Raw genomic sequence first — 117,299 nt, 5'->3', positions numbered from 1 at the left:
TAAAGTCAGCACCAATAATGTTCACTTGACTGTGTTCGGTCACAAACAGTCAAGTAATTTAGTCAAGTTTCAAAAAAGCTTTCTTTTTTCCAAAAGCTTTCCATATAATATTCAAAAACAAGTGATTCTCAAAACTTTTTTGAGCAGTGTATAGTTTTAGCAAGTATGAATACCCAATAGGTCAATATATCATTCAAATAGACCAATGATCACCATGATCATCAAGTAGAATGACCCATGAACCCAAAGGGTTCCCTTTTAGTCCATAGAGGATCCTTTTGACCCAAAGAGCACCCTTTTAGCCAATAGAGTATCCTATGAGCCCATAAAGTACCATATCAACCCACAAAGTACCCCATGATACTAAAAGGGACTCCATTAACCAACAGAGTACCCCAAAGGATCCCAATAAATACCCCAAACCCTAATAAAACCCAAAATACCCATAATAATCCCCAAACCTTCATAATAGTTCCCAACATCCCCAATAAATCATGCAAAAAACTTTTCGACTCACCCTTAATAAAGTCCACAGCCATTTCCAATCCATATGTATCCTTATCACAATCATCCAATATTAATGCACCAATCTTAACATCCGGTCCAAACAACTTCATTTCATTAATCCGATCAAGTGTAAAAAGCATCGCTTCCAATGCCTGTATACCACCTTGTGGCATAATTGGTCCACATGTTGAATTATCTTCACGTTCATGGACCATCATGAGACCGCCAAGAATGACGTCACCTTCGACCACTGCTTCCTGCTTATTTGGCCAGTGATATTCACTTGACGATGGCTTTTGGACACTCCGACTTGGCAGTGACTTTGACATTGCTTTTGTTATATTTTGACTTACAGTCGGTTCGATGCCAATTATTGTGTCTATATCTAATGTTGTATTTACATATTGTGCGAGGATTGATGGATCGTCCATCAGGTAGTCGATGTCAATTGTGTCGTTGACGTCGATAAGGAAGTTGGAGAACAATGAAGCTTGAATGTTTAAATTGTCAAAATTTGTGATATTTTCGATGTTTTGCTGAGGGTCGGGTTGGGATTTGAGGGTGTCGGTGATGACTTTGGGGACGTCGGTGACTTTTGGGACGTCGGTGACATTTGGGACGTCGGTGACTCTTGGGACGTAGTTGACCTTGAGGACGTCAGTGTTATTGAGGACGGCGGTCACTTTGAGGACGTCAAAATTTGATGAATTTGAAAATTGCTGAGTTTTTGAATTTTCAATGATTGTTGAGATTTTGACATTTTGGGTCAAATTTTTGACATTTTGATTGGTTGCTGTGATTATTGTTGTTGTTGGGTTGTCGAAATTTGATACTGAATTTTCAAAAATTTGTAGCTTTTTGGTCGTTGTGCTGCTTTCTAAATTGTCCTTAAATTCTAAATTATTTGAATTTTTTCTAATTTTATTTTCGAAATTATTTTCGAATTTTTCGGTATTTTCAAATTTTTCGATATTTTCTTCAGATTTTCGAATATTCGAACTTTCAAAATTGTCGTTAAGTTCATTATTTTCGACTTTCTTTCTGGTTTTGAAGCTGATTTTGGTGTCGAGCTGTTCCTTAGATTCTAAATTTGATGGACTTTTGGTCACTAAATTGTCAAAAATTGCTGTTGTGTCCAGAATTGTCTCATTTGTGAATATGTCAATTTTTGAGGGTTTTTTGACATTTTTCGAACTTTCGGCAGTTTTCGAATTTTTGGCAATTTTCGAATTTTCTTCAGTTTTTGAATTTTTATCAATTTTTGAATTTTCGACGATTTTCGAATTTTTAATAATTTTAAAATTTTCGGTAATTTTCGATTTTTTGACATTTTTGGAGCTTTCAACAATTCCTGAATTTGGAGTTTTCGAACTGTTGACTTTTCCTGAATTTTCCACATTTTCCAACCTAATTTTCACATTTTCATCATTTCCAAAGCTTGTTGAATGTTTGTCAAATTTTTCCAAACTTTTCAAATCTCTCAAATCCGTTAAATACTCAAAAGCAGTTGGTCGTGTTGAAATTGTTGAATTTGCATCATTTGTGATATTTTGTGACTTTAGAGTCACCGGAAGGATTGACAAAATTAAAATTAGTTGAAAATGGATTAAATTTGGTAGCATTTTAGAGAATTTTTTGATTAAATTTTGTATTTTCTGAAGTTGTTCCTTAAATTGGTGCTGAATTTTGATTTATTGTTAACTTTTTACAAGCTTTTTGGTCATGATTTGTGGATTTTTTTGGTGATTTTGATGCTGGGTGTTGATTAGATTGTGGTCATTTTGGTGCTGATAAGGTCTAGTTCCTGGAAAAATGAAAGGAAAATGGATCAAAAATTAGTAAAATTGTTAATGTTAAAAAATTGAGGATTTGAGGATGAAATTGAACAATTTAAACAAAAAAAGAGGAGGAGAGGGGTGAAGGGCTAAAGGGTTGACCCCTCCTGACCACCCCTCTCTATCAGCTCCATCAAATTACACAGAAACACATCATTTTTTCCAAATTTTAACTTTATTTAACTCTTAAAATCTACAAATTAAATTTGAAAAGTATAAATGCATTGAAGCTACTCTAATGAGATAATATACAGCATGTGCCTTCCGAGTGTGTCCATGTCATGTACCACTTAACCCCAAGTATGTGGAACTGATCAATTTGATCCAAAATGACCCAAATTGATGAAAAAATTACACAAAATTGACCAAAATTCCTAAAATTCAATTAATCAGCTCCAACCCCTCCCCCTAATACCCCACATACCCCCTCCTACTTCGTCACATGATGCAAACACTCAGCAACATAATCAACATTATTCTCATTAATTCCCGGTATTGCCATACGTCCATTTTTAACAACATAAATACTGTGCTCATTAATAAGCTTCTCACACTGCTCGACAGTCAATCCACTAAAAAAGAACATTCCCTGTTGCTTCATAATATGACTCCAATCATGTGACGATCCGCATGCCTTAAGCTTCATCGTCAGCAGTTCCCGCATCTTTTTAATCCTGTCGACCATCATGTGAAGTTCTTCGTGCCATGACTGTTGTAAGGTTCTGTCCCTAAATATCTCTTCGACGACTTGTGAGCCATGCATTGGCGGCTGTCCATAGCTGCACATTGCTAAATACTTCATTTGATCCATAATTGGCTGTGCCTCATTTGGTCCATTAATCATAAAGGTCGCGGCACCAACACGTACACTGTACATGCCAAGATTCTTACTGTAACTTTGAGCAAATGCGACTTTGTGGCCTTCCTTAATAAAATGTCTGACTGCATATGCATCCGTCTCCGTACATCCACTGCCAAAGCCTTGATATGCCATGTCAAAAAATACCAAAACATTTTTATGCTTCAAAATTCTTGCCATTTCCTGCCACTGTTCAGGCGTCGGGTCACTTGCCGTCGGATTATGTCCAACCATTTGGAACATGACCATTGAGTTGTCAGGCATGTGTGTCAAGTCTGTCATCAATCCACTATGGTCAATTTCATGATTTCTTTCATCATAATAACGATAAAATGCTGTATCGATGCCAGACAGTTCAAACATTGGTGCATGGTATGCCCATGAAGGATTTGGGATGAACATTAGGTGCTTGCCTTTATAGAGTCGCTTGATTACTTCAGCTGCCATTTTAATGCTGCCACTTCCGCTGATGCTCTGGAAGGAAAAATATTGAGAATTTTTAATAAGGTTTTAGAGGTTTATAGTGGCGATAAGGAGGTTGGGAAGCATGTGACGCATGTGACACATACGACGCATATGACGCATACGACGCATATGACGCATACGACGCATACGACGCATCCGACGCATACGACGCATACGACGCATCCGACGCATACGACGCATACGAAGCATACGACGCATACGACGCATACGACGCATACGACGCACATGACGTATGGGGTATGGTTGGGAGAGGGTCACTTATCAAGCTATCCTAACCTTCTATACCCGAGCTATTCTACTGTTCTTTTCTTTGGTTATTCTACCCTTCTTTTTCCGGGCTATTGTACGCTACACGCCTAGTGCTATCCCACCCTACCCTTGTAATGCTATCCTACCCTACCCATGCAATGCTATCCAACCCTACCCTGATGATGCTGTCCTACCCTAGCATTCTGATATTCTGATTGCTAACCTTCTATTCCGGATATATCCAACCCTTCCCTGATGATGCAATCCTAAGCTTTCTGGGCTATCCTGCTCTACCTATTCCGGGCTATGATATGCTACCCTACATGGATAGGTATGACTACTTAATCATACCCTACTCAACCTTCACCCCAACGATAGGATACCAAGGATAGACTGAACTAGAGCATCCTATGACAACCCTGCCAATCCCTGTAGTTTACAGTAGCATACTTCAAGTAGTATAGGATAGGCTCCTCCATGACAACCCACCCCCATCCCACCACCTCCCTCAAGTCCTCATCTACATCTCCCCAACGTCTATCTGCATTATCGATAGTAATGCTCAAATTCCGCTCAATTTTAAAGAAACACAAACAGAGAGAAATGACAAAAATTGAGAGAATTCCTTCATATTTTTTTTCTGCGGACATAAAAAGAGTTGCCAAAAATATCACAAAAAAAAAGAACAGGTTTCAGCCGGCTGATGTAAATGTTCAATGTGCTGTCGTCATACACACAGAATAGCTTGATATGCTCCCACATATCTTTCAGACTCAAATAGCCCTGATTATCTCGAAAAATAAGTCAGTAAGACATTCACGTGCTTCCTTATCTGCCATAAATTTCTAATCTACTTACTTGCACACTGACATGCGGACGATCACAAAGTTCCTCGCCGACGGCTAGACGATACGTCACCTCTCGAAAATAATCACTGCCAATGTCATTGTATTCTTTTGACAATTTTTTGTCGACGATATTTTGTTCGGCTTTGAGGACGGTTTTGAGGACGTATGGCTTGCCATTTTCACAGCGATAGGCACCGACGGTGAGGTCAACTTTGTTGGGATTGGGATCGACTTTGTGGGCTTCGTAGATGCCGAGAATTACATCGGGTGGGCCGAGGGGGACGTCTTTCCACCAGGATGTGCTGGAATTGGAGTGGTGAAAATGGTGAATTTTGTGGTGAGATTGGTGAATTTTGTGGTGAAAATGGTGAATTTGGTGAGAAAATTTAAATTAAATTGTGATTTTTGAATTTTTTTAATTTTAAAAATTTATATTTTTTTTTTAATTTTATTTAATTTTTTTTTCAATTTTTTAAATTTTTTTTTAATTTTTTTAAATTTTTTTTAATTTTTTTTTAAATTTTTTAATTTTTTTTTAGATCTTTTTTTTAATTTTTTTTTAATTTTCATATTTTAAATTCAAATTTAAATTTTAAAATTGCAAAAAATTAAAATTTTAATTTAAAAATTCCCTTTTTTTATTAAAAAATTTAAAAATAACCTCAAAATTTCACCACAAAATCCACTAAATTAACAACTTACATAGCTGGTGCAACGGCTTGCTTGAGTTTGAGCGGATCACGAAGAAATGCAGTCAATCGAACCATTTAATTAATTGCGGACACAAATAGCTTTATTCCTTTAGTTTTTTTATTTATTTATTTCCGTCTCCTTCAACAGCTAACAAGCGACTGAGCGAAGTTGGAGAAAATTATCGTGAAACTGATCATGTTTTTTTGAGTTCTTTTGTGTGTAGTTTTTGTGGACTTTTTTATTATTTTTTATATTTTTGGGGCTTTTGTGGAAAGGTTTTTGAATTGAATTAGATTTTTTAATTTTAATATTGAAATTTTTGAATTTTATAATTTGAAATTTTTAAAAAATTGCATACTAAAATTTAAAAAATTCAAGTTTGAAATTTAAAAAAATTTAAAAAATTTAAAAAATTCAAAAAATTTAAAAAATTCAAAAAATTTAAAAAATTCAAAAAATTTAAAAAATTCAAAAAATTTCAAAAATTCAAAAAATTTCAAAAATTCAAAAAATTTCAAAAATTAAAAATATAATTTTAAAAAATTTAAAATTTAAAAAAAATAAATTCAAATTTTCAAATTTCTAAAATTTGATTTTTTTTTATATAAATTTTAAAATTTTTAAATTTTTAAATTTGAAATTTTCATTTTTTTTTAAATTTTAAATTTTTTTAATTTTAATTTTTTTAAAAATATTAAATTCAAATTTTTAGAAATCAAAAATAAAAAAAAATTAAAAAATTTTAAAAACGTCCATTTTAAAACCTCAATAATTCTCAAAAAAAAAGTAAATTTCATGTTTTTTTAATTTTTTTTATTCTCAAAACTCTTTCACTAGTGTGCGATAACAATTTTTTTTTATTTTATATTTTCATTCATATTGCGTCTTTAAATTCCAATTCCACAATTCAACTCAATTTAAAAGAATAAAAAAAAGAGAATTTAACTCTTTAAAAATTTGCTCAATCGACAGTTTTTGAAAATGTGCTGATTCTCACATTTGTTCCTTACTTGACATGCTGATCAGCTATAAATTATGGAATTTGAATCTTTATTTTTGGATGATTTGTGCCTCCTTGGGGTAGATTAAGGTTGACATTTGACTGTGTTAATGGACTTCCAATTCAATTGATATTGATGTGGGTTTGCTGACTTTTTTTTGATTGAATTTCAATTAATTTTTATGAATTTTTGAGACATTTTCTCAATTTTTGCTCAATTTGAAGCGCAACATCGACTATAAATTCTGCAGTTTATCATCTTGAGAGCCTTGACGCAAATAGAATCGCGAATTTTTCACTTTTTTTGCACCAGAAGATGATTTTTTGTGAGCTCAGCATTTGTTTATATCATTTTTAAACTGAATTTCAAGGTTAGAGAACTTGCAAGCTTTAATTCAAAATTTAACCTAAAATTTGAGCAACTTAACCTCATAACTGAGCAACTTAACCTCAAAACTGAGCAACTTAACCTCAAAATTGAGCAACTTAACCTCAATATTGAGCAACATAACCTCAAAATTGAGCAACATAACCTCAAAAGTGAGCAACCTAACCTCAAAATTTGGTTTACTTTAAACTTGCTCCATAGACTCCAAAAGTCCCTACATATCACAGTATGGTCAGCCCATCCCATCCTCACACCCAGTTCATAGCCCCAAAAACCCGTCATGTTCACAAATGCAAAAAAAAATGTCTCGTTATCATTATTTAAGGCACTTCCATGTACAAAAAAAATAAGAAATATTCATTCTCATCATCATCGCATAATCGTGTGCATGTCACGTACGCTGTATCACCTTACGGTACATTTTCATCCCCTCTCCTCCTCCTCCACATGGTTAATGTCTCAATATTGTCAGATATTTATTCATGTGACACGAGGCAGTTTAGTATACCATGTACTGTAATATCATATCCACATATATGTAGCTTCTTGTTCTATGACATATTATGGGTTGTTGCTTAAGGGTGACTTTGCTTAGTATTTTTTTTGATGGCAATGCTCTTTTCGTGTATGGGATATGGTGGAATATGATCAAGGCATGAACATGTGATGAGGAAATGATGAAGATTTTTGGAATTTTGAGGTTATGTTGCTCAGTTTTTGAAGTTATGTTGCTCAGTTTTTAGGTTAGGTTGCTCGGTTTTGAGGTAATGTTCTAAATTTTGAGGTTAAGTTGCTCAGTTTTGATGTTATGTTCTGAATTTTGAGGTTATATTCTGAATTTTGAGGTTATGTTCTGAATTTTAAGGTTATGATGCTCAATTTTGAGGTTAACTTCCTGAATTTTGAGGTTAAGTTGCTCAATTTTAGGATTTAATTGCCAAATTTTGAGGTTATTTTGTCAAATTTTGAGGTTATTTTGGTGAATTTTGAGGTTAATTGACCAAATTTGAGGTTAGATTGCTTAATTTTGAGGTTAGGCTGCTCATTTTTTTGAGGTTATGTTGCTGAATTTTTAGGTTATGTTAAAAAATTTGAGGTTATCATTATAAATTTGAGGTTATGTTGATGTCTACTGCTCCATAAATTGCCAAAATCAACAATAAACGCGCAAAATTCATCACAAATGATAACACATCGCTCAAAACGTATCAAAACCAAGCACAAACGCTACAAATTAATCAAAATTTACATTCAGTCTAAAAATAAACACACAAAAAAAATGAAAAAGTTGTGCGGAATAATTGAGGAATAAAAACGAAGAAATTCTCGCGTGACGCACTTGCGGGCTCGTCTGTGTTTATTAACATTATCATCTCCATTCCACTGTTCTGTTGTATGTGATATGTACATAATGATGTTGAAAGCACGAGTAAATTATGAGACGGTCGTCTCGAGGTTTTTTTTGTTGATATTTGCAAAACAAACTTTTGGCTCGGTGTTGATGAAAATTTTATGGTGAAAATGGAACTGCTTCTTTTGGTGGAAATGATATTGTTTGTTTTGGGTTGCTCGTGAGGAATTTTTGAGGTTGTGTTGCGAATTTAAAGAAAAGTTGCTCAATTTTGAGGTTAAGTTGCTCAATTTTGAGGTTAAGTTGCTCAATTTTGAGGTTAAGTTGCTCAATTTTGAGGTTATGTTGCTCAATTTTGAGGTTATGTTGCTCAATTTTGAGGTTATGTTGCCAAAAGTTGTCCACCCTTGTGCCTACCACTTTGAATCAATGATCCATTCCACCAACAAAACACGACTTTTAACAAAGAAGAATCATTTTCTTTAGAAAGCTACGTTGTTGTTGTAAAATCACTCTCTGATATTCAATCAACAGTGTCACATTTATTGTTGTGCCTACAAGCGTCATATTGTGACAGGCAAATAAAGAATGACGAATGAATGAATTTCTTGGACTTGTTGCTGATGTTGTAAGATAAGTCAATGGAAGCGGGTGTGGGGTGGGTAGGATGATGGATTTGTGGATGTTCTCTGAGGTTGTAAATTGTCATGTTTAGATGATTCAACTCCTTTGTACCAGTTTTAAAGTATATTTAGTCTACAATCACAATATTTGACCCCACATATCACATCCACATTCCAAATCACATAATCTCGACTTGTTCTAGGTCACTACATTGTATCATCAACATACTCTAGTTCAATTCATTCATAAAATGCGCATTTAGTAAAATTAATCATTTGTTGTCGGATTATCGCGTTCATTCAACTACATGCTGATGTAATATGCATATCAGTTTAGCTCATTTGTTGTGTCTTTGGGAATGTACTTGATGAACTGGATTTGGATTGTTTGAGAGCTTCGTACCCACTTTAAAGAGCTTCATACCTACTTTGGAGAGCTTTGTACCCACTTTAGAGAGTTTCGTTCCCATTTTAAGAGCTTTGTACCCACCTTGAGAGCTTTGTACCCACCTTGAGAGCTTTGTACCCACTTTAGAGAGTTTCGTACCCATTTTAAGAGTTTTGTACCCACCTTGAGAGCTTTGTACCCACTTTAGAGAGTTTCGTACCCATTTTAAGAGCTTTGTACCCATCTTGGAGAGCTTTGTACCCATTTTGAGAGCTGCGTACCCACCTTGAAAGCTTTGTACCCACCTTGAGAGCTTTGTACCCACTTTAGAGAGTTTCGTACCCATTTTAAGAGCTTCGTACCCACCTTGAGAGTTCCGTACCCACCCTGAAGAGCTTTGTATCCATCTTGAGAGCTGCGGACCCACCTAAAATGCTCCACTTTGCTATCCAAATCAAAAAACATCACCGACTGATTCTCAAACACTTCCTTATCTCCAATATTCATTCAAAAATGTCACAATTGACTTCTCAAAATCACCACAGTTCCTCAAACTTTTCCACATTTTCTCTCATTTCCTTCATTTTCTCTCAATTCATCTTCAGGCATTTTTATTAAATCTTCAATTATTTTCGCTGATCACGAGCTGTGCTAAAATAATATTTTTAAGATTAAAAGACAAATTTTATTGCCATTTTTTTGCTTCTTTTTAGCTCAGCATTCGATATTGATCAACAAAAATGAATAAAAGAAAGTTGAATCATTGAAAAAATAATCCAAATAGAGAAAAATGTAATAAAAAAACTGTTAAGTAGGAAGGATTTATGGATTGGACGTGGTATTGATGTTGTGAGTGTCTTGTTAGAATTGGGATGGTTGATTTGGTGTAAATGAGAGCAAAGTTGGGATGATTTTGATTTAATTTTGAGGTTAGGTTCAGTTAGAATTTGAATTTAATTTGAGGTTAGGTTTAGTTTTGAGGATAAATTTAGATTGAAGATACGTTCAGTTTTGAGGTTAAGTTCAGTCTGAGGTTTGGTTCAATTGAGATAATGAGTTCAGTTCTATGTTATGCTTAGTTCAAGGATAAGTTCAGTTCAGGAATGAGTTCAGTACAAGAATAATTTCGGTACAAGAATAAGTTCAGTACAAAAATACGTTCAGTTTTTGGGATACGACCAGTCTGAGGATAAGTTTAGTTTTGAGGATAAGTTCAGTTCTGAGGATAAGTTCAGTTGAGGTTAAGTACAGTTTGAAGTTAGGTTCAATCTTAAGGTTAAGTTCAGTTTTGAGGATACTTCTAATCAAAGGATAAGTTCAAATTTTAGAATAAGTTCAGTTCTAAGGTGAAATTCAGTTTTGAGAATACGTTCAGTTCAAGGATAAGTTCAGTTTTGAGGTCAAGTCCAGTTTAAAGGTTAAATTAAGTTCGATTATATGTTTAGCACAAGGATAAGTTTAGTACAAAAATACGTTAAATTTTTGGGATACGACCACTGAGGATAAGTTCAGTTTTGAGGATAAGTTCAGTTTTAAAGTTAAGTTCAGTTTTGAGGATAAGTTCAGTTCTAGAATAAGTTTAGTTTGAGGTTCAGTTCAGTTTTGAAATTTAATTCAGTTTTGAGGTTAAGTTCAGTTTAAAGGTTAAGTTACCAAATTTGAGGTTAAGTTCAGTTGAAGAATAAGTTCAGTTTTTAGGATACGTTCAGTTTAAGGATAAGTTCAGTTTCAGCTGTCCCATACTTTACCTTAAATCTCTAATTCGTCTATAATCTTATTTACCTAAATAAATGATTAACTATCCATATTTTTTCATCCTCAAGTACACAATATTCTCATGATAAAATCGCATTTTAAAAGATTAAAAATACCCAACTCACCTTCAAATTGAGTCCAAGTTCTTATTTGCTCTGTTCTGCTCTCTTAATCTCTTCTCACAAGTATTTTTGTTCAAATAAAGAAGAAAAATTTATTTGCAGAAAATTTTGTTGTGCAAAGAAAAGGCAAGCAAGGAGTAAGAAAGTAAACAGCTTAATGGTCATTAAAGTCGTCCATTGAGCGAGAGCAGCAGCACGCTGAGGTGAGTTTTAATGAAATTATCTGCAAGTAGATGAAAAAAAAAGGTTTAATTAATTAAAAAGGTTTAAGATAATGAAAGTAAATAAATTGAAATTTTAATTTTTTGATGTTTTAAGACGAGTTAAGGTGAAGACGATTATAGATTTTGAGGTTATGCTTATTTAATGATGTGAATTTTGAGGTTAGAATTTGGAAAAATATGAATTTTCTGCTTTGAAATTGAATTTTGAGGTTATGAACATTGAGGTTAGGATTTTTAGGTTAGAATCTTTGAGGTTACGAATTTTAAGGTTAGAATCTTTAAGGTTATGGACTTTGAGGTTAGAATTTTTGAGGTTATGAACTTTGAGGTTAGAATCTTTGAGGTTATGGACTTTGAGGTTAGGATCTTTGAGTGTATAGACTTTTAGGTTAAAATCTTTAAGGTTATGGACTTTTAGGTTAGAATCTTTGAGGTTATGGACTTTGAGGTTAGAATCTTCGATCCCAACCCTGATTCCCACAGCATAAATCATCAATAACCTCATCAAAATCCATATCACTTCCAAACCCCCCAAAATCCCATTAAAATCAATCAATAAATCTCTTAAATCAACTTAGCAAAATATGCAAAAAAAATCTGTGCCTCATAGCAAGACCTGATCATTATCCGTTTCAGTCACGTCTACATCAATTTATATTTTTTTTTGGTTCCCCTCTCCGTTTTGCCTTTATTCTGCATCATCACACGAGATTAAATCAACAATGATAAAGAGACCATCTCATTGACTTAATGTCCTCATTTTCATGATGTCCTCGTCTGAGTTTTTCTGATGGATTAATTTCGAGATATTTCTCTTTTCATTTTCAATTATGGACCAAATGTCACAGAACATCCGACAAAAATATGACTTGACATTAATTTGATGTTGGTCAGAATAAGTCAGGGGGTGTATGTAGGGGTTGGTTTGGGGGTAATCACTCCCGGTTGCACCATGCCCTTTCTAATTGCACCTTTTCACTCCTTAATTACCCCTTGTCACTCCCAATTACCCCTTGTCACTCCCAATTACCCCTTGTCACTCCCTATTACCCCTTGTCACTCCCTGATGCTGCATGTTGCACCATGTCACACCCTGCCTACACCCTGTCACACCCTGCCTACACCCTGTCACACCCTGCCTACACCCTGTCACACCCTGCCTACACCCTGTCACACCCTGCCTACACCCGGTCACACCCTGCCTACACCCTGTCACAACCTGCCTACACCCTGTCACACCCTGCCTACACCCTGTCACACCCTGCCTACACCCTGTCACACCCTGCCTACACCCTGTCACACCCTGCCTACACCCGGTCACACCCTGCCTACACCCTGTCACAACCTGCCTACACCCTGTCACACCCTGCCTACACCCTGTCACACCCTGCCTACACCCTGTCACACCCTGCCTACACCCTGTCACACCCTGCCTACACCCGGTCACACCCTGCCTACACCCTGTCACAACCTGCCTACACCCTGTCACACCCTGCCTACACCCTGTCACACCCTGCCTACACCCTGTCACACCCTGCCTACACCCTGTCACACCCTGCCTACACCCTGTCACATCCTGCCTACACCCTGTCACACCCTGCCTACACCCTGTCACACCCTGCCTACACCCTGTCATACCCTGCTTACACCCTGTCACACCCTGCCTACACCCTGTCACACCCTGCCTACACCCTGTCACACCCTGCCTACACCTCTGTTGCCATAAATTGCCAAATAAATCTCGATTGTGAGTCTGACTAACAAACAACAAAAAAAGGGGTCAATGTTGTCATTGATACTTTAATACATGAAACTTTTTCTAATTCTCATAAAGTCATTAATTAATTTTGGTCAACAAACCGAGCAACAATGTGACAAAAGTTGTTTCAGGTCCCATTGTGACTTTCGATAACAATTTTGCAGCATTAATAATCAATTGATCCCTTTTTTTGCTGTGTGACAGTTGCTAGTTCTTCTAGTTCCTTTGTACAGCACACACAAAAAAAAGGGTTTCTTTGGTGATGGCTTGTGCGGTTGTGTGACTTAATGGGACTCCTTGTTTTATGATAATAAGCGGTTTATATTGGAAATTTTAGGTGCTGAATGTGGATGGAAAATGTTTTGTAATTTTGTCTTAGTTTATGATCTGTGATGAGTGTTGTTAGTTTGTGAGTGGGATTTACTTGTTCTTTGGAATTATGTGATGACTTGAATTTTGGGGCTGTTTTTGAGCAAGTTGCTAGGCATGTTGCTGGGCATGCCTTAAAGCAGCATTCTAAGTTTGTGCTTGATTTTGGTTGAGATGAGCTAACAACTGCTTGGATACAAGCTGAAACAATTGCTCATTTATGTATCTTCAAGTAGAAAAGCATCAAAATTCTACAAAATGCGCCTTACGCACACATACTTTCTCACTCGAATTTCTAAAAATTCCAATTTTAATGTCAAACTTTTTGGCCCAAAACTTAAGGTAGATTTAAAATCACTTTATGTGCACTAAACTGTATTAGCTGTACATCTGTACATAATAATCCATTATACTTTAAATGAGCTTTATGCCCAAATAAGTGACTTTTATACTTGTTTTTCTAAAATTTTCTATATTCAAAGTAAAAAAGCTTCAAAATTCTAAAAATCCGAAAAGATTCTTGAATGCGCTTAATACCTATCAACTCAAATAAAAAAAAAACTTTCTTACTTGATTTTCCAAAATGCGCTTTATGCTTGATTAAGTGATTTTCTTACTTGACTTTCAAAATTCTGCACAATTGATACAAAAAAGCTTCTATAAATCCGTTGAAAATTTCGAAATGCGTCTTATGCACTCTAATATGTTGCTTTATTACTTGATTTTTCAAATTCGCCTGATGTAAATTTCCTGAATTAAGTAATTTTCATACTTAAATTACAAAATTTTGCACAGTCGATTCTATAAAGCTCTAAAATTCTAAAAATCTGATGAAATTTTCAAAAATGCGCCTTATTCACACCAACCCATGCAGATGACTTTCTTACTTGACTTCCTTTAAACACACAGTTTAGTTGATTTCTGACTGCGGTCTCATTAGCACATTGAACAAAAAAAGGCTGAAAACTTTTTCTTGTTAATTGAATTTGATTTTTTTGTAGACCTTTTAACCCCTTTCGTTTGAGTCTTTAGCTTTACAGCACATTTTACATGAAAATCAATTGTGTGAAAATTTGATCAACTTTTTTTGCTGTTTTTTGAATGTTTTAATTAGTGTAGAAAAATGTTAATCTGGTTCTTTTTTGTTAAATTTGCATGTTTCGATTTGTAGTCAATTATGGGAGATGTTGGAGGGTGGGAGTGGGGATGGGAGGAGCTTAGGAGCATAGTCTGACATGGAGGGAGGGGTTTGAGGACAAATCCGCCATTTTGTGATCCAAAAAGCTCAAAATCCGCCATTTTGTGATCCAAAAAGCTCAAAATCCGCCATTTTGTGATCCAAAAAGCTCAAAATCCGCCATTTTGAATTTAAAAAAGCTTCAAGTCCGCCATTTTGTGATCCAAAAAGCTCAAAATTCGCCATTTTGAATTTAAAAAAGCTTCAAGTCCGCCATTTTGAATTCAAAAAAAGCTTCAAGTCCGCCATTTTGTGATCCAAAAAGCTCAAAATCCGCCATTTTGAATTTAAAAAAGCTTCAAGTCCGCCATTTTGAATTCAAAAAAAGCTTCAAGATCCAAAAAGCTCAAAATCCGCCATTTTGTGATCCAAAAAGCTCAAAATCCGCCATTTTGAATTTAAAAAAGCTTCAAGTCCGCCATTTTGAATTCAAAAAAGCTTCAAGTCCGCCATTTTGTGATCCAAAAAGCTCAAAATCCGCCATTTTGAATTTAAAAAAGCTTCAAGTCCGCCATTTTGAATTCAAAAAAAGCTTCAAGATCCAAAAAGCTCAAAATCTGCCATTTTGTGATCCAAAAAGCTCAAAATCCGCCATTTTGAATTTAAAAAAGCTTCAAGTCCGCCATTTTGAATTCAAAAAAAGCTTCAAGTCCGCCATTTTGTGATCCAAAAAGCTCAAAATCCGCCATTTTGAATTTAAAAAAGCTTCAAGTCCGCCATTTTGAATTCAAAAAAAGCTTCAAGTCCGCAATTTTGTGATCCAAAAAAGCTCTCTAACCTTCAAAGTTGCAAAAATAACAAAAAAGCTTCAATAAATTGTGAATTTTCCCAATGAAAAAGCTTTAAATTGGATTTTAACAGCACTTTAACTTCAATCTCATCAAAGATCCATTCGAATGTCATTTTCTGCCAATGTAGCTTCAATAATAGAATCATTCTATGTCCAACATTGTGACAAAATTGTGACAAAATTGCAAAATGTGCACATTTTTTAGTTCCTTTGATTCAAAAGCACAACAGAATTGCAATAATTTCAAAGATTGCTATTTTGTATGGAAAATTTATGGAAAAATGAAAATGGAAAATTTGTGAGTTTTTTGGATCACAAAATGACGGATTTAAAGCTTTTTTGGACTACAAAATGGCGGATTTGGAGCTTTTTGAAAAACAAAATGTCGGTTTTGGAGCTTTTTTGGACTACAAAATGGCGGATTTGAGCTTTTGGATTACAAAATGGCGGATTTTTGAGCTTTTTGGGTTGCAAAATGGCGGATTTGAAGCTTTTTGAGAAACAAAATGGCGGATTTTGAGCTTTTTAAATTACAAAATGGCGGATTTGGAACTTTTTGGATTTCAAAATGGCAAATCTGAAGCTTAATGAGCAGCACTGAGTGACAATCTCTTAAAAATTGCTCAAATTCCATCAACAACTCCACTTCCAACTCCATACTCGACAATCTACATTCATCCATGATTACAATTCCATTAAAACTTTATTCTATAATTCCATTCAATCTCCATCTCCCCTACATTAATTCTACATTCTTATAATCATAATCATAAACTTTTCAATTTTCCTTCAATTACAATTTTTGCCCATCAATTCCGATTGTCCACAAAGTTATTGCTTCAAAAAAGTTTCAAATCTTGTATTAATTTTATTGATAATTTTATTTGAGATTTTATTTCCCGCTTTGAGCATCACTCCGACCCGACCCCACACCCTGCTATCTATAGAAAGTAATAAAATGGGGTCGATCATAAATGACGTCACGCTCTAAATTTGGTGACTAACCCCACAAATTAGGGCAATTTCTCAACCAATTTCCATCAAGATTTTGCCCCAGTGGGGTACATGGGGGAGGGTCAAGTCAACCCATCAAGTTACCTAACTGCCACACAATCCCCAAAACCATCCAAACAACCAAATGAGAAACTTTTTTTTTTATCAATAAATTAAGTCTCAGATAACAGCGAAATTTTAACACAAATGAAATTGACTTCACAATTTGTTTGTGGAACATAAAGTCGATAGCTTCTGAACAATCTGCACAGCAGTAGCACAAGACAAAGGGATGGAAATGAAAATAAAAGTTGTAATAAAGATAAAAATTGATGTCGGAAGAGCCACGTCCAAAAATAGACAGCAAAAAAGATAGTTCTAAGTGGGGATTGTTTGGATGGCATGTAACAATGCCTCGTTCCTAGTCGTCATTCGTGAATCTTCGTCTTTCTTCGTCAATCTTCGTCAATCTTCGTCAATCTTCGTCAATCTTCGTTATTCTTCGTTATTCTTCGTTATTCTTCGTTATTCTTCGTTATTCTTCGTTATTCTTCGTTATTCTTCGTTATTCTATTCTTCGTTATTCTTCGTTATTCTTCGTTATTCTTCGTTATTCTTCGTTATTCTTCGTTATTCTTCGTTATTCTTCGTTATTCTTCGTTATTCTTCGTTATTCTTCGTTATTCTTCGTTATTCTTCGTTATTCTTCGTCATTCTTCGTCATTCTTCGTCATTCTTCGTTATTCTTCGTTATTCTTCGTTATTCTTCGTCATTCTTCGTTATTCTTCGTTATTCTTCGTTATTCTTCGTCTTTCTTCGTCAATCTTCGTCAATCTTCGTCAATCTTCGTCAATCTTCGTTATTCTTCGTTATTCTTCGTTATTCTTCGTTATTCTTCGTTATTCTTCGTTATTCTTCGTTATTTTTCGTTATTCTTCGTTATTCTTCGTTATTCTTCGTTATTCTTCGTTATTCTTCGTTATTCTTCGTTATTCTTCGTTATTCTTCGTTATTCTTCGTTATTCTTCGTTATTCTTCGTTATTCTTCGTTATTCTTCGTTATTTTTCGTCATTCTTCGTCGTTCTTCGTCTTTTTTCGTCGTTCTTCGTCATTATTCGTCTTGGTCCCCTTTTACAACGTTACATACCAACTGAACGCCCCCTCCCTAAAAAAGGAAGTAAAACAGAAAGCCATAAACTTATTTTTCGGCCCCGATCCCTTTCAAGTGGGAGTCACGTTCGTTTAGTTTCCTTTTTTGACTGTTTCTTTTACAGTTGAGTATAAAATTTTGTATTTTACGAGTTGAGAGAATTGATTCTGATGTGGGATTGTAAATAGAGGATTGAAGAGTTATGCTGATTATAATGCTGGCCAAAATTGAGATTAAAGCTTGGAGAATTTTGGTAAGTGATGTCATGAACCGTATGGCGTGTGCGGTTTCGGTGTACCAACCACTGTTCTGAAGCTAATACATCTTAAACTCCCACGCCAATCATAGCGAAATTCCGCAGCAATTTCATTCCACATTCTTTTAAATGTTAGTTCCCATCCATCCTCAACTGGGGACATATTCATAACAATGAGCTTCTCTATACACAGTAGAGAATTGAGTCAGTTACTATTATGAATAATTTCCAAGGGGTGTGAAACTACTTAGCAGGGTAGAGCAGAATATCCAGGGTAGGAGTAGGAGTAGGGTAGGAGTAGGGTAGGAGTAGGGTAGGAGTAGGGTAGGAGTAGGGTAGGAGTAGGGTAGGAGTAGGGTAGGAGTAGGGTAGGAGTAGGGTAGGAGTAGGGTAGGAGTAGGGTAGGAGTAGGGTAGGAGTAGGGTAGGAGTAGGGTAGGAGTAGGGTAGGAGTAGGGTAGGAGTAGGGTAGGAGTAGGGTAGGAGTAGGGTAGGAGTAGGGTAGGAGTAGGGTAGGAGTAGGGTAGGAGTAGGGTAGGAGTAGGGTAGGAGTAGGGTAGGAGTAGGGTAGGAGTAGGGTAGGAGTAGGGTAGGAGTAGGGTAGGAGTAGGGTAGGAGTAGGGTAGGAGTAGGGTAGGAGTAGGGTAGGAGTAGGGTAGGAGTAGGGTAGGAGTAGGGTAAGAACCTGTTTGGGTAAGATATCCTGGGGACATTCAAAAATTACCCAAAAATCAACCAAAAATTATGAAAAATCGTTCAAAAAATTCCCAAAAATCCATCCGCATAGTTTCACACCCCTTGAGTAAAATTTTCTTCCATTTAAATTCTCAGTTGAATTATTTCACATAATTTCCTTCATTTCTTCCTCTCCAAACTTGCCAGTTAGTTTCATGAGAGTCGTCGATTTAATCAGCTCATTCCAATTTTTATTTTGAAGAGTCCTTTATTGCCAAAAAGTTTGTTTTAAATAGAAAATTGGTGTAATTACATTTACTTAAAGTAATGAAAAAATTTTGTTGATTTTATTTTTGGTCTCATAGAATGCGGGGCACTTGTTTTTAAGGAATTAGAGGCGAGGAATGGACGATGGTGGGAAAATTGTGGAAATTTGATAGATTTGAAATTTGAAAAATCGTTAAATTTTTGAAGTTTTTGAAATTTTTAGGGAAAAGTGCAGGGCATATCCACGTGGAAGTTAGGGAATTTTAAAGGGAAAAACAGTCAACTTTCTTAGGTTTTTCGGGTAAAAAGTCTCCAAAATATCAATCAGAAGGTTTGTGCGGACATTTCAGGTTAGGTGACTGTGACAAAACAGCCATAAAGTAGTCTAACTTCCACGTGGATATGCCTTACGACCATCTGAAAATTGTAGAATATTTTCAATATTTTTTTGAATTTTTTGGGGTTTCAATCTACCCAACGCCTAACCCCTCTACCCAATTTCCAATAAATTGCCCACCCTCAATATTCACCTCCATCCTACATTAAGTATCCACCTCTAGAACCATAGAATTAAGAAGGTCTTAGTGCCAATCTTCAAGTACTCATAATGTCTCGTCCATAAACCATTATCTTATTTTAGTCAATTATTTCAGTCATAATTGTAATAAAAATGAGGGGAAAATTGTCTCTCTTTTAGATGAGCATTAACGTCTTGGGGTGGCTTTTGAATTATTAAAGTAAAAAATCACATTTAAAGACATAATTTTATTACCCAAAAAAAATATATCTGATGATATAATTGAGGCTAAGTGCTTTTAAGGAATTAATTATAGAAAATTTTGAGGTTATTAATGGAAATGGATGATGTGGCTTTGGATGTTGAGTGGGGGAGGGGGGATTTAAAGACTTTAGACCCCCATTTCCCCTACCATAACTCCCATACCATCCAAAATACCCCCTGCCTACCTCAGGGTAGGATAAGTCAACATATCCCAGATATCTCAACAATCCAACCCCAAAATGAACCCCCATACCCCTCTCAGCTCTCCGAACCATCAAATTCACCAAAATCCTTCAATCCATTACTGATATTCATCTCCAAAATTCCCTCAATAATCTCCAGTTTCAATACCAAAAAAAACTGCCCAAAAAAAATTCTTAAGCACACAAAAATCCATACGAAAGCCTTAATTCATCCTTTCCTGTCCAAATAAATCCATCACATTGAGAATAAACAGGCAAAAAATATTGCCACTTTGAGTTATCGTCTTACTGAAATCGTACCGTAAGATTCCCATCGCCAACACACAACACAGTGTATGTGAAGCAGGGGTGGACAACCTTTGTGACGCGGTACAGTAGAAAATTCTGTTGGAATTGCCATGAACCGTATAATTTGTACGGTTTTGGTTGCCAAACTGAGGTCCCGCGACTCAAAAAAGGTTGTACAGCCCTGGATTAAAGCACATCTTGTAATTCAATACAATTTTATTTATAGCAACAAAACTTGATAGCCCACTCTCTGTGTATAGAAACATCAAGGTATAGTGATGAACGCCTACCATCAGACACATTGTCAGTTCCAATACAATCTTGTCAACATTTTTGCACGTGCTTCATTCAATTGGCTGTAATTTTTCGCTGCTTTGTCACTTATTTGCTTTCAATTTCCTTCAGTCTAGTTCAGTGTTGGACAACCTGTGGGATGTGGGACATCTTTAAGGTCCTTGAAGACAGAAGTCGCACACGGCTTGCGGTTCATGGCAATTTTAGAGATTCATGACACACTAGTGGACCGCATCACACAGGTTGACCACCCCATGTCCTCACATTGTGTCACAGACTGTGTCACAGTTCTCGGAAGGTATTCGATTGGAAACAAAATTGGATCAAGTTGATCAGATTTCCGTTAAATTTGTTTAGTGAGAGGAATTGAGATTGAGATAAAGTGGCGTGGATGAAATACGATGGGGGTGGGGGGACGTGGGGATGGGCGGATAATGGATGTTGTTAAGGAACAGAATTCAATATTTTTCATGAAAAATTCTCTAAATTGATTAATGAAATTGGTGATCTTATGAGATAAGTGCTAAGTTGATGGGTGATTTGTGAGGAATTTGAGAATTGTGCGTCATATTTGGGGGAAGACAGTAAAGTTTACCATAGAATATGACGCATGAATTACAAATTTTCTGGATTGTGCGCCATTTTTGGAAAAAGATAGTAAATTTTATCACCAAATATGACGCATTAGTCAAAAACTCACAAGACGTGCGCCATTTTGTGGGAAAAACAGTAAAGTTAACCTCCAAATATGTCGCACGAAACACAAACTGTTAAGATTGTGCGCCAGTTTTAAGATAGACAGTAAAGTCAACTACCAAATATGGCGCATAAGTCAACAGCTTTCATCATGTGCGTCATTTTTGGTAGAGACAGTAAACTGTTCCCCAGAATATAGCGCACTTCAATTCAATCAAAACTTTGTAAATTTTCAATTTATTTTTATTAAATTTTTCACAATTTTTCCTAGAATTTTCCACATTTCCATATTACTGTCCATTCCCTTTGATAAAGTTCAGCATCCAATCACTTCTTGATGAATTTCCATGAACTGAAGACCGAGTCTCAAGTTTTCCATTCAGATTTTCCGCTGATTTGAATTTTCATGAAAAACTTTTTCTTTTTGAGTTTTTCTTCTGAATTTATTATACACGTGCAAGTTGAAATTTTACTTTAATTCAGTGGTGGACAACCTGTGTGACGCGGCACACCACGGTGGTAAGCCTTGATCAAAACCATACAACGGCATACGGATCATGGCATTTTTAATGAATTTTGGGAGCATATTAGGGTGCCGTAATGCACAGGTTGTCCATCACTGCCAAATTTAGGGGTATTTTTGAATTTTTTTTTTGCAAAAAATCCAAAAAAATTGTTAAATTCCTTCCAAAAGTAGGGATGGAGAGGGGTTTGACCCCTTGATCATACCCCTTGACACCTCCTCCCCTCCTGGATGCACCCTTGTCTGACATGATCACTTCAAAGAAATTCATTTTGTCCATTGAACTTTAATATTTTTTCTACATTTTCAATTCCGATTCACATTCAAGTCAATAAAAAGAAGCACAAAAGACTCAAAAGAAATAAAGTTTCAAGTCAGTCATACGTGTAGGTCGGCACGCTTCATAGATTACAGAATAGAATTTAAGATCCTTTTTTTTTACTTCTGTATTCATTGATGGACGATAACGATTGATTGAATTTTATGAATGATTATTTTTTTTTTTTTTTTGAGAATGAAAGCTTAAAAATTAATGAAATTAAGGCACGATGTGTTGAATGAGGCGGGGTGTAGGCATTGTTGTTGTTATTGGCATTCAGTCTATTCAGGAGTGACTATCCGAGCAGCACAATATAGTCGATATGTTGACTTGACTGTGACTTGACTGGGACTTAACTGGGACTTGACTGTGACTTGACTATGTCACTTGATTATGACTTAACTCTCTTACTTGACTCTATGACTTGACTATGAGACTTGAATATGACACGTGGGTATGATACTTGACTATGGCACTTGACTATGACTTGATTTTACTATGAATTGACAATATGAATTGACTTTGATGCACTCAAGTTGACTTTAGTATGATACAGTCAAGTTGACTTGACTAAGATGCACTCAAGTTGACTTGACTCAATTTTCTCAAGTTGACTTCAAACTTCAAAAAAATAAATTTGAATATTCCTTATTACAATGCCATTCATTAAACCCGACTTGGCAGAACCCAACACAGCAAAAAAAGACATAAAAAATCAATATTGCACCTTTTAATTTCCATTCCTTAACAGAACCTTTTGTGCACATTCCATCAACCTTTATAGTTCCTCAATATGTCATCGTTACTAAAAAAAACCCCAAAAGTATTTCCATTTCCGTTCCAATTCATCATTCAATTTCAATTCCCTCTTTTGTCAATCGGCCATCGGATCATATTGAATGAATTTGAGGATTTAAGGAACACATACAGGCACAAGGTAGCACAGAGGTAGCACAAAGAGGAGATAAATTGATTCTTTTTTTATATTTGTCATTTCCGTATGCTGAACAAAAAAAAGCATTTTGTGACCAAAAATAGAAGCACGTGTCGTGAATTTAAAGACACTTTTTTTGTGTTGATTTGTGGATATTTGAGGAAGTGCTGAGTGGTGTCATGGACGGTCTCATGGATGTGGTGATGTTTTGGTATGAACAGGGTTGGCTGGAATTTCATTTTGGAGTCTGATTTAGGAATTTTAGTCAAGTTTAGGTTGAAATTAGGAAGGATTTCCCCAGGGCATGCACGGGGCACTAAAATCATGGATATAGAAGGCAAGGATGTGAGGGGAGGGGGGTTGGAGTGACTATAGGGCTAAAACCTGTTTTCAGCTACTCAACTCCTCAATTTGACAAGCCGACCTGTTTCCCCCCTGTCAAAATTGCCCACCGTTTCCCCAAGTAACCACTTCAAACAAGACATGATCCACAATAAAGGCACAATCATCTTCATAACATCATGTAAAACACTTCTTTGAAGGCATTCTTTACATCAATTTATTCAAAAGTTCCTTCCCATAAATTCCTTTTTTTAGACCTTTTTTTTTACTTCCTTTTTATGCCTGCATGTGATCCCTTAGTTAACAATAACGTTCCATTGTGTTCCTTTTGACAGGATAAAAAAATTCAATTTTATTGGCAATTTAATAAAATGTGGAATATTGGGAGAGAGGGAGAGAGGGAGAGAGGGAGAGAGGGAGAGAGCGTGAGAGAAAGCGTCAGTGAGCGCAAGAGAGTGTCCGTATGCGCAAGAGAGCGTCAGTATGCGCAAGAGAGCGTCAGTGAGCGCAACAAAGCGTCAGTGAGCGCAACAAAGCGTCAGTGAGCGCAAGAGAGCGTCAGTGAGCGCAAGAGAGCGTCAGTGAGCGCAAGAGAAGGAGAGAGATGGAGAGACATGATTAACAACTTAAGCAATTCCAGCTGTAATATCAGCTTGTTAAATGAAGACATATCGCTGAGATATTAAACGTGCGCTTAACAAAATGTGAAATAAAACAACAACAACAATAGCAACAATGAGGAAGCAAAAGGAAGTTGTTGTTAAGGTACGTGCTATCCACTGTGCGTGCTGCTCGTATGTCTTCATTGTATCTGAAATAGTTTATGATGAGATTATTGTTATGAGAAATGTTTGCTTGCTGTGTCGGACATGATGTTTATTTTTGGGAGTGGTGAGGGTGGGGGAGGGGTTTGAGGGGGTTCAACCCACTCTTTCTTCAAAAGCAGCGAAATATCAGCAAAATTATCACATTATCTGAACAAGGAAATCATTAGAAAGTTAATAAAAAATTCTGCGAACACTTTAATGAGCAAGAAGCTCCCTCGTCAGTAAATAAAGATTATGAAAAATTTTATTCCGCGTGGGGAAAAAGCAGCAACAAAGTTTGACTAAAAAAAGGGGTTAGAAAGGAAGGAAATCTGAGGCAGAAGCTACAGCAGACGTTGTATCATAATTAAATATAATAAACAAACTTGAGATGGGGATGGAAAATTCGGAAAAGCGGAAAAGAAAATTTAAAGGTGGAAATTTTTGGGGAAAAATTGAGCAACTTTACCTCAAAATTGAGCAACTTAACCTCAAAATTGAGCAACATAATCTCAAAATTGAGCATTTTAACCTCAAAATTGAGCAACTTAACCTCAAAATTGAGCAACTTAACCTCAAAAGTGAGCAACTTAACCTCAAAACTGAGCAACTTAACATCAAAATTGAACAACTTAACCTCAAAATTGAGCAACATAACCTCAAAATTGAGCAACTTAACCTCAAAATTTAGCAACTTAACCTCAAAATTGAGCAACTTAACCTCAAAATTGAGCAACTTAACCTCAAAATTGAGCAACATAACCTCAAAATTGAGCAACAAACATAAAAATTGAGCAACTTAACCTCAAAATTGAGCAACAAACATAAAATTGAGCAACATAACCTCAAAATTGAGCAACTTAACCTCAAAATTCAGCAACAAACATAAAATTGAGCAACTTAACCTCAAAACTGAGCAACATAACCTAAAAAATTCTCTAATTAACCTCAAAAATTCATAAATTTTTCAAAAAAATCATCACAATTAAAACCAAGGAAAATCTTAATTAAACACAAAATTTCTTAGATAATTTACAAACATAACCTCAACCCGAGTCTAAATATTACAATAGGTACTGATAAGAAAATTTCTTGTATTATTATTTTTAAAGATTTTCATCCTTTTTCATTTTCCTTCAACAAAAAAGGGATAAACCGCACAGTTTGTAAATTGTGTTTCTTGTGACATTTTATCTGTGAATTTTATTGAGCAAAACTTTAACAAGAAATGGAATTTAAATTGTTGACAAGTTTTGGAAGTTCTTTTTGTTGTTAACAAACAGTTTAAAACATGTTTAGAAGGGGATTTAAATAATTTTGAAGTGGAAAATTTGGCAATCATAACCTCAAAATTTGTTAATTTTATCCAAAAAATTTAGAAATTCTAACCTCAAAAATCGGAAATTCTAACCTAAAAGTGTGGCAATTTTAACCTCAAAATTTGCCAATTCTAAGCTCAAAATATGGCAAGTCTAACCTCAAAAATTTGGCAATTCTAACCTCAAAATTTGGTAAGTCTAACCTCAAAATTTGGCAATTCTAACCTTAAAATTTGGCAATTCTAACCTTAAAATTTGGCAATTCTAACCTTAAAATTTGGCAAGTCTAACCTCAAAATTTGAGAATTCTAACCTTAAAGTTTGGCAATTCTAACCTCAAAATTTGGCAATTTTAACCTCAAAATTTGGCAATTCTAACCTAAAAATTTGGAAATTCTAACCTTAAAATTTGACAATTCTAACCTTAAAATTTGGCAATTCTCACCTCAAAATTTGGCAGTTCTAACCTCAAAATTTGACAATTCTAACCTCAAAATTTTCAAATTCTAACCTCAAAATTCAATTTTTTCTTCAATTTTTCTGTTTTTTTTTTCACTTTAATTTTCCAATTTCCACACAAAAAACAGACGCAAAACAGCCCCAATTGAGGCACAAACAAAAACAATAAAAGCCAAACTTTAAACCACGATGTGAAAAGTAAGAAAAATTGAAATGAAAAACTTTTCCGTTCAATTTCCGTCATTTTGGATGTGAAAAAATGAAAAAAAAAAAAAAAACTTTTCATTCAATTTTCCACAATTGATTCTAAAAATTATTAAAATATCATCGTTCACTTCATCCTTTTTCACTCAAATAAAACCGCAGATTATTATCATCTCATGAGATTTTGAGGGTGAGGTGCACCAGGAGGGGTGGTGCTGGATACGCCTCTGTGAGGCACACAAAGTGGCAAATAGAGTAAATGAAAAGTTTTTTTTTCTGTTTTTGTTAGACATGATAATGAAATTGATGATAATTTTATCAACGAAGAAAGTTTTCTGGCTCATGATAAGGTGGGGGAAATGTGGAAAATTAGGAAAAAATTTCAGAATTCTAACCTCAAATTTTTGGAATTCTAACCTCAAAAATTTGGAATCTAACCTCAAATTGATTTGAACTAAAAAATTGACGCTAAGCTTTAAAATTTGTACTAAAAAGTGATGCACAGCTTTAAATTTGTTCTAAAATTGACGCTCAGCTTCAAAATTTTGTACTTAAAAGTGACGCACAGCTTTAAAATTTGTACTAAAAAATTGACGCTCAGCTTCAAAATTTGTACTAAAAATTGACGCTCAGCCTCAAAATTTGTACTAAAAAGTGACGCTAAGCTTCGAAATTTGTACTAAAAATTGACGTTCAGCTTCAAGACTTGTACTAAAATTTAAAGCTCAGCACAAATCCTCATCAAAATCTGTCAATGCCACAGTTTCACTTTCATTTTATCTCCATAATCACCAAAATAGATCCACGTCCTCTACCCCACCCTCAAAATGTGTGTGTGTGTGTGTGTGTGTGTGATGTTTTTATGACGAGCGAGTTATGTTAAAATGAAATTAATTCTAATCTGATAAATTTGCATCACGCTTTTATTTTAATCTTCGTCTTGTCTCACTCACTCATTGTGCCTTGCTATGTTTCGTGTTATTCGGAGATAAAAGCAGAAATGGAGAAAATGAAGACAATTTTAATGAAAAAAGGAAACAACGGAATGCGAAGAGGAAATGATGTTTTGCAGCATGTAAGATTGATATATTAAAGATGATATTATGCATGATATGGAGAATGCTTTTTTTGGTACGAAGTGGTGTGTTCATGACTGGAATATTGAATTAAGTTAGGTTGAATTCTTAAAGCTGAGCGGCGATTTTTGAAGCTGAGCGGCGATTTTTTGAAGCTGAGCGCCAATTTAGTACAAATTTTAAAGCTGTGCGTCAACTTTTTTAGACAAATGTTGAGGCTGAGCATTCATTTTTAGTACAAATATTGAGGCTGAGCGTCAATTTTTTAGTACAATTTTTAAAGCTGAGCGTCAATTTTTAATACAAATTTTAAGGCTGAGCGTCACTTTTTAGTACAAATTTTGAAGCTGAGCGTCACTTTTTGTACAAATTTTGAAGCTGAGCGTCACTTTTAGTACGAATTCTGAAGCTGAGCGTCAATTTTTAGTCACAAATTTTGAAGCTGAGCGTCAAAACTCAAAGCTGAGCAGCAAAAATGTAAGAATTCAATTATTAAGTTATAATCAACCAGTCCCAAAACGAAGGTAGCAATTACAAACATTTAAATTACTTCCAAAAGTGAAAAAAAAGTGAAAAAATTTTCTAATCATCTCAAACATTTTGGGTCAAAAATACCTCAAGACTTTCAACATTGACTGACTTATTTTTCAGTTCATAAATTGTCGACCTTTATTTCCTTTTTTTATGCTGTACTTTTTACATTCCAATTACATTTTTTGTACCTCGGAAAAATTTCTCTTTTTGATCTTCTTTCATGCATAAAATTAAGGACAAATTCTTTGGACTTTTTTTTACTTTTTTACACTTTTTAAAATGGAAAAATTTTATTCAGAAAATGTGGGGAAAATGTTGAAAATTGAGGGAAAAATATTTGAATGTTTTTAATTTAATTTTAAGTTTTGAATTTCAAATCATAATTAAATATTTATTTTAAAAAATTATAATTTTTAAATTTTTTTTTATTTTTTAAAATTTTTCCAATTTTTTTTTTATTTTTTATTTAACTTTTTAAAATATTTGAATTTTTGTTTTAAATTTTTTTTAATTTTTTTAACTTTTTTATTAACATTTTTAAATTTTTTTAAAACTTTTTTAAATTTTTTTTTTAATTTTCTAAAATTTTTTAAATTTTTTTTAATTATTTTTTGATTTTTTTAAATTTTTTAAATTTTTAATTAATTTTTTTTTAAATTTTATAAAATTTAAAATTTTTTTTTGAATATTTTAAATTTTAAATAATTTTTAAAAATTCACAACATTGCCATAATTTTTCTAACATTTTCCATAACTTTTTCCAATTTTTCATCAAAAATTTCCTCAATTTTCCTCGTTAATCGACTTTCCAGTTCCTCAATTTTCATATCAACAGCATGTAAAATATTTTGTTGCCTGTCCTCAATGCTGCATGCGCCATCAAGTGCTGATTTAATCTTACGTTGAATAAAATTTTGAAATCGCTGCTTTAAAGGCGCAAAATTTGCAAATTTTGAATCCTTAAATTCCGTTAAATAATTCATGACATTTTGACTGAATATTTGTGAATTGGCAATGACTGAATTTTCCGAAATTTCCTCAAGATTTTCCAATTTTCTCATTAAATTCACAAAATCTGAACTTGTGCATGTCCTTCTTATATCCCTAATGACTTTAAGGCTTAATGCTCGATTGTTGACCGAATATGAATTTGTGCATTTATTTCCATTAAGGAACAAAGTCACCAACTTCCTCAAATTGCCAAAAACAGTCAATCCAATGTGAAAAATTTTTGTATTTTCAAAAATAATCACTTCTATATCCAAATTATAGTCAAAAAGTCCATCCTCAATTATTTCAATATCATTACTCGATAAAAATAAATTATTTAATTTTGGATATGCCATCAAGTCCATCTGATGAATTTCCTTAAGTTTCGTATGCCAAATGACAATTCCCTTTAAATTTTTATAGAATTTTCCCATGCCACGTGGAAAATATTTAATTAATTTATCATTTATGTGAAAATGGATGTCATTGTCGTCAGTTTTATGCCTCATATGAGACCCACTTATTGACTCAATGTCAACTTCTTCAGGCAATTCAATGTCAATATCATTTTTGACTAGACATCGATACTTGTCTCCATATGCATGTACACTGTCAAGGAATCCATATTCACACTCTATATTCAATGACATTATTAGGTTGGTATAGACAATAAGAAGCAATCTGTTAGGAAGAATTGAATTTAAGATGTTAATTATGGGGTTGTTCATAAATTAGGTAACGTGAGAGATCGACTCTTTGAGCATCCTTTCTTCAATGTTGCAAAATATCAACACTTTTATTCTAAATTACATGCGCATATATACGCATATTGTATGGCGCAATTATGCGCATATGTGCGCATACATTATTTGCGTACTCTATTCGCATACTGTAAGCAAATAATATATGCGCAATATACGTGTACACTGTATATGCATTAATGCGCATACATGCGCACACATGTAGGTATGAATTTGTGCATATCTGTCGAACCCTACTTTAAACAGTATCCAAAAGCACACCTTTCGTACCTTTGCGACCAATACAAGATTTCAATGACACTATAATTGATACTTACAGCAGTCGATGATTCATTCTGCTATAAAGTAAATCCCCGTTTCCAAAATAATAATCAGGTCAAATATTCTATTTTAATCAAGCTGACTTGGCTGCTCTACAGACGACTCTAATGTGATTAATTTAAATAACATCATTGCTAAATGATGATAACAATTCTTGTGCCTGTGTATATCAATAAATAAGCTCATCGCCGCTAAAATACTCAAAAAAAATTGAGAATTATTTACGCTCGCATTTGAAATGTTTCCTCAATTCGACACATTTGATTCCATTTCCCAAATTCATTCACTTGTTTGCCTTAATTCGAGGAATTTTCTTTTTTTTTTCATCTGCTATTCACATTCACAGCAATCTATGAGGCGTAATGTGCTTATATCGATGAACAACAACAAAAAACATGAAAATTGTGAGAATTTTTCTCGTCTGGTTTGAAGTTTTTTGGGCTCTATTCAACAAATTAAACATTTTTATCAGTAGTGGTCAACATTTGAGCCACGGCACACTTTGGTGGTTACCCTCGACCAAAACCATACACATTATACGGTTCATGTCATTTTCAGGCAATTTTCACGTCATATGAATGAACCGCAGCACACAGGTTGCCCACCACTGACTTAAAAACCCTTCAATTCCCAGTCTTCAGCATTTAAAGCTTCCCAAAAAATTATTTTTATCTCAAATTTCCCTTTAAAAACAAGTTTCAAGAACAGCAACAACATCAAGGAATCCTTAAAGTTCACATCATATCAGACACGAAAACAAAACTTTCAAGTTATTCCCAAAACTGGATCTTAAAATTAAAACTTGAACGACTTGAACAGAAAAGAAAAAGTTTCATTATTAAGGCAGACATAAATGTCCGCGAGGAAGTAAAATGTGGAAAAGTTTTTCATCTTTTTGCTGATTTTTGGGGATGATTAATTTTAATTAGAGATTTTTTGGGGGTGGGAGATGGAAATTGGGTCATGATATTGATGTGGGAACTTAATCTCAAAATTGCGCAACTTAACCTTAAAATTGAGCAACTTAACCTCAAAATTGAGCAACTTAATCTCAAAATTGAGCAACTTAACCTCAAAACTGAGCAACTTAACCTCAAAACTGAGCAACTTAACCTCAAAATTGAGCAACTTAATCTCAAAATTGAGCAACTCAACCTCAAAACTGAGCAACTTAACCTCAAAATTGAGCAACTTAACCCCAAAATTGAGCAACTTAACCTCAAAACTGAACAACTTAACCTCAAAACTGAACAACTTAACCTCAAAATTGAGCAACTCAACCTCAAAAGTGAGCAACATAACCTCAAAATTGAGCAACTCAACCTCAAAAGTGAGCAACATAACCTCAAAATTGAGCAACTCAACCTCAAAACTGAGCAACTTAACCTTAAAATTGAGCAACTTAACCCCAAAATTGAGCAACTTAACCTCAAATCCATAAATATCCATAAATGCACAACCGTTCCGCAAGTTCAGTTAATCAAAACATAATTTTAATATTTCCCGTCCGTCCACAGCCAACAGCCATCAAAGTGTCTTAATTAATTTTCAATATGGGTCAGCACATCCAGCAGCGATGAACATTTTTAATTTTCCAGTCTACTTAATTTTGATCGTTTCCTCACAATTTTTAATTTGTCAGTATGCTGACTGTACTGCATGAGCAGCATGTATGTAGGCGAACTTTTGATGTGGGCCGCAACTTCATGACTGGATGTGCATTTGATTTTGAATCCAAGTGCATCCAATTTAGACATTATTTTGGTCAAATTTACTCAATTGACTTGATTCGATTATTTTGGAATTTTTTAGAGATTCAGGTGCCTTCACATGACAGTTTTGAGGTTCAGGTGCCTTCACATTTGAGTTTTGGGGTTCAGGTGCATTCACATGACACTTTTGAAGTTCAGGTGCCTTCACACTAGAATTCTTGAGACTCAGGTGCCATCACACTAGAATTTTGAGGTTCAGATGCCTTCAAACTAGAATTTTGAGGTTCAGGTGCCTTCACACTAGAATTTTTGAGGTTCAGGTGCCTTCACACAAGAGTTTTCGAGGTTCAGGTGCCTTCACATGACAAATTTGACGTTAAGATGCCTTCACACTAGAGTTTTTGAGGCTCAGGTGCCTTCACACTAGAATTTTTGAGGTTCAGGTGCCTTCACAATAGAGTTTTGAAGTCCAGGTGCCTTCATACTAGAATTTTTTAGATTCAGGTGCCTTCACATGACAGTTTTGAGGTTCAGGTGCCTTCACACTAGAGTTTTTAAGATTAAGGTGCCTTCAGATTAGAGTTTTGAGGTTCAGGTGCCTTCACACTGGAGTTTTTGAGGTTCAGGTGCCATCACACTAGAGTTCTTGATGTTCAGGTGCCTTCACACTAGAGTTTTGAGGTTCAGGTGCCTTCACATGACAGATTGAGGTTCAGGTGCCTTCACATGTCAGTTTGAGGTTAAGATGCCTTCACACAATGTCAAAAAAAATCCCAGCAACAGCCTCAAAATTGAATTATTTCCCATAAAAGCAACAAGAGCAGTTCCTCTAAAAATAAAAGGCATTAAATCCTCAAAGAAAAAAAAAAGTGAAATTCAATTATGATCAAAAGCACATGAATGTATAATATTAATCACATAGAGCAAGAGGAAGCCTTTTAACCCTTTTTTTCTACTTCCCTATATCATGTATGCTCATGTTCATATTAGACTTAAAATCAATATTACCAATTTATATCCATCCACTACGCTTATAGCCTGTAACCTCTCTTACAACCCCATCAATTTCCATTGATGTTCATTCAGATGTGAAAATTATATAAGCAACATGTGGCTGTTGCTGAGCATCAAATTGAATGTTGAGATGATAACGGGAATGCTTCCATGTTGGATGAGGGTATGGATGTGATTAATGTCTATGGACTGTGATTTTAGGAATACTTTGGATAGTGTGAAGGCATCTTAACCTCAACAATTTCAGTGTGAAGGCACCTGAACCTCCAAAACTCAAATGTGAAGGCACCTGAACCTCAAAAACTCAAATGTGAAGGCACCTGAACTTCAAAAACTCTAGTGTGAAGGCACCTGAACCTCAAAACTGTCATGTGAAGGCACCTGAACCTCAAAAACTCTAGTGTGAAGGTACCTGAACCTCAAAACTGTCATGTGAAGGCACCTGAACCTCAAAAACTCTAGTGTGAAGGTACCTGAACCTCAAAACTGACATGTGAAGGCACCTGAACCTCAAAAACTCTACGTTGCTCATCCCTGCCACAGAGATTATTCTCATTATTGTCAAGTGTAGCTTAATCTTAATAAAGGAATCAATTAAGTCTCCCAAAATAATCAGCATACTCAGAGAATGTACAAATTCCGCTCATTAATTCAATCAATTTCATACTCAGCAATCAGTATCAATATTGAAGTCTATTTGGAAGTGATCAGTCTTGAGTCTTTAATTAATAGAAGCGTGAAGATAAGGAAGTAGCCAAAATTGACACGAAAAATGAGTAAAATTGTGATGTAAGTACGGGAATTAGGGATATTGTGACATGATGACTGACTGATTGGCATTTCTGAGTGAGTTTTGAAGGAATTAGTGATAAAATTGGATTTTTAAGGATGTCGACTGTCGGAGGGTGTCGACCTGCCGTGTAAGGGTCAACCCTTCATCCACAGTACAGGGCCACCCCCTGTCTATGGCCAGATGACTCCCCGACCTCATTTTTCCAATATTCTAATATAAAGACTCAATGCCGGTCTACTAATGTGTTCCTTAATTGACAATTTAGTATTATCAATTTATAAACATAGCTGTGGATTTCCCCTATTTTTTTATGACTATTCATGACATTCAAGTAAACAGTTTTTGTTGATAAGAATATTCAATAAAATTATCACTTTTTATAAGGTCATTAGTCATCCTTGTTGATTCAATTAACTCAAAGTAGGCCAGTGTTGGGCAACCTGTGTGACGCGGTCCCAACAATTTGAGGTTGTGCACCACTGGTCCTGGGTTTTGGCAAGTTCTGGGGTTACTGTCCATGGTTTGACGGCCTACCCTCTGTGTATGGTTTGACGGCCTACCATCTGTGCATGGTTTGACGGTCTACCCTCTGTGCATGGTTTGACGGTCAATCCTCTGTGCATGACTTAACGGTCAACCCTCTGTGCATGGTATGACGGTCTACCCTCTGTGCATGGTTTGACGGTCTACCCACTTTGCATGGTTTGACGGTCTACCCACTGTGCATGGTCTGACGGTCTACCCACTGTGCATGGTTTGACGGTCTACCCACTGTGCATGGTTTGACGGTCTACCCACTGTGCATGGTTTGACGGTCTACCCACTGTGAATGGTTTGACGGTCTACCCTCTGTGCATGGTTTGACGGTCAACCCTCTGTGCATGGTCTGACGGTCTGGCATCTGTGCATGGCTTGACGGTCTCCCTTCTGTGCATGGTTTGACGGTCTACCTTCTGTGCATGGTTTGACGGTCTACCCTGTGTGAATGGTTTGACGGTCTACCCTCTGTGCATGGTCTGACGGTCTGGCATCTGTGCATGGTTTGACGGTCTCCCTTCTGTGCATGGTTTGACGGTCAACCCTCTGTGCATGGTTTGACGGTCTACCCACTGTGCATGGTTTGACGGTGTTTAAAGGTGTTTAAAGGTGTTTGAGGGCATTTGAGGGCATTTGACTGAAAAAAGGTTGTCCACATCTGACTCTAATCCACTTTTTATGATTGTAGCTTCATCAGCATCCTGCACACACTCATCAATGCCTTATCATCAACAACTGTATCATGTTCATACAAAAGTTCAGCATTTTGGGCTGCAAAGACCATGTACAACTGCTACGTATCAACAACACTTGACATCTATCAGCCCGAAGATGCTGAGATTACAGCCGTGACTGGACAGCACCTGTCGGGGTACACAAATGACTCCGAAGTCGTGTTCTACTCGTACAATAAAAATATTTACTTTTTTCCACGTGGTTTGGATAAAATTTATAAAAATTTAAATGGAATTATTTTGTATACGGAACCGATTAATTTTATCCAGCAATCGGACCTTAAGGCATACACAAAGCTCATTTTCATTCAACTTGCTGATACAAAAATTGAAATTTTAGAGGATGGACTTTTTGACTTTAATCCACAACTTCGGTACCTGGCACTAAATGAGAACAAGATTTTTCACATTGGACCGACTGTTTTTGACAATTTGAGGATGTTGGAGTCGCTATTTTTGGACAAGAATGTCTGCATTAATAAAAAAAGTGAAAATAATAAGACGGCAGTTGCTGAGTTGATTAAGCTGGTTAAGGGACATTGCATGTGTACTGAATTTTATGGACTTGATGAGAAATTTTTGAAGTTGAATGACGAAAAGCTGAAATTAAGCCACAAAAATTACGACCATTTTATGAAAAAGGTTGACAGGCTGGAAAGTCAATTTTTGAGGTCGAAATTTGCAAATTTTACGCTGTTGCAGGAGAAACTTGAGAATTTGAAGGAAGCATTGACTTGGGAATTTGAGGAGGTTGATTCCAGTGGTGCTGATGTGATGACTGTCAGCCTAGTTGTGATGATTTTGGGGACTTTTGGGGCTGTTTTGTAAATTTTTACTTTTTATTAAATAAAAAAAAATTTTAAAAAATAATCAAATTTTGAATTGTCATTCCTTTACGCACTGCACGATGTGTGCCAAGCAACACCTCATCCTATCTACCTCACCCAATCCCATCCAATGTATTCACAACAAAATTTCCACAAAACAAAGCAATTCTTCCATTTGTTAGCATTTTCGTGATTTATGATTCCATAATTTTTGTATTCATTAAGTCAGGGGTGAGCAATCTATGCGCCGCGGTACAATCGGATCAAAGAGCAACAATGGCCGAAGACCCAGAGATCCGAAGAGACCCGAAGAGACCCGAAGTGATCCGAAGAGTTCCGAAGAGATCCAAAGACCCGAAGACTAGAACACCAGAAAACCTCAAGAGATCGAAAATCCGAAGAGACCCGAAGCCTGAAAAATTAAAAACCTGAAGTGACTGAAGACCCGAATAGACTCGAAGAGCAAAACGGACCACAAACTCGAAGACCAGAAAACCCAGAGAGACCGAAAGACCGAAGAGACCCGAAGTCCAAAAACCCGAACGCTTGAAGATCCGAAGACAGACCCAAAAAACCGAAGAGACCGAAAATCAAAGACCCAAAGACACAAAAACCCGAAGAAACTAAAGATCCAAATAGCCCGAAAACCCGAAGATCCAAATAGACTGAAGACCCGAAGTCTGAAGACCGAAGACCCAAAGACTTAAAGACCCAATGACCCAAAGACCCGAAGAAACCACAGAGATACGTGAATAACCCGAGTCCGAAGACCTAAAGACCCGAAGATATCCGAAGGCCTGAAGAGACCGAAAAATCAAAGACTCGAAAATCCAAAGACCCGAAGACCAAAAACCCGAATAGACCCGAAGAGAACTGAAGATCCGAAGATGACCGAAAACGATCGAAGATCGAACATCGAACACCGAAGACATCTGAGTCAACTCGACTTCATATTATATTCTAGTCTACTTGGAGATTCGGTCTCAGAAACATCCAAACATGGTACTCAACCCGATGCTCCAATTATCCTATTGCAAATCAAGCTGTGCCATATCCCATAAAACGTTCCCCACCACTGCATCAAACATCCTCAAAAAACCCAAAATAAATTACACAATGAAAATTTATGTTTTCGCGAATTTTCGTTGCACATTTTATGCGCGGAAAAATCAATGAAAATTAGAAAATTGTTTCCGAGGCGTGAAAATTTCAACAATTTCACAATTTTTTTTTTTTTTTGTTGGCACTTCCAACATCAAGATACAAATTTTTAATTAAAAAGGCACCAAAATATAATTTAGAGATGGATGGATGGAGTTGAGTATCATTTACATGGGTTGTAAGGCACACATTTGAATAATAGAATTTTTGTTGTGTGTTTATCCACACATGTAGCATGTAGCATGTATCAATGTTGCTTCATTATCATTGTCGTGTAATCTCTCATGTAACATTTTATTTGAAGGGATTCTTTTTGGGAGATGGAGTGGGGGAAATGGGGTGTTTTGGGTGGGTTGTGAGGTTTTCTGAATTTTGGCGCCAAAAGCGCTTAAATTGGCGCCAAAAAAATTAAAACTGGATCCAAGAATCCAAAAGTTGCGCCAAAATCTTCAAAATTGCGCCAAGAACTCAAAATTTGGCACCAAAAATCCAAGAATAAATCCAAAATTGCGCCAAAATATTCAAAAATAGCTCCAAAAAAATCAAAATTGGCGCCAAAAATCTCAAATTGGCACCAAGAATCCAAAAATTGCGCAAATAATCTCCAAAATTAGCGCCAAGAATCCAAAATTTGTTCCAAAAATTCCAAAATTGGCGCCAAAATCTCCAAAGTTGGCGCCATAAATCCAAAAATTGTCTCAAGATCTCCAAAATTGGCGCCATAAATCCAAATATTGCGCCAAAAGTCCAAAATTGCGCCAAAAGCTCCAAAGTTGGCGCCAAAAAATCCAAAATTGGCGCAAAATTCATATCCATCCTTTCCACCCCATCCCCACCACCACCATACCCAATCCCACCCAAAAAAAAAAGGCACAAAAAAAATTCCATGACTGTGAAAATGATGTAAAATGTAAATTTAATGTGGTTGTTTACATTTCTTTTTCTCTCTCACTCACTTTTTTTATACAGCTTGAAGACATCATGCATACATGTGTTCTTATGCTTGTAATTTAAGTTCCCCAACAACAACAACAACAACGACGAAGTTTCTCTTAGTAAATGAAGACACAGTCAGGAGGTAAAATTTATTTAGAAATTGGAAACAGCTGAGAATCTTTTGGTACGGGGTGTGGATGGGGGTGTGTGCTGACTTAATTGGAAGGTTGGATGAAAATGATGTTGTCGTTAAATAAATGAACATATATGTCAAAAAAGTGGTGTGCTGTATGCGATTATGTTGTGTATTTTATTGAATAATGGTAAATAGTGGTGTGCTGGACACGGTTTTGGGTTATTTTGGATTATATGAGTCGAAAGTGGTTTGTTGTTCACGATTTTGGTCAATTTTGGATGGGACATGCTCTAAATGGTGTGCTGGACACGGTTTTGGCATAGTACTGATGTTTTATGTCAATAGTGATGCGCTGAGCACGATTTTGTGTCAATTTTAAGAATTTTGAGTCAAAAGTGGTGTGTTCATCACGGTTTAGGCAAATTCTTAATGATTTGAGTCAAGAATAGTGTAATAGACACGGTTATGGTCATTTATACCTAATTATAGCCTGCATACCCTCAAAACCTAACCTAACTTTTCACTAATTTTCACATTCTAATCAGAAAAATTTTCTTCAATTTTCCACAATTTTCCACGATTTTTCACAATTTTCCTCATCAAAAAAAAAAGTTTTTCATGTGAAAATTGGAAAAACTACATCAGACTTTTCAATTTTCAATCAAATTTGTTCCTCGAGCATCTTCATCATCATCATCATCAATTGCTGAATGCTTTTCACTTCCAATTTAACACACAGAACAAAAATGCAATCAGCAAATGAAATCCAAACGAACTACATCTGAGTAAAATAATGAGAAATTTGCTCTGTAAACGATGAATATTTATTTAACAATGAATGGAAGTGCCGTTAAATGTTGATTGAATTTTTTTGCTGCTTTTCACACAGATTCTTGTGCTTGTTCTGTATCGATGTCGATGAATTTGTAATTTAAAGTAAAAAAATTCAATTCAATCAAACTAAAGATTGTTTTGGGGTATTTGATCTATAGAAGTGACTTAAATTGGTTCAAAATCGTGTACGGTACACCACTTTTGGACTAAAATCCTTTAAAATTGAGCAAAACTGCGTACAGAGCACCATTTAAGGGTTTTTGACTAAAATTAATTAAAAGTGACTAAAATCGTGTTTTTAGCACCACTATTGACTCATATCAATAAGAATCTACCAAAACCGTGTCCACAACACCACTTTTGACTCGTTTCATCATAAAATATTGACCAATATCGTGAGAAATTGATGAAAACCGTGTTCAGCGCACCACTTTTGACACAAATCATCTATTACTGACTGAACCCATGTCATACGCACCACTTTTATGTCATATAATCCAAAAGTGTACAAAACTGTGTCTAACACACCATTCTAGAGTCATATCATCTAAATTTGACCAAAATCGTATAGAACACACCACTTTTGATTCATATTATCAATTAATTGACTTTAACCGTGCCCAGCACATCACTTTAGGCTTGTTTCATTCAAAATTAATCATATTCGTGTCCGGTACACTACTTTTGACTCAAAATATCTAGAATTGTCCAAAATCGTATTTAAAACACCACTTTTGACTCTAATCTCTTAAAATTGACCACTTAAGACATTAACTGCTCCAAAAATGACCAAAACCGTGTTCCACTCGCCACTTTTGACCAAAAATACCCAAAAATATCCATTTTCCACAATCCATACCCTTAAAATCCCGTCCCTACATCAAAATCAATTTCAGCCTCATAAAACTTCCATCGAAATGACAAACATCCACAATAAAAAAGGCAAATAAGCACGTCATATCCATCACAGAGACAGAACTTTCATTTATTTATAGATTTCACATCAATATTCATCCATGTCTGTGGCTGTACATGCCTTTTCTCCTTTTGATAATAAAAATATTGAGTCTCAGTTCCTTCCTACTTGTCATCAATATAATAATCATTGTCATCATGTTCACATCAGTCCTTCTTACTTTATGTTCATAACTTGATGGCAATCATTGTGGTGATTTTGGGAGAATTTTTGGTGTAAAGTGGTGTGGGGAGTACGGGAGGTGAGGTTATGATGATGAAAGTGATTTGAAACGAGTGCTGAACACGACTATTAAGGCTAAGACAGTGAAAATGACTAAAATCGTGTGCTGGACACTAAAATTAAAAAAATGACCAGAATCGTGTGCAAGACATTACTTTTGAGGATGTGGACAATAACCGTGCTCAAGAGACCACTTTTTAGGCTAATTTAATAAAAACGACCCAAAATCGTACTCTAGACACCACTTTTGGAAGCCACAATCAGGATAATGACTGAAATCATGTGCTAGAAACCACTATTGAGGTTATGCCAATCGAAATGATTGTAACCGTATACTGCACACTATTCTTGAGATTATGAAGATGAAAAATGATCCAAAACTGTGTTCTGGGCACCAGTTTTGAGGTTAAGACCAAAAATAACCAAAATCGTTAGATGCACACTACTTTTGTAATAAGAATCATGAAAAGGACTAAAAACTGTTTGTTTAAAATCACTTTTTTAGCACTTTTACCAAAGAACCGTGCCCTCCACACTACTTTTGTCCCAACAATCTTCACAATCCTGTCCAATATTGTCCATAAGGATTCACTTTCCTCATGTTTTGTTTTCGTTCCTTTATATCATCTTTGATTTAATATTTTTCCATCATTTGAGTACCCAAAAAAAAATATTCTATTGGATATCCAATTTATTGCGCATGAACAGGCATAGCAAGTCAGTAAGAATCTTAAGAATAATTTTATATTTCAATTATGGTAATTGATGTGGTGATGGAAGTAAGTAGCAAGTAGGAAGGGTCATGTTGATTTATGCTTCACATCTTTGTACATGTTAGTAAAAAGGGCAAATGCTTTATTGAATGGAACTGATTAAGAGGATGAGGTAGGTGAAGGTATGATGGAGTTGATTGGGACAGTAGTCGTGTGGATAACACGACTTGTGATTTTTTGGAATTTTATTTGACGTTTCTTAAGAAATTGGGTCAAAAATGGTGTAGAATGTACGATTTTTGACAAATTGTCATCAAAAATGTCCCATTACCGTAAGCTATGCACCATTTTTGACACATATTGGTATCTAGTGCCTAAAAGCATGTATTGTCTACGACTCTTGAGTCAATTTTATAATTTGTGACCAAAAATCATGTGCTGTACACGACTATTGAGTCGTCTTCTTAGCTAGTGACTAAAATCGTAATCTCTACACTACTATTGAGTCATTTTCATAATTCATGACTTAGATCGTATGCCGCACACGATTATTGAGTCATTTTTATAGTTCTGTCGTGTGTCGTACACGACTATTGTCTCAATTTCATATTTTGTGTCTAAATCGTATGCTGCACATGACTATTGAGTCGATTTCATGATATTATGACCAATATCGTGTACAAATCACCACTTTCCACCACATTTCCTCCAAAAACTCATCAAAATCTCCTTCTTATATCCAAAAACCTTCTTTACATCCACTCTGACCTTCATCAAGATCAAAATCATCCATCTTAACTCAAAACTAGCTCAAGCATATCCAACAGCATCCCATTCAGTCAAATGAAATCAATAAGAAGTTCCAACAAATCCAATATCAAGTAAAACAGGCACAAAAAAGATCATGGATATAATGTTAGGCAATTCACATTCAATCTTATATCCATTTATGTCTAATGCGATGAGATTTTTATGGCACAAATGAATTTTTGATGGACAACAAATTGTGATTTTATCGTCAAAATTACCAGAGTCGTGTGGTGCGTACAGTTTTTGGTTATTTTATTGAATTTTGTTGAAAAGTTACTTAAATGGGGAAATGAAGTGGTGGGGAGCTCACGGCTTGAGGCATTTGGGTATTTGTGGTGTAAAATCATGTGCTGCCCGCTATTATTGACCAATAATTCAATGATGTGACTAAAATCGTTTGTTACGTGCGATTATAGACCATTCTTTTGAGGTTGTGACAAAAGTCGTGTATAACGTGCAATTTTAGACAATTTTTCAAAACTTGTAACCAAAATCGTATGCAACACACTATTAATGATGATTATTTCAAAAATAGTCTCAATGGACGTGTTCAGCACACGGTTTTAGTCAAATTTCATGAAATTGACTCAAAAATCGTGTTAATTATACGATTTTAGACACAAACTATGAAATTGACTCAATAGTCGTGTACGACACACGATGTTGTTCAAATTTCATGAAATTTAGTCACAAATTATGATTTTGACTTGATAAGGATGTCAAATAAAGCATGTATGTCGCCCACTAGTGTTCCCCCAACACATAGGTTGTCCACCACTGCCTTAAATTTCATTTTTACAATCCCTAATCACCTTACATCCTTAATAGTCTTAATTACAACTCACATTAGTCAAATTACACGTAAATTTTTATTGTTATGGATGTTACATCCAGTCTGAACTTTAAAGCAACAAAAAAAATCGCGCCATTTTAGCTCATTATGCTTCCTTAATGGCTTTACATGATGGTAATTAAGCATGATGGTCATTAACTCGTCTTAAAATCCATTTTTTACTTACCAAATTATGTTGAAGTTTGTGGCGATGCAGAAGTAGTAATCTGGAAGTAGATGGAAGTGGAAGGAAATCATTAGTAAATGGTGAAAATTTTTGAGGAAAAATTAGGAAAATTGAGATGAAATTTAATTATCTTATAATGTCAAAAGTCGTGTAAAATACACGATTCTTGCTCATTTTGATCAAAACTTTGGATTAAAGTAATAAATTGCAAAATTAGTTACCAGAATCGTATGCAGCACACGATTATTGACACAATTTTTTAATTTCCTACCAAAATTACCAAAATTGCATGCTTTACACGACTTTGGAGACAATTTCCATACCTGAATCGTTAATTCTCATTCATTTGTGTCAATAGTCATGTCCAGCTTACGATTTTGGTTACTGATAATTAATTAACGTCAAAAGTCATGTACAGCATGCGATTTTGCTACCGACATGAAAATTGTGTCGAAAATCGTGCACAACACACGGCTTAGGTTATTAATCAGGAAAATTAAGTTTAAAGTCGTGTCCATCATGCGATTTTGGTCACTATTAAGGATATCTGAGTCTAAAGTCGTGTAGAGAATGCAATTCCGGTCGTTTGGTTTAAAACAGCCTCAAAAATTGTGTCTAGGATGCAATTCAGGTTGCTAATAGAAAAATCATGCCTAAAGTCGTGTGTAGCACACACTTCTGATCGCTGATAATAAAATTGTGTCAAATATCATGCACAGCACACGGCTCTGGTCACCAATTAGGAAAATTATGCTAAATTAGAAAAAAATCGTGTTCAGCACACGATTAAAGTCACAAAACACATGACATTACTCATAAGTATTCAAAATTATCCCAATAGTCGCACTCAGCCAACGGTTTTAGTCATCCATGTCTCATACTTCTGTATATTAAATCAATAAAAGCCTCCAAAATCTCAAAATGAACTCTATCCATCCTTAAGTTCCTTCCTTCCATCTTTAAATCACAAAATAAACTTTTTTTTGTTCCATTTGATACACAAAACAATTTGGTACGTGAAGTAGTGCAGGTGCTGCACAAACTATAAACATTTTTTCCAGCAAGTGACATAAAAATGTGTGTAGTTTTGAGGATGTTAAGGATGTGCGACGTGCACAAAAAAAAAACAGAAACTGAAAGATTTACTACAAAAATATATCGAGGAACTTTACGTCATTTGTCGCACGTGCTGCATAGCTTCAATGTTGTTTATTTTTTTTGTGCCATTCCCACATTCATGTCCTGATGGAACTAAATAGAAAATGATTTAGGAATAAGGAAATAAAAGTTTTTTTTTGTGAAAAAAAGTTTTGAAGTTGATGGGAGGTAATTTGGGTAGATTTGTGTTATGGGAAAAAAAAGTTTCACGCCCCGCGTAAACAAAACGTGGAAAAATATTCATTCGAATAAATAATTTAATTTCAAGTGTCATAGTAGTGTGAAACAACAGTAGATTTGAAGGAAAAGGACTGCAAAGTCCTCAAATCATCAAGAATGAGTAGAAGATCCAGGCCAATTAGCAGAAATGCAGAAAATCCTCAAGGTGAGAATTCTTCAAAAAAGTCATCAACATCCAGTTCAGCTAACCTCAATAAGCAGTCTCAAGCAGAGACTCCTGAAGTCAAAACGGCTTTTAAGCCAATTTTCATCAATCTAAGCTACAAAGAAATCAAGTCTGCGCTTAGCAAAGTCACTTTCAAGGAGAAACCAGTTTGGAAAATTCAATCAACGAATTCAACGCAAGTTCGTGTCAATACCATTGAAGACAAAAACAAAATAATCAAGGAGTTGAAAGCCAAGAAAATTGGCTTCTACACATTTACCGAGAAGGCCGAAAAGTCTTCGTCTTTTGTGCTCAAAGGATTTGTAGACTTACCGTGCAATGAAGTGCTCAAGTTGCTGCAGGAATTCAAAGTCCCAGCTACAAAGGTCAGTATCCTGGTCAAGCATCAAGAATACACGCTGTTTGTTGTTCAATTCGGGGTTCCCGAAATGAACATTAACATTCTCAATCACAATCACAACGTGATTGACAGCATTATAGTTAGATGGGAAAAACTCAAGAAGAGCATTAACAGTATCACGCAATGCTACAACTGTCAACAGTGGGGACACACTTCAAAGAACTGTGGCTTCGAATTCCGCTGTGTCAAATGCACAGAAAGTCATCCTCGAGGAGAATGCAAGCGGAAAACCACGACTGGTGATCCGAAGTGCGTGAATTGTGGAGGAAATCACTCAGCAAGTCATCGTAAATGTCAAGCTTACATCTATTATGCAGAGAAAATCAAGAAGAGACAACCGAAGCCGGCACTCGTTAGATTTCAAGCATCATCCAATCCTCCAGACGTTAATCAAACCAATTTTCCTTCTTTGCCATCAAAAAAGGACGAAGTTCAAGTCGATTGTAATGAAATAGTCAATGCAATCTCATATGCCGAAAAACTCAGAGAGGCCACCAAGACCGAAAGTCTTCTAAAAAGGCTTTCTGACGCTCAAGAGAGGTTAAACAAAATCCCGAACATTGATTATATGATCAATCGATATTATCAGCTAGTAGACGAACTCGAAAAAACTTCAACAATGGATGAAGCCTGGAAGGTCCTCATCAACTTCAACCAAAGAGTCATAGCAGAAGCACCCAGCAGACAGACAGCGTCAACTTCTACTAGTTCCTAAGTTTAATATTTATTTATTTAACTTTTTTTTTTTTTAAATTGGCATTTTTTTAAAATTTTTTTGCCGTCATATCATGTGTACCTAACAAATTTATGATTCTTAATTACTGATCATTCATTATGTATTTGATTTAAAGCCGTCTAAGGCTAACATCGAGCAAATTTTAAGAAGCTCCGCCATTATGTCATTTTTGTTAAATAAAAAGGATATTTCCCCATGCTTGTGTTATGGATTTTTTTTTTTGTAGTTCCTGCAAAGATTTATGGATGATATTACTTTTTTTATTTGTGTGAATGGAGGAAGTTTTTATACTTTTTATATTTTATTTTATTTTTATGGCGGAATTGAATCGAGTAAGGAAAGATCTGGTTTGAATTTATTGAGTCGAGATAAGGTTAGTGGAGACACATGAATCAGACTGAGATTAATCGAGACTTTGAGATACACTTAGCTAATATAATGAGCAAAATTTATCCGAGACACAGAGCCACAGTTAGCCAAGACACTTAGCTACAGTTAGCCGAGACACTGGGCTAAAGGTTTCTGAGACACCATTCCACATTTAGCTGAGTCACCAACATACAGTTAGTCAATACATCGAGCTACAGTTAGTCGAAATATCGGAAGCTGAGCTAATGTTAACCGATGCATCGAAATTTAAGCTAACACTAACCAAAACACTATGAGTCAAGCCGAAGTTTGCCGAGATGTATTGTGTTGAGGTAATTTTAGCCAAGACACTGTTTGTCGAATTGAAATCAATCGAGACCAGGTGAGTCGAGCTAAAGCTAGTAAATGCAATGTAAGTTGAGCTGATGACTGACTCAAGACTCAGTTTGTTCAGTTAAAATTAGTCGAGACACAGTCAGATGAGCTGAAACAATTCGATACACACTAAGTCGAGATTAAGTTAAACGAGGCTCATTGAACCGAGCTAACGTTAGCCGAAATAAAGAGTCAAGCTTGTGTTAGCCGATACACAAAGAGTCAAGCTTCTGTTACCCAATACACAATTAGTCAATTTGAGATTAGCAGAGACACAAATAGTCAGACTAAGATTATTCGAGATTAGCCGAGATGCTAAGGTTAGCCGGAACACAATGAATCAAGTTGAAGTTAGTTGAGACTAAGTTAGTCACTACTAAATGAAACTTGAAGCTAGTCAAGACACAAACCAATCTGATTTTATTTAGTCGTGACACAAACCTTTTTTTTTCTTTCTTTTTTCTTTTTTTCCTTTTTTTCAAATTAAATGAATTGCACGGAAGTCATCCAAGACACCAATGAGCATACCTCAAAGAAGATATCTCTTCTAAAATCCCAACACCTCCAAATTCCTCTATTAAAGCCAATCTTCATCTTGAATTCAAAAGCGACTGTTCTCTATCCTCAAAAATAGCACCTTTACATGGAATTCCTTCATGAATTCAGTCTACGCAATCTACGCATCACCGAAAATAAATAAAAATTGCCATTGCCAGCCTCCATTTTTTTGCACCTTAATTTATTCAATTTTTACAATAATTTTTTTTTTTCGTCTCCCAAACACGTGTACTTATCATTGTGGATGTGACGATGATGACAAGCACGAAGTTTTGCGCGACATTGGAATGCAAAAAATGTTCAAAATTTCATCATTACTTAATCATTTCTTACTTTAGTTCCGATTGCAGGTTGGGAATTTGCAAGACGTGAATTTTGTATGAAAAAAGTTGAATTAAATTATGTCGATTATGATTATTATTGCCGTGAGTAGCATGCAATGAATTGAGAAGTTTCCTATTGTTATGGAATTTAAATTGATTTTACTTGAGCGGATGTGGATTGAGTTGCTGACGATAAGGGTGTTTGTTTTGAATTTGTTTATTGGACGAGTGGATCAAAGTCGTGAGATTTGGGCGACTATTGACATTTATTGGGATTGTCTGATTGAGAATTGTCTCTAAAGTGGTGTTTTGTAAACAATTTTGGCAATTTTATGGTACTTTAATGTCAAAAGTCGCAGTTTGCTCACGATTTTGGTGATTTTAGACAATTTTATGTCAAAAGTCGCATTTTACACACCATTTTAGTGATTTTATGTCAAAAGTTGACAATTTCCTCAAAAATCAACTTCAGAATCATAAGCAGCACGTCTAAAAATACTCAACCTATTCATTTCCACATCATCAGGCATTCAAGCATGTCCTTCATTATTATCACATCCATTAATCATCCACAGAAGTAATAAAAAAGGAACTAAAATGAAACTGAACATAAATAAATGATAAGGAACAAATAAATACAATAAAAATGATAGCAACAAACATGATGTTGGAGATGGAAGTGGATGTGGAACAAGAAGTAAAAGATAAAGGAATCGATAGCAATGTCCATGATGAATGACTCAGCATTAATTCACTAATATCAAATAATGAATAAGATCGAGGATGGATTTAGAATTTTATCAGATTAATTTGATTTCATAAATAAAGAAGAATTGGATATCATGTGAAATATGATGGAAGAAGTGCGATTTGCTATTGATGGACATGGACGGGGGAAATGGCAGGGATTTTGGATGGTTGTTTAGAATTCTTTTGTTCATGTTGGGTCAAGAGTCGTGTAGTGACCACGACTTTTGACATCCAAATTGCGACTTCTAACAAAAAATTGAGAAAATCGTGTGTTCGCAATACTTTTGAGTAATTGGGACTAATTCTGCCTAATTTTGGTATGATTTTGACTCGTAAGATTCACACCATTTTTAAGTATTTATGACAATAGTCGTACGTTGCACACCACTTTGCTACAAAATTTCCATTTTTCAGTCAATTAGTTAATCAAATTTGAACAGAACTTGACTAAAATACCCAACAAACCTCCTGCAGAGTATGAAGCACCATAAAAAAGTTCCAGAACAAAGCCAATCAAGAAGAAAAGTCGGAAAAATCATTAAGAAAATTGAAAATTTTTTATGTCCTTTTTATTTCCATTTTTTCCCGCCCTTTTTTTGGGTGCTGATTGATTAAAGGAATTAAAATTTTTTATTGGCACTAACCCTAAAAAACTGGAATGCTGATGCTGATTGATTAGTCTCGGTTCCGTTAATAATTAATTGAAAGTTTTCAATTCCTTAATTGCCTGGATTTTGTCGTCAATTCAGCTGTGCTTGTCATCATTATTTACTGCTTCAATGGAACTGCTGTTGTAGAGGATTAAGATGTGGATGGATGGATGGGATGGGGTTGGTGGGGATGGGCAAGAGCTGGATTTGTTTTATTTAGAATATTTGATGCTCAAAGTCGAATAATGTTCACGACTTTTGTCAAAAATTGCCGAAATTTAGCAGATTAAGTCATTATTACACCATAGTGGTGCACAACACACGACTTTTGTCAAAATTTCTTCAAAACACTTCCAAAAATTCATCAAAATTCATCACAAAAATCCAGAATCTCAAAGCTTTCTTTCTAACAACTCCAAATTTCATTCCAACTGTGAATTCAAAGGAAGTTCCTTAGAAAAATATTAATTGTCCAATTTACCCCCTCAAAAAGGGGTATTCAACCCACATGGAAAAGGCAATTTATGAATGAAATTTAATCAAATCTTCATTGACTTTCAAATCAATCAAAAAAAACACACAAAATGACCCGAAAAAAATTCAATTTAAATTTAATTGAATTTCTCTATATTCAGACCTTTTCTTACCCCACCCTCCCCCTCATTCCCCCTCACCCCAACCATCTTTCAATTTACATTTTTTTGTTCCATCTCAATTAGCATCCTTTTCTGTTCCTTAAAACAACAACAACAAGAAAGAAGGCAAAAGAAATTATCTCGTCAATCCATTAGTCATTCATCACATTCAATTAGATCCACTGTGCCTGCCATGACTCGTAAATTAGCTCCTCATTATTCTTGAAAAAACAGAAAAAAAACAGCGAAAGTTTCTCGGTCTTTATGCCATGAATGAATGGATGCAGAGGGGTAGTCAGGGGGGTTAGGGTGGGGAAATCCAACGTTTTTGACCCTCTTCCCAACCCCCCCTCTTGGACACCCCTCTTGAACACCCCTTTTTGATCAATTTTACCTCTTCTTGGACGCCCCTTTTTGGTTATCTTCCTCCCTTCTTGGACGCCCCTTTTTGACCATTTTTTCCTCTTCTTGGACGCCCCTTTTTGACCATTTTATCCTCTTCTTGGACGTCCCTTTTTGACCATCTCTCCCCTCTTCTTGGACACCCCTTTTGGACCAGATTCTCCTCTTCTTGGACGCCCCTTTTTGACCATTTTCCCTCTTCTTGTACACCCCTTTTGGACTATCTTCCCTTTTTCTTGGACACCCCTTTTTGACCAATTTTTCCCTCTTCTTGGACACCCCTTTTTGACCATTTTCATCTCTTCTTGGACACCCCTTTTTGACCATTTTTCCTCCTTTTTGGACGCCCCTTTTTGACCACTTTTCCCTCTCCATGGACGCCCCTTTTCGAAGCTTCCTGCCTCCACCCCTGCCCACGCCGTAAAAAAAACTTTTTTTTGTTATTTTCTCAACTTATTTTCATACCTTTAAGGTATTTACAGCATAAAGTAACAGAAACAAGTGTTGTTTCTTCTTCCAAAATCCAATTAAGGTGTGTCAGTGGACGTCGAAATGGGAGGCAAAAATGTAACTTTTTTTTTGTGTGTTTCTGTGTATCTGTTCCGTTTACTTCTTAGTTTTACGCAGAAAACAGAAAGTTTCGCATGTTCATGACGTCGAAAAACGTGCCGCAGCAGTTATGGTATGGATGGGTAGGATGGAGGGGTAAAAAAAGTGTTGTTTGGTCATGAATAACTAAGCACTAGTGATGTATGAATAACAAGATGAGGGTTGATGGACTTGATTGTGGGAATTTTGTGCGAATTGTGCGTCATATTTGGGGGAAGACTTTACACTGTTCCAAAGAATATGACGCACAGTGCATCTGAATATGACGCACAACAATATTGAATATGACGCACAGTCCATCTGAATATGATGCACAGTGCATCTGAATATGATGCACAGTGCATCTGAATATGGCGCACAGTGATTCTGAATATGACGCACAGTGCAACTGAATATGACGCACAGTGCATCTGAATATGACGCACAGATCATCTGAATATGACGCACAGTGACTCTGAATATGACGCACAGTGCATCTGAATACGACACACAGTTCATCTGAATATGGCGCACAGTGCATCTGAATACGACACACAGTTCATCTGAATATGGCGCACAGTGCATCTGAATACGACGCACAGTTCATCTGAATATGACGCACAGTCCATCTGAATATGGCGCACAGTTCATCTGAATATGACGCACAGTGGATCTGAATATGACGCACAGTGCATCTGAATATGACGCACAGTGAATATGAATATGACGCACAGTACATCTGAATATGACGCACAGTGCCAAAAACTATCAAAATTTCCCCCAAAATCCTCCACAAAGGACCCCCCAAACCTCTTCAACAATCACCCATCCAAATAAGCAGAACTAAGTGAAAAGGATGAATAATGACTGTTCATCATGTTTTTTTGATGATGATGATTCTGATAATTCAGTCATGCGAGACAAAAATAAAAATCAAGAAGAAAAATTGAGGAAAAAAAAAACTTTTCACATAAAAGTCACAAAAGAGAGAGAGTGAGTGAGTGAGATGGAGAGAGATATAATGTTGACATGAAGCAGAATGTGCTTTGGGGAAAACTAGGTTGGTAGGATAAAACTTTTCATTTTGATTTATATCAGAGTCAAAGAGTCTAATTGAAGTTCATTTGTATTTGAGACTAAGTGAATCTGATGAATTGGGTCGTGTGACTCATGTGAGTGATTTTATGGATTATTGAGTGGAATTATGTTAGTTTTGGTGGATTTTGTGATTGATTGTGGAGGTGGCAAGGATTTTGAGCAATAAAATTGGCTGATTTTGCAATTTTTTTGAACTTGTGCGTCATATTTGGGAGAGACAGTAAACTGTTTCCCTGAATATAGCGCACGATGTCAATAAAATACTCAAATTAGTCTGATTTAGTTCAATTATTCCTTTTGCCTGGTCTATTAAGGTTCATAAAATGCATATACAATGACTAAGCAACACAGACGGTGAGGTCAGAATGACAAAATATAGAATTGTACCCCAGGGCGGGTTTTGCTGCAGAAAGCAAAGCAAAATTGAAACTATATTGATAGAAAATTGGTAAAAAAACGTCAATTTTGATTCAAATACCCAAAATTTTGACTTTCCGAATCAATCGTGCGTCATATTCGAGCGAAACTTTAAACTCTCCCCCAAAATATGACGCACAAAATCAAAATTGCCCTCAAAAATTACACCCAATAAAACCAAACAGCTCACATAACACAAACCAATAACAATATAAAGTAACTTGACTCAATCAGCACCCATAAGTCCCATAAAGCTCATCGTTAGATCCACAAAATGCAATAATCCACACAACTTGAGTCTAATAACTCTCAATGTAAGCATAAACAACAACAACAACTTGACTACAAATGATAACTTTAAGAAATGAAAGAAAAAAACTTTCGATTTTAATCAGCTGCAGACGTGCTGAGCATTTTTTATTATTTTCCATTCAAACTTTACATCATTATTGCATATAAATATGTGTGAGTGGTTAACAGGGTGCAGGGGTGTAGTCAGGGGGGCATAGCCACAAAAATTGGGAATTGGATGTTGCCCCGGGGCAAATCCACAGAAATGGAGGATTGAAGGTTGCCCCGGGGCAAATCCACAGAAATGGAGGATTGAAGGTTGCCCCAGGGCAAATCCACAGGAATGGAGGATTGAAGGTTGCCTCGGGGCAAATCCACAAAAATAAAGGACTGTAAGTTACCCAAGGATATAACCCCCTCATGCCACCCTCAACACTCCCCTGGCCCACCTTATTCTGCCTGAATCTTCATCAACATGAAAATAATTTAATTTTTTTTTCTTAACGTTCAAATTTTATTTGAATTTTTGTTGTTTTTGTGTCTCATGTTTTGAATGTCAAGTGTGTTGAAGATTGAATGCAGCTGGTGCTTCTGTCTTCTTTTATATTTTTTATAAACTTAATTGAAGTGCTGAATGTGTTGCAATGTTTTGCTGATGTGTTTATTGGATTTGAATTGTCTTTTTTTGTTATTTTGAGATTTTTATGATGTAATGTGATGCTTGGAGATGGGAGATGATTGTGACTTTTGATGATTATGGAGAGCAGTTGGCGTGGGTGATAGAATTTTAGTGGCAATAATGTATGGAATATTGTGATATTGAAGAAGATGGAATTGGGATTGCTCTGGAAATCATGTTGAATTTTGAATCAATTCTAATTTGATTAAATTCAGGAATTCAACCAGAAAATCTTAGCAAGGAGCTGAACTCATTCTTGTAGAAGTTCTCGGAAGGAAAGTCATGTCTCTGATTATGTCCCTGATTGAATTCATATACCCTGAATAGCACAAGGCAGTTAAATGATCTAAAATCCTTGTCTTGTCTTTGACATGCCGGATTAAAACCATATCCAAGCACTAATACAAAGTCACGTCTATCTGGTGTCAATTTGGATCTATTTTCCAACTTGTTGTGTTCTGATGCATACCTGGAAGACACATGTCATTGAAGTGTCTGAAAAGACGACTTTAAGTTGATTTGACTCAACCCTGAGGCCGGATTTCATCGAATCTGACCTGAAGTTAGTGTAAGCGAAGTTAGTGTTTTGGAGTCGGATTCTAAGCCATGTCTTATTCATGCATGTGGCCTTCATAATCAAACGAAAATAATCAAAGAAAAATTTAATCTCTCTTTTTTTCATTCATAAATCCACAAAATTCTACAACCGCTGTATTATCAGCACTCCAAAAAAATTCTCTTCTTTTTTTTCATTGCCATTCATGTTGCGTATTTTAATATTTTTTTATCAACTGGAAGTGACGCAATTTTAGTTAGTTTTTTTTTTTTTTGAAGAATGCGAATTTGTAGTTCAGTTTTGTATAGTCCATTGGAGAAGATTAAAGTAAAAATTAATTTTTTTTGGATAGAATAAATAGAAAAATTTAGTGAAAATGTGGAATAAATTTTGGTATGTTTCGGTGGACATGGGTGTAGATAGAGGGGTGGTTTTGGGGTAAGATGATGGAATTTTGACAAATTTTGGTTAATTTTTGTGATTTTTTGGTCAAATTTGGTGAATTTTGGCTCAATTTTGTCATTTTGTGACTAATTTTTCTAAATTTTTACCGAATTTTGTCAATTTTAAGCTAAATTTTACTCAATTTTGACTTTTTTGTGCCAATGTTTGGTGAATTTTGGCACATTTTTACATTTTTATATTCACACCGTTTTCACGTGTGAATGTATTGAATTTGTTCAGATTGAAAAATCAGTTTTTTGGATTTTTCAGCAAAACTAAGCACAATGGCAAGTTTTGTTCTATCACAAAAAGTTTGTGCCTGGAATTCCTCACCATAATCAAAAAACAGATTTGAAATTGGTTGAGGCATTGCAGAGAAAAACGAAAAATTCGCTTTCTGTAAGCAAGCAAACAAGTTAATGTACACGATAACTCAAAAACGAGACATCACAGAGACTTCTAGTTTTTTGCATTCAATCGGTGTCATTCCGAGGAAGAACTGATTAGATTTTGGGCATGGCAGGAACAGCCGTTGCTTCTAAAAAAGCAAAAAACTATCGTTTTCATACAAAATTTCAAAATCAATGTTTATTACGATTTTTTGAAACATTTAACATTCTATAAAAAGTATCAAACATGTCCGCTGGAGCTTGATCCCTCAAACATTTGCAAAGCGAAGCTTTGCCTACCCGCTGGAGCTTGATCCCTCAAACATGTGCCAAACGAAGCTTGGCCTACCCACTGGAGCCTGATCCCTCACACATGTGCCAAGCAAAGCTTGGCCTACCCGCTGGAGCCTGATTCCTCAAACATTTGCCAAGCGAAGCTTGGCCTACCCACTGGAGCCTGATCCCTCAAACATTTGCCAAGCGAAGCTTGGCCTACCCGCTGGAGCCTGATTCCTCAAACATTTGCCATGCGAAGCTTGGCCTACCCGCTGGAGCCTGATCCCTCAAACATTTGCCAAGCGAAGCTTGGCCTACCCGCTGGAGCCTGATCCCTCAAACATTTGCCAAGCGAAGCTTGGCTTACCCGCTGGAGCCTGATTCCTCAAACATTTGCCAAGCGAAGCTTGGCCTACCCGCTGGAGCCTGATTCCTCAAACATTTGCCAAGCGAAGCTTGGCCTACCCGCTTGAGCCTGATCCCTCAAACATTTGCCAAGCGAAGCTTGGCTTACCCGCTGGAGCTTGATCCCTCAAACATTAGCCAAGCGAAGCTTGGCCTACCCGCTGGAGCCTGATCCCTCAAACATTAGCCAAGCGAAGCTTGGCCTACCCGCTGGAGCCTGATCCCTCAAACATTAGCCAAGCGAAGCTTGGCCTACCCGCTGGAGCCTGATTCCTCAAACATGTGCCAAGCGAAGCTTGGCCTACCCGCTGGAGCTTGATCCCTCAAACATTAGCCAAGCGAAGCTTGGCCTACCCGCTGGAGCCTGATCCCTCAAACATTAGCCAAGCGAAGCTTGGCCTACCCGCTGGAGCCTGATTCCTCAAACATGTGCCAAGCGAAGCTTGGCCTACCCGCTGGAGCTTGATCCCTCAAACATTAGCCAAGCGAAGCTTGGCCTACCCGCTGGAGCCTGATCCCTCAAACATTAGCCAAGCGAAGCTTGGCCTACTCGCTGGAGCCTGATCCCTCAAACATTAGCCAAGCGAAGCTTCGCCTACCCGCTGGAGCTTGATCCCTCAAACATTAGCCAAGCGAAGCTTGGCCTACTCGCTGGAGCCTGATCCCAAAAAAACTTTAGCCAAGCGAAGCTTGGCCTACCCGCTGGAGCTTGATCCCTCAAACATTAGCCAAGCGAAGCTTGGCCTACCCGCTGGAGCTTGATCCCTCAAACATTTGCCAAGCGAAGCTTGGCCTATCCGCGAGACTTTCTATGGACGGTGTGAATATATCCGCATTGGGTTTCTACCCGATACACTAGTTTTAGCCAAATTTCGTCGATTTTGGTCAATTTTTTGGTCGATTTTTGTAGTTTCTGGCCAAATTTTGCCAATTTTACTCGATTTTGACCACATTTTGTCAGGTTTTATTCAACTTTGTGATTTTTAGGCCAATTTTTGACATTTTTTTTATCAAATTTTGTGATTTTTTACTAAATTCCTTCATTTCCATCCTCATTACAGCCTCTCTACCCTCATATTACTCTCAATCATCACAACATCATCATCAACAGCCATAAATTGCACCTACAAAGTTGAATACTTTCTCCCAGTTGGCTTCAAATACACCTGCGATGTCCACAACAACCCCAACATCGACTCAGCCCAAAAATCCCAAATTTTATCAATTTCCGGCTCACATTTGCCACAAAATTCAGACACCGATGAGCTTTACTTCTACGCAAAGGAAAAATTAATTAAAAATTTCCCAAAAAATCTCGAAAAATTCTTCACAAATTTGACTGGAATTGTCATCGTGTCGAGTCAGCTGCAGGAAGTCCATCAAAATGACCTGAAATTTTATGAAAATTTGACTTATTTGACACTTTATGACAATGACATTGAGGTCCTCGAGCCTGGACTGTTCAAATACAACAACAACTTGCAATACATCGATTTGGATCAAAATAAAATTATCAAAATTGGAACTGCTGTTTTTGATGGTTTGGACAGGCTGCACACGCTGGATTTGAGGAATAATGGATGTGTCAATTTGAGGGCTGAAAAGTGTTTAAATGCTGTGCTGGATGTTGTGGAGAAGGCTGAGGAATTGTGTGGATTTGTGGAAGGAAGTACGACAGAGGAACCAGAGGATGGAGACCAGGAAGTGGATTTTGAGGTTAGGAATTCAGGGCAAATTGAGATTCCAAGTGAAGCTGATAGTGAAATTTCGGATATTTTGACAAAAAGTGAGGAAAATGTGGAAAAACTTGGGAAAAATCGGGCAAATTCTGAAAAAAATCAAAAAAATTTTGAGAAAAATCAAGAAAATTTCGGAAAAAATCAGGAAAATTTTGGAAAAAATCAAGAAAATATTGGGAAAAATGAGGAAAATCAAGTGAAAAATTTGACCAACTTTGGTGACTTTATTGAGGATCTGGAGGCAATTTTGGTGGACTTGGTTGAGAAATTGGATCAAAAAATGTCGGAAAATGATGAAAAATTTGTTAATTTAAGTGATGAAGTGAAGGAATTGGGGGAAAATTTGGGAAGATTTAATGAAAATTTAAGATATTTTGGTGGAAATTTGACAAATTTTGATGGAAAATTGGAAAATTTTGATGGAAAACTGGCAATTTTTGGACAGAATTTGATAAATTTTGATAGAAATTTTGCCAATTTGTCAATTTTGAGTGAAAATTTGGTAAAATTTGATGAAAAATTGATGAATTTTGATGGAAAATTGTCGGATTTTGGTGGAATTTTCACAAATTTTAGTGGGAATTTGACAAAATTTAGTGAAAATTTGCCTAATTTTGGTGAAAATTCTCACAATTGGTCGATTTTTAATGAAAATTTAATGAAATTTGGCGGAAAAATGCTAAAAATTGAAGGAAAATTGTCAAATTTTGGACAAAATTTCACAAATTTAGAAGAAAATCTAGCAAATTTTAGTGAAAAAGTTGACAATTTAGGAGAAAATATTGAAAAATTGTCAGAAAACGTCAAAGTTTTCGACATAAAAATTCAAAAAGTTGACGACAAAATTCAAATTTTTGTCCAAAAGCTGTCAATTTTTGACTCAAAACTCTCAGATTTAGAGGAAAATTCCTTAAATTTCGATGAAAAATTGACAATTTCCAATGACCAATTGGCTAACATTGACAACAAATTGCTAGATTTTGTCATTAAATTCCTCCATTTTGACTTAAAATTGTCAAATTTGAGTGACAATATCAACAATTTCAAAGAAAATTTCAGTCAAATTGATGAAAAATTGAGGAAAAATGAAAAACATTTAACAAAAATTGACAAATTTTCATCAAATTTCGAACATAAAATTGCACATTTCGGTCAAAAATTGGCAAAATTTGACTCAAAATTGACTAAAATTGAAGAAAATTTGTCAAAATTTGGCATTTTTGAGGAAAATTTGAAGAATTTAGAGTCAAAAGTGTTAAATTTTGATGGAAAAATGACAAAATTTGATGAAAAATTGACAGATTTTGATGAAAAATTGCTAAAATTTGATGGAAAATTGGAAAATTTTGACGAAAATTTCGAAATTTCCCCAAAAATTGACAAATTTCTCTCAAAAAATGACGAAATTCTGTCAATTTTCACTCACAATTTCACAATTTTCCACCAAAATTTCCTCGAATTATCCGAAAAAGTCCAAAAAGTCATCACAAAATCCCCCCCAAAATCCCCACTCCCCAAAAAGTCCCCCGAAAACCCCTCCAAAATCGACACAAAATTCACAAATTTCGACACCAAACTCACATCAATCCACACTCAAATCACATCCATGTCCAACAAACTCGAAGTCCACGACGAGAATCTCGATCAACTCAAGTCACACTCATACCTAAAGCTATCCAAAATAGTCGACAAATTTGACATCATGAGGTACAAAATTCTATCATCAGTCGATGCCAAAATTGCAGACCTCGAAAAGAGAATGATCGGAAAAATTGAGGAAATTTTCGAGCAAAAAATGGAAAAGATTTTGAGTGTTTTGAGGGATGGGGACTAAGATGGGGACTTACCAGGAATTAATGGGACTGAGCACTAACGACATAAGACATAAGAGGTATCAAGCATATTTCCGTCCTCAAAAACCCCAAAATTCTAAATATAAACACCAAAAATTAAATAAAAACACATAATTTTCCATCAAAATTCCAACTTTTTTTTTCCTTCTCAAAAATTCATAAAATTTTCTTTAATTTTTACCTTCAAGCATCGAAACCACGGCAACAAAAGTCAGTTACCGGAAAGCAAAAAAAAAAACTTTTTAATTAGTTTTAAGTTGGTCTGATGATTTTTTTTTTTTTGAACTGTTGCAAAAATGTGGGCTAAGTTTGAATTTATAATGAATGCAGCAAAAAGGTAATAAGAATGAAGTAAATGGTGTAAAAATATGCAACAGAAGAGTTTGTTGAGAATTTTAGCAATTTAATGGAGTGCTGGTGTTGGTGGGGTAAAGTTGGGGTTATTTTGTCTTGATGTCTAAATCCATATTGGGGTCTTGAGGGTTATTGGGTCATTTTTGGGGGATTTTTGGTAATTTTTGGATTGAAAAATGCAACAAAATTGTCAATATTGCGTATCAAGGAGGGGTAGGGGCTATATAGACTGGGGTTGTGGGTTATTCTAGGACTTTTGGGTCAAAAAGATGGTTTGAAGCTTGACTAAACCATTTAGAATCATATTCAAGTGATTTATGGCTTATAGATGGACTTTTAGGGGTTTAATCCACTTCAGAATTTGTTCCTGGGGTCAGAGGAACTAGAGGATTATCCAGAAGGCTGAGAATGAAGTCAGGGTAGAGTTCGACATCCACTCTGTCCCCAATTCACCCAAACATTCCAACCCACTCCATCCAACCCTTTCATCAAATTCCAAAAAAATGCGCTTCCTTCACAATACTCACTCACTTAACGCATTTCAAACTTGTAATAAGCTTCCTCGTTATTTCACAAAAATGGATCAAGTTATTCCCGAGAAGAAAGAAGACGAAGAAGTTTTGTTTGAGAAAACTTTTGTCGCTAATTTATGAATAAAAAGTTTGAATGAAATATTAAATTGATGTAATTACCTTGTCGACAATCGAGTTGGAAAAAAGTGGTTTTTGTGGGGTGATGGAAATGGAGAAAGCTTGAGTTCAAGTTGAGTGCGACTTGATGTCAACTTGATCACCTGAAAATGATCTTGTTTGAACTGCCAAAATAAATATGGCGAGCAAATGTTGCACTGCCATAATAATATGGCGAGCAACTGTTGCACTGCCATAATTATATGGCGAGCAACTGTTGTCCTACAAAATAATAATGCGAGCAACAGTTGCTCAGGGTTAACTTTATTTAAACCGTTGCCCTCCTTATTCACATTGACTCCAACCCTGCCCAGTTGCTGTCACTGCTTAATACCCAATGCAACGTAATAAACACCAAGCATCACAAGCAAATGAAACCATTATGCAAAATTGAATAAGAAATGCAAGCATTTTCAGTAAATTTATTGCAAACAGTTGCCAGTTATGGATTTCAGTATGAATTATGACATTTTTGCTTTAAATTATTTTTGACTGGAGCTTTGAGCATTTGAGAATTCAGAAATGATAAAGTTTTTTTTTGGTTTATTTGGTTGTATTGTAGTGAATTTTTGGTTGCCTTTTTGCAGCATGTGTTGTTTATTTAGTAGAGAAAATGAGATTTTATTTCCAGCATTTAGTATGACAGATTGAAAAATTTGAGGTTATAAGATGAAAAATGGAGAATTGGGAATTTTTCATTAAAAAAGTTGTATTGTTACAGTTGCAAATTTTATTTTGTATTTGGTTTAAATAAAGTTGACCCAGAGAAATATATGCCGTGCAACTTTGGCAATACAACAGTTTCTCGCCATATTTTTTTTGTGATACAACAGTTGCTTGCCATATTATTATGGCAATACAACAGTTGCTTGCCATATTATCATGGCAATACAACAGTTGCTCACCATATTATTATGGCAATGCAACAGTTGCTCGCCATATTATTATGGCAACACAACAGTTGCTCTCCATATTTTTTACAGCACAACAGTTGCTCGCCATATTATTTTGCTAATCAATACATTTTCTATTCCCACTGCAACAGTTGCTAACCACAAAAAATAATTCCCAATCAGCACAGCTGCGTGCCTTAAAGTAATGTCTCTTACAAAAAATGAAACCTTTTATTTTAAGACACGAATAAAAAGCAAAGAACAAAAGGAATCCAAATACAAAAGAAATGAGAAAGAAGGGAAAAAAATTGAAGCAAAAAAATGCCATTCCAACAGGTTTCAGATGTTCAACAGCTCATAAAATCGAATTGTTATCATTAATTCGGTAATGATCATTGATATGATGTGGGTGTAAATCCACAAAAGTGAGCTAAATTTTGATTCCTTTTTTTGCTTACTGTAGACAGTTAATGGCTTTTTGGGGAATATGGTGTGAATTTGAGGAGATGGGGGGTTTGAGGGGATAAAGGGGAAGGATGAGGGGTGTAAACAGACAATCTGTGAATTTTTTGAGGTTATTCCATACTAAAATCATCACATTTACTCCATAAAATCCCATAAATAATTCAAAATTTAATATTATCCACAATCCACTTAAACATAATCTCCTCAACCCCCAACCCCAACACAAATCCACAAAATTGCCCCCCAAATATGATAAAACGACTTTTCGAGTTTATTAAATGCAAATTTTTATTCTTTTTTATGCAAATCTGTGCCAAGAAAACTGAATCGTCTTCGCCCTTATCTTCATAAATTTTCCTCATTTTCCTCTTAGACTTTTTCCACCATTGTGCACATGAAACGGAAGTGATTTAAATTCAAAATGAAAAAGTTCTATGAAGGAAAATGAAGGAATTTCTTCATTAACAATGGCCATTAATTTTGATCTCAATTTAAGTGAAAATTATGATGAGATTATTGTATCCAACTGTGTTTGGGGATGGACAAGAGTGTAGTAAGGGTGGACGGAGAGATTAACACTGCCAAAATAATATGGCGAGCAACTGTTGTACTACAAAAAACATGGCGAGCAACTGTTGTACTGCCAAAATAATATGGCGAGTAACTGTTGTACTGCCATAATAATATGGCGAGCAACTGTTTTACTGCCAGAATAATATGGCGAGCAACTGTTGTACTGCCAGAATAATATGGCGAGCAACTGTTGTACTGCCATAATAATATGGCGAGCAACTGTTGTACTGCCATAATAATATGGCGAGCAACTGTTGTACTGCCAGAATAATATGGCGAGCAACTGTTGCACTACAAAATAATATTCTTCACTCCCTTGACTGAATCCCTGGGGTTGAATGTTCTCGTGCATTTAATATGCAAATTTTGAGGTTATTTTTAAATTATTTACATATCATCTTGTAAAAATGCATAAAATCCACTAAAAAAGCAGCACAAAAACCAAATTTCACGACTCTTGCATCTCAATTTAAATTTTAAAATCGAATTTTTTTGCTGTTGTGCATTCACAAAAAATGCAAGCTGAGACAACAATAATGATTATGTCCTAGCAGCAATTCTCTTTTGTTGCACAAAACCCCAACTTTTATTATTCTTGGCTACATTGGGGATTAATTGAATGATTGTGTACGGGATAATGAGGTATAATGTCATGCAAATTGACTTTTGTTTGTTGAACTGTTCGTTGTGGTTGGCTGGTTGACATTTTGAGTTGGATTGAGGGAGTTTGGGTTATGTTGCTGGGGTTGATGTCCAGTTGGGTCGTTTTGATGCACTTTAGGTCAATTTTTGCTCAGTTTGACTATGGTTGGGTTATTTTGAGTCATTTTGACCTGCCGAATACCAGACTATCCCCTTCAACTCCCCCATCCCATCCAATCTCCCCTTTGAATCCCACAAAATGCGCTTTATGCCCACCCCTACCCAAAATACCATTTTTTACTTGAAAATGTCCCAAGTTACTTTAAAAAAAAGTCTTTTCTTCTTCATCTTCATTCACGATTCCATACAGCATCGTTTGTAGCATTTGATTATTTTTCCTGCTTGCTTTTCTCATTTCCTTTACGTTCCTTTACTTTCCATCCCATTTAATTTTAATTATGTTGCTTTTCTCTCTTGCGTAGTCACTTTTTTTTGTTGTTATTTTTGTTGTACTAGAATGTATTTAATCTACTTTTATTGCATTTTATGGCAGTTGTGCATAATGAAAGACGGTGCTGCGGATAGAAAATAAAGAACAAAAAAAAAACAATGGTTTTGAATGCATTTTTAGTATAAAAATGAAGCTTGGGAGATTAAATGAAGGTAGATGATGTTGTTAAAGTGTTGCTGACCCGAGCAACATGGCATTAAATGTGATATGTATTAAGTGGTTTCAATGTTGCAGCTATAAAGTCACAATTTTGTATTAAAGTAGCTTCAATGCTGCTTTCATGTCGCAGTCATGTGGTCTTCAATGTTGCTGTCATGTGGTCTTTAGTGTTGCTGTCATGTGGTCTTGAATGTTGCTGTCATGTTGTCTTCAATATGGCTGTCATGTGGCTTCAATATTGCATTTTAGAAGCTTAAAAGTTGTAGTCATGTAGCTTTTATGTTGCAGTCATGTTGCACTGATGTCACACAGATGTTGCTCTAATGTTGCAGTCGACACAATTTTTAAAATTAAATTGTGTAGCTCGGGAAAGTTATTAAAGTCTTTTAAAAAGTAATTGTTATAAGGTGTTGCAGAATAAATAGGTTCAGTCAATCTGATCTGCAGAGACAGTATGAAGATTAAATTGTAAATGAAACAAGTTTGTAAATTCCAACAAAAAATTCATCGTCCAAAGATATTCACAATTTTGCATAGCAACGAAAAGACACGTACGCACCAGCACCAAAAAAAGGTAATCAAATGGAAAAAGGAAGCGGACCGAAAATTAGAATTTGAATAAATTTAGCCATTTTCACCATACGGTGGACATCCATTCATCCACAGTCGACTATAAGCTGAGATTCCTTTAAGTAAATAATCAAGTCAATCATAATGGATATTTGAAAAAGCTATGAAGGAACTAACAAAAAAGTGAGAAAAAGGGACGAAAAATTATTGAGAGGTCAACGTGTCAGGAACATGAGGAGATGGAGACGTACTTGAAGATTAAAATGACTTTTTTTTTCGAGGGATTTATGTGAAATGAATTTGAAATTAAGTGATTTGGATTTGATGAGAAATTTGTGATTTTTGATTCAGTTCTTGGGATTTGGGTTCATTGGACTCTGACCGAATATTGGCGGAAATTTGACTAAAATTCATCAGAAATTCATGCAAAAATCGGACGAAATCAATATCAAGTTCAGCTGAAGTATGACAAAGTTTGACCGAAATCAGCCGAAATTTGACGGAAGTTTAGCCGAAGTTGGTCCGAAGTTAACCTGAAGTTGGCCCGAAATCCATCCGAAGTTTGACGAAAATCAATCAGAAATTCGGAAAAATTGACCAAAATCTGACTAAATTACGATGAAACTCCGTTAAAATTCCGTCCGAAATTCAGCCAAATTCCACCCAATCCCACCAACCCCACCCCAATCCCATTGACATTAAGTCTCAATTTTACAGCATTTTCCCTTTTTTCCTTAAACCTTTTCTTTGTCAACATTTTTTATGAACTCAACAAAAATGACAATAAAAATTTCCCCTTTTTTTTAAAGGTTAAAAAAGGAAACAAAAAGAAAAGTTTTAATAAAGATGCAAATTTAGTGTCAGATTGAAGGAACAGCTTCTATTATTTGAAATTTCTTCTTTTTACATACTTTTACGTTATTAAAAAATAAGAAACTGGGTTGGCTGTTTTTATAACCTTGCAAGCTGTAATGACTACAATGATGTAGTAATTTTATGGTTATGGGCTGCTTAATTGCTGTGACTGACCCGAATAGCACAAGATGGTTAATCGATCCAAACTTTGGCACTATGCTGGCGTGACTCTGGCTTTGTACTGGATTCGATTTTTGGAAATGAATTCTTAAATTGGATTCCAGTGGGTTTAAACTTCAAATTAGCGTCCTGCCAACTCTGTTCGCTATCACGCCAGTATGAAGTTGTCACGGGTTTGATGATCTACCCATCTCAAAGCCCTTCACTGGTTCGTAAGCTTCTGACTAGTGGGATGACTTTAAAATGCACCAAACATCTATAAACTCCTTTAAATCTTAATATGTAATTAAATAACCATCGTCATAAATCTTATCACACTTTATATGGAAAGTAACTCCCAAATTTCTCCCGAAATCCACTTAGTTATCATATTAAAACTCCCTATTTATTGCTTAAATCCTCAATAGACAAGACATTCGATAATGACATTTTTTTATAATTTTCTTGGTAAATTTTTGTTATCAAAAAATTCAATTAAAATTCATTTTTCAGCACTCAATTTAGTCTTTAATCAAATTTATAACAATAAGCAATGAATTTTATATCAATTTGTCTCATTTTGTGTTTAATATGTTCATTTACGGAAGCTGTTGACAGAACAGTACGGATTGTCAATGGAACAGATGCAACAATTGAAGAATTTTCATTTTTGGTTGGTAATTTTGATTCAATTTTAATGATTTTTGAGAGCTAGGAGTTGACTTGGAGTTGGGTTGACTTGAATCGAGTTTAAGAGTCGAAATACGAGTCAACTTCTAGTTCTGTGACCGGTTTCTTAGCCTACCTGGGATATTCTACTCTACCCTCTGTCCAGGACATCCAATTCTATTATCTGTGGATATAAAATGCTATTCTAACCTACATCACCTACCCCACTACTCCTTCAGCTCAAGAGTACTTAGGACAGGATGGAGTGGAGTAACCTAGGTTAGCCCTGCCCACTCGAGTAGAATATCCCGGATAAGCTAAGAAACCAGCCTCTGATAATTCTCATATTAATCTAAAAGGTGTCTGTAAGGACAATTAATGGCCATGCTTGTGCAGGGACGATTATTAATGAGTGGTGGATCCTTACAGTGAGTATTAACCTGCTTTAAATACCCCGAATCCATTTACGACTCTTTAAAAAATGTGGAATCTGGCAAGACTCTAAATCCATCAATAACCTCAAATCAGGGAGCAAACTGCATAAAAGATGAGCCAATAGCAGACTTGACCATCCTCCATTCATCAACATACCTAAGGTCAACAGGTCCAAACATAATTCAAGCTGAAAAGTATATCATACATGAAGGATTCAATGCCAGCAACACATTTATTCATGACATTGCTGTCATTAAGTTAAAGTCACCGATGCAGATTAAATTATTTGATTTCAAAGTGAAGTTGGCTGTGAAAGGAGCTTTATACACGACGGGAAAGCCTGCTGTATTTGCTGGTTGGGGTAAAAACTCAGTAAGTAATTAGAAGTCATATGAATTTGGGGTGTATTAAGGGTTAGGACCAATGCCGAAATCAGGACCGAGACCGAGAATAAGTCAGAAACCGAAGCTGTCAGGACTTTGGATGTTCGAACTAAAACGGCTCTTCTATTGGAATCCAGACTTCAGACTTGCAGTCCCTTCAAACCCTAATTAACCAATTCTTCCACAGACATATGGAGACTTAACTACAACCCTACAAAAAGTAGACTTCCAACTATATTCAGCTAATGATTGCACCCCAATAATGAATGCAAAAGTACATCCAACACAAATTTGTGCTGGTCCAATTGGAGGAAATTCTCGAGTTTGTAAAGATAAGTATTTTTAGATTCTGATGATGGGTTGCTCGGGATTTTTGCATGCAATTCCTCCATTTTAGATACACAGACCTGTTTCAGGCTGTACCTTACAGTTCGTCCATGGCTGCAGGCCTCAGTTTCTTGTCTCAAAGCCTCCGTTCCTTGTCCACATAGCTTCAATTTTAAATCAATTCTAATAATCTATTATCAATTTTCACGAGATGGAGGCGGTGCACTTCTGGTCAATGGCGTCAACATCGCATCATCATCATGGATGTACTCAATATGCTTACAGCCACCTTATGTATCAGTTTTTACACAAATTGGACCTTATATTGACTGGATTCGAGAGAAAACTGGCGTCAGTTTGGGATTGAATATGTTTTTGAGCTTATGATGCAGGAGATGATTGAGGATTGAGTTTGTAGGGATGTGAACTGTGGATCAATAAAGAAGGATTTTTTTGAGAATTTCTTGTGAAATAATTGTGTTTTGGAATTGTGTTGAGCAGCTTAGCAGGAATTAGTGTCTTATATGAGTGTACAGGCCTATTTAAGCGTATCCTGCCTAAACTACTCCGCCTTCATTCCGTGTGTACGTAGGATTAGGTGGAATGGAGGAGCATAGGATAGCTTTGACTATCTGAAGAGGATAGAATGTCCCTGGAAGAAAGGATGTCCGTGGAAGTCCAAGAAACCGGTTCCAGTGACTAACCATGGTTCATAATTGAGCAATACAGCTAACAAACTAAGTGAAGAAGCGAAGAAGGAGCATAGCTGGAATAGAGGTCATTGGAAGCTTAGAGAGTCACCCTTGGATACTCCCTTATACCTAAACCAATTTATACCAGTTCTGATACATCCATAAAATCACCAAAATATATCAAAACCCAGCTAATCTAATCAAACCTTAAAGGTGATTCCCAAAAAAACACCAGAAAAAAATACAAAATTAAGAATAATAAAAATTTATATTTTCATTGCCATAATCCTCAATAGATAAGAACAGACATTAATCACCTTTATAGCTTTATTAACAATATACACGCAATTATTTGAAGACGATCAGTCAGTAGTTGATAAATTTTCAGTCATTTTTTGAGATAAATTCATAAAAAATCATCAAAATTCCCCAACTGTCCCTCACAATAGCTTACAATGTTCAACAAATTCATGAAAAAAATTTTAACTTAATTTTCTCACAAGTTTATTCATGTTTTTTAGGTCTCTGTTCCTCTGTGCTGCATATAATTAGCATTAATTTAATATTTATGAAGAAAATTTGTTCATATTTGCATGCAGCTTAACTTGCGAGTCGAGTAGATTAACAAATTATAACCGACAATTGCATTTGTGGCCAGAATTGTAAATAACACAACGTGAAATATGCTCAACTGTTGGTTCCGACTGAGGAGGATGAAAGTGTGGAATTTTACTGTTTTGTGGCTTTTTGGAGGTTATAACGGATTTTGAGGTTAGGATCCCAAAAAAGCTTGACAAAATTTTGAGGTTAGAATCCAAAAAAAGCTGTCTATTTTTGAGGTTAGAATCCAAAAAACCATCAAATTTTGAGGTTAGAATCCAAAAAAAGCTGTCTATTTTTGAGGTTAGAATTTTAAAAAGCTTGGCAAAATTTTGAGGTTAGAATCCAAAAAAGTTGTCAATTTTTGAGGTTAGAATTCAAAAAAGCTCTCAAATTTTGAGGTTAAAATCCAAAAAAAATTTCAATTTTTGAGGTTAAAATTATTTTGAGGTTATTGTCCATAACATAACCTTAAAATATGAAATATTATAGATTCGATAAGTATCAACAATAAATAAAATGCCAAATAAATCAATAATGTTAAGTTGTAAAACTCCAATTTTTGGGTGCCATTTTCACAATTTCTCATAATTTTCAGTTCCTTAAAAAAAAGCACCAGAATGAGTTCAGCAAGAGCAAATAAACATAAATTTTAAAAATTTATTTCAAAGATTTCTCGAAAAAATTGTTTTTGTTTTTATTTTTATTGTATTTCGAGCAGCACAAGCAGCACAAATTCAGCAGTGGGAAAATGTAAAGGAAGTAAAAAAAGGGAAAGAAAGACAGCATAAACAATAAAGTACTGTACAGCATATGGATGTGATAACCTTATGAAATATTGCATGCAATTTTCTCCTACATTTCCCATGCTTACGCTTGTACTTCCTTTACAAATCACGACTGGATGATGATTGCAAAGTTTATTGTCTTAAATCTACAGCTTTTATGCTGTTATGTAGAGCATACACTGATTTTATTATGGATTATGTTGATCTTTATCAGATTTACTTCCACTTTTCCTTTCATTTTCAATTCTAACCTCAAAAAAGGAGCTTTTTTGGATTCTAACCTCAAAATTTAAAAGCTTTTTTGGATTCTAACCTTAAAATTTGAAAGCTTTTTTGGATTCTAACCTCAAAATTTGAGAGATTTTTGGATTTTAACCTCAAAAACTGAACTTTTTTGCATTCTAACCTCAAAATTTGAGAGCTTTTTTGGATTCTAACCTCAAAATTTTGCCAGTCTTTTTTGGATTTTAACCTCAAAATAATGCCAAGCTTTTTTGGTTTCTAACCTCAAAAATGAACTTTTTCTGCATTCTAACCTCAAATTTTCAAAACTTTCTTCACCATAACCTCAAAATTCCCACTTGCAAATTGTCACATCCTCATTACTCCAATCCCCCCTACTCGTAACAAGCAAACGAAACAGAGAAATGAAAATAAACAGTAAAAATTAAACAAACCAAGCAATGCGTTAAATCCAGCCATTTCCGCATTTTCTCATTTTCACTGAATTTTAATTTTTAATTAAAAGTTTTTTAAAATTTGCATTTCAGCTCTGATTTACTGATGTTAATTATAATTTTTAATTGACTCAATTCTTCATTCACATCAACGTAAATAATTTCGACTGATTTTCCTTAAATAAATAGGCAACTTTGAGGTTGTGTTAATTGAAAATAAAAAAAAAAATTGTTGATTTTTGAGGTTATAAAAATGAATTTTGAGGTTATGTTGGGTAAATCTTGACAGAAGTAATTAAAAGTATTCGATATTTTGTGATTTATTTACATGTAAATTGTCATTATTCAATAATATGGTCATTGAGTTGAAGCAATCCTATATCCACCTGGAAGTTCAGTCAATCTTATATCCACCTGGAAGTCCCATCAACTCTTTATCAATTCCATTTCTACCTAAAAACACAATCACCATACCTTATTTTGGAAACTTGGAAAATTAGTCAATATCCCTTATCCACCTGGAAGTTGTTCAATCCTATATCCACCTGGAAGTTTTTTTAGGTTATTTGAAATTTTTATGTCAAAATTTGAAGTTAACTTGAAGTCTTATTGAAATTCAACTGTTAAATTGATCAAAAATTGGATCTCAACTTCCAGGTGTAAAGGGGCTCGATTACTTAATACCTAGAGCAGGGTGAGAGATAAGGAAGCGTGAGACTTGGAGTATTAATCATCATAACCACATAAATTCTAATCCTTCACATTTATACCCAACAAAAAAATTTTCCCTATTTTTATTTTCCACATTAAAGCCTCATTTAAGGCCTTTATTTTTACAGCGTCATTGTCTCAAACATTTCAAAAATATAAAAGTATATATCGCTCAATCGCCAAAAGCACTTTGTGAGCTTCTTGAAAACGACTCTCATAAAAAATACAGTAAAGAAAAGGAAGAAAAATTGTCACAGTTAAAATGCAATCAAAGACTTTTTTTTTTTATTTTATGTGCGACACTTAACGTAAATACGATGAAATGAGAATTTAAAGTGAGTTTGAATGCTGTTTGCTGTGTGATGGGTGGGATGTGGAGAGATGTATGGGAACTTGAGGAGTTTGAACTTCTAAAATTGAGGTTATGGTGAAAAAGTATTTTGAGGTTATGTTGATGAGCGATCAGGGCGATGACTTAATGCAATTTCATATCCACCTGGAAGATTGGTCAATAACCATATCCACCTGGAAGATTGGTCAATCCCATATCCACCTGGAAGTTTGATCAATTCCAAGCCCTCCTGAAAGTTCAATCAATCCCATATCCATCTGGAAGTTTGGTCAATCCCAAGCCCATTTGAAGGTTCAATCAGTCCCATATCCACCTGGAAGTTTGGTCAATCCCAAGCCCATTTGAAGGTTCAATCAATCCCATATCCACCTGGAAGTTTGGTCAATCCCAAGCCCATTTGAAGGTTCAATCAATCCCATATCCACCTGGAAGTTCAATCAATCCCATATCCACCTGAAACTTCAATCAATCCCATATCCACCTGGAAGTTTGGTCAATCCCAAGCTCAACTGAAAGTTGCATCAATTCCCATACCCACCTGGAAGTTCAATCACTACCCCCATTCCCACCTGGAAGTTGCATCCCCATCAAAATCACCAAACAAACCCGGCTGCATATATATCAATACAAAATCTCCTCATATTCACACTTGAAGTGCTCTTTTATTTCTTTTGATGTCACGAAATGCATAAAAACGGAAGCTATTGGTGCTGCTTTTACAGCTTTATGCTGCTTCCTTTTTTTTTTATTCCACTTTGACAATTTATTTTTTCCTTCTTTTTTTCCTTTGAGTTCTTATTGAATCACTAGAAATGTTACGGATGGGTATATGATGAATGGAGGGGATTTGGAGAGGCTTGCTGTGGATGCTTGAACTTTAAATGTAGGAAGTGAAGCTGGATTTTGAGTAAATTGTACTAGATTTTTGAGAAAATTGTACTAGATTTTTTTGGAATTTTCTAGATTTTTGGTAAATTGTACTAGATTTTGAGGAAAATGTAATGGATTTTTAAGTGAATTGTACTAGAATTTTGAAAAAATTGTACTAGAATTTGTGGAAATTGTACTAGATTTTGAGTAAATTGTACTAAATTTTGAAGAAAATGTACTAGATTTTTAGAAAAATCGTACTAGATTTTGTCAATTTTGTACTAGATTTTTCCAAATGGTACTAGATTTTTCAAAATGTACTAGATTTTTTCTCTTCAAATTGCCCATTCCCATAAAAATTTCCTTAAATTGATTAAATTCTTCAAACTTAAATCACACTTAATCCTTACACTCTACATAATCCCTTAATATCTATCGACGGAGGATATTTGAACATTTTTATGCAAATATTTTCACAACAAATTATTCCATCGACAATTGAATGTCTGTGAATACTTCTTTTTTTTTATTGTTCTTAGAGTCTCTCTATCATGAAATTCATAGCTTGAAGCATCACTTCACATTAAATCAACATTCTTTTTTGTGTGTGAATATTTAAGTAAATTTCGTGGGAAAAATTGAGAAAGTTTTTTCGGATAGGTGAGTGTCTTTATGGGATTTTATGGCTTTAAATTCAGCATTAAGGATTGCGTCGGAAAGTTTAAAACTGATGAATCAAGTCGATTTGACTCAAGTTGACTTTACTCAAGTTGACTTGACTCAAGGTGACTTGACTCTGCTCTATGGCTTCAAGCTGACATGATTGCTCTGGGGATTTAAGCTGACTTGACTCTGTCCTGAGGCTTGCTTCAAGCTGACTTGACTTTGCCCTGAAGCTTTAAGCTGACTTGATTCAAGTTGACTTGACTCAAGCTGACTTGACTCAAGTTGACTTGATTGTGACAAAATTCCATATTTTTCCCATTCAAAATTGAATGCCTGATTTCAATACAATTCCAATAAAAAACCACTCAACATCCACTCGTACAATTCAACTAACTTAATTGCATTGACACTTGTCTGAACTACTACAGAACAGCACTCACAGTCAATAACACTATGAATAATAAAAAAAAAAGTCAATTAATTTTATCGCATATTTCATCAATTTTTTCCCACACTTTTTTTTTAATTTATTCATTCAACTTTTTTTATGAGTGTAATGTCGACTGCCACTCACAGACTTGGATTGGCATTATTTATTTGACATGTAAATGTATTGAAAATTGAAGCTTATTTGAGGTTATGTAAAAGTTTAAAGTTAACTCACCCAATTTTTATGGCAATTTTAAATCTGGAAAGATAGAAAAAATTGAAATTTTTGTTAGAATTTTTGGGAAGAATTTTTAACGGTTTTTTACAATTTGAATTAGGATTTTTAGGAATTAAAGGCTCTTAACCCTTAATTTAGTTCAGATTCCGGCAGGATTTTAAGAAAAAAAACTTATTTTTAATCTTTACTCTTTTTTTTATTTAACATAATTCTCAAAAAATCACAATTTAATATCTAAAAAAGTTCTCGAAAAATTATCAAAAAGCTCACAAAAAAGCTCAAAAAGCATCTAAAAAGTTTTTGAAAAATAATCAAAAAATCCTAAAAAGCTTTCAAAAAAGATCAGAAAAGCTCAAAATTTCTCAAAAAATCAACTGAATGTTCAAAAAAGCTCTCAAAAAGCTCAAAAAAGCTTTCAAAAACTTATCAAAAAATCATAATTTAATGTTCAAAAAAAACTCACAAAAATTCTCAAAAAGTTCACAAAAAACTTTCAAAAAACTCGCGAAAAATTCTCTAAAAATCACAATGTAATGACTTAAAAAGCTCTCAAAAAGCACACTTAAAAGCTCTCTCAAAAAGCTCTTTCAAAAGCTCATCCAATAGGTCTGTGTCTACAAAACATAGGCTCAAATAATTGTTGATGACTAGGCAATATTAAGTCATAATTGATAAAATGTGCAACATCGACAGTTGATGTGTCTAATTTTGAGGAACTTAAAGTTAAAATATCAAATTTTCCAGCATTAAATCCAGCAACAGCACGTCGATTCTTGCTTGCTTTACGACATCCAATGATGGGTGAAACGGAAGCGCCAATTTTATTTAATTTATATGCCAATAATTTGGCAATTTCATCTGTTGCTGTTAGAATGACTGTACGTGCTAAATGTCCTTGCTTCTCCTCAATATCCACTAAAATTCCAATTAAATCCTCATATTTGAGTGCTGGGAACTTGATGACTGTATAGAACCTTGGTCGTATTCTTATCTCCTCCATGCCTGCACTTCCTTGATGTTCCTTGATGTTGTTGTTGTAACTTGACTGTCAAACTTGATTCTGAATTATTTGGATGGACTTTTCAGGTCTTAAATATCAATTGAGATTCACAAAAAGTTTGCCGACTTTGTGGACATTTTGAGGAAAAAGTTTGGCACTTCCAGGTACACAATTACACGTCAAAAATATGTCCACAAATATTTTGAAACTTTTAACGACTTTTTTGGGGGATTTTTGGGCATTTTTGGGTATTTTTGGACATTTTTGGACATTTTTGGAAGTGAATTCTTGAAAGGTATTGAGGGGTATGGGGGATAAGGAGGGATAGAGAGGGGTAGGGAGGGGTATCCTATGTTTCTACACCCTATTCTGTCCTAGTTCCACTTGTAGTCCAACACTGCTTCCAATAACCCTCTGCACACCACATCCATCCATAATTCACCAATTCCACCTTCAATTTCACCTCAAAAAAGTCCATAAAATATTCAAATCCACCTCACAGTCATGTCATTCACATGACGTCATGCTCTACTTACGTTGAATTCCTTCACAATTCCTTAACATCCCTCAAATCAGCCATCAGAGCAGTTCCTTGAATGCACAGCCTGCGTAGCATTTAAATCTTCTTAAACAGGCATGCATCATTGCCTTTTATGGCACTTAATGTCGCACATGTGTGTTGGCACTTGCCAGGCAGGAATCAAAAAAAAAAAAAAGTTTGAAGCACTTCCAAAAGTCTTTTTGGAACTGAATTTCCAACTCAGTGAACATTCCACTCAATAAATTTCATTTTTATGCTGCTTATTTATGCTGCTTACTTTTTTTTCTTCTATCTGCTTATGCTGCATATGTATATCCATATCCTGTGCATTGTTGCTTTATCCCTTTGATCATCCTTGCTGCTTTTTGTTGCTGGATTTGTTGGAAATTTTCTTTAGTTTACTGCTTTTTTTTTGTGCATTTTTCATAATTAGGAATGGGTAATGGGGTTGGAATGGGGAGATGGGGAGATGGGAAGGTGAGCGTGGTTATTGTGGTTGGGAAAAGTCGGATTTGAGCGCGATTTTCTCAAAAAGTATTTAAAAATTCCAATTTTTAGTGCAATTTTCTCCTAAATTTTCAAATTTTGTCACAAATAGAGCGCGTTTTTCACCAAAAATTCACAATTTTGAGCGCAGTTTTCTCCAAAAATTCATAATTTGAGCGCGATTTTCTCCAAAAATTCACAATTTTGAGCGCGATTTTCTCCAAATTTTAACATTTTGAGCGCATTTTTCTCTAAAAATTCCCATTTCGAGCGCAGTTTTCTCCAAAATTTCAGATTTTTTTTGAATTTTCTCCAAAAATTTAAAATTTTGAGCGCGATTCTCGCGTATTTTCTCTGAAAGTATCGGAATTTAACGCGTTTTTCTCATAAAATCCAGAATTTTAAATTCTAAATCCTTAATCATGCCCATAAAAGCAGTTCCAACTCAATTTGAGTTATGTGGATCAATGATTAAAATTTACTACGCAACATGTGTTGCCGTGCAGCACCAAAAATGACAGCAACTGCTTCCCGTGTCTTGTTTACTGCGTAAATGTTAATGAAAATTTATATCCGGGAACTGTCGTGCTGGATATGAAATGAAAACAGATGAAAATGTGGAAAATGAGGAAAAATTTAATAAAGTCAATGTAAGGTGACATGACACGGATGGGATGTGCTGCTTGTGCCTTCATGTTTTTTGATGAATGTGACGGAATTGGAGCATGAAAATGTCATGAATGTGCTGCATGTGTTGGTGGAAATTCTTGGGAAATTGGGTCATGGCTGGGGGAATTTTGGGATTTTTAACCCCTAACCCCCCAATATCCCCCAATACCCCTCAAGAATTCACTTCCAAAAATTCCCAAAAATGCCCAAAAATGCCTAAAAATTCCCAAAAATCCCCAAAAATCCTCCAAAAATGTCGTTAAAAGTTTCAAAATATTTGTGGACATTTTTGACGTGGACATTTTTGACGTGGACATTTGTGTACCTGGAAGTGCCAAACTTTTTCCTCAAAATGTCCACAAAGTCGGCAAACTTTTTTGAGAATCTCAATTGATATTTAAGACCTGAAAAGTCCATCCAAATAATTCAGAATCAAGTTTGACAGTCAAGTTACAACAACAACATCAAGGAACATTAAGGAAGTGCAGGCATGGAGGACATAAGAGTACGACCGAGGTTCTATACAGTCATCAAGTTCCCGGCACTCAAATATGAGGATTTAATTGGAATTTTAGTGGATATTGAGGAGAAGCAAGGACATTTAGCACGTACAGTCATTCTAACAGCAACAGATGAAATTGCCAAATTATTGGCATATAAATTAAATAAAATTGGAGCTTCCGTTTCACCCATCATTGGATGTCGTAAAGCAAGCAAAAATCGACGTGCTGTTGCTGGATTTAATGCTGGAAAATTTGATATTTTAACTTTAAGTTCCTCAAAACTAGACACATCAACTGTCGATGTTGCACATTTTATCAATTATGACTTAATATTGCCTAGTCATCAACAATTATTTGAGCCTATGTTTTGTAGACACAGACCTATTGGATGAGCTTTTCAGAGAGCTTTTGGATTAGCTTTTCTGAGAGCTTTTTCGGGAGCTTTTAAGTGAGCTTTTTGAACATTAAATTGTGAATTTTTGAGAATTTTTTTGACTTTTTGAAAGCATTTTTGAGAGCTTCTTTATGAGCTTTTTTTTGGGCATTAAAATGAGATTTTTTGAAAATTTTTGAGTTTCTTAAGAGCTTTTTCGTAGCTTCTGATTTTTTTACACTAAATTTTGATTTTTTGATAATTTTTTGAGAGCTTTTAGTGAGCTTTTTTGAACATTAAATTGTGAATTTTGATATTTTTAGGAGCTTTTTGAGAGCTTTTTTAGCTTTTAGTGAGCTTTTTTTAGACATTAAATTGTGATTTTTTGAACTTCGTGTAAGCTTTTTGAGAGCTTTTTTTGAAAGCTTTTTTGAATATTAAATTTAATTTTTTTAGAGCTTTTTGTACTCTTTAAGAGCTTTTTTGAGAATTTTGAGGAATAAATAAACATTAATAAAAAAAAAAACAAATTTTCTTCTTAAATTTACAGCTTTTGAGGCTCTTGAGCTGCATATCCTTAATATCCTCAAAATACAGCAATTCCACAGTCATCATCATCACCATCAACTCCTTCTCACCTATCTCATAGCTTCACATACATCCACCTATGCAGCATAACACACAGCAATCACATTCATTTACAGCAATAAAATGCCAAACATACCCAAAAAAAAAAATTAAGGAACCAAAAAATTATCGTCGCCACAAAATGTATTCAAACTTTAAGTACAGCTTGATTACAGCATGAGTACAGCATACACAAAAAAATACTGAAATTTAGCTACAAAAAACATAAACTTTTTTATTTTATTTTCTCGAGCATTTTCCAAGCATTTTTATCGTGAAAAACGTAAGGAAAATAAGGAAAAGTTTTCGCATCAATAAAAGCTGCTGACATGTTTTAAAGGAACTGAAAAAAAAATGTAAAAATGGAAGTGAATTTTTTGAGGATTATTGATGGATGCTGATGGATGTTTTGGGAATATTTGTGAATTTAAGAGAATTCAGGAGATGTGGATAGACTGTAAGGCAAGATGTGTCAAATGTTCATACAAAATTTTGGATTCAGCTACTCAATTTAATACATTTTGAAGCAGTTATTCAAGGCACAAAGACATTTACCAATATTCAGAGAGATGCACATGCCCTCAATGCCCATTTTCCCTTCCCAAAATTGAACTTTGCAGTTTTAACGTCGTGAATATTAAAGGATTTACTAGACCATGTAAGCCTACCCTATGTAGGATTCATTGAGTTGTCCCCCAAACCCCATACCCCTCAAAATACGCTTCTATCACTGACCATACAGATCAATTTGTGATCCAAAGCCTACTTCAAAAGTCAGTAAAAGCCGAACTCAAAGTTGGCTTGGATTTTTAATGAAAAAAGTTGACTAAACTGTGTAAATTCAAGTTGACTTCCTGAAAATGGCTCTATTGCTTCCAAATTTGCATCTAGCTAGAGTTTCTCAATTATTATTACCAAATTCAACACAGTCTCTATCAACAGCTCCCTTCCATGAGTTCTTTGGTCGTCATCGTGTCAAACTTCTCTTTTTTGATCAAGCATATATGTTGATATTGTCATGAATATACAATAAAAAACCAACAATTTTTTGTGTCATAATTCAAAAAAAATTTATAATTAAATTCAAAAACAAAAGCTTCTCTTTTTGATCATGCTGACAATTAATTTGGTCATTTTTTTATCAAAATCATGCCATATATAATTTCATTTTCAAATAATATTTATTGGACAAGACTGTCAAGTCATGTATTTAGTGGGGTATCCCAAAGTCTCGGTTTCGATGAATTTTCAAGAACGTGATCGGTATTAGAATCGTAATCGAGACTGATACTGTGAACGGGACGGAAACCAAGACCAAGATAGTGTCCGAGCCGAGACCTATATTGCAACAGAGACTTAAGTCGACTGGGCTCTATATGAAATTCGAGTCAAATTCAATCTGTGATCTTGGATTCCAAAATTAAATCTAGCAAATCTAGCACCAAGTCAGAGCAACGCCGGTCTGGATCTTGATTTTTGTTGACTTAATCAACATTGGGCTATTCTGGATAGCTTTTTGATGGATTTTCTGGACTCTTTTCTCAAAAATCCTAAACAAATTTATCAAATGGTCTAAAAAAAGATGGATTAACCTCCAAAACGTGCCTACATCCTCAATTCAAAGAACATTTCCTATCTATTTTGATCAAATTTAATTAAAATTTCTCAATATTCATCCATTATTCCTCAAAATTTCCTAGTCAATCCCTTCCAAAAGACCCATCAACTCTAACAATTGCTTCCAATTTCCATCCACAAAATCCTCAATTTTAAAAAATAACAAATTTGAATGACATCAAATTCATAAAAAAAGACAAAAAAATTGAATTTCATCTTAATTTAAATGTCATCATGATGGCGATTATTCTTTTTATGTCCTGCACGTCATGCCTGCCTTCGTCTCTTTTGTTTTCCTTTTTGAACTTGATGAAGCCTACTGGGTTGTGAAGCAATTTGAAATTTTTTTTCGGTATTAAATTGAGATATTTTTATGACAAAAGATTATGAATTTTTTAAGGTGGAGGGGGGATTAGGGACAGGGGTTGCCAACCTGGGGGCTGCGGGACAGCTTGATTGTAAGCCACGACAGAAGCCGCACACAGTGTACGGTTCATGGCATTTTCAACCATCTATGACAGCAAACTAGAGTGCCATGGACCATAGTATGGACAATACTGATTAATAGTTAGTCCAGGGGTGCTCAACCTGTATGTCATTTCATAATTCGTCCCCAAAATGCCACAAACCGCACGCTATGTACGACTTCAATCATTTCTTATCACCAAAGAGTGCCATGACACAAAGGTTGTCCACCCCTGAACTCCACCTATTTTTAAAAAATACCCAAATTTTTATTATTTAATCAACTTAGTTAAACAAAGCCTTCCAAAAAATTACTCAAAAAACTGTTACAGTCTGTCTATCAAAGCTGAAAAAACTTCAAAGTAATTTTGAGTCAATATTTTCTGAGAAAAAAAGAGAGACTTTTTAATATCCTTAATTATTACTCGTTATAAACTCGGATCTATTCAATGATATAAAATAATTAAATAAATACATAAAAATTTAGAGATTTAATTAATTTTGTTTAATAGAGTTGAGGATTTTGGGAAAATTGTTGGAAAATTGAGGAGGAAAATGAAGAATTTTGGGGATTATTTGATAAAATTATGGATTTTTGTGGTAGTTGTGTACCCCTTTTAAAAAAATTGTATAAATCTTTTCATAGTTTTGTACCCCATTTTTCTTCTTCTTTTTTTATCCCCTTTTATGTACAACTTTTGATAGTTGTGTATCCCTTTTCCATACTTGTGTATCCCCTTGTCACAGTTGTGTACCCCTTTTTCCTTTTTGTGTCCCCATCGTTATAGCTGTGTCCCGTTTTTCTTAGTTTCGTACCATTTTTTATAGTTTCGTACCCCTTTTTTTTCATAATTGTGTACCCCTTTTCATAGTTGTGTATCCCCGTTTTTCATAGTTTCACACCCCTGTCCTATACCTTCATTCCCCTTTAAAATTCAAAATTCACCAAGAACAACAATTTAGTAAGTTAAAAATTATCGATAGCATATGAAGCAATTTAAAAAAAGTTTTTCCTTAATGAGCTTTTCATGCAGACTGAAAATAAGTGCAAAAAAAGAAACTTTTTTTATGAGCTGTGCTGTTGATGCTGTTAATGATGTTGCTAATGATCGTAATTGAATTAAACTTTTTTTTTTGAGTGTAAATTGAATTTAAATTGAGCAATTTTTATGGTTTTTGCATACTTAGTTGAGTACCCTGCCTACCCCACCTACCCCAAAATACACACAATTTTATGTCAATTCCTTTTGATATCAATTCGCAGAAGCTTGATGGCTCGTTTGAATATCGTACGCAGCATGAAATTTGTTATCCAACTGTGAAGATTGATAGAAAAATTTGCTGTTGAATTAGCAAAAAGGGGAGCGGAAATAAATAAAAAAATGAAAAAAAGTTCAAAGGGTAGTCAAAATATTCAAATTTTGAGTATGAAAAAAAAGAAGCTGGAATTGAAGATTTTTCTGATTGTTGAAATGGAATTTGTAGAAAATTTATGGAAAAATTAGCTTTAATATGGATTTTTCCAATTTTGGGAGGGGTGTGCAATTACCAGAAGGGGTATAAAAGTATCAGAATGGGGTACACAACAATCAGAAGGGGTATGCTACTATTTAATGATATACAAAACCTCCAAAAAGTTGCCAAATTGTCCAAAAGTTGAACATAATTATGAAAAAGGGGTATAAAGCTATGAAAAAGGGGTACACAACTATGAAAAGGGGGTACGCAACTTTAAAATTTTCTTCAAAATTCTCCAAATTATCTACATTTTAACTTCAAAAAATCCCAAATGGACAAGATAATAAAAAATTGAAAAAAAATTCAATTTTCATCACCAAAAAAAAGTAAAACCAATTTTGTGCAGCATTCCATGTAGTAATTATAGTGGAAATGAACATTGTAAGCAAACATATCATCATGTCACACATGCCAAAAAAAATGTTTACTTCCATTTTCCTTGCTTGTCATGCAACTTGAGAATTCTGCACTAATGACTATAAAAATAAGAATTCTTCTGTTTACTTCTCTTCTGAACTGTATTTTGGCATGGAAAGGATACGAATATTTTGCAGGTGTTTTTTGGTGTCTTTTTATGTCATCAAGAAAGCGTGTAAAATTTTAAGGTTAGATTCTGTAATTTGGAAAAAATTTGAGGTTTTAGTTCAAAATTTGTGGTTAGAATTCAAAAAAGTCAAACATTTTGAGGTTAGAATCAGAAAATCTTTGAAATTTTGAGGTTAGAATCCAAAAAGATGTCAAATTTTTAGGTTAAGTTCAGAATTTTTGAGATTAAAGTTGGAAATTTGTAAAAATGTGAGGTTAGAATCTGGAAATTTAAGGTTAGGTTTTAAAATTTTGCTAGATTTTGAGGTAAAGATCCAAAATTTGAGGTTAGATTTCAAAAAACAACCTAAAGTACCTAAAAATCAGCTTTAAAATTCAAATTCGCAGTAAACATCCCCAAAAACAACACCAACAACAACAACAACAATCACGAGCACTGCTGATCATATCAATGAAAATTATGCAAACGGATTATGCTTCCATTACAAAATTTTATTCATCATGTTCAGAATAATAATCATTTCCATAAGTGCTTCAGCTTCTGCTCGGTTTTGTAACTTGATTGTTGTTGTTGTTGCTGTTTTCCTTTATTTTTTATAGAACTTTTTTTTTTAACAATATTTGAATTCGTGCTTTGAAAATTCAAGCATAAAAGTCTGCATTTATCTTCATTAAATGGATTTTGCATAGCAATTACTATGCAGCTATGTGCAGCTTTAGTAAATATTGTTTGAATGTGCAACGAGACATGTGTTTTGTGTGTTGTTGTAATGTCATTTTTGGATCAAACTTTTTTGATGGAAGCGCTTTGGAAAAATCAAGTTTTTGGATTCTAACCTTAAAATTTAAAAACTTAACCTAAAATTTTCCAAATTTAAAGATTCTAACCTCAAAATTTCACAACTTTTTTCAATTCTAACCTCAAACTTCCAAATTTCACCTCAAAATTTGCCAGCTTTTTGAATTTTAACCTCAAAATTCCAAAAATTTCCGGATTCTAACCTCAAAATATCACCAGTTTCTAGATTCTAACCTCAATATTCAAATTCTAACCTCAAAATTTTCAATATTTTGAATTCTAACCTCAAACTTTCAAACTTAACCTCAAAATTTTGGATTCTAACCTCAAATTTTCTGAGTCTAACCTCAAAAATTTACAACTTTTCAAATGTTAACCTCAAAAATCAAGATTCTAACCTCAAAAATTTTCAAACCTAACCTAAAAATTTCCAATTAAATTCTCCCAAACCGCAAATCCCAGTCCTAAACCCATTGATAATTCCACACGACAGTCACAATCATCATCATCTATAAAAAAATCACTTAATTTTCCCAGGATTTTCTCACGAAAAACCTTCATTTTCCTGCATTTTTTCTCGTATTTTCAACTCCAACATAGTCGCATGCAGCACGATATAAAATCTCAGATTTTTCAGGTGAAATTGTTATTAAATTTCATTGGGATGCATCACGACATCCTTGACATGCAGGATGCAAACAGAACTGTTAAAATTAAGCTTTATTCTTTAAACTTCAACAACTTTAAATTGTGATGTTTTTCTGTGCATATTGCAGGATGTAAGGATGCAGTCATAAGGGAAATGTTTGATTTTATGAAAATTGCTGTCAAATTAAGGAATAAGATGAAGTGGATTAAGACATATGTAGTCAATTAACCTCAAAATCGTGGATTTTAGTGATTCTAACCTCAAAATTCAGAAGATTCTAACCTCAAAAATCCACCATTTTGAAGATTCTAACCTCAAAATTCTACCATTTTGTAGATTCTAACCTCAAAATTCCACCATTTTGAAGATTCTAACCTCAAAATTCCACCATTTTGTAGATTCTAACCTCAAAATTCCACCATTTTGTAGATTCTTACCTCAAAATCCGCCATTTTGTAGATTCTAACCTCAAAATGCCATCATTTTGTATATTCTAACCTTAAAATTGTGAATTCTAACCTCAAAATTTTTTAAATTCTAACCTCAAAAATTCTGAATTTTCCCTTCCATTTCTCAGCCGACATTATGACTTCATATTCACTTCATATTTCACATTACCCCCCACCCCCACCCTGCATCTCATGAATCTTATTCAAAATTCGTTCCACTTATCATGAGCAATTTCATGTGCCATATATGAGCATATCTTATAAGATATAACAATCCATAATTAAATGGATAGAAAATGTAGATTATGTTGGATATATGCTGTATATCCTCATATACAGCAGCAAATTGAAAGTTAAACCATGGAATTATTTATAGTCATAACTAACTGGTGACAATTTGCATTGTGAAAATGATAAGATTTACATACACAAGATGAATGAAGACATTGGAGTTGGAATGGATGGAAGTTGTGAATAGATTTAAGGAAGTTTGAAGGAATGGAATAATCAAGTAAATGGCAAGGGGTTAAGATCTTCACATTGTGAGGTTAGAATGAAGAATTTTGGAAATTTGAGGTTAGGATTTTAAGAATTTTGAGGTTAGAATTTGTAAAATGGTGAATTTTGAGGTTAGGATCCACAAAATGGTGGATTTCTGAGGTTAGAATCTACAAAACGGCGGATTTTGAGGTTAGAATTTTGAAAATTTTGAGGTTAGAATTTGAAAAATGGTGAATTTTGAGGTTAGAAACTAGAAAATTTTTGAATTTTGAGGTTAAATTTTTGAGGTTAGAATCTGAATTTCCAGAATTTTGAGGTTATGCCCACATCCCCAACACCATCTTCAGTCCCTTAAATCCCAGATCATCCCCAAAATCATCTTAAAACAACTTACAAACTAGATTGAAATTTTTATTAATATATATTGAGTGCCATAGCCATAAAATTTACATATCTGATTGAATTTCTGATATGAGCACCTCATAAAAGTTAACAGAGTATAAAGGAAGCATTATTTAATGGATATTGTTGAGTCGGAACAATGTGAGGAAATTTTTCAATTAAAAATTTACATTTTTTTAAAGGCAATTTTAAGTGTTCTGGGGGGAGTTTGGGGAATTGGGGAGTTGAGGAATTGGGGAGTTGTTGAATTGGGGAGTTGGGGAGTTTGGCGAGTTTAAGGAAGTTGGGGAGTTTGGAATGGGATTGGGTAATGATTAGACTAACTGCCTTTAATCTGTTGGCGTGACTGCAACAGTTGTTCCTGACTTAAGCTCATCAATCTGACTCTGTAAGCCTTCAATTGCTGATAATAAGGACTTGATTTGTCCTTCAAATTTCACCTCAAGTTCCTCCTTTTCTTGTTCTAATGCTGATACTCTTGCTGACAATTCGATGTTTTCCTCCTCAAGCTTACAGACTCGTTCCATCAAATTATCAGGTATACATGCTGAATTGACATGGGATTGGTTGAGTTGGACATAAAATGGAATAGAATAAGTTAAGTTTGATTGAATTTTAGGGTTTAGTTCCAAATTGTAGGCTTGCAGCCCCAGAGTAGCTGCAAGGTACATGGATACGCCCCAGCATCCTATATACCCCCATCACGACTCCTTTTATATCAATATCTCACCTGGAAACTGCTCCTCATAATTATCAAAGCATTCCCTAAAGAATGTCCTCATACCCGGTCTTCCAGGTGTATCATCACTAAAGAATCCATCCTTACAGACATTATTAGTCAAGATCAGCAAGTTTATTCCAGTTTTATTCAAGATTCTCTCATCAATTGCATCAATTTGATTGTACATGAAGTTCATAGCCGTCAAAGCAGGTAAAGTTCCAAATGAATTTGAGTGTATGACTTCCAGGTTGTTGTTGTCTATCCAGATCTGCCTTAATTGCCTTGAATTATTAAAAGTATTGCCTGGAATGTCTTGAATTTGATTCATCCCTAAATACACAAATTCCAGGCTTGTCAGGCCTCTAAACCACTCAATTTTGAGGTTAGAAATTTGATTCATGTACAGCCTTAGTTCCGTTAGATTCTCAAGTGACATGAACAGCCCAGCAGGTAAGTCAGTGATGTTGTTCCTTTCTAAATTCAGCCAATTAAGCTTGCTGTTGTTGACAAAGACACCCTCATCAAAATGCTTAATTCCATTGCTGGACAAGTCAATGGAACTGACCAGCGGACATCCATCAAGTGCTCCATTTAGTATTGTCGTAAGTCCAATGGACTTGAGTGTAATTGTCTCGAGATTTTGGAACTTATTGCAGATTATTGGCGGTAGGAATGCAGTTGATGCTATATATCCAGTTGTTATGCCTTTAACGTCACTGTCGGTATATCCAGCAACATGTGATCCATCAATTGTTGGGAAGTCTAACCTACCAGCTGGATTATTGATGTTAAAATTGCATGTGTAGGTGTTGTTGATGATTCCATACAGGCAGAAGATGTATTCCTGGGATGAAACGGAACTGACGGCAATTAGAAGCAAAATTGCAATTTTTATGTCCATGACTGATGTGAATTGAGTGAATTTTAGTAACAGAATGTGGAAATACATGCACGATTTGATAAAAATTAAGTCACGATAAGTTGCAATAAATCAAAGGAAGTAAGTGATAAGATTAGAGAAAGTTGTTGCTTTTTTGGTTCATTTGGTCAAATTGATAACAAAAGGTGTGAGTAAGTCAAGTTTGCAGGGTCTTGGATGGAACCGAATCCCATCTTCTCATACCTAACCGTCCACCCTCCACTCTCATTCCCCTCCGTTCCCAGCTTCATCTCGTTCCACTGTCCTTCTGTACCTCTTCTGCTGCTTGAACGAGTTAATTTCGGAAAGGGTCTTTTGTATGCCTTACCATCCTTAGTACGATTTTGGGGCTGCCACCCTTCAGACAAGGTGCTTTAGATGGTCTTTCACTCTATACTTTTACGTAGCTTCCCGGCCAGCATTAAAACGGGCTCAATAGCCACCATTTCTATGTTGCCCAGTACTCTGATCCCGACACATAGTTTAAACGTCAGGGAATGTATTAAGAAGCATATGGGATGCCAGGGCTCTCTCATTAGATCACGCAACCTGCAATATCCAAATCCTTGTTTGACTCCGTTCCACTATGTGGCTTAACCTTGGATTGACGGCTTTCATCATGAGAAGGTTGCAGCTTCGGAGTCAAATTTCTGGTTACCCAATTCCTATCGAAACCTCCCAAATTTAGAAGCAGCACACACACACAAGTTTACAGTCCATTAAACATTATCAATAGATTCCAAACTTATCTGCACTGTACACGTTGTTATTATTATTTATTTATATTTTTCTAGGAACTGATTAGATTTTACATTTTTTTATTGACACTTCAGAAGTCGATGACTAAATAGGGCTGTTATGTTATCATGGAACGGATTAAAACAAGAAAGGAAGGGATTATTCAATTATTAAGTTTCCTATTTAAAACGAACTGAAGTCTTTAATTTGATAGCAGCTTAATCCAGTGTTGTCGGAACTGTGTGCCGCGGTGCACTCGTATGATGTTAATCAAGCTCTCATCTCTGAAATCCTGTATATCGAGTCACAAAGGTTGTCCATCCCTGAATTTAATCAAACTTTTTTAATTGAAATTCCTTCCATTCCAGCACTTAAAAAATAACTTTGAATAACAATAAATTTATATCTTAAAATTGTGTATGTTTAGTCAGCCGCTGTGCCTTAATCTCATGCTGCATGTAAAAAAAAAATTTAATTAACCCTAATGGGATTTAACAAGCACAAAAAAAGGCATTAAAATTTTCCTAAAAAAAAGACAATGAAAAACTGGCAACAAAGACGACGGAATATTAAGGAACTGGAGCTGATTCCCCATTGTGCTGTTGATCCAGTTTTATGTCTGTTGATAAAACACATTACAGCACATATGCTGGATAGAGTTTAATGAGATAATGTAAAATTGGGAATTTTTAAAATTGTGTCAAATTAGAAGTTAATTTTAGGGAATATGGAAGTGATTCTGGGAGATGATACAGGATGTAGGTAGGAAGAAGATAATTAAGATTGAGCTTATGGATGCAATTATGTTTTATTGAATAATTGATTGGGATATTCGCAAAGTATGTAATGCTATCAGTGCTTCACAACCTTTGAATCCAGGTCTTCTCAATCTAGTGAGTTAAGGGCTTCTCAACTTCAGTGAGTCCAGGTCTTCTCAATTTCTCTGTCCAGGTTTTCTGAAAATTCAGAGTCCAGGGATTCTCAACGTTTGAATCCAGGGCTTCTCAACTTCTAGGTTATGATCTTCAAAACTGCCAAATTCAAGATTTAAGAACCTAAGTCCAGATCATCATAGCTTAAAATTTCAGGTCTTCTCAACTACTGTTCCCAGGAACCTCGCAATCAATGATAGATCCATCCCCAAAATCCACATAGGCATCCCCAACAACAACTTGGAGTATTTACATCCCAAAAAAAGCAATTAACCTAAGAATGTTCAAATCACGACATAAGCACGTGAATCCATTAACTTTATACGATGCTAATGCTTTTGTTGCCAAAAAATTCGAAGATAACATTTTTTTTTTTTGTCATGCCTAAGCCTTAACGAGGAGGATGACGCGAGATGTGTTACGACTTTATGTTGCCTTCATCTTCCTTCATGCCTGTCGTGAATGTGTGATGAAAAAATGAAGGCAAATGAAGTGCTTTTTTTGGGTTGTGGGGGGGTTGGGGATGAGCTATTTAGGATGTGTTATTTTGTAATTTTACCGTCGAGTACATGAGGAATTTATATCGAGCACATTAAGATGTGCTGAAAATAGCACCGAGGGTATCATAATTTAAAGGTGGAATTAGATTTTTTTTTTTTGCTTTTTTTGTGGATTTAAAGGCTTTAGAGAATGTTGAGGAATTGATGGAATTGAAGATGCGGAAATTGCAGGGGATGGGCACTTGAAGATGCAAAAATTGAGCAACATAACCTCAAAATTGAGCAACTTAACATCAAAAATAAGCAACTTAACCTCAAAATTCCAAGGGATAGATACTCAAAGATGCAAAAATATTCCAAGGGATGGACACTTAAAGATGTGAAAAATTACAAGGGATGGACACTTATTGATGCTAGATTTCCAAGGGACGGATACATAAAAATGCGTCAAACATAACCTCAAAATTAAGCAACATAACCTCAAAATAACCTCCCCTGCCATCCTCAAAAACTGCTTAATCATGATAACGATTACAGCATCATAATACAAAGTTACACAAGTAAACTAAAAAGGGTAAAACTACAATATAAACAAATACAGTACAAATAGTCAGTAGTAAATAAAGGTATAGAGCATATAAATAAATACACAACAAAATTGAATTGAGGCAAAGAAAATTCGAAATGTAAACTATGTAAATGTCTCATGAGATACAGCATAAAACTACATAATGTTATATTTTATGGTAATTTACATGAAAACTCATGCATTCTTGATGAGAAATGAGCAGAGATGCTTTAAAGTCACTGTGACTGTATCTTTTGGGTTGCTTTAAGGAATTGATGATGAAAACACTGTGTGCATGATGCGGAGGTGGGAGGATTACATTTTTGGACTAGTTTGTGAAGACAATTTTGATATTATTATGTAATTCCATAATGAGGATGCTGGGATGGATAGAGTAGGAGGCTTTGGAATTATGTCAAGATTGCTGCTTTAATGAGCAAGATAATTCAAGTTTTTGTGCTTCAGTTCGCTCTATTGTGTCTTTAGCAGTGCAAATTTAGTGTTTTTTGTGTCTTAAAGTGTCCATCCGTTGGATTTTTTGCATCCCTAAGTGATCATCCCTTGGATTTTCCGCATCTTTAAGTGTCCATCCCTTGGAAATTTACTGCATCTTTAATTGTCCATCCCTTGGAATTTCGAGGTGAAGTTGCTCAATTTTGAGGTTAAGTTGCTTAAATTTAAGGTTAAAATGCTCAATTTACAAGATTCAATTTCCATTTTTTAAGGTTATGTTTAGACAACATTGCATCCTTAACATCACTCATGTAACTGTCTATCCTCATGTGTCTTGCAACATTTCAAAGAGTAAACAATCATTCCTACATCACCCAGTCACTCATTCATGAATATTCCCATCAGTACTCTTTTCATTCATTTCTCTATTTCCATTCCCAATGTTATTATACTAAATGAAAATTGAGACATTTATACTGGTATGGCCAGGGGTGGTCAACCTTTGTGTCACGGGACACTAGAGTGTAGCCTAAATGTCATGAACCGCATACAGTGTGCGGTTTTGGTTGAGGCTCGCCACCAAGGTGTTCCAGGAAGTGCCGCGTCACAAAGGTTGACCAACCCTGCACCTAGTTAAATGTTTTGCTGTTCATGTTGACACATGGACATGTTCAAATGTTTATTTTTTTTCTTTTTTCCATTTTCCATGTCCATTTCGTTTTTCCAAAGCTTGCTTGTCCTTTTTGTATGCCACACCACACCAGCTGCTCTATAGTCTTCATACATACATGTGAGGATCCACAAATGTTTGCATTTGAGACTTTATTTTAACACACATCGATGCACACTCTCTGTGGACCAGCTTGTCACTTTACTGTTTGGTGATTGAGTTTTGTTTTAAAAAATTTTGGCGTGGATTATTTGAATATCGGAAGTGGAACTGAGGATATAAAGGCAAACATTAAATAAAGTGGTTGACTTTGGGGCAAATAGAACGTGAGAAGCTTTTTGGATGTGAATAAATTGAGTGGTTTTGAGGGTCTTTTTTGGGGATGGATTAGCTGTGTTTTGACAGGACTTGACCTGGTCAACAGTGGATGCTGTGGGGTAGAAAGACTAAAGATGCAGAATTCAGGCTGAAATTCAAGGGTTGGAACCTCAAAAGTGAGCAACTTAACCTCAAAATTGAGCAACTTAACCTCAAAAGTGAGCAACTTAACCTCAAAATTGAGCAACTTAACCTCAAAAGTGAGCAACTTAACCTCAAAATTGAGCAACATAAACTCAAAATTGAGCTACTTAACCTCAAAATTCCCAAAATCCCCCCAGTATCGAATACTCAGCTTTAATCCCACCAATCTCCAAATTTCATCTCACTCATGTCATCCTCACATTCAAGTTCATCAACTTTATTTCATCTTCACAGCACGAGCAAAATTTCAAAAAATCGTCTTTATTGCCATTTTATTTTATTTTATATTTTTTCCTTTTATTTTATTGCCGCATCACTCGGAGTCATATCATCATCCACATGTCTTATCCAACTTTATGTGTGCCATATTATTGAGCATGGGGTGTAGCCAGGGGTAACATTGAGATTGGGGTTGAAATTTTCAAAATTTTGGGGTTTTTTGGGATTTTTTCATCAAAAATCATTGAAAGTATGGAGAATTTTGCCCAAAAAAAGGAGTCAGGGGTTTGACTCCACCTACCCCCCTTCCCCCTGACTACCCTCCTTTCATCCCCATTCCCCCCTGACCACCCCATACCGCTCACCATCTCGTTGTTCAATGACCCAAATTGTAAACATAAACAGACAATAAAATAAAGAAAATTTTTGAGAATCTTAGCGGGTGTGTGGTAAGTGGGCAGCGATTGGGGGTAGTATGGTCCATTTTATGGCGATGAATGTCATGACAATTGACATTTTTTACACATTGCTGTCGTGTGCTGGGATGTAAGCACCAAATTGTCTCGCTAACACATTTTTATTGATGCTGTAAATGTCACAATTCATTTGAGGATGTTGATATTGAGGTTGTTGGGTGATTGTGCTTGATAGTAACTGTTTTTGGATGAGAATGGGTTTAATGGTTGATGGAGAGAATGGTAAAGTAAAGGATGAAATGCAGAAGGCTTTGTAATGACCTAAAATTAGACTTACTCAAGTTGACTTGACTTTAACTTGAGGTCCATTCAAGTTGACTTGACTCTGGACTGAGCTACTCAAGTTGACTTGACTCTGGACTGAGCTACTCAAGTTGACTTGACTCTGAACTGAGCTACTCAAGTTGACTTGAGTCTCGACTGAGCTACTCAAGTTGACTTGACTATGGACTGAGCTACTCAAGTTGGCTTGAATCTGGATATGAGCTTCAAGTTGACTTGATTTTGGACAGAAGTTTTAAGTTGACTTGACTCTGGAACCCCTCTCAACTTGACGTGATTCTGACTTGAGGCTGGTCTACGTTTTGTGCCTTTCGGGTTTACCGCAATCAGATATCTATTCAGTCAATCTCATCCACCAAACTCCCCATAACCTCAATGTTTGCCAAATTTACAAGCCTACTGAGATAAAATCAACAATAAAACCAATTAAATTCTAACCTCAAATCTTGATATTTCATCAAACACTCGATAATTAAGTCATAGTTAATCAAACAAGCCACAACCAAATTCCCCACACCCCACCACACATATCAACACAATTAACCTCAAAACTTAATCAAAATCTCTCAAATCAGACTCAAATTTGCCACACCCGAGCATGTCATTCATCCATAAAATTTACACAAAGTTTTAAGCAATCGCGATTCATAAATCATCGTTAAATCGATGCAAACAGCCACTGACATATACAGTGGATAAATTGGAAGCCACACAACAATAAAAAGTGTTCGAGTTATATGGAAAATCAGGAACGGCATCAAAATGAAGCATTTCGATGAATTGAAAATACATGATTTGAAAGTTATTTGTGGGGAAATTGAGGTTAGGAATTTGGAGGTTAGAATTGAGGTGAATTGAGTGATTTGGCCGACTGTCCATGGTTTTGGGTTTTCTGGCATTTTTGGGGGAATTTGAGAAATTTAAATTGCAAAAAGCAGTTAAAAATTTGAATTTAAGAAAACCGTTACAAAATTTGAATTTTAAAAAACCGTTAAAATTTGAATTTCAAAAGATCGTTATCAATTGAAAATGTTGACAAAAAATTCAAATTTAGAAAAAACCGTTAAAAATTCAAATTTTAAAAATCCGTCACAAAATTTGAATTCTAAAAAATCGTTTAAAAATTGAAAATTTTGTCAAAAAATTCAAATTCTAAAAAACCGTTAAAAATTCAAAAATGCGCCTTATGAACCAAAACCCTCAAAAATGCCTCTGCAACTCGTTAAGCCTCGCTAAATCGTAATCCTATCCATGACAGTTACTTAAGTTATTCAATCAATTTTCGGCAACCGACGATGAAATAAAAACTGCTGATAATGATGATGCTCCTTTATTTACTTTTCTACTCAAAATCATTCAGATTTATTGACTGTGTTTTGTTGTTGCTGTATATTGGAGGCTGTGCAGGGTGGGGGGAGGTTATGTCATGAAAATTTATTGCAGATTTATTGACATTACATCAAATGCGATTTGTATTTTGTGTGTATTTACAACATTTTATTTATTAACATATATGGGTAAATATACAACAAAATATAACAGGATGTAAAGCTTTTATTGAGAACATGAGGAATGAATGTAAATTGGCGGTAATTTTGTGGATTTATATTGTGAATTATTTGCAATTTGTTGGTTTGGAATTTGAAACGGAATTCAATAAGAAAGTTCAATTTTTTGAATTTTTGTAACGGTTTTTGAAAATTTGAAAAAAAAAATTAACGATTTTCAAAAATTTGAATTTTTTGTAACGATTTTTGAAATTTTGAGTTTTTTTAACGGTTTCAAAAATTCAAATTTTGAATAGAAAAACGTTACAAAAAATTCAAATTTCCAAAAATTGTTGCAAAAATTCAAATTTTAAAAAACCGTTACAAAATAATTTAAAATTTTGAAAACCGTTACAAAAGTTCAAAATTTTGAAAACTGTTGAAACAAAAATTCAAATTCTAGAAAACCGTTACCTAAAGTTCAAAATTTAAAAATCGTTACAGAAATTTCAAACTTTTGAAAATCGTTACAAAAATTTCAAATTTTTCAAATCTCAAAAAACCGTTAAAAATCATCAAAATCTTTCCTTGATCTATCCCGTTCCAGCCTCAACTCCCTTTCATGTCTCAGCCTCAAATTCTTCACTTCCGCATGGAAATTAAGCTTCAAAATCACAAGTTTCTCTTCCAGTTCCAAAATCCTCTTTGTAGATCCATCAAGTTGTTCCTTAATGCTGCTCATCTCAGCTTCCTTTGCCTCCAAAATTTTCACCAATTTTTCATTTTTCTCCTTCAAAATTTTCCCATTTTCCTCCATTTTCTGGACATTTTCATTGGATTTGAATATTAAATTTTCCAAAACTCGGTTCCGTTCCTGCAAAAATTCCGGATTTTTACCAAAAATTTCAAATTTTGTCTTCAGTTCCGTTTTAATCTCGTCCAGTGTTGTGTCATATCCTTTGCCTGAAAACTTTGAGTAGCACCCCATATAGCACGGATTTCCACTAAAATCAACAAATTTTAAATTATTCAGACCGTCCAAAATTGTCGGCAGTACAACCTTCAAGCTATTGCCACAAAATGAAATTGTCGTTAAATTTTTGCAGTCCGCAAACAAATTTTCACACAAAAATTCAATTTCATTGCCGGTTAAAAGAAAAATTTTGAAATTTCGGTACTCAAACAAATCAGAACGGCTGATTTTACTCAAATTTGTGTTCCTTATAAGCAGCATGTTGAGGTTTGGGAAGACTTTTGTGATTCCTTGTGGAACTTTTGTCAATTTACAGTTGATGAAGTAAATTCCTTCAATGTTGAGGTTAGTCTTGTTGGGCAGGTGCTGGCCGGTGAATTCGAGGGTCTTGTTGGGCTGGATTGGCTGGTCTTTGACTATGCAGACGTAGAAGAATTTGGTTTTGATGAATTCGCAAGGGATTTGGATTGACATGCTGCTTTTTGTAGTTGAACGCCCCTTTTGAAATTTAGGTTATGATATAGTTTTAGGCCCTTTGTAATTTGAGTTTTGTCGCAGTTTCACGCCCCTTCTAACTTAATTTTGGTCACAGATTCTGGCCCCTTCTAAATTTAGATTTTACGGTAGTTGCATGCCCCTTTGAATTTCAGTTTAGTCGCAATTTCGTGCCCCTTCTAAATTTAATCTGGATGTAGCTTTAGGCCCCTTCTATATTTAGTTTGATTCTAGTTTGAGGCCCCTTTCTAAGTTTAGATTGATAAAAATTTCAGGCCCTTACAAGATTATACTTTGTTGTAGTTTCACGCCCTTGTAAAAAATTGTTTGTTGAAGCTTCAGGCCCCTTGATATTCACTTTTTGCTGTAGTTTGAAGCCCCTAATTAGTTTTAGTTAAACCGTAGTTTGACGCCCTCATAAACTTGAGTTTTTCCGTAGTTTTAACTCTTTATTACTTTATTTTCTTAGTAATTTCACACCCCTTTTTGAACATTAATATCTTTCATCACATTTACACTTCAGCTTAATCCTTTAATCTCCACTTTGTTGTATTTTCAATCCTAAAATTTCATATTAATTATTATTCACAACTATTCCATTCAATTAATTCCCAAAGCTTATCATACACTTCATTAACTGTCAATTATCAGCATGATTTACCTAGATTATCACTTCTAAATCATTCCGAAAATGCACAGAAAATTCAAATTAAATTCAAAAAATTTATTTCACTTCAAAATTGACACTATTTTTGTGTATATTTAGTTTTTATAGCACGCTGTCTCACAAGACAATGGATTTTGTAGATATAGAGTTTTATATCTATGCGATATTGATAAGAAACTTTATATCTTTGATAAGAAATCATGTGGAACTTAGTACATATGTGATTCATTTATTTACGCATATTTAACCTTGTTCTTCTTTCTTAATTTGCGACTTTAGACATCATTTCTGGTTTTGGTCACAAAGTAGTGTGCTCTGTACGACTATTGACACAATTTCTGGTTATGACCACATAATCGTTTACAGAGTACGACTATTGACTTGATTTTTGGTTTTGACGACATAATCATAAGCTGAGTACGACTTTTGACATAATTGCTGCCAAATTTATGACTTTTACCACAAAATGGTGTGTTGCATGCGACTATTGACACATATTCCGGCAAATCCATAATTTTGACCACAAAATCGTACGCTCCGTGCGACTATTGTCTCAATTCTTCTTATTAATTCCCACAAATCCACCAAAACACCATTTAAAGCATAAAACATCCTTAAAGCAGCACAAAAAAATTCAATTTAATTTATCAAGCTAATCCATATCAAGTTTTTGCTTCCTTACCATCCACAACGTCCAAACAAATAATCAAGATGTCTCACAACTTTCATGCTATATCCAACAAATAACAAACAGCACAAAAAAAAAGAACTTGTGAATGTGTAGGATGTCCATTTATTCCATTTAATCGTTAATTTATCGGATCAATTTCATTTTTTTGTCTTTTAATCCATAAGAATTAGTATAACAATTGGTTGTGGATATCCAACAGATCTTAATAAGTTTTTTTATACCAAAATTGGCATTTTGGGGATCTAATAAGAAGCATGTGGAAAATGTGGAAAATATGAAAATTGCTAACGGAAAATTCATTTTATTAGTGAGAAAATTTGGAAGTATTTTGAGGATTAGAGGAACTGATGAGATTATGTGATGAAATTGAGACGTAAATGCGGATAAAATTGACATTTTTGACAAGGTTTTGGTGGTCATTTTGGGGTTAGGTGGTATAAAGTAGTGTAAAACACACGGTTTTGGTGTTCAAATGTCAAAAAGTGGTCAAGAGTCATGTAGAACGCACAGTTTTGGTGTCTTGTTATCAATTGCAATGTCTAACGAACAGTTTTGGTATTGAGGGGACAAAAAGTCGTATAAAATGTACGATTTTGGAATGTAATGGCAAAAAGTCATGCAGAATGTACAATTTCGGTGTCAAGTGGTCAATAATGGTGTAGAACGTACGGTTGTGATATTGAAATACCAAAAGTCGTGTAAAACGTACGATTTAAGCATTGAGTAGTCAAAAGTCGTGTAGATCGTCCGGTTTCAGCATTTAGTAGTCAAAAGTCGTATGGAATGTTCGGTTTTAGTGTCAACTGGTCAAAAAGTCGTGTAAAATGCATGGTTTTGGTATTGAAATGTCAAAAGTCGTGTGGAACCTTCAGTTTTGGTATTGAGAGGACAAAATTAAGTTGAAACATGCAGTTTTGGTATCAAATGAGATGTTGGGTCAAAAGTCGCCTAAAACATACCATTTTGGTTCCCCAAAAATCACATTCCCTCCAAAAAATGCGCTCTATACATCCACATAACCTCAAAAGCCCCTCAAAATTTCCATCAAATTTGCCTCCATTTGTCTCAATTTTTCCAATAAAGCCTGAACATCAACAACCAATAAAATGACTAGACATAACTGAGACATTGGAATGAAGCACAAAGGAACCAAAAAAAAAAAAATTAATTGAATGAATGGCTTGAGGATGTCCATAAACAAAAGGAGGATTAAACATCATCTTAAGAGATTAAGAAGCAGTTGTTCCTTCTTGCGGTTCCATTTACATCCGTAAAGGTGAATTTATGAAGTTTTTTTTGGAATGGATTATTGTGAGGCATAAGTGAGGGATGAAAATGGACTGGATTATGGGTGAGCTTATGGCTACTTAATGCCGGACAATGAGGAAGTAATGAAAAGGGATGTTATGGACGATGATGAAGAAGGAGATGATGGAAAAAGCTCAAGGATGTAAGAAAAATGTAAGTATTGAGTATATTTGATCAAAATGGTGTTGAACGTACGACTATTGACACAAATTGAGGAAATTGATTTGAAACACACAACTTTTGATTCAAATTGACAAAAATTAAAATGATGTCAATAGTCGTGCACAACACACGACCCTTCCATTCAAACTACCTCAAAAATCATCCAAATCCAGTCACATCTCATCCTTTAAATACCCGACATCCTCCCATCCCCAAACATCAAATCGATTCCCATAAATAACAATCGATACATCTTCGTTCACATAATTTTTTATTCTTTCGTAATCATTTAATGTAATAAGCAGGCTGGCAGCTGTTAGTCGAACAAATACATAGAAAAGGATGGAGTAAGCCATTGGCATGATAATAAATATATGAGAAAATAAATGAAATCGTTCATCCGACATGACATCTTTCCAATATTATTCAATTTTATTGATATATTTATGGATATTCTAAGATTAGGCTTGTTTTTGGTGATCTTGTTACTTTGGGAATGATATGTTTGCTGTTGGGTAATTAAGCTGGAAGGCACGCTGCTGTGGAAAAATCAGGCCTCAGGTCAGTGTTGCTCTAGTTTGGTGTACAGTGCAATACACAGTGCAATACGATGTTAATTTGCATCAAAAAATACAAAAAAAATTGAATGTTTTGCAATAATCAGCTAACCACTAATTTCCTCATAAAAGTCAGCATTTTGACTCAATTGACTTCAAACTTTTTTATTTTGTCTTTTGCCACTTTTTTCTAGCCGACAAATTTAATTCGAGTCAATCAAAGCATTTAACTTCCCCAAATTCATCAAAAAACTTTTCGAGGTGAGACAAAAGTTATGCAATAATGCGCTAAGTTGCAAAAATTTGAATTTCTGGTATATTTTTGTGGTTCCAGCAATTCTTCATTATTTTTTAACAACAGAATGATTTTCAACACTAAAAAGCAGCATAAAATCCCCAAAATACAACCAATCATTTTACAATAAAAGCCACAGAGACCATAAACGACTCCATCAACGATAATTTAATGAGCATGTCCGAAAATAAAGCATAACTTATTAATGACGACCAAAATTTTAGTTTCATGTTCACAATAAAAATCCTATCACGAAAAATATTTCTGTTAATTTACCCCACACAGTAGCTGTACATTAACCACATTTTTTGCTGACCACTGAGATTTTTTGGTCGATGATAAAAATTTCTTCTTTTATCAATTATGGATATTTTTATGACTACATGCACAATTATTTTTTTGGTTTGAAGATATAATTAATATCATTTGGTGGAGGGGTTGAGGTGGAATTGATAATAAACAGATTTGCAGAAGGGGTAAGTTCATATATTAGGTAATGCAGAGATGGGTAGCTTATTAGCTTTGTGGTGCAGCTTAGGGGTTAGGCTAGGCCAAAATCACATATTGTCAACCGCTGAAGAAACTTAAGAGGCCCAAAAAGGAGGTCAAAGTCAAAAAAGGGGTGTCCAAAAGCGAAAAAATGGAATTATAAAAAGGTGAGTTCAAAAAGAGGTGTCCAATAATGGGGAGAAAGACAAAAAAGGGGTTCCAAATATGGAATAGAAGGTACGGGCTTCAAATGAAGGAAATGGTCCGAAAAGAAAAGAAGGACTCATAAAGGGGGGTCCCAATAGTGGGGTAGCAATACTCTCTAAAACCTTTACCTGATTACTGTACAACCCCCACTAGATTATAACTAGAAAAAACAATTATTTTTGGATATACTCAGCAAATATTTTTAGCATATTTTGACATTGATTCTTCGTACTTTTCCAGTATTTTCATTTAATTTATTCATAAAATATGTGGATATGTGGCTCGTATATACCTTCATATCTGATTTAATATTCGAGATTGAATAGAGAACTGATGATTGTTTTAAAAATAGAAAGTTGCAGACTTACCCAATTATTATTCGATGAACTTATTGTTGGTTGATATTGAATTCAATCTGGAATGAGTTGAAAAAAGTGAGGGAATTGTTAATTTGAATTTTTAACGGTTTTTTAAATTTTAAATTTTTAAAAATGAGATTATTAAATATTTTTGAATTTTTTAAATTTTTTTATTTTTTAAATTTTTTTATTTTTTAAATTTTGAAATTTGAAACTTTTTAGTTTAACTTTTTTATTTCAAATTTTCAATTTTTTTGAAATTCGAATTTTCAAGTTTTCAAATTTTTTTAAAATTTAACGGTTTTTTTTTTTTCAAAAATTTCAAAATTCAATTTTCAGTTTAGAAATTCCAATTAAAATTGATTTTTTATGAAAAAAATAACAAATTTTCCCGCGATTTTCCATCCATAAATTTTCCACAGCATTTCCTCTCATTCTTCTATGTTTCCATACAATTTTCTTACATGACATGACATCCATGACATCCTCTCTGGTATTATATTTCAGTAAATTTATCAACATCATTATCTCGTGCACTTGAAAATGCACGCTTTCTAATTCCCCAAGTCCCCCCTCAGCTCCCCCATTTTTAAATTGCATGCCATTTGCTACTTTTTTTTTCAATTCTTGCAATCTTGAACCACATATCCTGAATGGGAGTCATGAGAACATATCAAGTGCACCAATAATGATTGCATTGATCGTGTTACACAATAAAAATGGAATAAAAATGGTAGAAAATTGCATTACACAATAAATTTCACTCGCTTTATATTCTATTCCTTATTTATCATCGACTTGTTGTTGTTGTTGTTCATCGTCTTGAACTTCACATACTTCCGTAAGTGATTCCGTTTGGATGTGTAAACAGTGAAATTTGTGTAGTTTTACACCCCTTGTACTTCTTGCTATGGAACTTTGTAACAGTTTTGTGTAGTTTCGTACCCCTTCAATGTATAGTTTAGGACCCCTTTAATATAGTTTGATAACCCCTATGTAGATTAATAACCTCTTGCTATGTAGCTTTGTGCCCCTTTTGTTATGTAGCTTAATACCCCCTTTGTTATGTGGTTTTGTACCCCTTTGCTATGTAGTTTTGTATCCCTTTGCTTTGTTGTTTTGTACCCATTTTCATAGGTAGCTTTGTATCTCCTTTTCTGAAGCTTTACACTCAATTTGAAGTAGTTTTGTACCCTTTTTTTCAATAGTTTTGTACCTTTTTTTGTGTAGCTTCATACCCCATCGCTATGTAGCTTTGAATTTCAGTTTTAGAAACTTTTTACTGCTTTTTGTGCACCTTTTTGTCTTTTCTTGCATAGTTTAGCACCCCTTCAAACTCAAAATGCGCCTTTTTTCCATCAACCCCATATTACTCTCCAACTTGCTTGATGCTCTCACAACAAAGCTCAAGTCACTCGTATGATATAAATTTCATACAAGTTTTTTTGTGACAATAAATAATTCCCATAAAGATTTTCTTACATTTTCACACACACATACATACACACTAACACAATGACATAGAGTCAGTTAGTCTCACGAGTATAAATCTACAGTCAGATAGAGTCAGGAAGAGCGTAAAGAAGCTCAGTCATTGTCATATTAAAAATTACAATGAATATAAAAGCAAGCCATTAAAGCTTAAAAGAAGGAATCAAAAGTAATAAGAAAAGTGCATTAGCGATAAAGCTATAGATTGTTGTTGCTGGATGTCACTTCCTCCTCATTCTGACTTTATGTCTGCATTCACAAAATAATGAGATTTATTCGCAATAATGAAAATAAATTGATAAAGATTAACGGCGGGGAGATGATGGAAAATAATTAAATTGGAAGCTGATTTTGATTGCTGGATGTCGAGGATTATGACTGGATGCTGTGCTAACAGGATGTTGTGGTTGGAGGAAATTAAAAGAATTTTTTTGTGTCATTTGCAGATTTATTGAAATATTTTTGGTTAATGTGATGGAATTTAGGAGGAAAATTGCTCAATTTTTGAGGTTATAAGACGCCATTTTCGATTTTTTTGGACGCCATTTTGAATTTTTAGGAGCCATTTTGGATTTTTGGACGCCATTTTGTAATTTTTTAAGCCATTATGAATCTGATAAAAGCCTTTTTTGAAATTTTGGACGCCATTTTGGATTTTTGGACGCCATTTTGGAATTTTGGACGCCATTTTGGAATTTTTAGACGCCATTTTGGATTTTTGGACGCCATTTTGAATTTTTCGAAGCCATTTTGTAATTTTTGTACGCCATTTTGGAGTTGTGGACGCCATTTTGAATCTTTGGACGCTAATCTCTAACACAATATGCACCCTTGATTCCACAATGCACTACTGACTACACCCTGCACCCCTCGACTACACCCTGCACACCTTCTCATCCTATCCATCCCTCCAACATCATTCAATACCTTTCAAAGCTGTTCACAAGCAACAATGTTCAACTGAGTATTTATATAGCTTGAAAGGATAACAACAATAAGCATTACTGAACATGATACACTCATAGTGAAGCTGTTGGGGAAGTTCGATCAAGTGGAACTTCACGTATGCTATTATAGTTCACAAGGTATTTATTGCCGTACCAGGAATTGAAGATTATTGAAAAAAATATAAAAATTTATTTTAAATTGCAATTTTTTTCACATTTTCCAGCATGACTGGCTGATCGTCTTGATACACTCGGCAAGTATAGCTATGACCACATGCTGTATCCATCATACTAAATCTCGTTTCCATTTTTTTTAAACCAACTTTTTCAATTTATGTCGACATTCTTGTTAAGGTTTTTTTGTGGTTTGTCATCGACAGAGGAAGTATTTGTGAAGATGTTGGGATGTGGGTGCTGGTTGGGTGGGTTGTCAGATGGGGACTGACCTGGATATCATGAGTCGGTTGTTAATTGATATAGTATCTGATATTGGACAGGCGTGTCTTGGGATTTCTGGTCATGGAGCAGCTTTTGGGATTAGTTAGATGATGATATCGGGTTTGGTCATATGGAGGGTAGGAGGGGTGACCTAGTTGCGTCTATATGTCATGGGTGTCTTGCCGATAGGTTGCCTAACAGTCAACACGAAGAAGATTAGCGTTTCACCAATCGGAGAGCAACCTTAAGGTGGTAATATCCACTGTATCGGGATGCTACTTGATCAACCCCCTCATACCCCATCCCCCAATGCAATACCAGATGCATTACCCAGTGCGCGACTTGATCCATCACCAAATGCATCACACCCCATGGATCTCAAATTGTCCTAAAATTTTTGATCAAATTTTCCACTTTAAATTCTCCAAAAATATCCTAATTCAAAATTTCTGTAATTAATTCCTACTCAGCATCATTCAACATCCTCCAAAAAAACAAGTCAGACAACAAAGAAGACAGCAAAAAAATTTTTATTCACTTTTTTTTTCGTAACTCATTTCACATAAAAAGCACGATATTATGTAAATTGCAAATTGGATAATCAAAAAGATATTTTTTTTTTGTTCTTGTCTTGTTCCTTACTCATGCTGCTTGCTACTTTTGAGCTGAGTCGCTCCATTAAATTTTTCACAATAATGTTATGGATAAAAAACAAAAAAAAAAGTTTTGTTCAAGTCATGATGTTTTTTAAGCTTAATGCTTGAGAGTAATCGCGATTAGATTGGAATTGAGATGAAATTGATTAAAAAAAAGATGGTGGGATGGATGGATGGAATGGCTTGCTGGAGGCTAGTAAGAGGTTTTTTGGGATGTTTTGTCATAAGAATCGATGGAAAATTGAAGGATTTTGCACTAAAAGATTGAAGGGGGTAGGATTGGGTGGATGTTGACCCCCTTGAACAACCCTACTGGATATTTTTACCCAAAAAACCATAGCAAATTGAAGAATATTGTCAAAAAAGGAGGTATGGTAGGCAGTAGACCTCCAAGACCACCCCCCTCCCCCCCTAAAAACCATTTCCTAAAACCATTGCCATCAGTACCTCCAATTCCCCCAACCTTACATCATCATATTCCTAATATAATCCAATAAATTCTATCAAAAAAAATACAATAAAATATTTTAAAATTCCATCAAAAAAAAGAAGCTATAAAAAATTTCTCAATATTTCAAGTCTCATCATCCTTAAAACAACAACAAAATACCATTAAGGAGCTGCCGACAAAGCAAATAAATTTTTTTTTTCAGTCATGGGAATTCATTGTCGTCAGCTTAAAAAAATATATACCAGATCAAGCTTTTTTTACTTCTTCCTTACTTCTTCCTTACTTCCAGCAATAATATTGAACAGATTAAATTAAATTACAAAAAAAAAAATATTTGAAATGAGAAAAAATTCAATAAAAAAAATGTTGAATTTTACAGTCATTGTAGCAATGGGAATTGATGGCAATAAAACGTTATTTTACTTAATCTTAAATGGATATTTAATTTAGTTTTGATAATTTTTTTGTCGATTTTTATGGGATTTAAGGTTGATATGGAAGTAAAGTTGGGTACTCCCACCCTGTACCGATTCCCACCCTGTGTCTACTCCCACCCTGTGCCAACTCACACCCTGTGTCGATTCCCACCCTGTGTCTACTCCCACCCTGTGTCTACTCCCACCCTGTACCGACTCACACCCTGTGTCTACTCCCACCCTGTGCCGACTCCCACCCTGTGTCTACTCCAACCCTGTGCCGATTCCCACCCTGTGTCTACTCCTACCCTGTGTCTACTCCCACCCTGTGTCTACTCCCACCCTGTGTCTACTCCCACCCTGTGTCTACTCCCACCCTGTGCCGACTCCCACCCTGTGTCGACTCCCACCATGTGCCGACTCCCACCCTGTGTCAACTCCCACCCTGTGCCGACTCCCACCCTGTGTCTACTCCCACCCTGTGCCGACTCCCACCCTGTGCCGACTCCCACCCTGTGTCGACTCCCACCCTGTGCCGACTCCCACCCTGTGTCGACTCCCACCCTGTGTCTACTCCCACCCTGTGTCTACTCCCACCCTGTGCCGACTCCCACCCTGTGTCGACACTCACCCTGTGCCGACTCCAGTCATGACGTCTTTCCATAACATTATCTTATTTTTGAGTAATAAGAATGTCTCATCATCACAATTACAATCATTATCATCAATCAGCTCATACTAAAGAAAAAAGGAGAGATTCCCCATTCAATGCCATCATTCAACAAACAAAAAAAAAAATGAACATTAAGTCTAAAAGCCTGTCATTTAAATTACAGCAATAAATATTAATGGCTTTTCAAGACGTTTCACATTTGTGGTTGTCTGGAGAGAATTTAGGTACGGTTTGGTGCTTAATTTGAGAATTTTTTGGATGAATTTTGAGGTTAATTGGGGATTTGGGGATGGTTGGGGGTTTGCTGGACTTTGGTGAGCTTTGATGAGCTTTTATGAGCTTTTTTGAGCTTTGATGTGCTTTTAGCCATTCCCTGCCCTTCCTTGCCCTTCCCTGCTCCTTCGTGTTTTTTAATAATCACCTATCCCTTCCCTGCCCTTCCCTGCTCTTTCGTGTTTTTTAATAATCAGTTATCCCATCAAAATCTCAAAAAGCAATCAACATGCCATCAAAAAAGCTCTCTGTAATGCCTTAATTCCCTTCATATTTCTCATTATCTTAACATTTCTCATTCAACAACACATCAATCATAAGTGGAAAGACACACGCAACACAAGAATAAATATTTGGTACGGAAAGTGCCACGAGCAAGCTCCAAAGATAGAACTGACAAAATACAATAAAAAAGCTTGAAAAAAAAGTTTTTTGTTTGGTTGTAGACACAGACATGAAACATAAAAATACATTAAAGTAGTCATCAATGACACATGGCAGACGATATCATGGATTAAACAGACCAACATACACGCACGTAAATGTGATAAATGATGTGGATGGGAAAGTGATGAGTAAAGAAGATAATGAACTTTTAAGGGAAAGAGGAGAATAGAGCAGGAAAAGTGGATCAAGTTTGGATTGATATTTGGCCGAACTTTGGATTTTTGGACGGATTTTTAGCCGAATTTCAGTTGTCATGACAGATTTTGGTCAGAAATTATTTTTTCATCCAAAAATAATAATTTTGTAACAAAATTTTATCCGAAAAAAAAAAATAATTTTGGTCCGAATTTGGGGCGTTAGTTCAGTTTTTGTCCGAAACTCAGTTTTTCAACAAATTATTGTCCGAATTTCTCAAATTTTCAGTTTCGATTAAGATTTTGGCTTGAATTTTAATTTTCTGTTCAAATTTATAAATTTGTGTCAGAATTCTGTCCGATTTTTCATTTTTATGTCAGATTTTGTCCGAATATTAGTTTTTCTGACAGATTTTGGTTTTAATTTTTCGGTTACAAGTCTGTTAATCGATCCAAATTCCGGCACAAGACCGTCATGACTCTGGCATTTAAACCAAACCATAATCAACTCCATTCCCAACTCTTAAACCACTTCCATCAACATGCCAAGTCTTCCAAGCCTTAAAGACTCAAAAAAATTGATTGAGAACAGAAAGTTCAAAAGAAGAAAATCTTCGCACATGTCAAAAATCACATCATTAATGGTTAGTCACTGAGATGACGATGACTTTGCGTGGGAAACTTGTGCTATGTGTGCTGTGATTGTGGACGATAGTGTCATTTTGAAGTGATTTTTGTGTTCTATTTTGTGAATGACTTGTTATATTTTTTGGGGTGATGGTGGAGGTTGATGTGGGGGTTGTGGGGAAGTTGGTGAGTAGAATCGATGAGTTTTTGGGTTTGTGAGGCTTTAAAATGGGGAACTGCGACGGAATTTTGGGAGCTTTTGGGGGAATTTGGTCATTTTGACAATTAAAGTGAGCTGGACTCTGGGAGTTGGACTCAATCGGACTCTAATGGTTTGAAAGGGGTGTAGGAAGTAGAGGTGTAGATGTGGATAGATGGGGTAGAGGGGATGGGATTTTAGGGGTTATATTTGGTGTATATTTTGTGAAAAATGCCAGAATTTAATGGAATTCCTCAAAAAATGCTAAAAAATTGAAGAATTTTTCCCAAAAAATGGAGCATGTCCATATCCCCTCCCCTCCATTACTTCTGACTCTAAACCTCTCCAAGCTTACAATCTTTCAACTTCCAAATGGAATCGCAATACAAATTCTTCAATTTATTGTCAATTTATTCAAAAAAATTTTATTAAAATTTATTCAAACTAAAAAAAATTCAATTTCTTATTTAATAATACAAAAAAAAACTCAAAAAAATTTTCTCGAGAATATCAAGCAAATTTGCATATAAAGTATATGAAAAATTACGACATGTCGTTGACACATTTCATGGATGAAAAGAAATTTTTATTGTCGTTCATAATTTTTTTGCTTTTTTTCGATGAAATTTATTAAGACGAATGTGTTGCTGAGGAGCAAGAAGATGAGGCATTGTTGGATGCAATATGTCATGAGTCGTGCGTTTAAGAAGGAATTTTTATTGACGTAATTTTGGATGGGAAATTAGAGGAAAAAATTGTGAGGATGGATTGGGAAATATTTGGGGAAAGTTTGGAAAAATTGAAGGAATTTTGGAGAATTTTGTCGGAATTTTGACTGATTTTAGTGGAAATTGTCAGATTTTGACCGACTTTGTTCAAATTTTATCCAAATTTCGCATAATTTTGTCAAATTTTTGTAAAGTTTTGAAAAAATTTGTTAAAATTTGGCAAACTTTTGATCAATTTTGTTAGAATTTTGACAGTTATGTCAGATTTTTTGTAAGTTTTAGTCCGAATTTGGCAATTTTTAGTCAGATTTTGTCCGATTTTGTCAGAATTTTGACTTTTTTCTTTAAAAATTTGCAAGATTTTGTCCAATTTTGTCAATTTTTGACAGATTTTTTCAAAAATTTTGTTAGAATTTTGACTGATTTTCAGTCTTTGTTGGTTTTCATAAATTTCTCCGAATTTTGATCGATTTTATCTAAATTTTGTTAAACTTTCACTCACTTTGCTTAAAATTGTCAGAATTTTGCATTATTTTTCAGATTTTTGACCAATTTTGTCAGAAATTTGAACATTTTCTACTAAATGTTTGCAATTTAAACCCAAATATTCACCCAAATTCAACAAAAATCATTACCATTGTCACTACCTCAACAACATTATCATCCAATTATCCTCAAAATATTCATCATAAACTTCAATCAACACATGATAATTAAATCCACAACTTCAAATTTCCTTCCATTAACTGCAACAATATTTCAATTTAATTAAACAAAAAACTAAACTCAATTTTCACATTAAAACTTCCAAAAATAAGCTTAAAAGCTCAACAGACAATTCACAATTCAATTAATATTTTCCTCCTCCTTAACATCCTCAACACAATGCTGCAAAAAGCATCAAAAATTCCCATAAATTGTCATCAACATTCTTTGTCTTTTGTGTGCTGTGGGGTATGGGGGGGAGGGGTACCCCATCCAGGGGATGTATTTAATATTGAAAAACACAATAAGAAGCTTATGGGGAAATTTTACTCAATTTACTTCCATATCATATTTAATATGTTTTATGAGATCCTTAACATTACATGATTGTGGCATTTTTATGCTGTATACTTTTTTTTTCGTCTATGCTACAAATGCTCATCATCAATTTTCATAATTCTACTACATACTTTATATTGAAAATAATGAAAGAGGATCTTTATGGATATTTTAGTAAGGCAGGCAAGGCAGGCAAAGTAATTTAATATAAAGCATGTGTTTCAGGTTGGGATATGATGTGCCTTGAGGTCATAAAGATTTGAAATATTCTTTTTTTTATATGGTTGATGAGAGTTGACAATTGTGCGGTTTGGGAACTGAATTGAAGCTTTTATTAAATGGATGGGAAATTTTGAGATATTTTTGGAATTTTAGAAATTTTGTTGGGAGAATTTTTGGGGATGATTTGGATGTTTTGGGACAGTCATATGGCATCTTATGATGGCTTATGATAGGAATTTGTTGATTTAGCGACAGAGACATCTTAAAAGGGAAGGAGACAGGGGTTTGTGGGTTATACTAGCCATTCAGACCTCCAACCCCTCCTCTCGGTCTGATTCTAACTTAGAGACACATCTATCCCCTCTATATCCTTTACCAATCCATTTTCCACTATATTGTACCTCTTTTGTCCATCATCTCCCTCCTGTACTCTCCCCCTCCCCCTCCTCTTCCTCTCTTCTCACAAAAACAGCTCATTTTGACAACAAACTCCTTTTTCCCTCAATTCTGATTCCAAATATACTTCTAAGCATTGTCCATCACTTCATCACTTTAATCCATACCCCTAACTTCCAAACAATCCCCCTTCCCCCCTTAAACATTTTGCAATTAAGGAAGAAACATGAGAAATAGACTTTTTTAGGCTATGATTGATATTAAAATTGAGTCAAGAGAGAAATTTGTAAAATGCTAAAAAGAGAAAATAACATGTCATTTTTAAAGCACTTAAAGGATAGAACTTTGACCAAAAATTGTAAGTTGAAAATTGAAAAATTTTTGAGGTTAGAATTTTTTTGATGGGGTATTTTTAAGTGGAAGTTTTGTGATTTGATGGTTGCCACTTTTTTGCGAATGGAAATTGTTAAATCAGGGGTTGGAAATTTGATTTAGTGTGAAAATTGTTGAAATTACGATTCGAGGTGGAAAAAAAAATTTAGAATTTTTTTAAAAATGTGAATAAAAAATCTAAATTTAATTACTATTTAATGTATATTCTTACAGCAATTAAAATTCTAATTTTCATTGAAAAATTTAAAGTTGAGAAAAAAAAACAATTTTGAGGTTAGAATTTTTCAAAAAAGGTTTTTTGTATAAGAACTTTTTGGAGATGATTCTTGCCACTTTTTTCTAACTTAAACATAAAAAGTCAAATTTTAATAATGTATTTTAATATGAATATTTTCAAAAATAAAAATCGAAGTGGAGAAAAAAATTTCATTAAAAATTTCAAGAAATTCTGAAAACGCTCCTCAATTGCAAATCTTAATCTAGTTCCATTCCTAACAATTCTAAAACAGCCACACAAAACAAAACAAATTGTTTTTAAAATAACTATAAATTCCAAAAATAAAAAAAAAATACAATTTCACTTATAAAGTCACCGAGCCAAAAAATCAAGTCTCTATCCAAAAAGAAAGCCAACCAACAAAGCTCATATCCAGCAGCTGCAATCATCCCCATAAATTTTCCTTCAACAATTTCACAGAAAATTGTTATTTTTTTTTATGTGGCTTTCGATTCCTTCCTGAAATCGACGATAAATGTTCAATGTTTTCCGTTCCTACCTCTAACTCTATTGTGTTGATACACAGAGAGAGAACTTTTGGATACGATAATAAATATGACATGGTCGTGCATGAATGGAAAGTCAAGTTTCTTATACCAAAAAAGTTTGCCTTTATTTATGTCTTGTTGACCAAAAAAGCAACAACAACAACAACAACGACGAGGACATTTTCTGGATGACAAAAGCCACTTGTGTCAGAATCATGTGAAATGTTCCATTTATAATGTCTGCTAAGTGCATTCGGTAGTTGTGATAATAACCAAAAAGAAGTACTTGCATAAATGAAAATTGTGTCTTGTTGAAGACCAAGAAAAAGTTTTTTTTTTTGTTTGGTCTCAATTTTTTTTCATATTTTGATGTCTTGAGATTGTCCGGATGATGATAATGGAGATGTTATGGGAATACAATATATATATAAGTGTATGGTTTGCATCATACACAATGGTTGTTTGCTTTTAAGGAGGAGAAAATATATTTATTATGTAAGAAATACAATCTTGTGGTTTAGTTTAAGAGCATTCTGGTGCTGCATTATCAAATCAATCTAGTACTTCAATTCTCTGGCAATCAAGTACTTCAGTTCCTTAACAATCTAGTGTAAAAAAATTCTAGTACTGCAATTTAGTACTTCAGATTCAAAATATTTTAGTACTTCAATCTAGTCAGTCTTAGAACATTCTAGTACAGCAATCTAGTACTTCAGTTTTTAAACATTCTGATAATGCAATCTAGTACTTCAGTCTGACAAATATTCTATTAAAGTAATCTAGTACTTCAGTTCCACGGAATTCAAGTATTTCAGTTTCATAAAATTTTGACTTGGAAAATTTTAGTACTGTAATCTGGTACTTCAGTCTTGGGACATTTTAGTACTGCAATCTAGTACCTCAATCTCAAGTTGTTCTAGAACCACAGTTTTAGAACATTCTAGTACTGAAATCTGGTAATTGTGTCTCATAACATTCTAGTACTGCAATGTTGTACTTCAGTCTATCAAACATTCTAATACTTCATTCTTGTACTTCAGGCTTTCTATATTCTAGTACTTTAATATAGTAATTCAGGATTGGAACTATCTAGTACAGCAATCTTGTACTTCAGTTTCACAAATATTCTATTACTATAATCGAGTAATTCAGTCTTTGATCATTCTAGTACTGCAATCCAGTACTTCAATCTCAGAAACATTCTAGTGATGCAATCTGGTACTTCAGTCTCTTTACATTCAAATACAACAATCTAGTACTTCAGTTTCTCAATATTCTAGTACTGCAATCTGGTTCTTTTTATTATTGCAATCTAGTACTTCAGTCTAAGAGCATTTTAGTACAGAAAACTAGTACTTCAAGCTTAAAATATTCTAGTACAACTTCAATTCTTCGACAATCTAGTACTTCAATCTGCCAATTTAGTCTAACAAAATTCTAGTACCACAATCTAGTACTCCTCGCAATTATCTCCAATCAGACTTAAGACACACAATATTCATTAAATTCAAGTCATGAACAGCATCACAGACTGCATTATTTTGTGTAATTTTCTAACATTACCACAGCAAGTAAGCAGCAAAAAAGAAAAGTTTAACGACACTTTAATATAATTTAGCATTTTTTTTTTGTGTCAGACATACAGACATGAATATGGATGGGGGAGGGGCGGAATTGTGTGCCTGTAGCATTATTTATTGTTATCACATCACATGAGGGACTTTTTTGGAAATAAATTTTCATCTCCAAAAACTGACACAAAGTTGAAAATTTGTGTTTGGTGATGTTAAGTAGCTTGGTGTCTAGCTTTGTGCCATTTTCAATGTCAAGAGTCACACGTGGAAGTCATAAGCAGTTCCACTAAATAACTCAAAAAATTATTAAACTATCAAAATCAATTGAATGGAAATTCGACAAAAAAAAAATTGTAAAAATCAATTGTGTGAGAAATTTTAATGGAAGTGACGACATTGTGCCTTTGTTCTGACATTGAATAAACGGAAGTGATGGGAATGATGTGAGTGAATTTTTTTACTGTTTTTTGAGGTTATGTAAGAGAGAATAAGGAAGGAATTGCAGGAAAAATATGTGAAAAATTGAGGAAAATCAACAGGGAAGAGAAAAAGTTTTTTGGAAAAAGTTCAAAGGCTGTTGGGGAAATTATGGGAAAATATTGAAGGATGTTGAAGGTTTTGAGGTTATGTTGGAAAGTATTTTGGATAAATTAATGAATTTTTTGATCTAGTACTTCATTTCTAGTACTTGAATCTATTACATCAATCTAGTACCTCAATCTAGTGTTTCAATCTAGTACCTCAATCTGGTCTTTTTAATAATTCTAGTACTTCAATTTAGTAATTTGAAAATTCTAGTACTTCAATCTAGTACTTCAATGTAGTCCTTCATTAAGTACTTGACAACATTCTAGTACTGTAATCTAATTCCTTAATCTAATTCCTTGATCTAGTACCTCAAAAGCTCTGCAATCTAGTACTTCAATCAATCAACCTTAAAGTTGTCTCCAAATACACAATTACAACAGCTATGATAACAAATAAAAGTTCCAAAAACACAACTATTTTGGCACAAATTCAAAAAACATTCTCGATAAAGCCATGAAACATGAACAGACACGCAAGTAGTCACAGCTATGGCTACACTGTTGAGTCCACAAATGAAATTTACCAATTTTAAAGAGCTTTTTGCGATGTAATTTTAAGATTCATAAATTTAAGCTGAAAATGTGGTGAAGTTGGAACTAATTTTTACAGCCTCACACACACATGTACAGCACACACACACACACACACACACACACACGGCACAAATTTCCTATTCAAATATTGCCATTATCACGTTTTCCATAGAAACAACAAAAAAGAGCATTTTTCATCCATTAGACAGGCAATGATAGGATTCACCATTAAAACCATTTCATGTTCACTCCATTGCCCCACTAATGGCAGTTCTAATTCCATTAATTTTACTTCCTAAATGAGCTTTTATGTTTGTTTGACTTTTTGTTGTTGTTGTTTTTTCCATTTTATTATTATTCCTGGTCAACAAGCTCCTTCTTTTTGTTACTACCGTCCAGGTCTTTGTTTGGATGTTGATGATTAATTGTAAAAAAGTGATGCTGATGATGTGCTTTTGAGTAGGTGTCGTGGGAGTGATAATGGTTTAAATTTGGAAGTGCTTAATATTCTAGTACCTCAATCTAGTACTTCAGAAATTCTAGTACAAATTCTAGTACTCCAATTTGGTACTTTTTCCAATTCTAGTGCCTCAATCAGGTTCATTGTAAAAATCTAGTACTTCAATTTAGTCCTTCAAAAGTTCTAGTACTTCAATCTAGTACATCAATATCCATCCAACCATATCAAAATTCCCCTCAAACAACCAAAAAGCCATTTAGTCACCGTCAATAAATGTTTAAATGACCATCGGCAACTAAAATTCCAACCAAAATTCCCACAACTAATGTCTGCCTATAAAAAGAGACACAAGAACTGATAAAACAAAGCAAAACTCATAAAAGATCCCCAAAAAATAAATTCTTATGGCCGTGAAAAGAAGAACTTAAATATTTTTACGATGAAACAAATACGAAGCTACGATTATGGCTACAGTCACGTCATTTTGTTGAGCTTACAGTTCATTAGGCTAATGCTAATGTATGGAAATAGGAAATTCGTGTTTAAGTTTGCCTATTAAAGTTGAGGTTGAGGATGCTGTGTTGTTGTTGTAGGCTATTTTTGGAATTGGAGCTTTAGGAATAGATTGAAGTACTAGAATTGAACCAGACTGAGGTACTAGATTGAAGTACTAGAATGACGTCTGATTGAGGTACAAGATTTTGACAGCAAATTGAAGTACTAGAATTCTTAAAAGTACCAGATTGAAGTACTAGAATATTTGCAGTACTAGATTGAGGTACTAGATTTTTTGAAGTACTAGATTAGAAACACATTAATACATACATATGTTACCAAGCAACTCTTTAATCCCCTCAATTTCCATCACTTCTTTCAATTTTCAAGAGCATTTTCATAACTTTTCATCTCCAACTCATCCTTCTCAACATGACAATAGACAAGTAAGCCTCCTTAAGCAATAACAATGACGATAAAATGATGATAAGATGATAAATTGCCATTTATCCAAGTTACATGCGTAAAAAATGACATAAATTCACAATTTATTTCCCTTTGAAATGCTAAGGAAGTCAAAAACTTCAAATGAATCCAAGTCGGGCTTCTTATTGCTGAACATTTTGATTGATTGACATTGAAATTCGGCATACGCGACTGAGAATTGCTAATGGAATTTGTAAGAAAAGCGATGAATAATTTTTGTAGTTTCTTCTTTGTTGTTTGCAATTTGAAAAGCTAATAAGCAAATTACGGATCGATTTATCTGACAAAATGTTGATAGACGATAAGATTGATGATATTTTATCGAGATAAATTTGGTGGAAAATACCAGGCAGATGAGACGGAATTGAGAGGGACTTTTTGGATGGGAAATTAAAGCAATTTGGATTTTTTGATAATCTAGTACCTTTTATGATGCTAGTACCTCAATCTAGTACTTCAAATATTCTAGTACCTCAATCTAGTCCTTTTCGTAATTCTAGTACCTCAATTTAGTAATTTGAAAATTCTAGTATTTCTATCTAGTACTTCATTTTGCTCTAAATCTAGTACTTTAATTTAGTCAATCTAGTACCTCATTTTACTATTAATTTCCTCTACTTCCTCCAATTTATGCTTGACATTTACAACACATTCAGCTTGTCATCTTTAAGTTAGTAAAGTAGCTTGTCATTTACCAACATTAAATGACTGACTGTTGCTGTATTAAGGCTGGCTTTTTTTTTTTTGATGTATTATGTGCTCATAAGTTACACGTGCGTGTGTCGATTAATCATCGATATTCCTTCTTTGCAGCACCAAAATATATCATCAAGTATGAATTTTCCTTGACTTTGTGATATTAGTCGGAGTCGTACGAATTGTGCCTGAATAATTCTTCATCTTTGCTGTATTATTAAGGGGTGTTTTTATGCTGAAACATGTCGGGTTTCTTGTTGATTGCGAATTAATGGAGTTGAGCGAATTGGTTATGGGATGGCTGAGTGGCTGCTACGCTCATTGGACGAGCTACGCTCATAGAAAGAGCTACGCTCATATGAAGAGCTACGCTCATAGGAACAGCTTCGCTCATTGGAAGAGCTACGCTCATAGGAAGAGCTACGCTCATCTCAAAAATGCGCCTTATTCCCCAAACCTCAATAACTTCCTTACTTAATCCCAACTTTTTCTTCTCCCAAAAATACATTTTCCTTCATTTAAGGTTCGAATTTCTTCTACATGTATGAAAGCTGTCTACAGCACACAATTTCATTTAACATTGTTTTTATTGGCTTTAAAACAAGAATTTTTTTTTGTGTAATTTACAGAGAATTATAGACCATTGATTACGGCTGAGAAACAGTCCTTGACCTTAATTCCAGTTTTAAATTACTGATCATTAAGTTTGAGTTATAGATGTTCAAAATTAACCTTTTTTTTTGGCACATAATGTAAGTTTTTTTGATAAATTTTAAGGTTATATTTTAGAAGGGATTTATAATATGGAGCATGTGTGGAGATGGCAGGGTGGGTAAGCTGTGTGACGTGGCACTCTAGTGAATTTATGGCAGTTGCAATTCTAGTATTTCAATCAATAATCTAGTACTTTAATTTAGAATTGCAGTACTAGAATTAAACTGGTACTTCAATTCTTGTACTTTAATCTAGTGTCTTAGTTCTAGTACTTCAATCTAGTACTACCAAAATTTTAGTACCTCAATTCTAGTACTTCAATTCTAGTACTTCAATTCTAGTACTTCAATTCTAGTACTTCAAATCTAGTACCTCAATTCTAGTACTTCAGTTCTAGTACTTCAGTTCTAGTACTTCAGTTCTAGTACTTCAGTTCTAGTACTTCAGTTCTAGTACTTCAGTTCTAGTACTTCAATTCTAGTACTTCAATTCTAGCACTTCAATTCTAGTACTTCAATTCTAGTACTTCAATTCTAGTACTTCAATTCTAGTACTTCAATTCTAGTACTTCAGTTCTAGTACTTCAAATCTAGTACTTCAATTCTAGTATTTCAATTCTAGTATTTCAATTCTAGTATTTCAATTCTAGTACTTCAATTCTAGTACTTCAATTCTAGTACTTCAATTCTAGAACTTCAATTCTAGTACTTCAATTTTACGAGTACTAGAACTCAAGTACTTCAATCCAGAACCTCAATTCTGGTACTCTAATCTAGTACCTGTGTCGCGACACCCAGGTTGCCCACCCCTGATCCAAAGAGTCACCTTCCTAATCAAGTCACGCGGATATTAAGTTAAAATCCATCAAAAATTTTCACAATTCCGGATCCGCATCACTCGTTCCTATTAACAAATCAATGCTCAAATATCCACAGCAACAAGTCACACAAATGTCACTCAATAGTCAACAATGATTTGTATCACGACAACGACGACAAACAGCAAGCAAAAAAAAAAATTGAGTAACAAATGAAGTGGCAGAAAGAATAATATTGATAAAATGTGATACTGTAAGTGAGAATCGAATAGAATAAGCAGAATCAGTCGAAAATGATCTAACGGAAATGACAGCAGATGCCTCATCTATAGCACAAAATAAACACAAATTGTATTTAATGTGGGATGTCAATAAGATAATTTTTTTTTTGTGTGTTTACAGAACAGAAACAGACTGAAAAGATTTACGGGGATTGTTTGCATTAAAAATAGACAAAAAAATGTTGAATGTGAAGCTCCTTAGTATGTTTATTGATGGAGATGATATGATGATTCCGTTTAAGGAGCTTTTGTGTTTTTGTGATTTGATCTGGGAGGGGTGTTTAGAGGGTGGGGGGAGGTGTTCAAATCCTCAAAAATATGAAAATGGTCATCTTAACCTCAGTTCACTCCTTCTGCCCCCTCTGAACCCTCTGTCCCCTCCGTCTCCTCTTGGAAAAACACGTCATATCCCAAATTCACATAACCTCAAAAAAATCAATAAATTTCCTCAAATTTTCCATCATTTTCCCATCCAAAAAAAGCCAACATCTCTCATTACTCAAATTAAATCATCCCCTCCAAAATTCTGTAATTAGATGCCATTATATGAGACTTTTTGAGATAATTTTTGTGCTGATTTAACATTGAAAAAAGGTAGCTTCATTATATTGATTAATTTTGCACAATGTCTGAGGAAAAATTTAAATGCAGAGTCAGAAATTCAATAGAAATTTTCATTCAAATGATTGAGTCTTGTGAGGAATTTTATGTAATTTGATGAGTAAAAATACATTAATTTGATTAAATTTTTGAAGGTAGATTTGAAAATTGAAAAAAAAAATTTTTGAGGTTAGAATTTTTCGGAATGTTTGTTATTCAATTTTGATTTTTGGATGTCATGCTTGCCGCTTTTTTTATGCTAGATTTTCAAAAAATTGAAGAATTTTAGACATTTTTGGAGATTTGAGAGTCAAAAAACTTTTCGAGATGGACAAAATTTCAGAAACACGTGTTTTTTGGTTCAAATTTGAAATAAATCGGTTAATCGATATATTATCCAGCCATAGACTAACGTTACCATTACTAAATGCCAAATTCAATTCATTTCCATCACAATTCCAAAATAACATCATCCAATTCACTCAAATTACCGAAAAAGTCATCAAATATTCACCTCCACAGCCTCCCATTGACCCATCCACATCCAACATAATAGCATATTAATTACACTGTCCCATTAAACATCATCACAACTAACGAGACTGATAAAAACAATTTTTAAATTAAATATAATGTAAATTAAAATTAATTAATTAATTTTTAATCTGATTTATGTCATTAATAAACATAACGAGGACTATGTGAGGCTGAGTTGAGGGTTTAATGAATCCAAAAAAAAAAATATTAATTATTTACAGATATTGATATTTAATTACAGCTTTATGGAATTTACTGTCAAATCGAGATTGGAATTGTGTGATTAATTGAAAGTTAATAATTTCCTGCTTTTTGTTTGTGATTATTGGAATTGATTGAATTTTGGAATGGATGTTGTTGGTTGGTGTAATTAAATGCAGTCGTAGATCTGTCTCGTAGATGAATTGCTGCTTGATTGTTCAAGTTCACCCTGGCGTGCGTCATTTTCGGAGTAGACATTAATGTATCCCTCCAAATAGTATGCACGTGTCGTACCTAATTTGTGATTCGGGAGGGGAAAAGAAGGTCGGATGGGTTGGCGTTATGCATAGAATTGGGATTATTGTCTCTAAAACCCTGGCAAATGGAAGAATTTCCTTCAAAAACTGAAGAAAATATCTCTAGAGGTTGATACCCAAACACCCACCTAACCCATGCATCCTCCAAACCAGAAGCCATGACAAAATGCATATCCATTTAGGACAGGGTAGGATATAGTTGCTCAAGAAACCGTCCCCTGAGTTATCCATCATCCTGTTTCCAACAAACTCCCCTAATATTTCCTTAAAATCACATAGTCACTCAACATCCTTCCTAACAGCTTTAAATCATCTAAAAAGACTACTTTATCCAAAGTTTTGTCATAAATGGTCTTCAAGATGTAAGAAAATCGATAAAATATTGACTAAATATTAATCATATAGTTAGATATACAATATTGCTTAACTAACAGTTTTAAAAGACATATTTTGTATCCATAACTCTTGGTAAATTATGTGATTTTGAAAAAGAATTGAGATAAGGTTAGATTATGGTAGTTGTTGGTGATATATTGAAGATTTGAAGGCATTTGGAGCATATTTTGTATGGTGGATTTAAAAATTGAAAAAAAAAATTTTTTTGAGGTTAGAATTTTTTAGAATGGTTTTTATTCAAGGTTGATTTTTGAATGCCATGCTTGCCACATTTTTATGTTATATTTTTAAAAAATCTAAGAATTTTCATCATTTTTGAAAAACTGCGAGCCAAAAAACTTTTCGAGGTGGACAAAATTTCCAAAAACTTCTATATTAATATGTAGGGATGAGAGTGTATGCCTTAAGGTGTCTAAAAACAATTCAACTATATCCAAACTAAAGGTTTAAAGCCTCACACTCTATATAGTTCTAATAATAAATCATCTTACCAAATAAACTAAAAATTTAGTTGATAATTTTAGTAAAGTTGTCCAGTTACAAGTTCAATGGCTTGAATATTAACTCAACTGACTGACCTTTTTGTGCTTCAAAAAATTTTTCAAGACTTTTTTCCTCAAAAAATCTCAGAAGGACCCTTGTTATCTCTTTCATTTAATCAAATCTGTCACTTACTTCCTGCTCATGCTGAATAGATTCTCTTTATTTATTAAGAAATTTACTAAGTTGTATCCTTTAAATTGTTTTATTAGGAAATGTTACTTTTTTTTTGTGTTGGAGATGATTTTAGATTGGAAATGGGATGGCAGTTGCTGGTTGTTGGATAAATTTTTGTGATTTATTTCAATTAAATTGTTTGAGAATTGTTGGATTTTTGGGGTTATTAGGGGTCAAAGTCGAATAGAGGTATTCTATCTTGCCCCAGGGTATTCTTTGTTACCCGGGGCATTCTAACCTGTCCATGGTATTCTATCTTATCTGGAGTATTTTTACCCAGGAGCATTTTTACCCCGGAGCATTATTACCCCGGAGTATTCTTACCCCAGAGCATTCTGTTTTACAAGGGGTATTCTATCTTATCCAATATATTCTACCTTACCCCAGGGTATTCAACCCTTTCCGAGGTATTCCTCTTTACCCCAAAGCAATTCCATATCCCACCACAA

General features: G+C 34.7%; 4 protein-coding genes and 2 long non-coding RNA genes across 7 annotated transcripts; 2 read left to right on the top strand and 4 right to left on the bottom strand.

The window, feature by feature from the left end:
• Positions 1-1,784: 1,784 nt before the first annotated feature.
• On the bottom strand, positions 1,785-97,195 carry LOC139099844 (uncharacterized). Its single transcript, XR_011545369.1, has 5 exons — positions 97,148-97,195; positions 71,301-71,324; positions 42,100-42,139; positions 11,108-11,327; positions 1,785-2,311 (listed from the first exon to the last, which is right to left on the bottom strand). It is a non-coding gene; the product is annotated as an uncharacterized lncRNA (long non-coding RNA).
• On the bottom strand, positions 2,496-5,647 carry LOC139099843 (aspartate aminotransferase, mitochondrial-like). Its single transcript, XM_070652386.1, has 3 exons — positions 5,487-5,647; positions 4,795-5,086; positions 2,496-3,675 (listed from the first exon to the last, which is right to left on the bottom strand). Exons 1-3 carry the CDS (start codon positions 5,549-5,551, stop codon positions 2,773-2,775), a joined length of 1,260 nt encoding a protein of 419 aa, XP_070508487.1. The 5' UTR covers positions 5,552-5,647; the 3' UTR covers positions 2,496-2,772.
• LOC139099882 (uncharacterized) lies at positions 28,320-29,827 on the bottom strand. The gene is made up of 2 exons (XM_070652431.1): positions 29,672-29,827; positions 28,320-29,274 (listed from the first exon to the last, which is right to left on the bottom strand). Exons 1-2 carry the CDS (start codon positions 29,686-29,688, stop codon positions 28,320-28,322), a joined length of 972 nt encoding a protein of 323 aa, XP_070508532.1. The 5' UTR covers positions 29,689-29,827.
• LOC139099800 (uncharacterized) lies at positions 33,061-35,340 on the top strand. Its single transcript, XR_011545366.1, has 2 exons — positions 33,061-33,190; positions 34,420-35,340. It is a non-coding gene; the product is annotated as an uncharacterized lncRNA (long non-coding RNA).
• Positions 64,003-65,692, top strand: LOC139099879 (mite allergen Der p 3-like). 2 transcript variants are annotated; one of them, XM_070652429.1, is made up of 5 exons: positions 64,003-64,139; positions 64,495-64,563; positions 64,664-64,942; positions 65,141-65,285; positions 65,489-65,692. In XM_070652429.1, exons 1-5 carry the CDS (start codon positions 64,020-64,022, stop codon positions 65,665-65,667), a joined length of 792 nt encoding a protein of 263 aa, XP_070508530.1. In that variant the 5' UTR covers positions 64,003-64,019; the 3' UTR covers positions 65,668-65,692. The 2 variants fall into 2 exon arrangements, with proteins under 2 accessions (XP_070508530.1, XP_070508531.1); XM_070652430.1 differs by having other exon boundaries at positions 64,057-64,143.
• LOC139099852 (leucine-rich repeat-containing protein 15-like) lies at positions 82,437-84,110 on the bottom strand. The gene is made up of 2 exons (XM_070652397.1): positions 83,179-84,110; positions 82,437-82,995 (listed from the first exon to the last, which is right to left on the bottom strand). The coding sequence occupies exons 1-2, from the start codon at positions 84,068-84,070 to the stop codon at positions 82,778-82,780; spliced, it is 1,110 nt and encodes a 369-aa protein (XP_070508498.1). The 5' UTR covers positions 84,071-84,110; the 3' UTR covers positions 82,437-82,777.
• Positions 97,196-117,299: the final 20,104 nt, after the last annotated feature.

Source organism: Chironomus tepperi, unplaced genomic scaffold, assembly GCF_022539635.2.
Source record: "Chironomus tepperi strain 1889 unplaced genomic scaffold, CSIRO-AGI_Ctep_v1 contig_486, whole genome shotgun sequence".
Lineage (NCBI taxonomy): Eukaryota > Metazoa > Arthropoda > Insecta > Diptera > Chironomidae > Chironomus > Chironomus tepperi.
The sequence above is the reverse complement of the archived record's forward strand: the minus strand, read 5'-3'. Positions and strand labels throughout refer to the sequence as shown.

Excerpts from the sequence above, each read along its gene's own strand:
- LOC139099879 (XM_070652429.1), top strand. The coding sequence starts at position 64,020 with ATGAATTTTATATCAATTTGTCTCATTTTGTGTTTAATATGTTCATTT. Across the intron at positions 64,564-64,663 it reads ATGAGTGGTGGATCCTTACA|GGAGCAAACTGCATAAAAGA; the intron begins GTGAGTATTAAC and ends ACCTCAAATCAG. Across the intron at positions 65,286-65,488 it reads AAATTCTCGAGTTTGTAAAG|GAGATGGAGGCGGTGCACTT; the intron begins ATAAGTATTTTT and ends ATCAATTTTCAC.
- LOC139099852 (XM_070652397.1), bottom strand. The coding sequence starts at position 84,070 with ATGGACATAAAAATTGCAATTTTGCTTCTAATTGCCGTCAGTTCCGTT. Across the intron at positions 82,996-83,178 it reads TTATGAGGAGCAGTTTCCAG|CATGTATACCTGATAATTTG; the intron begins GTGAGATATTGA and ends ATGTCAATTCAG.
- LOC139099843 (XM_070652386.1), bottom strand. The coding sequence starts at position 5,551 with ATGGTTCGATTGACTGCATTTCTTCGTGATCCGCTCAAACTCAAGCAA. Across the intron at positions 5,087-5,486 it reads CAAGCCGTTGCACCAGCTAT|CACATCCTGGTGGAAAGACG; the intron begins GTAAGTTGTTAA and ends CTCCAATTCCAG. Across the intron at positions 3,676-4,794 it reads GTCCGCATGTCAGTGTGCAA|AGCATCAGCGGAAGTGGCAG; the intron begins GTAAGTAGATTA and ends TTTTCCTTCCAG.